Source organism: Pristiophorus japonicus, chromosome 13, assembly GCF_044704955.1.
Source record: "Pristiophorus japonicus isolate sPriJap1 chromosome 13, sPriJap1.hap1, whole genome shotgun sequence".
NCBI classification, from domain to species: Eukaryota; Metazoa; Chordata; class Chondrichthyes; family Pristiophoridae; genus Pristiophorus; species Pristiophorus japonicus.
Genome location: NC_091989.1, coordinates 90,185,358 through 90,329,536, shown reverse-complemented (window position 1 = coordinate 90,329,536; position 144,179 = coordinate 90,185,358). Strand labels below are relative to the sequence as shown.

The window sequence follows — 144,179 nt, the reverse complement described above, 5'->3', positions numbered from 1 at the left end:
GTTTCCCTACGCGGTTCGCGCGATTCTCTCTCTCTCTCCGCGTTGCCGCGCGGTTTTACTTGGGTCTCGAACCCACACAGACACTGGGCCTCGAACCCAGGCAGGCTCTGGGTCTTGAACCCAGGCAGACTTGCCTATTCTAACCTATCTTTCCGAGTCGCCGCTTGGTTTGCGTCACCGCGCAATTTCTCTATCTCTATCCCTATTCCAAGTTTGAAAGGTAGTCACCAGATTGTCCTGGATCTCGTTCAGACACTACCTGAGAACCAGTGAGTGGCTAAACTTCCCTCAGACTTTTGAAACCGGAGGAAACTGGAGCAGTATTGAAATTATACTCACTCCAGTGGCTATTTTGAGGATGTTTCCAGTAGAGTGGATAAGGGAGAACCAGTTGATGTGGTATATTTGGACTTTCAGAAGGCGTTCGACAAGGTCCCACACAAGAGATTGATGTGCAAAGTTAGAGCACATGGGATTGGGGGTAGTGTACTGACATGGATTGAGAACTGGTTGTCAGACAGGAAGCAAAGAGTAGGAGTAAATGGGTACTTTTCAGAATGGCAGGCAGTGACTAGTGGGGTACCGCAAGGTTCTGTGCTGGGGCCCCAGCTGTTTACACTGTACATTAATGATTTAGATGAGGGGATTAAATGTAGTATCTCCAAATTTGCGGATGACACTAAGTTGGGTGGCAGTGTGAGCTGCGAGGAGGATGCTGTGAGGCTGCAGAGCGACTTGGATAGGTTAGGTGAGTGGGCAAATGCATGGCAGATGAAGTATAATGTGGATAAATGTGAGGTTATCCACTTTGGTGGTAAAAACAGAGAGACAGACTATTATCTGAATGGTGACAGATTAGGAAAAGGGGAGGTGCAAAGAGACCTGGGTGTCATGGTACATCAGTCATTGAAGGTTGGCATGCAGGTGCAGCAGGCGGTTAAGAAAGCAAATGGCATGTTGGCCTTCATAGCAAGGGGATTTGAGTACAGGGGCAGGGAGGTGTTGCTACAGTTGTACAGGGCATTGGTGAGGCCACACCTGGAGTATTGTGTACAGTTTTGGTCTCCTAACCTGAGGAAGGACATTCTTGCTATTGAGGGAGTGCAGCGAAGGTTCACCAGACTGATTCCCGGGATGGCGGGACTGACCTATCAAGAAAGACTGGATCAACTGGGCTTGTATTCACTGGAGTTCAGAAGAATGAGAGGGGACCTCATAGAAACGTTTAAAATTCTGACGGGGTTAGACAGGTTAGATGCAGTAAGAATGTTCCCAATGTTGGGGAAGTCCAGAACCAGGGGTCACAGTCTAAGGATAAGGGGTAAGCCATTTAGGACCGAGATGCGGAGGAACTTCTTCACCCAGAGAGTGGTGAACCTGTGGAATTCTCTACCACAGAAAGTTGTTGAGGCCAATTCACTAAATATATTCAAAAAGGAGTTAGATGAGGTCCTTACTGCTAGGGGGATCAAGGGGTATGGCGAGAAAGCAGGAATGGGGTACTGAAGTTGAATGTTCAGCCATGAACTCATTGAATGGCGGTGCAGGCTAGAAGGGCCGAATGGCCTACTCCTGCACCTATTTTCTATGTTTCTATGTTTCTATGTTTCTATTTTCCTCTCGTCTCGTTCAAGGCTAGTCTGGCTCTTAATTCGCAAGTTTTTGGCAGTCGTCCGTTGAGATCCCACTTCTGACACCAAATGTTGAATGTGGATTCTTTTCCCTCAATCTGGTTCAGCAAAATTACTGAAACGAATACCGTTTCTGCCTTAAACAAAGCAAGCTTTTATTTCAAAGCAAGTCTCGATCGAGGACTTTATCAGACAGAAGGAATGCACTGTGATAGTTTGCATTCACTTCCTACGGACAAAGTGACGTTACATTGTGAAGGCACACAGTTATACATTTTTGGTACAAGATAACAAGATACAATTAGAGTGACATCCTAGTTCAGCCTATCCCTTTTGATCCCTCCTTTCCTTTGTCCACTCATGAGCCGACATCTATATGAGCTGTTTTTACTAAAGAACTTTCTCACACTTTGCTCAAAGAACTTTCTCAGGCATTGCTTCTAAATGTTACAATTTTATTGGCGTGACTAGTAACTGAGACCTTGCAAGTCTGCTAATTGTGCTGATGTTGTAATATTTGCAGTCTGACATTCTTTTAGTTATTTTCCATTGCTTATACATTTTCATATATCCAGTTCACTTCACTGTCTTTATTGCTTATACATTTTCACATATCCACATATACAGTGTACAGTGTTGTTACATAAAGGTTACAGTTATGTGAAAGTTACAAACATGGCACTCCTCATAACCGTTTACTCCCTTATTGTTCAAAAATCTGTCTATCTCCACCTTAAATATATTCAATGACCCAGCCTCCACAGCTCTCTGGGGCAGAGAATTACAAAGATCCACGACCCTCTGAGAGAAGAAATTCCTCCTCTTCGGAACTGATCACAAAGTGAATGCAGAAGAGTCCTTTGGACCCATTCTGGGTGTCTGTGACAAAAGACCCTACAACCCCCTGTACTTCCCCCAGTTGTTTCATAAGTAATTCCACAGTATTTGCCTCCACTACTCCAGCAACATAAATAAATATCACAGGCAACTAATCTGTGGAAGCATTATTTCAGTGAGCGAGCGATCAGTCTATGGAACTGTCTCCCTCGGGGTTAGTATTGATTCACTCAAATGCCTGTTAGATTTCTCTCAGAAAATAACATTCTGGGATTCAATATATGAGTAATTTGAGACATGATGTGTGGTGAGTGTAGCAATGTCGGAGGGACAGGTGACTTTGGACCTGTGGTTCCCAAAATTTTCCACCACCAGGGTTGTCCTCACCTCATGTCTAAGTCTGTTATAGACTAATTGAGAGAGATTGATTGCTGTGATTAGTCAACAACTCCATTAAAGAAAGAAAGAAATTGCATTATAGCACTTTCACGACCTCAGGACATCCCAAAGTGCTTTACAGCCAATTAAGTATTTTTGAAGTGCAGTCACTGTTATAATCTGTTATTGTCTAAGCGATCACACAACCAATGGATCAGATCAAAGCTCTGCAGTCCTGCCACATCCAGTCGTGAAAGGTGGTGTACTATTAAACAACCAATGGGAGAACATAAGAACATAAGAACATAAGAATTAGGAACAGGAGTAAGCCATCTAATCCCTCGAGCCTGCTCCGCCATTCAACAAGATCATGGCTGATCTGGCCGTGGACTCAGCTCCCCATAACCCTTGAACATCCCCATCATCGACAGTGCTGTCAAGCAGCACTCACCAATAACCTGCTCACCGATGCTCAGTTTGGGTTCTGCCAGGAGCACTCGACTCCAGACCTCATTACAGCCTTGGTCCAAACATGGACAAAAGAGCTGAATTCCAGAGGTGAGTGAGAGTGACTGCCCTTGACATCAAGGCAGCATTTGAGCGAGTGTGGCATCAAGGAGCCCGAGTAAAACTGAAGTCAGGGGGAAAACTCTCCACTGGCTGGAGTCATACCTAGTACAAAGGAAGAAGGTTGTGGTTGTTGGAGGCCAATCATCCCAGCCCCAGGACATCGCTGCAGGAGTTCCTCAGGGCAGTGTCCTAGGTCCAACCATCTTCAGCTGCTTCATCAATGACCTCTCAATAATCTTGGCAACTTTGTATGCCATTGTTTTCAATTTGTTATCACCCTTTACTTCCTTGGTTCTCCTTTCTCTTGAAGTCTTTCCTTCTCACTGGAATATATTTTTGTTGAGAATTATGAAATATCTCCTTAAATGTCTGCTACTGTTTATCAACCATCTTACACGTTAATCTATTTTCCCAGTCCACTTTAGCCAACTCTGCCTTCATACCTTTGTAATCGCCTTTATTTAAGAGCAAGACACTGGTTTGAGATCCAACTTTCTCACCTTCAAACTGAATTTGAAATTCAACCATGCTATGGTCACTCTTTCCTAGAGGATCCTTTAATATGAGATAATTTATTAATTCTGTCTCATTACACAGTTCCATATCCGAGATAGCCTGCTCCCGAGTTGGTTCCGCAATATAAGGAAGCTATCCCAGATACACTCCATGAACTCTTCCTCAAGGCTATCCTGGCCAATTTGATTTGTCCAATCAATATGAAGATTAAAATCACCCATGAATATTGCCGTTCCTTTTTTACAAGCCTCCATTATTTCTTGATTTATACTCTGTCCAACAGTGTAGCTACTGTTAGGGGGCCTATAGACTACTCCCACCAGTGACTTTTTCCCTTATTATTCCTTATCTCCCCCCAAACTGATTCAACATCTTGATCTTCTGAGCCAATATCATTTCTCACTACTGCACTGATCTTATTCTTTACTAACAGAGCTACCCCCCCTCCTTTACCTTCCGAATTGTCAAATACCCCTGAATATTCAGATCCCAGCCTTGGTCATCTTGCAACCATGTCTCTGTAATGGCAATCAGATCCTACCCATTTATATCTATTTGTCCTGTCAACTCATCTATCTTGTTACGAATGCTGTGTGCATTCAGAAAAAGAACTTTTAATTTTGTCCTTTTTACCATTTTTCCCTGCTTTGACCCCACTTTATGATCCACTCTTATTTTTATACAATCTGTCCCTGTCACGCTGTGGATATCATTTCCCCTGCCACTATCCTGCTCTATTGCCTTCTCCTTGCTCTTTGACTTTTAACATTTCTGCTCATATGAACCCTCCCCCCCAACTATTTAGTTTAAAGCCCTCTCTACAGCCCTAGTTATTCGATTCGCCAGGACACAGCATAGTTCAAGTGGAGTCCGTCCCAACGGAACAGCTCCCTCTTATCCCAGTACTGGTGCCCAGTGCCTCACGAACCAAAACCCATTTCTCCCACACCAATCTCTGAGCTACGCGTTCATCACTATGATCTTATTTACCCTATGCAAATTTTCTCGTGCCTCAGGTAGTAATCCAGAGATTATTACCTTTGTGGTTCTGCTTTTTAATTTAGCCCCTAGCAGCTCATAATCCCTCAGCAGAACCTCTTCCTTTGTCCTACCTATGTCGTTGGTATCTACATGGACCATGACAACTGGATCTTCCCCCTCCCACTCCAAGTTCCTCTCTAGCCCTGAGGAGATGTCCTTAACCCTGGCACCAGGCAGGCAACACAGCCTTCGGGACTCATGCTCTCAGCTGCAGAGAACTGTATCTATCCCCCTAATGATACTGTCCCCTACCACTATCACGTTTCTTTTTACTCCCCTTCCTTGAATGGCTCCCTGTACCACGGTGCTGTGGTCAGTTTGCTCACCCTCCCTGCAGTCCCTGCTCTTGCCCACACAGGGAGTAAGAGCCTTGATCCTGTTGGACAAGAGCAAGGGCTGAGGCTCCTCCATCACTCCATCCTGGGTCCCCATATCTTCCTCCCTTGTAGTCACACCCTCCTGTCCCTGACCACGGACCAAATTTAAATTAATTAATCTAAGGGGTGTGATTGCCTCCTGGAACACAGTGGCCAGGTAACTCTCCCCCTCCCTGACGTGTCGCAGTGTCTGAAGCTCAGATTCCAGCTCATCAACACGATGCTAAAGCGGGCTGTCTGTGTGATAACGTTTCTCTGTGAATGAGGTCTTTCATTGCGTCGCAGAGACAAAATCGTTGGGTCTCCAAGTAATGGTAATTATCTGGATGTGTTGGAAGTTCTCGCAAACTACGATGCAGTTCTTGCTGAACACGTCAAGTGGTTCACCAACAAAGACAAGGGGCATACTTCATAATTGTCTTCCCCACTTGTGAAGAACTGATTAGTCTGATGGGTGACAAAGCCGACTACCAACCGGAGGGTTCGCAAACCGGAGGCTTTCGGAATCGAGTAGAAGGAGAGGCGAATTTAGACTTTTGATCGAGGACTTTTTTAAAAAAAGAGGAGTCCTTACCTCAATATGTAGGTCCGATGTCCAAAATTCAGTTTCTTTCCTCAGTGATCCTGTTTGCAGTGCCAAAATTGTTAGATCTCTTAATTTCCAATGAAATACGAATTCCGATGGTAGTTTTAACTTTTTAATCTTGGCAGAGAGCAACAAACTGCTTGGCTTCAAGCCAGGTCTTTGTTCTTACTGAGACACATGGTCAAAATGGCTGTATTTTATACCTGGATCAATTTACAGAAAAGAACTCGCCTTCTTTGACCTTATTGGCTCAATTGAAAGTCTTTTAACGTTTTAATTGGCTCGCTACCCAAGGTCCGAAAATGTCAAGTTGATTGATGAGTTAATGCAACATGCCGAACTGCATGTAGCAGCCTTGACTTGGGGGTCTGTGAATTTTCACAGTCTGTCTAAATGAGCCTGTTTGAATACTCTATCAATCCCCCCTTTGATTCTTTCACAAACTGAATCATAAAACATCAGGCATCACTGGTTAAATATTCTACAAAATAATTTCATACATGTTAATAGAGTTTCCTTCTAAAATTAGTTGATGTGTTTCGCCACATGTCCGGACTAGTAGCTTCCACACAAATTTACACCAACCCGAGTTCCATCGTGGCCACAATGGAAGTCTGGTTTTAATAGGTTAATTAACCTTATTCCAATTTAATCCAAATCAATATCTTAATTCAACCAGTAAACAACCTTTCCTTCAGCATAACATACTCCTGTGCCACGTACAGATGGTCTGCTGGGACCTGCAAGGTGTCTCACCTGCGGGACAGCAGCTACAGCCACCTGGTTGCAACAACATTTAATCAACATAAACAAACAATATAAAAGTAAAACAATTACAACAAATAGAATTAAACCTTCCATCAATGAAGTTCCTATTGAACCTAGCCATTCAGTGGCTCTGCTCCACAAAGTGAATGATGGGGGTTGCTTAAGTTTTTCTACCTCCTTTTGGATATGCTCCGCTAAGTGGGTAATTTCTTCGGAGCTATCTGGGATATATGTGCAACACTCAGTTCCGAGTAGGGCGCAAGTACCTCTCTTTTCAGCCAGGATGTAATCAAGGGCAAGTCTATTCTGTAGGGCTACTGTGCGGATTGCTACCATTTCTGCATTGATTTTAACTAGGGCCTCTGAGGTATCATTGGCTACTCGTTCCACAACGGATGCCATGTTAATGGATTCCCTTGCCAGTTTGGCGGTCCCATACCCAGGGATCAGGATGGCAAAGAACCTCTCTGTTTCTGTGATAGCTCTCTTAGGACGGTGTAAATGTTCCGACAGTGACTTTATATGATACATATAAGTCACAATGTAGGCTAAATAGCAGGATCCCATCCAATTCTGGGGCAGCCAAGGGTAGGCCTTGTGGCCACACACCCAATAGGTGCCATTATATGCAATGAATGTTAGCTGTTTCTTTGTCAGCAACACTCCGAGGCCTGTCCAGGCTTTTCCATCTGTTTTATTCAGAATCCCCGTTACGTTAAAAATTCCCACATCGGCCCAGTTTGGACGGGTCCGTGGCTTGATTATATTATAATTCTGGAAGCAGTTACTATACCCCATATTTTGGCCTCCTTTGATGTTTCTAATCAGACAGACCGATTTCCCCGGTCTTCCTATTCCCGTTGTATTAGTGATAACAAAAAATGGGGGCCGTTTGGAATTATTGAAGCACGGTTGGTAGCCCCCTTCAAAGGTAGTCAGATTGTAACCTGCTGACTTCCATTTACGTGCCCAGTTTTCCGTATCCTGAAATGCATTGCCTGTTTTATTTTGATTAATTATCCACTCAGCCATTTCCGAGATATTCAAGGGAACTGGCCTCAAGGGAATCCCTCCCTTTGAGTGAATAGGAATATGCGCACACACCCAACAACTAGAAATGTTACCTTGTTTGGCATAAATGTATGACATATATAAAAAGGTATTTACATGTAATTCCCTTGCTACCCTACTATTTCCCTTTGGTGCAGAGGGTCGGCTAGTAAGAAGTAGGCCTATGCCTATAATACCGACAATCAATAATACAGTAAATATATACATTTTCGCAAAAAGTAATTGTCCTTATTAGATTTCAGCTTCAATTATGGGTGCTCGTTTAATGTGTGAAGCGTGGATCCAGGCTTTCTTTCCTTGGACTTTAACAGCTGCCTGGGTGGTCAATAACACTTGATAAGGTCCCTCCCACTTGGCATCCAAAGGTTTTTTATGCAACTTTTTCACATACACCCAGACTCCCGGGATGATGTCATGTCCTCCTTCGGGTGGATTACCCCAAGCTGCCGATACCTGTTGGGAAACGGAACTAATAGCATTGGTTAGGTTCTGACGGTATGATAACAAAGAGTCACTCATTAAGTGAACATCAGCTTTCCTTAAATCAATAGTTCCTGGCAGCGACATGGGTCTTCCTGTTATAATTTCAAATGGGCTTAGACCTGTAGTTCTGTTCGGGGTTGCCCTAATGCTACATAGCACTATTGGTAGTGCCTGGGGCCATGGTGTTCCTTCTTGGTGATTTGTGCTTTGTCGATGCTGGCTTTATGTCCTTTCAGCCGAAGGTGATCCAGCAAAGCTCGTAAATCTTGTTCATGCTGTTCTTCCGTGTTTGAAGCTAGCAGGATATCGTCTACATATTGTTGAGGTAAGCATGTTAATTCCGCCCCTGTGTCTAAAAGACAGTCCACATCCTTATCGCCCACCCTCATAGTTATATATATCCCATCTCCTCTCTGTTGTATTAGTGCGAGGAGGGGGGCCAGGGTGGGCTCTAATCGTTTTTTGCTATCCCAAGTAACTCCTTCTGTTGTTGTATTGTCAGTCGTTATCTTGTGACAAGTCTGGCTTGTTGGCTGAATTGTATCCCTGGCTGTGTCCTCTTCCCCAGCCATGACCTTTCTGTTTTGCCCTGCACGTCTTGGCCCAGTGACCTTCTTTCCCACAATAATGACATTTTCCGGGTAATTTTCCTAATAACTGTTTATCGGAATCCTGGGATTTCCATCCCATAGCCTGTACAGCTCGGACTTTAGCTCCCATATCCCGATCTAATTGGTTACATCGATCCACCAATGCTGCAAAGGTAGTTCCTCTACCTTCCGGTAACACTACCTTAAGTATTTTGGACAGTTCTGGCTTTAGACCTGCCACGAAAGCTGCTTTCAGGGGTCCAAACACTTGTTCATCCATTTCCTCATCCGTATTATTCATACCCGAATGTTCTAGCCACGTGGATCTAAACCGCTCGTCATACTCCAGGACCTCCTCTGTTCCTTTCTGTTGGCAGGCTGCAATTTTTCCCCAGTCGATCTTAGCTGGACTGAAGGCTTGCAGCCAGTGTTTAATCGCCTCCCATCCTGCGTCTAATTCTTGCTCATCCTGCCCCAAAGCTTCATCTACCTTGTCGTGCAATTTTCTTCCCTGTGTTTTTGGCACCATTATTGTCAAAATTTGCACTCCGTCCCAGGGATGAAGTTGATATATATTTCTTAAGCGGTCCAATTGGTCCCACGTTTTTACTCCCCCTTTCTTTGGATTGGGCAATTCTTTGGACCATTTATCAATTTTCTCTGGGTCTGCCGGATCATGAGCTAAGTATTCTGCATACAGCCTTTTCTTTGTTTTTTTGGTTCCGCCCTCATCCGCAGTCTCTTCTGATTTGACTACAACTCATCTTTTTTTAAACGGGGCAAAGTGCACCCCTAATTCTTCATCATCCTCCGACACTGTATTGTCAGAGGATTCAGAAACCGTATCTATTCCTCGGTCGTGTCTTCGGGTTTGCGCTTTTAATTTATCCAAACATGGGTACCCTGGGAATTGATCAATACATTTTCCTTTTCCTATTACTGTCTCTTGACCTAATGATTTTTTCCATTCTTTAATTTCACCTTTAAGATCTTTAACTTCCGCTTCCAGCTTTTCAAGTTTAAGCTTTTTCTGTCGCAGCTGTGCACAAACAGCTTGCAATTGATCCTTTGTACTGGTCAGTTCTCGATCATGTTGGGAACGCATTATAATTTCATTCCAGTTTCGGATCTGGCCCATAACCGCTAGGGACCATCTAGTTCGCTCTTTATTTTTCATACGGCTCGTTTTTCCCCAGACCCTTTTAATCTCGTCCAAGGACCATTGTCCTTTGGAGCTTCCGTACTTTTGTTCGATCTTAATACAGGTTTTAGATAAGTTGAATTGTTGCTCTATGTATTCTTTCTACTGTTCGAGAATTAAATCTACCAAAACTTCAGGTGGTGCCTGCCCACCTTTAACATTTGTAGGCAATTCTTTGTTCTTGTCTCCTGCTGCCATTTCTTTACTCGGGATCTTTACTGGGGCCTCGAGTCGTAGGCTTGCTAGCCGATCAATAGGTCGGTGATTAATTAACTAACACACCGCCGAAGTTTAGACGTCTATGGGACCTCGAACCGACTACCAAACGGAGGGTTCGCAAACCGGAGGCTTTCGGAATCGCATAGAAGGAGAGGCGAATTTAGACTTTTGACCGAGGACTTTTTTTAAAAAGAGGAGTGCTTACCTCAATATGTAGGTCCGATGTCCAAAATTCAGTTTCTTTCCTCAGCGATCCTGTTCACAGCGCCAAAATTGTTAGATCTCTTAATTTCCAATGAAATACGAACTCCGATGGTAGTTTTAACTTTTTAATCTTGGCAGAGAGCAACAAACTGCTTGGCTTCAAGCCAGGTCTTTGTTCTTACTGAGACACATGGTCAAAATGGCTGTATTTTATACCTGGATCAATTTACAGAAAAGAACTCGCCTTCTTTGACCTTATTGGCTCAATTGAAAGTCTTTTAACATTTTAATTGGCTTGCTACCCAAGGTCCGAAAATGTCAAGTTGATTGATGAGTTAATGTAACATGCCGAACTGCATGTAGCAGCCTTGACTTGGGGGTCTGTGAATTTTCACAGTCTGTTTAAATGAGCCTGTTTGAATACTCTATCAGGTCCTGAGGAAAGGTTTTTCAAGTTCTTGCTGATAATCGGTCATACTGGACAAGAAATAGCAGAAATAATACTGGCCTTTCTGGATGAGAACGGGATCGACATACAAAATTGTCGCAGACAATGTTATGATAATGCTTCAAATATGAGCGGGAAATACATTGGTGTCCAAACTATATCAAAGAGCAATGCCCATATGCGACATTTATACCATGCACAGCGCACTCACTCAAACTTGTGGGGAAAAACAATGCTGAATGCAGCCCAGTGATCATCAGATTTTTTGACATTGTACAAAAGTTGTACACTTTTCTCTCTGTATCACTGGCGACTGCTTTATGAACATAAGAACATAAGAAATAGGAACAGGAGCAGGCCATACAGCCCCTCGAGTCTGCTCCGCCATTTAATACGATCATGGCTGATCCGATCATGGACTCAGCTCCCCATAACCCCTTATCCCCTTATCGTTTAAGAAACTGTCTATTTCTGTTTTAAATTTATTCAATGTCCCGGCTTCCACAACTCTCTGAGGCAGGGAATTCCACAGTTTTTCAACCCTCTGAGAGAAGAAATTTCTCCTCATCTCTGTTTTAAATGGGCGGCCCCTTATTCTAAGATCGTGCCCTCTAGTTCTAGGCTCCCCCATCAGTGGAAACATCCTCTCTGCATCCCCCCTGTCAAGCCCCCTCATAATCTTATACATTTCAATAAGATCACCTCTCATTCTTCTGCATTCCAATGAGTAGAGGCTCAACCTACTCAACCTTTCCTCATAAATCAACCCCCTCATCTCCGGAATCAACCTAATGAACCTTCTCTGAACTGCCTCCAAAGCAAGTATATCCTTTCGTAAATATGTAAACCAAAACTGCACGCAGTATTCCCGGTGTGGCCTCACCAATACCTTATATAGCTCTAGCAAGACTTCCCTGCTGTTATACTCCATCCCCTTTGCAATAAAGGCCAAGATTCCATTGGCCTTCCTGATCACTTGCTGTACCTGCATATTATCCTTTTGTGTTTCATGCACAAGTACCCCCAGGTCCCGCTGAACTGCGGCACTTTGCAATCTTTCTCCATTTAAATAATAACTTAATGAAAAACTAAGGTCTTTATGGCTGTCTGTGGTCAAACAGCTTTCTGCTACTCGATGGTCAGCAAGGTATGAAGCCGTGTCAGCCCTGCTCAAAGGTTATACTCCCATATGCAAAGTGTTGGAATCCCTGGCGACTGACGTGGAACAGAAAGTTGAATGCCGAAATGAAGCTCAGTTGATCCTTGACAAATTGGGTGAACTGGATTCAGCTATTCTCATTGTCATTTGGAAGTCTTGAAGCGCTTTCACCTGACCAATCTCTCGCTTGAATCTGAATGTCATGATGTCCTTACTCGAGTCCCTTGTCGTTTTGTCAAGACCCAGCGGACAGAGTTTGAGGACTTCGAAGACCTAGGGGTTAAACTGTGTGGCCACAGTGAGTACAATTGAGCTCAGAGGTGCGTCCGGGTACGCAACCACTGCTATGATGATGGAGATGCTGAAAACACTGTGCTGTCACCCAAGGAGGAATTCAAAACTGAAGTGTTCCTTGTCATCATTCATCAACTAATCAGTACCTTGAAACTTCGCCTTGAAGCATACAAGGAAATCAACTGTAAGTTTGGATTCCTGTCCAAGCTAGCCGCTCTCTCGACTCCTGAGATCAAGCAAGCCGCAACAAATCTTGCCCGCTCCTATCCCAAAGATCTGGAACCTATGATTGAAAGTTAATTCATCCAGTTTTCTAGCTTGGTGGCATCCTCAGTCTTCAGTTGTACCAATTTTGGGCCACTAAAACCCGGCTTCTGCGGAGGAGAGAGTGCACCGGCCTTCCCACTTTAAAAGCATCTATGCACAGGTTTGTGTAAACCATCATCCAACATACCAAGTCCTGCGGCAATGGGGGAGAGGCGAAGCGACAGGTGGAGGTGATCACTGGGAGTCGCAGCCTCAAACCTGCACGTAGGCGGCCTGTGGGCAAGTGGTCGCTGGACTCTGAATCCAGGGCAGCAGAGGAACCCGGCAGCACCCCAGGCGACTGAGCAGCCATCTTTAGGACAGCACTGCTCACCCTTTATAAGGGAGGGGCCTAGAAAAGGTGGGCCAAACATTGCCTGCCCTTCTATCAACTGGCCAGTATACCACGGCTGGCAGTTCAACCCATTCTGCGGTCGAAAATACAGCAACAGTCGAAAACTTCATAACACAAGAAAACTTCTTCTTGGACAATGGAACGTTCGCACACTCTTAGACAGAGCTGACACTACAAGACCGGAAAAAAGGACTGCCCTTATTGCAAGAGAGCTGCAGCGTTATAACATCGATATAGCAGCTCTGAGTGAGACAAGACTCACAGAGGAGGGCTGCGTGAGTGAACTAGGTAGCGGCTACACCTTCTATTGGAAAGGCAAGGCAGAGAATGAGAACAGGATCTACGGAATTGGCATAGCAGTGAAGACTTCTCTTATGCAACAGTTTCCGAATCTGCCTGAAGGGATTAACGAAAGACTTATGAAACTGCATTTCCCCCTGAATGCCAAGTGCCACATCACCATTATAAGTGCTTATGCACCCACCCTTCCAAGCCCCGATGAGATGAAAGAGAGGTTCTATGAAGATCTAGACAGACTGGTCAGGTCCACACCTGCTGGGGACAAGTTGATCATCCTGGGCGATTTCAACGCCCGAGTTGGAAAAGACAGCAAGCACTGGAAGGGAGTCATTGGACAGCACGGCACAGGAAAATTAAATAGTAATGGTCTCCTTCTCTTGAGTATGTGCGTGGAGAACGACTTGACTATCGCAAATACTCTATTCAGGCAGGCCGACAAGTACAAAACAACTTGGATGCATCCCAGGGCTAAGCAATGGCACATGATAGACCATGTCATTGTAAGAAGTCGAGACATCAAGGATGTAAAGATCACAAGAGCCATGTGGGGAGCAGAATGCTGGACAGATCACCGTCTAGTCAGATCCACCCTCCAGCTGTACATTGCTCCACTTCAGTGCAAGCGCCCAAAACCGAGCAGAAGTGCCTTTAACACAGCTAGGCTGAAACATCAGTGCTACCGTGAGCAGTTCCAGGATGACCTCGATAACATGCTGATGTCTCACGGACCGCTCATCGGCAACACCACACAGAAGTGGACAAAACTCAAACAGATGATGACAGACTCAGCAAAGACAACTCTTGGACTTAAAAAGAAGATACACCAAGACTGGTTCGATGAAAACAACGTTGAGATCTGCAAGACGCTGGATGAAAAGAAAAAAGCATATCTAAAATGGCAAAATGACCCTTCCTCAATTTCCAAGAGGGACCGCTGCAGACACATGCAGAACAAAGCACAAAGAGACCTTCACCAGATGCAAGATAAATGGTGGCAGACGAAAACAGAGGAAGTGGAACATTATGCTGAAACTCACAATACAAAGATGTTCTTCAGCGCCATCAAGTCAGTCTATGGACCATCAAAACCCAGCACTACTCCACTCCTTTCAGCAGATGGCAGCACTTTGATCAAAGACAGGACTGGCATAAATGAGAGGTGAAGAGAACACTTCAGTAATCTTCTTAATCGACCTTCAACAGTGAACGAAGAAGCACTTGTCTCCATACCCCAGCAACCTATCAAAGAAGATCTTGATCTTCCTCCCAACATGGACGAAGTAAAGAAAACCATCAACCAGATGAGTACAGGAAAGGTTCCAGGAAAGGATGGAATCCTTGCCAAAATCTACAAGGCAGTAGGCCCAGCAACTCTTGAGGCCTTTCATGACATAATAACTAGCATCTGGGAAGAGGAAGACATGCCACAGGACTTTTGTGACGGGATGATAGTTTCACTCTACAAGAACAAGGGCAACAAAGCAGACTGTGGCAACTACAGAGGAATATCGCTTCTGTCCATTGCTGGGAAGATCATCGCCCGCATAGTGCTGAACCGACTCTTAGCTAGTGTCTCAGAAGCAAATCTTCCAGAAACACAATGTGGCTTTCGACCTGGTCGGAGCACAGCAGACATGATCTTTGCACTCAGACAAGTGCAGGAGAAGTGCATTGAGCAGAACATGGACCTGTACGTTGTATTTATTGACCTCACTAAGGCCTTTGATACTGTCAACAGAGCAGCGCTGTGGTCAATCTTGACGAAACTTGGGTGTCCAAGGAAGTTTGTCCACATCATCGAGCTTGTAGTATTCCTGCACCTTACTACAAACTCACACGAGGCATAGATATATCAGACACGGTCACTCCATGACCTTCACCTTTATTGCCAGGACCAAGGAGTGCTGACCCTGGGTGGGACCTCCCCTTTTATACCTGGAAACCCAGGTGAGGAGTGTCTCCCGCAAGTTCACCTCCTGTGGTCAGGGTGTGCATTTCTAGGGTACAGGTACAGTGTACATGAGTTACAGTTACAAGACTATGTCATTGCAAGATGGTTAAATACATGACATCACCTCCCCCCTTAAGTCTTTTTGTTTCAGAGGTTAAGTCTGTCAGGTGGTCGACGCTCTCGTGGAGCACCGCAGTTGTGGCTCTGGTGGCTGAGCCTTGGCGTGCGTCTCTGTCACTTGAGGTGATTCCGGCCTGTCCGGGCTGGCCGCAGGGACTGTACATGCTGAGGGCTGTCTTTGTTGCTCGTCTGCTGGCAGTGGTGTGGGTGCCATCTCATGCTCTTCTTCAGGTTCCTCCGTGTCTGCACTGAACCTAGTCTTTACTTGGCCCAAGTGTTTGCTGCATGTCTGCCCATTGTTTAGTCGGACCACCATGACTCTATTTCCAATCTTTGCCAATTACGGTGCCCTCAAGCCACTTGGGTCCCAAAGCATGGTTAAGAACAAATACCGGGTGATCTATTTCTATACACCTACCCCTTGAGTTTCGATCATGGAGCTCGGTTTGAGACTGGCGCTTGCCCTCAACATTGTCTGCCAGGGCTGGGTGAATGAGGGATAGCCGCGTCTTGAGCGTGCGTTTCATGAGGAGTTCCGCTGGCGGGACTCCCGTGAGCGATTGCGGGCGGGACCTGTAGGCCAGTAGGAGGCGCGATAGGCGGTACTGAAGGGAGGGTCCTTGGATGCGTAGCATGCCCTGTTTTATGACTTGGACCGCCTGTTCCGCCTGGCCATTGGAAGCCGGCTTGAACGGTGCTGTCTGGACGTGCTTGATACCATTGCCCGACATAAACTCCTGGAATTCATGGCTGGTGAAACACAGGCTATTGTCGCTGACCAGGATGTCCAGCAAGCCATGGGTCACGAAAACCGTACGCAGGCTCTTCACGGTGATGGATGTCATGCACGAGTTCAATATGATGCATTCGATCCACCTTGAGTATGCATCGGCAACGATCAGGAACATTTTCCCCATGAACGGGCCCACATAGTCTACGTGAATACGTGACCATGGTCTGGTGGGCCAGGGCCACGGGCTGAGTGGGGCCTCCCTGGGGGCATTGCCCAGCTGGGCACACATCGTGCACCTGCGAACCCAGTGTTCCAGGTCTGAGTCAATCCCCGGCCACCATACATGTGACCGGGCAATGGCCTTCATTAACACGATGCCAGGGTGCTCGCTGTGGAGTTCCCTGATGAACACTTCCCTTCCTTTCTGGGAGCATGACTACCCGGCTGCCCCATAGCAGGCAGTCGGCTTGGATGGAGAGCTCATCCATCAGTCTCTGAAACGGTCTGACTTCCTCGGGGCACGCCCTGTGTGCGGGCTCCCAATCCCCAGTCAGGACACATTTCTTTATCATGGATAGGAGGGGGTCCCTGTTGGTCCAGAGTTTGATCTGGCGGGCTGTGATGGGGGAGCCCGCAGTGTCAAAAGCCTCAACGGCCATGACCATCTCGGCGCTCTGCTCCGACGCTCCCTCGGTGGTGGCCAGTGCAAGCTTGCTGAGCGCGTCAGCACAATTTTCGGTGCATGGCCGGTGCCGTATGGTGGAGTCATATGCAGCCAGCGTGAGGGCCCAGCGCTACATGCGAGCTGACACATTGGCGTTGACAGCCTTGCTGTTGGACAACAAGGATGTTAACGGCTTGTGGTCCGTCTCTAGCTCGAACTGTCTATCAAAAAGGTACTAGTGCATCTTTTTCACACCGTAAACACACGCGAATGCTTCCTTCTCGACCATGCTGTATCCACGCTCTGCCTGGGAGAGTGATCTGGAGGCAATAGCCACCGGTTGGAGTCGGTCGTCATCGTTACCCTGCTGCAACACACACCCAACCCCATAGGATGACGCATCGCATGTTAAGACCAGTTTTTTACAGGGGTCATACAAAGTCAACAGTTTGTTGGAACACAGCAGATTCCTCGCCTTATTGAAAGCCCCTTCTTGACAGTCCCCCCAAAACCATTCACAACCTTTACGCAGGAGCATGTGTAAAGGCTCCAACAATGTGCTTAAGTTCGGCAGAAAGTTCCCGAAATAATTCAAAAGTCCCAGGAATGATCGCAACTCCGACGTGTTGCCGGGTCCGGGTCAGGGGAATCGCCTCCGTTTTTGATTCAGTGGGCTGGATCCCATCTGCGGCAACCCTCCTGCCCAAAAACTCGACCTCTGGGGCCAAAAACACACACTTGGCCTTTTTCAGCCGCAAGCCTACCCGTTCCAATCGGCGTAGCACCTCCTCCAGGTTGTGGAGGTGTTCTTCGGTGTCTCGACCCGTTATGAGAATGTCGTCTTGGAATACGATGGTTCCAGGAATGGATTTGAGCAAGTTTTCCATGTTTCTCTGAAAGATGGCTGCTGCCGAACGAATGCCAAACGGACACCTGTTGTAGACAAATAATTCCTTGTGCGTCGTGATGGTAGTCAGAAACTTGGATTCTTCAGCCAGTTCCTGAGTCATGTAGGCCGAAGTGAGGTCCAACTTCATGAACAGCTTGCCACCTGCCAGCGTGGCAAAAAGGTTCTCCACTCTAGGGAGCGGGTATTGATCTTGCAGCGATACTCGGTTGATGGTGGCTTTGTAGTCGCCACAAATCCTGACCGAGCCATCTGCTTTGAGGACGGGAACGATGGGACTTGCCCAGTCGCTGAATTCAACGGCCGAAATTATGCCCTCTCTGAGCAGCCTGTCCAGTTCACATTCAATTTTTTCACGCATCACATACGGCATCGCTCTGGCTTTGTGGTGCACTGGTCTGGCGTCCGGAGTGATGGGTATCACTACTTTAGTGTCCTTAAACGTTCCGACACCAGGTTGAAACAGTGACCCGAATTTTTGCAGGACCTGTGAGCATGAACTTCGCTCCACGGATGAAATGGCGTGCACATGCCCCCCCATTTCCAATTCATCTCAACTAGCCAACTCCTCCCCAAAAGCGCGGGGCCATTTCCCGGAACAATCCAGAGTGGCAGCCGGTTCTGTAATCCATTATGTGTTACCACCAAGTTTGCACTGAGCAGCACTGGGATGATCTCTTTGGTGTACGTCCGTAGCTACGTCTCAATGCGTTCCAGTTTGGGCCTGCTAGCTTTGTGTGGCCATAGTCTCTCAAATTGTTGGGCGCTCATGAGTGACTGGCTAGCTCCTGTATCCAGCTCCATGTGCACCGGGATGCCATTCAGTAAGACTTTCATCATCATGGGTGGCGTTTTAGTGTATGAGGTGTGGACGTCAGCCCCATGAACCCGCTGAACTTCAGCATCTATGGCTTTAACCCCAGGCCTCACCCCTCGTCTGGTTCCTCTGTCTCGCAGATTAGCCTCGCTACTGTCTTTTTGCACATCCTGGCCAAGTGTCCACTGACATTACAAATCTTACAGGTATATTGCTGGAACCTGCAGCTTTTCGCAGTGTCTACCCCCGCAACTCCAACATGAACTGAGATTGCTGTTAACAAAAGGACTATTACCAGGCATTCCTCTCTGATTGCGCATTTGGCTGTTTCTGATGGTGGGTGTTAATGGTCCCATCGCGGGGCGCATTGTTTCTCGAGATGGCGTGAATTGCCGATCCCCTTTCCATTGTCCTGTTGCAGGCCCACCCTAGAGCCTGTTGCTGCCTGGGCGGTTTCGAAATGCCCTTGCCTACCTGCGGGGTCCCGAGCCGCGTTCACCATGTTAACTCCCTGGTCCATCACTACGTTTGGACCAGGGCTGCGTGTGTAAATTAGCTTGGTCTCCTTTTCCCCTGCCATAAAGGTCTGAGCTATCAATGCTGCCCCTTCTAAAGTCAAGTCCTTAGTCTTTATGAGCTTCCTGAAAATGCGAGCATGATTAATGCCCTCGATGAAAAAGTCCCTTAACATCTCCCCCCTGCAGGCATCGGAGAACTTACAAAGACTGGCCAAGCACCGCAGTTCCGCCACGTAGTCAGAGATGTTTTGACCCTCCCGAAGCTGATGAGAGTAGAACCGGTGCTGGGCCATGTGTACGCTACTCGCCGGCTTGAGATGCTCACTGATCAGCTGGCTGAGCTCTTCAAAGGACTTATCCGCTGGCTTTTGGGGTGCGAGCAGGTCTTTCATCAGCGCATACGTCTGTGGTCCGCAGCTGGTCAGTAGATGCGTCCTCCGCTTGTCTGCCGCTGTCTCTTCCAGCCAGTCCTTTGTGACAAAGCTCTGCTGGAGTCTTTCCACAAAGTCGTCCCAGTCCTCACCCACACAGTAACGTTCCTCTGTGGCATCGGTGACCATCCTCGTGGTTCGGTGATTCCCGTTTCTCGTAGCCAAATGTAGTGTCCCTGCACCTGACTACAAAATCACACGAGGCATTGATATATCAGACACAGTCATTCCGTGACCTTCACCTTTATTGCCAGGACCAAGGAATGCTGACGCTGGGTGGAACCTCCCCTTTTATACCTGGAAACCCAGGTGAGGAGTGTCTCCCGCAAGTTCATCCCCTGTGGTCAGGGTGTGCATTTCTAGGGTACAGGTACAGTGTACATGAATTACAGTTACATGACTATGTCATTGCAAGATGGTTAAATACATGACAGAGCTGTTTCATGACAACATGACAGGTGAAGTGCTCTCAGATGGCACAACCACGGCCCCATTTGCCATCTCAAATGGAGTAAAACAAGGTTGTGTACTCGCTCCAGTTCTGTTCAACCTATTCTTTATCTGCATCTTGAACTATGCCATAAAAGACTTGGAGTTTGGGGTCTACCTGAAATATCGATTAGATGGTTCGCTGTTCGACCTCCGCCGTCTTGCTGCAAAGACCAAAGTACGGAAACGACTCATCCTAGAGGCACTCTTTGCTGACAACTGCGCCCTCATGGTACACAAAGAGAGTGACCTACAATTCATACTCAGCAAATTTGCTGAGGCAACAGAACTGTTTGGCCTAACCATCAGCCTTAGTAAAACCGAGGTTCTCTATCAGCCTGCCCCTGGCACCACAGCACCTGCTCCCACAGTCTCCATCGGCAGTATACAACTAAAGACAGTGGACAGCTTCAAGTACCTTGGCAGCACCATATCAAGTGACGGGTCCTTGGACAAGGAGATTGATGCAAGGATCTGTAAAGCCAGCCAGGCGCTTGGTCGCTTGCGCACTAAGGTGTTGAGTCACCACCACATCCGACTGTCAACTAAACACCCTACAGGCAACACACCAAAAGGCTGGAAGCTTTCCACATGCGCAGTCTCAGATCTATACTCCACATACGCTGGCAAAACCGGGTGTCAAACCTTGAGGTTCTGGAGAGAGCACGATCAACTAGCATCGAGGTGATGATCATGCGAGCCCAGTTCCGGTGGGCTGGACATGGCATCCGCATGGATGAGTCAAGAATCCCTTGTCAGCTTCTTCACGGCGAGCTCTGTGAAGGCCGAAGACACCAGGGGCGCCCCTGCAAGCGCTGTAAAGATTGCATTAAGGCTAACCTCCAGTACTGTGGCACTCGAGAATGCAGCAGCTAATAAAATTCAGTGGCGAACCCTCACGATGACTGCTTGCCAGACCTTCGAAGAAAGCCGATGTCAACGTCTGCGGGACACTAGAGATAGACGACATCAGGTGGCAGTACTGTCAGCATCAGGCACATCGAACTTCCCTTGTCCGTCGTGCAAGAGACTATGTGCATCCAGAATTGGCCTATACAGCCACTTGAAGTCACATGCCATTGATGATTAGCACAACAACGGCTTTGTTGGATACGACAGACTACCAAGTGGGGGGGGGGGGGGGCATCCTCAACAGAGCTTTAAACCTCAATTTGTGTCAAAGAAACTAAGTCAGCAGAGCTGAGAATGGACCAATACACACGCCCTCACCCAAACCTTTTCTAACATTGAAATAGCTCTTTTGGATAATTCTGTCGATGATGGTATCAAATTGAAGTGGTGAGCAGTCCTTCTCGAAACTAAAACGGATCGTTTGATGAGGTCAGGAACCGAATGGGACAAGATCGACTTAATAGTCTTTCAATCCTGAGCATCAAGAGCGAAGTACTGAGAGGACTTGACTTCTCGAAAATCATTGACGGGTTTCGCCGACAAAAATCTACGAAAAGACCAATGTAACATTACTCTTGTATTGCCTCTGTGGAGAAAATGGAATGTAAATGACAGATGATGGTCTTCCAAAAAAATTGCACTGTCTTGTTCTAAATTGTTATCATTGTTGATTTAGTTTCAAACTGTAAGGATTTAAAAAAATTAAAATGTTGTTGTTTACTGTTTATACAGGGTTTCATCAAGGTATTGGTTTGATTGTTTGGAAACATAATAAAATATTAAATGAGTGTTGCCATAGTATCAATGAGAACATAACCTGAGATGTAGACCTGACCTGACCTTGACCTGATAAATACTCAGTATAGTGCCCTGTGACTTAGCTCACTAATGTCACTTACTGCAGGATATGAATGGGAGTAGAGGGCCCATGGCCAGGGTACTGCCCGGGGCCCGAGGCACCCTTAATCCGTCCCTGTGCCCCGTGGCACTATTTGAAGAACAGTGGTCGTAGCCAACACCAATCCCTCAACCACCAAAAGCAGACTAACCCTACATTTATCTCATTGCTGTTGATGGACTATTGCTGTGCGCCAATAGTGACTACATTTCAAAAGTAATTCTCTGAAGATTCTGAGGATGTGAGTGCAGGATGTTTATTTGTTGTTGTTTCCGAGACATTGAACAAACCGCTTAAGCCTGTACAGTTTAATTATTATTATTAGGCTATTTGCCTTTAAGAGCTCAAACAGGTGTGAGCAGGAAATTAGCAGACATCAATAATCCAATCGAATTAAATCATTCACATGGAGCACGTGCAGATATAGCATTCAGGGACCCGGAGTGGCCTATCCCCCTATTAAAGGGGCTGGCTTGGGGCAGGTGCTGGTCAGGAGTGAGGATGCAGTTGGTGGGGTGGTGGGTGTTTGTGGCCAGGTTCCGGGTGTGTTGGGGCGGTGAGGCTGGGTGGGTCTCCGGGCTGCCGGCTGTCTTGGTGAAGTGCCAGGAGGACCTCCCAGTGGTCACCGCTTTGCAGAAGCTGTTTGGGACCGAGTGCCTGGTCAAGACTCCTGAGCCTGGGGCAAGGTGGCCTGTCCATCCACCCGGGTAGACCATGAGCTTCAGGGCGTGGTCTTTGAATATGGACTGCACCAGTGTGGGATCTCTGCCTGGGTACGGAGTTTCTCCAAACTCCCTGCCCGTGGCAACATTCTCTGTTAAACATTGCAGCAGTTTGTGTAAAGCCCTTCACTGATGCTGTACTAATTGGAATGTGCTTTCTCCTGTTCAAATCTTGTATTGGACTTCACTTCAAGGAACTGTTCCTCACTGTCAATCTATCCTCAATCTTGTACATCAATCTCTTGCCTATCTGTATTGTACACGTGTAAACTTGGCTGGGGCCGAGTCACTCATTCTGAACTGACCATTTTCAATTCTATCTTGATCCTTTTTTGAATCTCAAGAGCAATACAGATTAAGGTCACTTTACTCACATGGAAAGACTATTTTCTCTTCTCCCCACCACAATCCAATAAACAAGATTTTGCCTCCACTACTCGACTTAAAAGCCTAGTCTTTGATGAGCTTTGTGATGTCAAACTCCTCTTCCTCCTCTCCCACACTATTTCTGAATCCACATTGGCTGCCTCCATGTTGGTGTGCAGGCAAGCACTTTGCCTTGCCCACTGAGGACCAATGACATATCTTTGAGACTAATAGATTTTACATCTTTTGTGAACTTCTTAAAATCCTCAAATTTCTGTGCAGTTTCAATGGGGCCAAGTTTTGGCCTGAGTTGCTCCTGTTTTTTTGGAGCAACTGGTTTAGAATGGAGTATCTTAGATATTGCAATTCTCGGCATTTAGTTTGCTCCAGTTCTAGTCAGTTCGAACAGTTTCAGTTTGGAACAGATTTTTTTTTCAAAAGGCGGTGTGTCCGGCCACTTACGCCCGTTTTGAAAGTTTAGGCAGTGAAAACTTACTCCAAACTAACTTAGAATGGAGTAAGTGTAGATTTTTGTACGCTCAGAAAAACCTTGTCTACACTTAGAAAATCAGGCGTAGGGAATGGGTGGGGGGGGGGAGGGGAGGTTTAAAGGGAAGTTTACAAACATTAAACACTTCAGTTTTACAAATAAAGAGCCATCATCAATAATAAATGATAAATACATCAATAAATCAACCTATAAATCAATCAAAAACAATTAATAAAAAAAAAATTAAAAATCAATAAATAAAACATTTTCTACTTACCGACTGCAGCACCGGGAGTCCTCCAACAGCGTCCTGGGACGCCCCCCCGAGCCCAGTGTGTCTCTGTCAGTGTCTCTATCTCTCTGTCTGTCTGTGTGTCTGTCTCTCACTCTGTGTTTCTGACAGCGAGGGGAGGGGGGTGGGGGAGGGGGAGGAGGGGGAGAAGGGATGTGGGAGAGAAGGAGGGGGGAGGGAGAGAGGGAGTGAGGGGAGAGAGGGGAGAGAGGAGGGAGAGAGGAGAGAGAGGAGGGAGAGAGGGGAGAGAGGAGGGAGAGAGGGGAGGGAGGAGGGAGGGAAGGAGAGAGGAGGGAGGGAGGGAAGGAGAGAGGAGGGAGGGAAGGAAGGAGAGAGGAGGGAGGGAGGGAGGGAAGGAGAGAGGGAGGGAAGGAGAGAGGAAGGAAGGGGGGAGGAGGGAGGGAGGGAAGGAGAGAGGAGGGAGGGAGGGAAGGAGAGAGGAGGGAGGGAAGGAGAGAGGAGGGAGGGAGGGAAGGAGAGAGGAGGAGGGAGGGAGCGAGGAGGGAGGGAGGGAGGGAAGGAGAGAGGAGGGAAGGAGGGAGGGAGGGGGAGAGGAGGGAGGGAGGGAGAGAGGGAGGGAAGGAGAGAAGGAGAGAGGAGGGAAGGAGAGAGGAGGGAGGGAGGGAGGAGGGAAGGAGAGGGAAGGGAAGGAGAGGGGAGGGAAGGAAAGGGGAGGGGAGGGAAGGAGAGGGGAGGGAAGGGGAGGGAGGGAGGGAAGGAGAGGGGAGGGAGGGAGGGAGAGAGGAGGGAGGGAGGGAGGGAAGGAAAGAGGAGGGTGGGAAGGAGAGAGGAGGGAGGGAGGGAGGAGATGAGGGAGGGAGGGAGAAGAGGAGAGAGGAGGGAGGGAGGGAAGGAGAGAGGAGGGAGGGAGGGAAGGAGAGAGGGAGGGAAGGAGAGAGGAGGGAGGGAGGGAAGGAGAGAGGAGGGAGGGAGGGAAGGAGAGAGGAGGGAGGGAGGGAGGAGGGAAGGAGAGGGAAGGGAAGGAGAGGGGAGGGAAGGAGAGGGGAGGGGAGGGAAGGAGAGGGGAGGGACGGAGAGGGGAGGGAGGGAGGGAAGGAGAGAGGAGGGAGGGAGGGAGGAGGGAAGGAGAGGGGAGTGAAGGAGAGGGGAGGGAAGGAGAGGGGAGGGAAGGGAAGGGAGGGAGGGAAGGAGAGGGGAGGGAGGGAGGGAAGGAGAGGGGAAGGAGGGAGGGAAGGAGAGGGGAGGGAAGGAGAGGGGAGGGAGGGGAGGGGAGGGATGGGAGGGAGGGAAGGAGAGGGGAGGGAGGGAGGGGAGGAGAGGGGAGGGAGGAGGGAGGGAAGGAGAGGAGAGGAGAGGGGAGGGTAGGGGAGGGGAGGGGAGGGAGAGAAGGAGGCTGAATGGCTGGGCCCTAAACTTCGGGCTGGATTTACAAATAGGTGGCGTCGGGTATCGGGTCTTGGGTCTTGGGTCCGGCGGGGGTTCGCGGAGATCGGGGGGGGGGGGGGAGAGAGAGTCGCGGGGGAGGGGGAGAGAGAGTCGTGGAGGTTGGGGGGGAGAGAATCGCGGAGGTCGGGGGGGGTGGAGGGAGAGAGAGTCGAGGGAGGGGGAGGGAGAGAGAATCGCGGGGGGGGGAGGAGAGAGAGTTGAGGGGGGAGGGAGGGTCGCGGAGATCGGGGGGGGGGTAAGAGTTGCGGAGGTCGGGTTGCGGGGGTGGAAGTGGAGGTCGGGTCGCCAGGTGGGGTGGAGCGGAGGTCGGGTCGGGTCCGGGGGGAGGAGCAGAGGTCGGGTCGCCGGGGGGGGGGGGGGGGCGGGCGGGGGGAAGCAGAGGTCGAGTTGGGTCCGGTCGGTCGGGCACCCACTGTAGCGCGCCTGTGCAGGGGTCCCGGCACTGATTTCAGCGCAGGGACCTGGCTCCACCCCCCACAGCTCGTGCTGCACCGCGCCCAGCTCCAGAGGACCTGCAGGGAGCCGGAGAATAGGTGAGTTTTTTTTAGGCACACTTTGTGGGACAAAAAACGGGCGTCCAGGAAACGGCGCATCCCGAAACTTGGGCCCAATGCGTGCTACTTTTATAAGGGACTTATCTGACAGAGAGTGACTGGATTGAACGTCACCATAACCCAGGTCACTGATTGGAGCGTGGGCAGGTACAGCAGGAGCGGCGAGGTCGGGGCGGAGGAGTAGCGAGAGATTGCAGAGGGACGTGATCGGGGCCCAGGAGAGGCGTGAGTTCTAGGCCCAGCAGAGGTGTGAGCCCAGGGGCAGCACGGGCCAGCGCACTCGGTCCATGCAGCAGAGCTGGTTTCCAGTTGTCTTGGGTAATCCTTGCCACTGGACCAAGACCTAGCTCTGTCAAGCCCGTGTGATGGCTGGTGTGCAACAGCCACCCCACGTTAAAAAAGATCCACGCACAGGCATCTTCCACCCTTCAGGATCCGGGATCCGGAATATGAGGTCTTTTATTGAAACACCTGTGAGCTCATTGATCTCATCCCTATTTGGCGTGGGAGCAAGTCATCCTCGAACCGAGGGACTGTCTAAGTAGAAGATCTGACTTTAATTTCTTAACAGCTGTTTGGCAATGAGAAGTTGACTTGATGCCAGCTGTAAATATTGTTGGTCACCTCTTACCAAATGAATCATGTGCCTCTTCCTCCTTGAGGCACTTATTGTGAGATGACACCCCCTCCCCACGCACCCCCTCCCCCCCCCCCCCCCCCCCCGAAATGTGCAGAAAAGCTCTGACTATTTTAATAGAGTCTTGCTTGTTAAATTCACCCTTGAACCACTTGTCTTCTAGACCTGGTACATTTTGGTGGCACTTGGCTTCACCGGAGACTGAAGATGGGAGTGCAGTGCCCAGTATAACATTTCAGAAGATTATTTGGCAAATCTAGCAAGCTATCAATGCTAACTGCGTCCCTGCCTGTCACTTATCTCCTGTGCTGTCCCTTCCAAGGCCACAACTTGTGATGACTCGGTGACTTAATAGCCAAAGTTAAAGGGCTGCAAATATTCTGGCTCTGGTGTTTATTTCAAAGTGACCGAATGGAATATGTCTCCGATGTACCTTTTTTAGAATTGATCTGATTTCAGATGCAATTTATTTTTCTATTAAACTTTCTACTTCATAGAAGCAGACCATAAAATGCACCTTTTTAAAATGATACCGGCTTAAACATTCGTTCTGCCTGGGAGCAAGGAACTAGACAGAATAAAAGCTTATTCAACAATCGTACAATGTTCAGTTTGTGTTGAAATAGTCCTCCCCCCAAACATTATATATGTGCTGTTTGTTGGTTGGAGTTTGCATTTGAATACCGACTTGTACTGTGGGGTGGGACCGACTTGTACTGTGGGGTGGGACATGTTGTTTGTCTGTAAAGCATGCACTCCCATGTTCCACCAACAGGGAGCTCATCCCCTGAAGTCCGAAGGGATCCCAGCATCCCTTGGGAGCACTATATATAAGCCGGCCCCTAAGGCCTGTTCCTCACTCTGGAGTGTCTTGTTAAAGACTGAGGTCACTGCTGCTTTAACCTCCCTGTGTGCAGTCTCATCTGTTTTAGGAACACAATAACTGCCGACGAGAATACGAATCCAACGCAAAGATGCAGCAAACTGTGGGCATCCTGGAGAAGTTCTTGGAGGGTGAGGACTGGGAAGCCTATGTCGAACGGCATACCAGTACTTTGTAGCCAACGAGTTGGACGGAGAAGGAAGCGCTGCAAAAAGGAGAGCGGTCCTCCTCACAGTCTGCGAGGCACCGACCTACAGCCTCATGAAGAATCTTCTGGCTCCGGTGAAACCCACAGATAAGTTGTATGAGGAGCTGTGTACACTGGTTTGGGAGCATCTTAACGCAAGGGAGAGCGTGCTGATGGCAAGGTATCAGTTCTACACGTGCCAACAATCTCACCTGCATCAACACGCACAAGGGACTGTTCATCTACAACAGATGCCCGTTTGGAATTCGGTCGGCTGCAGCGATCTTCCAGAGAAACATGGAGAGCCTACTCAAGTCGGTACCACACACGGTGGTCTTTCAGGACGACATATTGGTCACAGGTCGGGACACCGCCGAGCACCTACAAAACCTGGCGGAGGTCCTCCAGCGACTGGATCGTGTAGGGCTGAAGCGGTCGAAATGCGTCTTCATGGCAACAGAAGTGAAGTTTTTGGGGAGAAAGATCACGGCGGACGGCATTCGGCCCACAGACGCCAAGACAGAGGCTGTCAAGAACGCGTCCAGGCCACAGAACGTCACGGAGCTGCAGTCGTTCCTGGGACTCCTCAACTATTTTGGTAACTTCCTACGAGGGTAAAGCACCCTTTTAGAGCTCCTACATGTGTTATTGCGCAAAGGTGTGAACTGGGTATGGGGGAAAAAAAAAGTAATTGCTTTTGAGAAAGCCAGAAACATTTTATGCTCCAACAAGCTGCTTGTATTGTATAACCCCCGTGTAAAAGACTTGTGCTAGCATGTGACGCCTTGTCGTACGGAGTCGGGTGTGTTTTACAACAAGCTAACGTTGCGGGGAAGTTGCAACCTGTCGCCTATGCTTCCAGGAGCTTGTCTAAGGCCGAGAGGCCTACAGCATGTTTGAGAAAGGGGTAAAGAAAATGTATCAGTACCTGTTCTCCTCAAATTTGAGCTGGAAATCGATCACAAGCCCCTCACATCCCTGTTCGCTGAAAACAAGGGGATAAATACTAATGCCTCAGCCCGCATACAAAGGTGGGCACTCGTGCTATCAGCGTATAACTATACCATCCGCCACAGGCCAGGCACCGAGAACTGTGCGGATGCTCTCAGTCGGCTACCATTGCCCACCACGGGTTGGAAATGGCGCAGCCTGCAAACTTGTTGATGGTGGCGCAGCCTGCAGACTTGTTGATGGTCATGGAAACGTTTGGAAATGATAAATCACCTGTCACGGCCCGCCAGATTAGGACTTGGACCAGCCAAGATCCTCTGCTGTCCCTAGTAAAAAACTGTGTACTGCATGGGAGCTGGGCCAGCATCCCCGTTGAAAAGCAAGCGTTAATCAAGCCGTTCCAGCGGCGAAAGGACGAGCTGTCCATTCAGGCAGACTGCCTGTTGTGGGGTAACCGCGTAGTGCTACCAAAAAAGGGCAGGGAGACGTTCATCTCGGATCTCCACAGCACACACCCGAATGTAGTAATGATGAAAGCGATAGCCAGATCCCACGTGTGGTGGCCCGGTATCGATTCTGACTTAGAGTCCTGTGTACAGCAATGCAGCGTATGTGTTCAGTTGAGCAACGCGCCCAGAGAGGCACCACTAAGTTTGTGGTCCTGGCCCTCCAGACCATGGTCGAGGATCCATGTCGACTATGCGGGACCGTTTCTCGGTAAAATGTTACTGGTGGTGGTGGATGCTTTTTCAAAATTGATTGAATGTGAAATAATGTCGGTAAGCACCACCACCGCCATCATTGAAAGCCTGAGGGCCATGTTTGCCACCCACGGTCTGCCTGACATACTGATCAGTGACAACGGGCCATGTTTCACCAGTGCCGAATTTAAAGAATTCATGATCCGCAGTGGGATCAAACATGTCACCTCGGCCCCGTTTAAACAAGCCTCCAATGGGCAGGCAGAGCGGGCAGTACAAACAATCAAACAGAGCCTTAAACGAGTCACAGAAGGCTCACTCCAAACCCGCCTGTCCCGAGTACTGCTCAGCTACTGCACGAGACCCCATTCGCTCACAGGGGTGCCCCCGGCTGAGCTACTCATGAAAAGGACACTTAAAACCAGACTCTCGCTGGTCCACTCCAACCTGCATAATCAGGTAGAGAGTAGGCGGCAGCAACAAATTGTAAACGATGGTCGCGCCACTGTGTCATGGGAAATTGATCTGAATGATCCTGTGGACATGATCCCAAGTGGATCGCGGGCACAGTGATAGCTAAAGAAGGGAATAGGGTGTTTGTCGTCAAACTAGACAATGGACAAATTTGCAAAAAGCACCTGGACCAAACAAGGCTGCGGTTCACAGACTGCCCTGAACAACCCACAGCAGACACCACCTTTTTCGACCAGAACACACACCCAAAGGATCAATGACACCACGCCAGACCAGGAAATCGAACCCATCACGCCCAACAGGGCCAGGCTCACCTAGCAGCCCTGCAGGGTCAACAACATGCCAGCCCAGCGAGGGCACAGCCAACACACCAGAACAGACATTTGTACCGAGGCAGTCCACCAGAGAAAGAAAGGCTCCCGACCGCCTCACCTTGTAAATAGTTTTCACTTTGACTTTGGCGGGGGAGTGATGTTGTGTATCTGTAAAGCATGCATTCCCATGTTCCGCCACCAGGGAGCTCATCCCCTGAAGTCCCAAGGGATCCCAGCATCCCTTGGGAGCACTGTATATAAGCCGGCCCCTAAGGCCTGTTCCTCACTCTGGAGTGTCTTATTAAAGACTGAGGTCATTGTTACTTTAACCTCCCTGTGTGCAGCATCATCTGTTTTAGGATCACAATAACTGGCAACAAGAATACGAATACAACGCAAAGATGCAGCAAACTGTGGGCATCCTGGAGAAGTTCTCGGAGGGTGAGGACTGGGAAGCCTATGTCGAACGGCTAGACCAGTACTTTGTAGCCAACGAGCTGGATGGAGAAGGAAGCGCTGCAAAAAGGAGAGCGGTCCTCCTCACAGTCTGTGGGGCACCGACCTACAGCCTCATGAAAAATCTTCTGGCTCTGGTGAAACACACAGATAAGTCGTATGAGGAGCTGAGTACACTGGTTCGGGAGCACCTTAACCCGAGGGAGAGCGCGCTGATAGCGAGGATACGGTTCGATACATGCCAGCGATCTGAAGGTCAGGAAGTGGCGAGCTACGTCGCTGAGCTAAAGCGACTTGCAGGACAATGTGAGTTTGATGGCTACCTGGAGCAAATGCTCAGAGACTTTTTTGTACTGGGCATTGGTCACGAGACCATCCTACGAAAACTTTTGACTGTAGAGACACCGCCCCTCAGTAAGGCCATTGCGATAGCACAGGCGTTTATGTCCATCAGTGATAACATCAAACAAATCTCTCAGCACACAAGTGCTAGCAATGTTCATAAATTAACTGGAACTGTGTTTGCGAGCAGAAATGTATAGGACAGAACCCACGAGTCTGCAACTGCCCAACAAAGGATGAATGCAAGGCAATTCACACCTTATTGGCATTGTGGAGGCTTCCATTCAGCTTATTCATGCCGCTTCAAAGGGTATGTTTGCAAGAGCTGTGGAACAATGGGGCACCTCCAATGAGCTTGCAAATGAGCTGCATGCTCTGCAAAACCTGCTAACCACCATGTGGCAGAGGAAGATCAGTCCATGGTGGATCAAAGCAACTTCGAGCATCAGAGAGAGGAGGCAGATGCTGAAGTACACGAGGTGCACACATTTTTGAAAAAATGTCCACCTAAAATGCTAAACGTAAAAGTGAATGGCTTATCCGTAGCCATGGAACTGGACACTGGCGCTAGCCAATCCATCATGAGTAAAAAGATGTTTGAGAGACTGTGGTGCAACAAGGCATTCAGACCAGCCCGGAGCCCCATCCACACGAAACTGAGAACGTACACCAAAGAGCTTATCACTGTCCTGGGCAGCGCCATGGTCAAGGTCACCTATGAGGGCACGGTGCATGAACTGCCACTCTGGATTGTCCCAGGTGATGGCCCCACACTGCTTGGAAGGAGCTGGCTGGGCAAAATCCGTTGGAACTGGGATGACATCCGAGCGCTATCACATGTTGATGATGCCTCATGTACCCAGGTTCTTAACAAATTTCCTTCCCTTTTTGAACCAGGCATTGGAAACATTTCCAGGGCGAAGGTGCGGATCCACTTGGTCCCAGAGGCATGACCCATTCACCACAAGGCACGAGCGGCACCTCACATGATGAGGGAGAGAGTGGAAATCGAGCTGGACAGGCTGCAATGCGAGGGCATCATCTCCCCAGTGGAATTCAGCGAGTGGGCCAGCCCGATTGTTCCAGTACTCAAAAGTGATGGCACGGTCAGGATTTGCGGCGATTATTGATAGAGAATTCAAGCTCTGCAGCCCAGCTGCAGTTTTGAAAAAACACAGACCACATTGCATTAAGTCATCAATCAACTTGACATTTTAGGACTTGGGTAGTGAGCCAATTAAAAGGTTAACAGACTATCAATTGAGCCAACAAGGTCAAAGAAGGCGAGTTATTTTCTGTAAATTGATCCAGGTATAAGTACAGTCATTTTGGCCATGTGGTCTCAGAAGGACAAAGGCCTAGCTTAAAGCCAAGAGCTTGTTGCTGCTGCAAGAATAAAGTTACATTAAAACTACAATCGGAGTTCGTATTTCATTGGAAATTAAGAGATCTAACAATTTTGGCGTCACGAACACGATCGCTGAGGAAAGAAATTTAATTTTGGACATCGGACCTACATACTGAGGTAAGGACTCCTCTATAAAAGTCCTTGGTCAAAAGTCTAAATTCGCCTCCCCTTCTACACGATTCCAAAAGCCTCCGGTTTGCGAACCCTCCGGTTGTTAGTCGGCTCGAGGTCCCCTAGACGTCAAACTTCGGCGGTGTGTTAGTTAATTAATCACCGACCCACTGATCGGCTGGAAAGCCTACAACTCGAGACCCAGTAAAGAAATCAGTATTATGGCAGCAGGAGATAAGAGCCAATAATTGCCTACAGCTGTAAAAGGTGGTCAGGCACCTCCTGAGGTTTCAATAGATGAAATCCTCCAACAGTTGAAAGAATACATAGAGCAACAATTCAACTTATCTAAAACCTGTATTAAGATCGAACAAAAGTACGGAACCTCCAAAGGACAATGGTCCTTGGACGAGATTAAAAGGGTCTGGGGAAAAACGACCCGTATGAAAAATAAAGAGCGAACTAGATGATCCCTAGCCGTTATGGGACAGATCCGAAAGTGGAATGAAGTTACAATGCGTTCCCAACATGATCGAGAACTGACTAGTACAATGGATCAATTGCAAGCTGTTTGTGCACAGCTGCGACAGAAAAGACTTGAACTTGAAAAGTCGGAAGCGGAAGTTAAAGATCTTAAAGGTGAAACTAAAGAATGGAAAAAATCATTTGGTCAAGAGACAGTAATAGGAAAAGGAAAATGTATCGGTCAATTCCCAGAGTACCCACGTTTGGATAAATTAAAAGCGCAAACCCGAAGACACGACCGAGGAATAGATATGGATTCTGAATCCTCTGCCGATACAGGGTCAGAGGATGACGAATTAGGGGTGCGCTTTGCCCCGTTTAAAAAAAGACGAGTTGTAGTCAAATCAGAAGAGACTGCGGATGAGGGCGGAACCAAAAAAACGAGGAAAAGGGTGTATGCAGAATACTTATTTCATGATCCAGCAGACCCAGAGAAAATTGATAAATGGTCCAAGGAATTGTCCAATCCAAAGAAAGGGGGAGTGAAAATGTGGGACCAATTGGACCGCTTAAGAAATATATATCAACTTCATCCCTGGGACGGAGTGCAAATTTTGACAATAATGGTGCCAAAAACACAAGGAAGAAAATTGCACGACAAGGTAGAAGAAGCTTTGGGGCAGGATGAGCAAGAATTAAACGCAGGATGGGAGGCGATTAAACACTGGCTGCAAGCCTTCAGTCCAGCTAAGACAGACTGGGGAAAAATTGCAGCCTGCCAACAGAAAGGAACAGAGGAGGTCCTGGAGTATGACGAGCGGTTTAGATGCACGTGGCTAGAACATTCGGGTATGAATAATACAGATGAGGAAATGGATGAACAAGTGTTTGGACCCCTGAAAGCAGCTTTCGTGGCAGGTCTAAAGCCAGAACTGTCCAAAATGCTTAAGGTAGTGTTCCCGGACTGGGAAGGTAGAACAACTATCTTTGCAGCAAGTCACATTGTCCTGCAAGTCTCTTTAGCTCAGCGACGTAGCTCGCCACTTCCTGACCTTCAGATCGCTGGCATGTGTAGAACCGTATCCTCGCCCTCAGCACGCTCTCCCTCAGGTTAAGATGCTCCCGAACCAGTGTACACAGCTCCTCATACGACTTATCTGTGGGTTTCATCGGAGCCAGAAGATTCTTCATGAGGCTGTAGGTCGGTGCCCAGCAGACTGTGAGGAGGACCACTCTCCTTTTTGCAGCGCTTCCTTCTCCATCCAGCTCGTTGGCTACAAAGTACTGGTCTAGCCGTTCGACATAGGCTTCCCAGTCCTCACCCTCCGAGAACGTCTCCAGGATGCCCACAGTTTACTGCATCTTTGCGTTGTATTCGTATTCTTGTTGCCAGTTATTGTGTTCCTAAAACAGATGATGCTGCACACAGGGAGGTTAAAGTAACAATGACCTCAGTCTTTAATAAGACACTCCAGAGTGAGGAACAGGCCTTAGGGGCCGGCTTATATACAGTGCTCCCAAGGGATGCTGGGATCCCTTGGGACTTCAGGGGATGAGCTCCCTGGTGGCGGAACATGGGAGTGCATGCTTTACAGATACACAACATCACTCCCCCGCCAAAGTCAAAGTGAAAACTATTTACAAGGTGAGGCGGTCGGGAGCCTTTCTTTCCCTGGTGGACTGCCTCGGTACAAATGTCTGTTCTGGTGTGTTGGCTGTGCCCTCGCTGGGCTGACGTGTTGTTGGCCCTGCAGGGCTGCTAGGTGAGCCTGGCCCTGTTGGGCGTGATGGGTTCGATTTCCTGGTCCGGCGTGGTGTCATTGATCCTTTGGGTGTGTGTTCTGGGCTCGAAAAGGTCGTGTCTGCTGTGGGTTGTTCAGGGCAGTCTGTGAACCGTAGCCTCGTTTGGTCCAGGTGCTTTTTGCAAATTTGTCCATTGTCTAGTTTGACTACAAACACCCTATTCCCTTCTTTAGCTATCACCGTGCCCGCGATCCACTTGGGATCATCTCCATAGTTTAGCACATACACAGGGTCATTCAGATCAATTTCCCGTGACACAGTGGCGCGACCATTGTTTACATTTTGTTGCTGCCGCCTACTCTCTACCTGATCATGCAGGTTGGAGTGAACCAGCGAGTGTCTGGTTTTAAGTGTCCTTTTCATGAGTAGCTCAGCCGGGGGCACCCCTGTGAGCGAGTGGGGTCTCGTGCAATAGCTGAGCAGTACTCAGGACAGGCGGGTTTGGAGTGAGCCTTCTGTGACTCGTTTAAGGCTCTGTTTGATTGTTTGTACTGCCCGCTCTGCCTGCCCATTGGAGGCTGGTTTAAACGGGGCTGAAGTGACATGTTTGATCCCACTGCGGGTCATAAATTCTTTAAATTCGTCACTGGTGAAACATGGCCCGTTGTCACTGACCAGTCTGTCAGGCAGACCGTGGGTGGCAAACATGGCCCTCAGGCTTTCAATGGTGGCGGTGGCGGTGCTTACCGACATTATTATTCATTCAATCAATTTTGAAAAAGCATCCACCACTACCAGGAACATTTTACCGAGAAACGGTCCCGCATAGTCGACATGGATCCTCGACCATGGTTGGGAGGACCAGGACCACAAACTTAGTGGTGCCTCACTGGGCGCGTTGCTCAACTGAGCACACACGCTGCATTGCTGTACACAGGACTCTAAGTCAGAGTCGATACCGGGCCACCACACGTGGGATCTGGTTATCGTTTTCATCATTACTATACCCGGGTGTGTGCTGTGGAGATCCGAGATGAACGTATCCCTGCCCTTTTTTGGTAGCACTACGCGGTTACCCCACAACAGGCAGCCCTGAATGGACAGCTCGTCCTTTCGCCGCTGGCTTGATTAACGCTTGCTTTTCAACGGGGATGCTGGCCCAGCTCCCATGCAGTACACAGTTTTGTACTAGGGACAGCAGAGGATCTTGGCTGGTCCAAGTCCTAATCTGGCGGACCATGACAGGTGATTTATCATTTTCAAACGCTTCCATGACCATCAACAAATCTGCGGGCTGCGCCACCATCAACAAGTTTGCAGGCTGCGCCATTTCCAACCCCATGGTGGGCAATGGTAGCCAACTGAGAGCATCCGCACAGTTCTCGGTGCCTGGCCTGTGGCGGATGGTATAGTTATACGCTGATAGCACGAGTGCCCACCTTTGTATGCGGGCTGAGGCATTAGTATTTATCCCCTTGTTTTCAGCGAACAGGGATGTGAGGGGCTTGTGATCGATTTCCAGCTCAAATTTGAGGCCAAACACGAACTGATGCATTTTCTTTACCCCGAACATACACGCTAATGCCTCTTTCTCAATCATGCTGTAGGCCCTCTCGGCCTTAGACAAGCTCCTGGAAGCATAGGCGACAGGTTGCAACTTCCCCGCAATGTTAGCCTGTTGAAATATACACCCGACGCCGTACGACGACACGTCACATGCTACCACAAGTCTTTTACATGGGTTATACAATACAAGCAGCTTGTTGGAGCATAAAATGTTTCTGGCTTTCTCAAAAGCAATTACTTGTTTTTTTCCCCCATACCCAGTTCACACCTTTGCACAATAAGACATGTAGGAGCTCTAAAAGGGTGCTTTACCCCGGTAGGAAGTTACCAAAATGGTTGAGGAGTCCCAGGAACGACCGCAGCTTCGTGACGTTCTGTGGCCTCTGTCTTGGCGTCTGTGGGCCGAATGCCGTCCGCCGTGATCTTTCTCCCCAAAAACTTCACTTCTGTTGCCATGAAGATGCATTTCGACCGCTTCAGGTGCAGCCCTATGCGATCCAGTTGCTGGAGGACCGCCGCCAGGTTTTGTAGGTGCTCGGCAGTGTCCCGACCTGTGACCAATATGTCGTCCTGAAAGACCACCGTGTGTGGTACCGACTTGAGTAGGCTCTCCATGTTTCTCTGGAAGATCGCTGCAGCCGACCGAATTCCAAATGGGCATCTGTTGTAGATGAACAGTCCCTTGTGCGTGTTGATGCAGTTGAGGCCCTTCGAAGACTCCTCCAGCTCCTGCGTCATGTAGGCCGAGGTCAGGTCGAGCTTGGTGAACGTCTTGCCTCCTGCCGGCGTTGCAAATAGGTCGTCTGCCTTAGGTAGCTGGTATTGGTCCTGTAGCGAGAAACGATTAATAGTTACTTTATAATCGCCGCAAATCCTGACCGTGCCATCACTTTTGAGCACTGGAACAATCGGGCTGGCCCACTCGCTGAATTCCACTGGGGAGATGATGCCCTCGCATTGCAGCCTGTCCAGCTCGATTTCCACTCTCTCCCTCATCATGTGAGGTACCTCTCGCGCCTTGTGGTGAATGGGTCGTGCCTCTGGGACCAAGTGGATCCGCACCTTTGCCCCGGAAAAGTTTCCAATGCCTGGTTCAAAAAGGGAAGGAAATTTGTTAAGAACCTGGGTCCATGAGGCCTCATCAACATGTGATAGCGCTCGGATGTCATCCCAGTTCCAGCGGATTTTGCCCAGCCAGCTCCTTCCAAGCAGTGTGAGGCCATCGCCCAGGACAATCCAGAATGGCAGTTCGTGCACCGTGCCCTCATAGGTGACCTTGACCATGGTGCTGCCCAGGACAGTGATAAGCTCTTTGGTGTACGTTCTCAGTTTCATGTGGATGGGGCTCAGGGCTGGTCTGAATGCTTTGTTGCACCACAGTCTCTCAAACATCTTTTTACTCATGATGGATTGGCTAGCGCCAGTGTCCAGTTCCATGGCTATGGGTAAGCCATTCAATTTTACGTTTTGTATTTTAGGTGGACATTTTTTTGAAAATGTGTGCACCCCGTGTACTTCAACATCTGCCTCTTCTCTCTGAGGCTCAAAATTGCTTTGATCCACCATGGACTGATCTTCCTCTGCCACGTGGTGGTTAGCAGGTTTTGCAGAGCTTGCAGCTCGTTTGCAAGCTCATTGGAGGTGCCCCATTGTTCCACAGCCCTTGCAAACATATCCTTTGAAGCAACATAATAGGCTGAATGCAAGCCTCCACAATGCCAACAAGGTGTGATTTGCCTTGCATTCATCCTTTGTTGGGGACTCTGAGTAATCTGGGTCACCTGAGGCCTGCTGGCAGTTGCAGACTCGTGGGTTCTGCCTATACATTTCTGCTCGCAAACACAGTTCCAGTTAATTTATGACCACTTATTGTGTGCTGAGAGATTTGTTTGATGTTATCACTGATGGACATAAACGCCTGTGCTATCGCAATGGCCTTACTGAGGTGCGGTGTCTCTGCAGTCAGAAGTTTTTGTAGGATGGTCTCCTGGCCAATGCCCAGTACAAAAAAGTCTCTGAGCATTTGCTCCAGGTAGCCATCAAACTCACATTGTCCTGCAAGTCGTTTTAGCTCGGTGACGTAGCTCGCCACTTCCTGACCTTCAGATTGTTGGCACGTGTAGAACCGATACCTCGCCATCAGCACGCTCTCCCTTGCGTTAAGATGCTCCCAAACCAGTGTACACAGCACCTCATACGACTGATCTGTGGGTTTCATTGGAGCCAGAAGATTCTTCATGAGGCTGTAGGTCGATGCCCCGCAGACTGTGAGGAGGACCGCTCTCTTTTTTGCAGCGCTTTCTTCTCCGTCCAACTCGTTGGCTACAAAGTACTGGTCTAGCCGTTCGACATAGGCTTCCCAGTCCTCACCCTCCGAGAACTTCTCCAGGATGCCCACAGTTTGCTGCATCTTTGCGTTGTATTCGTATTCTTGTCGCCAGTTATTGTGTTCCTAAAACAGATGAGGCTGCACACAGGGAGGTGAAAGCAGCAGTGACCTCAGTCTTTAATAAGACACTCCAGAGTGAGGAACAGGCCTTAGGGGCCGGCTTATATATAGTGCTCCCAAGGGATGCTGGGATCCCTTCGGACTTCAGGGGATGAGCTCCCAGTTGGCGGAACATGGGAGTGCATGCTTTACAGATACTCAACAGGAGGGTATGTGGCAATCAGCAGAACCAGATTCTGGTTCTTGCCACAATGCTGCCACTGGCCCCGGTCTGGGAATGGTGGGTTGGGGGCTAGGTTTCTGCTCCATTTTTTAGTAGTACAGGATGTGGGGCAAGTAGACTCTAGAATCTAATATACTGCAGCTGTGCTTGCTACTTTCTCGATGTGCATTTCCACAATTAACCCTGGCCAGGGCTGGATTAACCCATAGGCCAATAAGGCCTTGGTCCCTCATATTTTTTTAGGCCCTCAACTTTAGGCCCTAATGTTTATATCATTAACCCTAAATCTTTGTCACAAGGTTGGTTAAGCAATATCATATATAACTACATAATTATATCTTCAGAGGTGCAAAATATTGCGTCCTTTTGGCTCATAGTGTATAAAATCTGTGACAATCTGGGACAAAATATCCCCCCAAAATTCCCCAGAGAATTATGTACGCTGTTCATAGGATAAATGCATAAATAATATCAGGGTTGATCATTGTGAATGCTTACAAAAGGATTTGGAATTTTCAGTTATCTTTTGAAAGTGGAAATGTAGATGTTAAATGTCAAAAGTATTTAGTAGACTATGTATGTCCTCATAGATAGCCGTATATATCCTACGAGGGGTAAAACAGGAATATTACAAATTAAGTCATATTGTAATTATGTATTTGTTTTTTGGGGAGGGCAGCTTCGATAAGCCCTTGTGACCCTGCGTTGCTCTCTTTTTCCTATACTCTTATGTTATTCTGACCTGTGTTCTCAAGTCAAGTAGTCAAGATAGTTATCTCAATACTGTTTTCTTTGGGAAAAACTGGTTCACTAAAATACTTTCTAGCCTGGCTTTTTAAATTTTAAATATTGCAGTTCATGTAACTATGTAAGGATTAGGCTTTGCCGTCCCCTCGTTCTATCAACTTGTCAGCATTTGTCCTCATAACGTCATCAGAATGACCACACATTATTTACTGTTAGGCTATTCATATATGTATGCCAAACAAACCATTTTTTATAGTTTTATGTCAATATATTTGATAGTTTATTATTGTCAATATGTATTATTGGCTTCAAATGGTTAATCTGTTTCTGAAATTGTTTTGGAGACGTTGGACCTAGTGTAATGATATTTCAGTATGTGAAGAAAGGAAGATGGCAAAAACTGAAGGAGGCCGAACAAAGGCGACAAAGAGAAGGAGCATTGCTGAAAGGAACCCCCTCTCTCAACTTTTTTTGCTCCCACTGAATCTATTGAGGGTATCCCAGTGCTGCCCAGCAGCAGTAAATCCGCTGCCCCTGATGACAAGGACCTGCCTCATGGATCTTCAGTCCATGGACATGCAGATGCAGTTGTTTCATCCCAATCCTCTGAAGATCAGACAGTGTCCTTCTCTAACGACCCAGGCAAGTGGGACATCATGTCAAAGGACCTCATTGAATATTGGACTGAGCAGGGGCCACAAGAATGCCAGAACTTGGATTCTGACTTTGCAGTTACAAAACGTGAGTACACCAAGCAGAATGGTTGTCTGACCAAATCAATGTTTGAATATGTGAAGCCCAACAAACGAGAATGGCTCATCTGTTCACCTTCTCCAAAAAAAGTCTACTGTTTTTATTGCTGCTTGTTTTATGAAGGCAAAAAGCGTGTCCTGTTCTGTGAAGGCTTCAATGATTGGGAGATTACTGCATACAGAGATAATTATGCAATGAGTGAGCAGCATCCATTGTCAGTGGGTATATATTGGGTCCGAAAGAAAGTCAGTGGCAGAATTATTCTCAAGTGGAAAAACAGTTCCTGGAAGCTCGATCGTATTGGAAGAATGACCTGAGACACCTAACTGAAACCATTGTTTTCCTTGCTGAGCCTGGTCTGCCATTCCATTGCTCAGAAGAAACTATTGGATCAAAACACAATGGCAACGATCTTGGCATTCTGGAACTGATTGCTAAATTCGACCCTTTCTTGGCTCAGCACATCAATGAGCACGGAAATCATGGAAAAGGCCATACATATTTATCAAAGACAATTTCTGATGAATTCATCGCACTGCTGACAAAGAAGACCCAATCAGCAATTGTTGATGAGATCAAGGAAGCAGGGTACTTTTCAGTGTCTGTAGACTCAACTCATCTTTCATGGGAAATCCCTCGAAGTGAGAATGTCTTGCTTCCACCCCAAAAAAGGATGAGTTCACAGGTGTTTCTATGAAGGACCTGAACTACATCCTGAAGGGTGGAAGATGCCTGTGCGTGGATTTTTTTAACGTGTGGTGGCCGTTGCACACCAGCCACCACACGGGCTTGACAGAGCTAGGTCTTGGTCCAGTGGCAAGGATTACCCAAGACAACTGGAGACCTGCTCTGCTGCAAGGACCTAGTGCATGCACATAGCGCAGTGTGGGCTGGCCTGTGCTGCCCCAGGGTCCCTGGCCCCAAACTCACGCCTCCCCGGGCCCCGATCACGTCCCTCTACAGTCTCTCACTGCTCCTTCATCACAACCTCGCCGCTCCTGCTGTATCTGCCCACGCTCCAATCGCCGACCTGGACCTTGCTGACGTCACTCTTTGCTGCCGCCGCCCTCCTGCACTAGCTCGCGCTGCTCCTAGGATTGGTATGCCTCCATGCTGCTCATGGGTCGCTCGCCGCTCCTTTTATGGCCCTGACCTGACGCTGGTGTTCTCACGCAGGTCAGGGTCTCCACGCTGCTCCCGAGACCTCCACGCTGCTCCTTTTAAAGCCCCAACCTGCCGCTGGTGTTCTTACCATAAAAGGAGCAGCATGGTAGACTCAACACCAGATGTGTCACACAGATCAACTCTGTCATCTTGCATTATGTGCTGACCAATGGAACGTTTCATGACCTTCATAAGCATCACTAGCGACACGGGAGAAACTTGCCTCATACCTACTTGACTTTCTCACTGAGAATGTATTGACTTCAGTCTTTGTCATGGCTAAAGCTACGATAATGCCTCCAATATCAATGGTAAATATTCAGGGATGCAGGCAAAGATAAAAGAGCACAGAGCTTTGGTTGACAGCACACTCACTAAATCTTGTTGGCCAGTCTGCTGTGGGCTGTTGTGTTGAAACAATTTCATTTTTTGGATTTGTCCAAGAATGATAGAATTTTTTCACTGCATCAATCAGCCGTTGGAAGATTCTTACAGATTCACTATCAAAGGAATGTCTAGTGCCCAAATCACTCTGTGCGACACGATAGAGTGCCACGCTGTGAAGGCACTCATTCTGGGATATTGCCCACATGCCCACAGCGCCCCCCCCCACCCCCTTTATCCACCCTGCTCGTTACATCCTCAAAGAACTCTTGTAAATTTGTCAAAGCACTATTTCCCTTTCATAAAATCACGACCCTGATTTTCTAAATGTCCTGCTACTACTTACTTAATAATGGATTCTAGCATTTTCCCAATGACAGATATAAGGACATAAGGACATAAGAAATAGGAGCAGGAGTTGGACATTTGGCCCCTCGAGCCTGCTCCGCCATTCAATAAGACCATGGCTGATCTGATCATGGGCTCAGCTCCACTTCCCTGCCCGCTCCCCATAACCCTTTACTCCCTTATCGCTCAAAAATCTGTCTATCTCCACCTTAAATATATTCAATGACCCAGCCTTCACAGCTCTCTGGGGCAGAGAATTCCATAGATTTACAACCATCTGAGGGAAGAAATTTCTCCTCATCTCAGTTTTAAATGGGCAGCCCCTTATTCTAAGACTATGTCCCCTAGTTTTAGTTTTCCCTTATAAGTGGAAATACCCCCTCTGCATCCACCTTATTGAGCCCCCTCATTATCTTATAAGTTTCAATAAGATCACCTCTCATTCTTCTGAACTCCAATGTGTATAGGCCCAACCTACTCAACCTATCCTCATAAGTCAACTCCCTCATCGCCGGAATCAACCAAGTGAACCTTCTCTGAACAGCGTCAAATGCAAGTATATCCTTCCTTAAATACGGAGACCAAAACTGTATGCAATACTCCAGGTATGACCTTACCAATATCGTGTTGTAGCAGGACTTCTCTGCTTTTATACTCTATCCCCCTTGCAATAAAGGCCAACATTCCATTTAGCTTCCTGATTAGTTGTTGTACCTGCATACTAACTGTTATATATGTAAACTTGATTTACTCTGTATAGCCACCAGAGGGTTCATCCCCTGGAGTCCCAAGGGATCTCATAATCCCTTGGAAGCACAGGTATTTAAGGAGGCTTCACAGGTTGGAGAGGCACTCTGGAGACCTGCAATAAAAGACTAAAGTCACACTTTACTTTGAGCTTACAGTGTTCAGTCTGGCTCTTTCTCCATACACAACAACTGGCGACGAGGTACAGATAGTGAACCCAAAGATGCAGAGAACAGTGGGCATCCTGGAGAAATTCTCGGAGGGAGATGATTGGGAAACTTTTGTGGAGCAACTTGACCAATACTTCGTGGCCAATGAGATAGATGGGGAAGAGAGCGCTGCCAAACGAAGGGCGATCCTCCTCACCGTCTGTGGGGCACCAACGTATGGCCTCATGAAGAATCTGCTCACTCCAGTGAAACCCACTGAGAAATCATACAACGATTTGTGCACATTGGTCCGAGAGCATTTGAACCCGAAGGAAAGCGGCGAGGTACCAGTTCTACACCTACAAAAGGTCTGAAGGTCAGGAAGTGGCGAGCTACGTCGCCGAGCTGAGACGCCTTGCAGGACATTGCGAATTTGAAGGACATTTGGAGCACATGCTCAGAGACTTTTTCATACTTGGCATTGGCCACGAAACCATACTTCAAACTTTTGACTGTAGAGACCCCAACCTTGAGTAAGGCCATAGCGATCGCCCAGGTGTTCATTGCCACCAGTGACAATACGAAGCAAATCTCTCAGCACACAAGTGCTGCTACAAATACTGTGAACAAAGTGATGTTGTTTTTGAATCGTAATGTACAGGGCAGGTCACACATACCTGCAGCTACACGTCCGCAGATGTCTCAGAGTCCACCATCAAGGGTGATGAATGCAAGGCCATTAACACCTTGTTGGCACTGCGGGGGGTGATCATCGTTTCCATTCATACCAATTCAAAGAGTACGTTTTCAAGGGCTGTGGAACAATGGGACACCTCCAATGAGTGTGCAGGTGAGCTGCAAAGCCTATTAAACCTGCAAACCACCATGTTGCAGAGGAGGACAGATCCACGGAGGATCACGATGAACCAGAGCCTTAGATCAAGGAGGCAGAGGTACATTTGGTGCACACATTCCCTACGAATTGTCCCCCGATAATGCTGAATGTTGAACTAAATGGACTCTCGGTGTCAATGGAGCTGGACACGGGCGTGAGCCAGTCCATCATGAGCAAAAAGACTTTCGAAAGGTTGTGGTGCAACAAGGCCTCAAGGCCAGTCTTAACTCCAGTTCGCACGAAACTAAGAACTTACACTAAAGAACTGATTCCTGTAATCGGCAGTGCTACCGTAAAGGTCTCCTACGATGGAGCGGTGCACAAGCTACCACTCTGGGTGGTACCGGGCGATGGTCCCACGCTGCACGGCAGGAGCTGGCTGGGACAGATACACTGGAACTGGGACGACGTCTGAGCGCTATCGCCCTCTGACGACACTTTGTGTGCCCAGGTCTTAAACAAATTTCCTTCGCTGTTCAAACCAGGCATCGGGAAATTCCAAGGAGAAAAAGTGCAGATCCACCTAATTCCGGGGCTGCGACCCATACATCATAAGGCGAGAGCAGTACCGTACATGATGAGAGAAAGGGTAGAGATCGAGCTGGACCGGCTACAAGGAGAGGGCATAATTTCCCCGATCGAGTTCAACGAATGAGCCAGTCCTATCGTCCCAGTCCTCAAGGGAGACGGCACCATCAGAATCTGTGGAGATTACAAAGTAACTATCAATCGTTTCTCCCTGCAGGACCAATACCCACTACCAAAGGCCGACGACCTCTTTGCAATGCTGGCGGGAGGAAAGACATTCATGAAGCTGGATCTGACTTCAGTATACATGACGCAGGAACTGGGGGAATCATCGAAGGCCCTCACCTGCATCAACATGCACAAAGGTCTTTTTGTTTATAACCGATGCCCATTTGGAATCCGATCAGCGGCAGCGATATTCCAGAGAAACATGGAAAGCTTACTGAAGTCGGCCCCGCACACTGTGGTCTTCCAGAACGACATCTTGGTCACAGGTCGGAAAACAGTCGAGCATCCGCAGAACCTGGAGGAGGTTCTTAGTCGACTCAACCGCGTGGGGCTCAGGTTAAAATGCTCAAAGTGCGTTTTCCTGGCGCCTGGAGTGGAGTTCCTGAGAAGGAGGATTGCGGCGGACGGCATCAGGCCCACCAACACGAAGATGGAGCCAATCGAGAATGCACCGAGGCCACAGAACGTGACGGAGCTGCGGTCGTTTCTGGGACTCCGGAACTACTTTGGTAACTTCTGACCAGGCCTCAGCACCCTGCTAGAACCACTACATGTCTTACTACGAAACGGGGACGAATGGGTTTGGGGCAAAAGCCAAGAAAATGCCTTGGTCAAAGCGACAAAATTGTTATGCTCAAACAAATTGCTTGTGTTGTATTATCCACGTTTGGTACTAGCATGTGATGCGTCGTCATATGGTGTCAGGTGTGTATTGCAACAAGCTAATGATTTCAGGAAAATGCAACTGATTGCTTATGCACCCAGGAGTCTGTCTAAGGCTGAGAGAGCCTACAGCATGATTGAGAAAGAAGCGTTAGCGTGTGTCGATGTGGTAAAGAAAATGCATCAATACCTGTTTGGGCTAAAATTCGAATTGGAAACTGACCATAAGCCACTTATATCCCTGTTCTCCGAGAGTAAAGGGATGAATACAAACGCACCGGCCCGCATCCAGAGATGGGCACTCACGTTGTCCGCAGACAACTACGCCATCCGCCACAGGCCAGGCACAGAAAACTGCGCCGATGCTCTCAGTAGGCTGCCATTGTCCACCACAGGGGTGGAAATGGCGCAGACCGCAGATCTAGCCATGGTTATGGAAGCATTTGAGAGTGAGCAATCACCCGTCACTGCCCGGACAAGCCAGGACCCCTTCTTATCTCTAGTCAAAAGCTGTGTGCTTCATGGGAGCTGGTCCAGTGTCCCAGTGGAAATGCAGGAAGAAATAAAGCCGTTCCAGCGGCGCAAAGATGAAATGTCTATACAGGCAGACTGCCTTCTGTGGGATAATCGAGTAGTGGTCCCCAGGAAGGGCAGAGACACCTTCATCAATGACCTCCATAGTACCCACCCAGGCATCGTAATGATGAAAGCGATAGCCAGATCCCACGTGTGGTAGCCCAGTATCGATGCGGACTTAGAGTCCTGCGTTCAGAGATGTAATACATGTTCGCAGTTAGCAATGTATCCAGGGAGGCGCCGCTAAGTTTATCGTCTTGGCCCTCCAAACCATGATCTAGGGTACACGTCGACTATGCAGGCCCGTTCTTGGGTAAAATGTTCCTTGTGGTTGTAGACGCGTGCTCCAAGTGGATTGAATGTGAGATAATTTCGGCTATTACATCCACTGCCACTACTGAAAGCCTGTGAGCTATCTTTGCCACACACGGCCTACCCGATGTCCTGGTGAGCGACAACGAGCCATGTTTTACCAATGTTGAGTTCAAAGAATTCGTGACCCGTAATGGGATCAAACATGTCACATCTGCCCCATTTAAACCAGCGTTCAATGGTCAGGCAGAGAGAGCAGTGCAAACCATCAAGCAAGGCTTGAAGAGGGTAACTGAAGGCTCACTGCAGACTCGCCTATCCCGAGTCCTGCTTAGCTACCGCACGAGACCCCACTCACTCACTGGGATCCCACTTGCTGAACAGCTCATGAAAAGAGCAGTTAAGACAAGGCTCTCGTTAGTTCACCCTGATCTACATGAACAGGTAGAGAGCAGGCGGCTTCAACAAAGTGCATACCATGATAGTGCAAATATGTCACGCGAGATTGAAATCAATGATTTTGTATTTGTATTAAATTATGGACAAGGTCCCAAGTGGCTTCCCGGCACTGTCGTGGCCAAAGAGGGGTGCAGGGTGTTTCGGGTCAAACTTTCAAATGGACTCATTCACCGGAAACACTTGGACCAAATCAAACTCAGATTCACGGACTATCTTGAGCAACCCACCTTGGACCCTACCTTTTTTGATCCCCCAACATTCACACCAGTGGCAACTGGCACCACGGTTCACTACAAAGCAGAACACATCATCCACAGAATCCCAGCAGGGCCTAACACAGCAGGCAACCCAGCAAGGCCAGCTGCACAGCAGCCCAGCGAGGGCCCAACAAATGATTCAACAACACCAGCTTTCACACCGAGACAATCAACCAGGACAAGAAGGGCCCCAGATCGACTCACATTGTAAATAGTTACACTACTGACTTTGGGGGGCGGGGAAGTGTTGTTATATATGTAAACTTGTATTTACTCTGTACAGCCACCAGAGGGCTCATCCCTTATGGGATCCCTTGGGAGCACAGGTATTTAAGGAGACTTCAGAGGTTGGATAGGCACTCTGGAGACCTGCAATAAAAGACTAAGGTCACACTTTACTTTCAGCTCAGTGTTCAGTCTGACTCTTTCTCCATACACAACACTAACTTTTTGTGCTCCATGCACAAAGACCCCCAGTTCCCTCTGTACTGCAGCACTTTGCAATTTTTCTCCATTTAAATTATAATTTGCTTTTCTATTATTTCTGCCAAAAGTGGATAACCTCACATTTTCCCACATTATACTCCATCTGCCAAATTTCTGCCCACTCACTTAGCCTGTCTATATCCCTTTGCAGATTTTTTGTGTCCTCCTCACAAGTTGCTTTCCCATGCATCTTTGAATCATCAGCAAACTTGGCTACATTACACTTGGTCCCTTCATCCAAGTCTTTAATATAGATTGTAAATAGTTGAGGCCCCAGCACCGATTCCTGCGGCACCCCACTAATTACTGTTTGCCAACTGGAAAATGACCCATTTATCCCGACTCTCTGTTTTCTGTTAGTTAGCCAATCCTCTATCCTTGCTAATATATTACCCCCAACCCCGTGAACTTTTATCTTGTGCAGTAACCGTTTATGTGGCACCTTTTCGAATGCCTTCTGGAAATCCAAATACACCACAGCCACTGGTTCCCCCTTATCCACACTGCTTGTTACTCAAAGAACTCCAGCAAATTTGTCAAACATGATTTCCTTTTCATAAAACCATGCTGACTCTGCTTGATTGAATTATGCTTTTCCAAATATCCCGCTACTGCTTCCTTAATAACGGGCTCCAGCATTTTCCCCAATGACAGATGTTAGGCTAACCGGTCTATAGTTTCCTGCTTTCTGTCTGCCTCCTTTTTTAAATAGGAGTGTTACATTTGTGGTTTGCCAATCCATTGGGATCTACAGAATCCAGGGAATTTTGGTAGATTACAACCAATGCATCCACTATCTCTGCAGCCACTTCTTTTCAGACTCTAGGATGCAAGCCATCAGATCCAGGGGACTTGTCCACCTTTCGTCCCATTAGTTTGCCTGGTACTTTTTTTCTATTGATAGTGATTGCTTTAAGTTCCTCCTACTCAATAGCCCCTTGATTATCTATTATTATTGGGATGCTTTTAGTGTATTCCACCACGAAAACCGATACTAAATATTTGTTCACAATCTCTGTCATTTACCCATTTCCTGTTATTAATTCCCCAGTCTCGTCCTCTAAGGGACCAACATTTACTTTAGCTTCTCCCTTCCTTTCTATATACCTGTAGAAAGTTTTGCTGTCTGTTATACTCTCATAATTTATCTTCTCCCTCTATTATTTTTTTAGTCATCCTTTGCTGGTTTCTAAACATTTCCCAATGCTCTGGCCTACTACTAATCTTTGCAACATTTTATGCCTTTTCTTTCAATTGATACCATCCTTTACTCCCTTCGTTAGCCACGGATGGTTCATTCTTCTCGTAGAGTCTTTCTTTCTCACTGGAATATATCTTTGCTGAGAGTTACGAAATATCTCCTTAAATGTCTGCCACTGCTTATCTACCATCTTACCCTTTGGTCTATTTTCCCCAGTCCACTTTAGCCAACTCTGTTTTAATACCTTTATCATTGCTTTTATTTAAGTTTAGGGCACTAGTTTCAGACCCAAGTTTCTCACCCACAAACGTAATTTGAAATTTTAACATGCTATGATCACTCTTCCCTAGAGGGATCTAAAATCCCAGCTCTTAATTTAAACATTAGTTTTGAGAAAAAGAGAGAAGTACTTACCAACATCACTTTCCTGCTATCCTGTCATCTTCTTTTCTTCCAGATGACTGGAGTGCAGAACGTACATCCAAGTGTATTAGTTGGGTGATTTCCTTCATATTGAAGCAGCTGTGGAGAGTGGCAGCATGCCTTTAAGGATTTATATAGACAACTGTGTCTTTACTCCTGTCCAGATTTGGCTACTAATATTAAATATACAGTCATAGATTCCAATGGGTAAAATCTATAGTTCACACCAAATATTTACACTTCAATTGGAAAAAGTTGCTGCCCAATATTGCTGCCCAATATTCAATGTTCAGTGCTTCAGTACACATGTGTCTCTTGGACAGTAAAGCAAAGCACTCCCCTACTTCCTTCCAAATCCCACGGTTGCAGCCAAACAAACTCCAGCTCAAACTGGATGCCTTCAGATTCCACAATGATACAAGAAATGATACAATGATACACTGTGTTTAGAATCCCTTCCGCATTTACACATTTCTACGATACGACTCCATGTTTAAGATCTTAATGGTCTAGAGTCAGTGAATAAAATGTTTTTAAATTTTAAAATCTGAATTAGTAAATTAATGGACTTTGGTTCTGTGTAATTATAAACTAATGCCCACAAATTTATTTCAGGTTTTCCTTCACTGCCATTTGGAGGTGTCCACAACCGATCAGGCACCCAATGAGTTTAACAAAGCCTGTTCATTTGAAAAGTAATACTGCTAACTAGCTGTCTCAACACAAACTGGTGCATGCATCCACTAAAATGTATTGTAGGAATAGGTGGCTCCCAGTAGAAGGAGCAGAAGTCATCTGCAGTTGCTGTGAGGGTACCTGTCAACATATTCACTGAGGCGTACAAAAGCATGGGCGTAAGACAAAGGTCCTCCACCAATCTATCCCCACCGCACAGCACTGCCCCCCAGTCATCAAGATCCATGGTGTGGCCCTGGACAACGTGGACCATTTCCCATACCTCGGGAGCCTCTTATCAACAAGAGCAGATATTGACGACGAGATCCAACACCGCCTCCAGTGCGCCAGTGTAGCCTTTGGCCATCTGAGGAAAAGAGTATTCGAAGACCAGGCCCTCAAATCTGCCACCAAGCTCATGATCTACAGGGCTGTAGTAACCCGCCCTCCTGTATGGCTCAGAGACATGGACCATGTACAGTAGACACCTCAAGTCACTGGAGAAATACCAACAACGATGTCTCCGCAAGATCCTACAAATCCCCTGGGAGGACAGACGCACCAACGTTAACGTCATCGACCAGACCAACATCCCCAGCATTGAAGCACTGACCTCACTTGATCAGCTCCGCTGGGCAGGCCACATTGTTCGCATGCCTGGCACGAGACTCCCAAAGCAAGCGCTCTACTTGGAACTCCTTCACGGCAAACGAGCCAAAGGTGGGCAGCTGAAATGTTACAAGGACACCCTCGAAGCCTCCCTGATAAAGTGCAACATCCCCACCGACACCTGGGAGTCCCTGGCCAAAGACCGCCCTAAGTGGAGGAAGTGCATCCGGGAGGGCACTGAACACCTCGAGTACCATCGCCAAGAGCATGCAGAAACCAAGCGCAGGCAGCGGAAGGAGCATGCGGCAAACCAGTCCCACCTACCCTTACCCTCAACAACTATCTGTCCCACCTGTGACAGGGACTGTGGTTCTCGTATTGGACTGTTCAGCCACCTAAGGACTCATTTTTTGAGTAGAAGCAAGTCTTCCTCGATTTCGAGGGACTGCCTATGATGATGATGACCTGTGGACTTCGGGCAGCAGAAGCTAGGAGATGAAGAACTGTTCCTTCAATCCAGTAAGTTTATATTTTGGGGTGTTTGCACTGCCTGTTTTATAATTAAACTATAAAGTTGATGGGAGAGTGAATAGCAAGCAGCAGCCATGTCGTCCTATTGTTACCTTTTACAGAAGAAGCTGTCAAAGAATATGGCCGAGCAGAGACGAATGGGTGGGGGGCCACCAGTCATCATCGACATCACCGACATCGAGGAACGGGTGCTGGCACTAGTGGGAACCCACCCCCGATGGGCCACGCAAGCAGCTGCAGAACCTGAAATGGGCCACCCTTTCTTCAGCTCTGTGGTACAGGGCCCATCACTGGATCCATGTTGGCCGGGAGAGGAGAGAGGGAAAGAGAGGGAATTGGAGAGAGGAACATTAGAACATAAGAAATAGGAGCAGGAGTAGACCATTTGGCCCCTCAAGCCTGCTCCGCCACTTAATAAAATCATGGCTGATCTGATCATTGTAGGGGTTTTTCCTTCTACTGTTGCTTGTGACCGGGCGCAACCTTCAGACTATGGTGATTTGAGTTGCTATCACCAGTGGACCCCTTTTCTGCTTATACCCAATTACAGCTTAGCGATATGTTTGATACCACCAATAAGTCTGAGGCTGCTTATACCCAATTACAGCTTAGTGATATGTTTGATACCACCAATAGGCCTGAGGCTGCTTATACCCAATTGCAACCTTGATGTTTTGAGGCGTCCTGCCCCCCTATCTGGTTCTGACCTCAGAATTTAGGTGGATAATGAGCTTCCCACAATAAAACACTCAGAGATGCAAAAGGCAAGAAATGTTCCTGGAAAAGTCAGGTAAGTCCTACTTTATTAAAACCCAGGTGAGCGCTTAAACAAGGTTAAGTTGCTAAAGACAACACAAAACTAATACACACATAATAAAAGTGGTGCGAGCTCCCAAAGTGTGGACCAAGTGAAATACAAGGTCGACGCACTGGCTTGTTGAACCACTTTGAACTAAGGAGAAAAAAAAAGGTTTATAGGAGGAACGGACGCAACGAAACTCTACACAAGTTTAAAATCCTTATACCCACTCTATCACCCACCCCCTCCTTTACACCTAACTAGCCTAAGCTGACAGTTGGGAGAAGACTCCAGGGTGATACTCACAGTTTCCTTTGACGGGTATAGTGGGTCCCACCTTAAATCGGATTTGCCCCAGTTATCCTCGGAGGTTGTATGGGCTCGCAGTTGTGTTTCTTTTCGGCCGGGTGAGTTGTCGGTGTGGACTGGGGTGAATGTTGCCTCCCCCGGTCACCTCGGTCGTCGGTTGTCCAGTCGGTGGGCCTCGGAGCGCGGTCCTGGTGTGCGTCTCGGTTGCTTAGGGCAAGGTTGGGCCCCCTTTTCTCTTCTTTGGTTTTCGGTGCTGGTTCAGCACACGGATGGAGTCTCGGTCCGCTGGTGGCAGTTGTCTCTGGCCGCTCCGAAGTTCTTTAGCCTGGTCGTTCTTTTGCGAGGCTGAGTCCTTCTCTCTTCCTTCGAGGTGTCGTCAGGTCCCCTTGTCTGTGTTCTTCAAGTGCTGCCAGCTCTCACTTTTATACCCGATTCGGTTCCGGCCCTTTTCGCGCCCAAACTGAATCAGTGTCTCATTGTCTGAGTCGAGGTGGGGATGAGGTGTTAAGGTAAAGCATTGTTTCTTATGCACCTCGGTGCCTGATAGTCTGGCTGGCTATTGTGTCAGGGTCAGAATGCACTGAGGTGTTGGCCTCTCCTATTGTCTTTATGTACATGGGTAATGGGCTGGTGATGGGCCATTCTCCTTGATTAGATCCAGGTAAGCTGTCCTTTACAAAATGGGCCGAGTATTCCCTATTGGTCGAGGATTTCTCTGCTTCTGGCCTGGCTCGATTCACTAATTGGCCAGCCCAGGATGCACTTTCCCGGGATTGGCTGGCTTCTCAGCCTGCCTGTGGCCCCCGAATTTACATAGTGTCTGACCACAGACATATTTCCCAGCCTGCCTTTCTTCCTGCTGCTTGCCTTGGCCAAAGTTCGATTAAAAGGGTGTATGGAATGGTCCCATGCTCTGTTTCCTTGTTACCGGGTGCCTTTTTTTTTGTGCAGCACTGGATTTTCGACCCTTACACTCCCCCATCTTGACATCCGGAAATAAACGGAATGTGTCAAAGGATTGTAAGAAAATCCTAGGGTCTGCCAAGTGTCAGCCTTCCCCATTAATTATCCTTGACTATGGGCCCGTTTACTCCCAGGTGCACAAACAACATTTTTACTATGTACATTAACCCCGCTTTCTTGCAGGTAATTTACAAAACAGGTACCTCTTTGTTTTAGTTACATAGAGCTTTCAAACCCAAAATTACACTATGTCGCGTGTTTCTTGCGCTTCTTGCACCATGTTTCAAAACACTACAACACACCAACACACATAGTTACTGCACAGAGAATATCCATGGTATGTGAGTCCAAGATGTGCTTCATGCCCGGGATAGTTGACAGGGTTGGTCCGTCTCCGGGTGCAACTTCTCGGGATGTTACGGCAGCCAGAGTGTCCTTCTTTGTTTCTGAAAAAGGGAAGAACACCTGGAAACAAAGGACGTTCTTAGTGATCAGACGAGGCTGTCTTGCTGCTGTCTCTGGAACATTACGGAATAGCCCTGTGCCCTCTGAGTCTGCTTAGATTTACAAGCGCTGGCTAGAAGGTACAGGACAATAATTAACTGTGCAATAACCAGTGCGTGGGAGGCCATACCGAGCCAAACAGGGATGTCCACCCGGGTACTCCAGTCCCACCATGCTGGTGACTGTATGTTTGCAATCTCGAGGGCTATACTCTTTGCCCTTTTTTCCAGAGTGTAATAATGCTTTTGGCTGAGTTTCACGGCCTTCAACAAGGCGGTGAGTTTCTCAGGGAGTAATGGTATAGGATAACCAAAACGGACAGCATACTTCTGCAGGTCACTCGCGTTGTATTGTACCGCGAGGTGAACTGTGGAGGGTTCTGGGATTGGAAAGATCCTTTCCTGGGCCACTTGAACTTCCGCCCTGGGTTTAAAGCAAAAACTGCTGTCCGGAATATCACACCACTCACTCGGGCCGTGTCTGTACCGGTAGGCAGCCGTGGCGACACAATATATCTCACTACCTACATATGCTATCTGTGGAGGTACATGGCCTGGTGCCATCACCTTCATCGTGCAATTTATAGGTTCTGCCCCAGCAGTGCTAAACCCGCACTGTTGCCTCCCGAAGGCGTTCAAGTGCTGGGGACACAAGATGACCTGTGCTCCCCGGCTACGGCAACCAGCTAAGGCTGTCCCTGTCATTGCGCGTTCCCACACAATGACAAAGGGTGGGACCGTTGCGAAACGGACGTGCACCCCCCCTCGAATGACTCCTATGTTTTCCACACGGTACTGGTTTGGCAGATGGCCCCATCACTGGCATTCGCACAACTACACCCATAATAGTGTGGTTGGATTTATGTCCCCAACACACACTCTCCTTCCCTCTGTCACCCTAACCCGGGACGTGGCCTTCTCGATTTCGGGGCAAGGGATGGAGGCCTCCCCATAGATAAAATTCTCGTGGCTCGAATACCGGGTGGAATTCGAACCCAACCACCCAGGCCATCTCCCCTTGTGGAAGTAGGTGGCCTGGCCTTCTGCCTCCATGATCCCTTCTCTTGTGGTCACGATTGGCGCCCTGCCCCCGGAGCACCCGTATGTCAAAGACATCTCGATGTCGAGTTTCTGTCCGGTGCAAGTCCCCAGGTAGGTAAATAACATCGCGACGGTCCGGAGCATCTTCTAGAACACAAGATTGAACACAGTCTTGCCTGAGACTTCTTCAGGCTCGACTGGAGTAACATCACAAAATAAAAACACCATCACCTCACTTTAAAATCTCCCTAAACTATATACAGAACACCAGGCTATATACAATGTCACCCGTCTCCGGGTGGCCTGGTCAGTCTCTGATACTGACTTGGCTTGGTTGGCCATCTTGCTGACCTTGCCCCAGGAGCCGGACTGCCCCCTTTTGCAGGGCTTGCCTGAGGACTTCTTTTAAATGTCCTGCTTCCATTTCTGTGAGCCCTTCGGTGTCTGGAATCTTTCCCGGGTCTTTCGGTGGTGTCCCTTTTACCGCACAGGGTCTGCCACTTTTGTGCTTCTTTTCTCGTCTGACTCTGGGACGGACGGGAAGGTATACGGGGGACCAAGGCATCCTAGGCTGCCCCTCTCTGGAACTACGCCTAACCAGGGGCGCGGAGTCCCATGTTACGGGCTGCACCCCTTGGTCCTCCCACTGGTCTAGGGAGGTGTTGCTACAGTTGTACAGGGCATTGGTGAGGCCACACCTGGAGTATTGTGTACAGTTTTGGTCTCCTAACCTGAGGAAGGACATTCTTGCTATTGAGGGAGTGCAGCGAAGGTTCACCAGACTGATTCCCGGGATGGCGGGACTGACCTATCAAGAAAGACTGGATCAACTGGGCTTGTATTCACTGGAGTTCAGAAGAATGAGAGGGGACCTCATAGAAACATATAAAATTCTGACGGGGTTAGACAGGTTAGATGCAGGAAGAATGTTCCCAATGTTGGGGAAGTCCAGAACCAGGGGTCACAGTCTAAGGATAAGGGGTAAGCCATTTAGGACCGAGATGCGGAGGAACTTCTTCACCCAGAGAGTGGTGAAACTGTGGAATTCTCTACCACAGAAAGTTGTTGAGGCCAATTCACTAAATATATTCAAAAAGGAGTTAGATGAGGTCGTTACTGCTAGGGGGATCAAGGGGTATGGCGAGAGAGCAGGAATGGGGTGCTGAGGTTGAGTGTTCAGCCATGAACTCATTGAATGGCGGTGCAGGCTAGAAGGGCCGAATGGCCTACTCCTGCACCTATTTTCTATGTTTCTATGTTTCTATGTTTCCTCTATATTGCACAGGATTCCCTTCTCCTGTGCTAAGTCCCTTTCCTGCCTATCAGGCTGTGCCACTTTACTTTGCTGTGTGATGGTCTTACTGTGGCAGTGGCCTATTCCGGGTTGTGGGGCTTTGGGGCCGGGGTTGACCCCTGCTACAGCCTCCACATCCACCGGAATGTCCTCTGTCTCCCGTGGGGTTTCTTTACCTGTGGGAGCCTTCCTTTTCCCTGCGCTAGTAGGGTTGAACCGCTTGCATTGGTTTATGTGGTACCACTTTACCCGGCGGGGTAATTGGACCACATAAACCATAGGGCTTACCTTGTCCACTATACTGTCGGGCCCCATGTACAGTGGCTCGAACACCCCCACCCTGGCGAAGCTGCGTACCATAACCTGGTCGCCTACTTCCCAGTCGTGGTGGCTGCGGGGATCCAACAGCAGCTTGTTGCTGAAGTGCTGCTTTCCCATGTTGGTGGCTGCCTGCCAGTGAATCTGCTGCAGCTGTTCCAGCAGATTCCTAGCAAAACGGTCCCGGTTAGTTTCCCGAAGTTGCCCTTCTGTGAGGCTCGGCACCAGTAGGTGTACTGGGGTTCTCATGGGCCGCCCGGTCATTATTTCATGGGGCGAATACCCTGTGCTTTTGGACTGACCGGCCCGGATTCCCACGAGGACTAGGGGCAGGACCTCTACCCATCGATTGGGGAAATTCCCTGTCTCCTTGCGGAGCCTTTCTTTTATAGTGCGGTTGAGGCGTTCTACAGGGCCTGAGGACTGGGGGTTGTAAGCCACATGCCACCGTGCTTTAATCCCCAGTACCTTTAAGGTAGCCTGCATCACCTGGCCGGTGAAGTGACTTCCCCGGTCAGACTCTACAAACTGTGGCAGACCCCACCTTGAGAACACTTCCCTGACCAGAATCTTAGCCATCCCCAATGCAGTAGCTGTTCGGCACGGGAAGGCTTCCACCCATTTGGAGAATACATCCATCAGCACTAAACAGTACTGGTATCCCCCCGGGCGGTTGGTAGGGGCCCTATATAGTCGATTTGGATCAACTGCCATGGTCCCTCTACCCGCCTGATGTGCCCCATAGGTGCCTTCCTTTTCTGGGGGTCTGGGTTGTTGGACGCACACACCAGACAGGCTGCGCAGAAATCACAGACGTCATTCCGGAGCTCTGGCCACCATGCTACCTGTTCCACCTTTTGCCAGGTGGATTCTGGCCCAGGGTGTCCCGCACCTGGACCCTCATGGGCCAGTTGTAGGAACTCCCACTGGAGTTGTGCTGGAACCACGCACTTATCCCCTTTAAACAGCATCACTTCCTTGACAGCTATATCAGCGGCACTGTATGGGCTCTCTGCTTCTCCTCCACTTAGGATGGTTGTTATGGCAGCCTTGAGGACGGGGTCCTGCACCTGAACCATTCTCGGGTCCGGGGCCACTGCTACCCCTGCGCTCCCTTGTTTCCCTGGCTTGCCTCTAGCTGCTATCACCCTGCCTTTCTCATACGGGTCCCAGAAGCGACCTATCTTGGCTCCTTCTCTGGCCAGGTGGTCCGCCCGCTGGTTACCCTCTGCCCTGGGCTCTGTCTTAGAATGTGCCTTAACCTTGTGGATGTAGACGTCCCTATTGTTCCCTAGGACTGCCACTATCCTTACTAGCAGGGGCTTGGTTACCAGGGGCTTCCCATCTGCGGATGTGTACCCCCTGCGTAACCAAATAGCCAAATACTCTGTACACGAATTGCAAGTAAACATACTGTCCGAACAAATCATGTACGGGGTGGGGAATTCCTCGGGGTGTGTCACCACGTACATCACTGTCAATAATTCAGCCTGCTGGGCGCTCGGGGTGCTGGGGAGTTTAAGCGCCAAGGCTATGCCTGCCTTGGGGTCCCAAACTCCGCAACCCGTGAGTCTTGTACCCACGGACACTGAACTGGATCCATCGACGTAGATCTCACGGCCTGTGGGATGTATCCCTGCCCGAAATCCAAAGTCGGTGTCCCAAACCCCTTCTACTGAGCATCTGTGTGGCTCCCCTGCATATATGAGGTTAGCTGCGAGCCTGGGCTCACAGAGGCCCCTGACTCTGATGGCCATTTGGAAGAGGAGGAGGGTCCAGCGAGTGATCCTGGCACTACTGACTGTTCCATCCTTTATTCTCCCATCTAACAACATCTGGGTCGGGGTGTGATGGGTGAGGAGTGTGATAGGGGATACTCCTGTGAAAACCTGTGCTCTTTTCACAGCCCAGTGAGTGCCTTTCACAGTTGGAGTACCCCTTCTCCACCTCTGCAAGGACTCTAGAGGAGTACACCACCGGTCTCAGCTGTCCGTGCCTTTCCTGTAAAAGCACCACACTCAGACTGTCCCCGCTGGCTGCTACTTCTAAATAGAAATCCTTTCCCCCATCAATAGCCCCCAGAGCAGGTGCCTTCTGCAGGTTCTGTTTCAACTGAAGAAATGCAGCTTGGCAGCCTTGATCCCACTCCCACTCGACCCCTTTGTGTAGGAGCCTGAGTAGAGGGGCTGCGGTTGCTGCATAATCTTCTATGAACTCTCTGCAGTAGCCTGTGACCCCTAAAAAAGATCTAACTCCGGATACGGTGGTCAGTACCGGGAGTTCCTGCACGGCTTGCCTTCGGGCCTCATCTATACCTCGTTCCCCTGCTCTGAGTGTTAGACCCAGGAATTTTACTTCCTTTAACCCTATCTGGGCCTTCTTGGGGTTGACCTTAAAACACCCCTCCTTAAGCACAGCCAACAGTTCTGCCAGCAGGGGACCATGCTCTTTACTGTTGTCAGTGAAAAGGAGCAGGTCGTCCACATACTGCACCAACTGTTGCGGCTGGCTGAAGCTCTTCAAACAGTTTGCCATGCACTGGTGGAAGATGCTGGGACTGTTGTGAAATCCCTGAGGGAGACAGCTCCAAGTATATTGCTGTTCCTTGAAGGTGAACGCAAACTTATACTGGTCTTCTCTCCTTACAGGGATAGACCAGACATATCCAAAACTGAAAAGGTAGTGGCAGACGCAGGGATTTCCCTGATCAGGTCTGCCACTGCTGCTACTGTGGGAGCACAAGCCGGGATGTTTTTATTGAACACCCGATAGTCCACAGTGGATCTCCATGAGTTGTCGGGTTTCCTAACCGGCCACAGGAGAGAGTTCACATGGGTGGCTATGGGTCTCAACACACTCTGCCCCACCAGCGAGCTCAGTGCTACCTCCAAATCGGCTTCCGCCTCCTTTGGGAAGCTGTACTGCCTTTGAAGACGGGACATGGGATCCCATCTACCCGGACTTCGACTCCGGTGACTCTCCCACAATCGTGCTTGTGGGTGGCAATTGCTGTGAGACTGGCTTGCATATAGGCCCTGTACTCGGCCGGGGTGTTCCTGACCAGAAGCTCCAAATCGTAACCCCCTTTCGGCTTCACAGTACATAGGGTCCCTTTGTCCTGTACTTTCTCAATAATCATGACTTCGTTATTCTCTCCCGGATCTACTGTTCCCCATAAACAGTGATTTCATAAATCCACCAGAATCTGTATTCCCTTGTTAGCCTGCTCCCATCGCATTAGGATGCACTTCCACTTGGTTGTAAGTGCTCTCAACTTGAGGGTCAATGGGATGGAGAAGTACCCTTCCCTCTCGTCTCCTGTGAAACCGACCAGCTCGTAGGGTACATCGTTAGACAGGGGTGAGGAGGCCGGGTCCTCTGTGTGGACAAGGGTGCTTGAAGCCCCCGTGTCCAACAGGTAATTACCCTAGCTCCCCTCCACCTCCATCTTTACCCATGGTCTTCCCCACGAGTCGTAGTCCAGCGGACACAGGTAGGCAGGCTTGGTGGGGCCTAGTCACAGCTTCTGCTGTAGGGGAGCTGTTGGGATCTCCCTGCCTACAGCTACGTTCACCCGGCCGGAACCTGCCAGCAGCTGCCTGAGGGTTTCTACCGCAGTCTCGAATGCTGCGGTGGCCCCGGGTTTCTCGCCGCCTGGGTTCCCCTCCAGGGGTGTTTTCACTTCCTTGGTGCGATACGGGTTGGTCCGGCAGTTGCTGCGGAAATGGCCCGGCTTGCCGCACCCGCAACATACCCCCCTCTTATCGGAAGGATATCCCCCTTCCTGATGCCACTCTTTCTTGGGGGTTTGGTTGGGTTGCACCGTGTGCACCTGACCCTTTATGCGTTTTTCAGGCTTCTCCTCCTCCTCCATCCGCTGTGTGGCGGTCAGTCTGCCTATCATGATGTCCTCGGTGAGGTTGGGGTCTGCGGGGATAAACCAGAGGTCTGTCCTTTCCTTTACACTGGGCAGGCTGTTCGCAATTATGGTGCGAAACCAGGCCTCCCTCTGCCCTATCGTGAGATTAGCCTGTCGAGCAGGCCCCTGCAGGCTGCACTATACACCAGCCACAGCCTGTCCACATAGATCTGTGGGGCCTCTCCAGTTAGCTGACGGGTCTTTGCTATCCTTTCGAAAGGGCTTCCCTCGTTCCACCCCACAGCTTCCAGGATGGCCCTTTTCAGAGCCTCCAAGGTACAGCGTCCCCCTCGACAAACAGGGGGAAGAGCCTGATAGATTCTTCCATCGATTGAGAATAGGAGCACTTTAAATGCTTCTGCATTATCGCAGGCATTGAGGTCTACTGCCTGTGCTACTTCCAGGAAATGGGCGGACGGGTCTCCTTGCCTAGTCAGCTTGGGGATGTGCGATACCATAGCCTTTAGGGCTTGCACCCCATGCGGGATAATAAACTCGCTGTTGAGTGGTCCCTGGAGTTGCGCACCCTGTGGGGGGCCGTACTTTCTCTGCACAGCCAGGCACATCGGTCCCGCTGCTGATGTTACTACTGGCTCCCCTTGTTCTTCAGCCGTAATCAAACTGACAGACTCGACCCTTTCTACGGGTGTCCCATACCCCTTTGGCTGGGTCAGCTCCATCTGGCCAGCCCCATGCACTTTTGGCTGGACCGACTCTCCCTGGCCGGTCCCATGCCCTTTGGCTGGACCGACTCTCCCTGGCCGGTCCCATGCCCTTTGGCTGGACCGACTCTCCCTGGCCGGTCCCTTGCCCCTTTGTCTGGACTGACTCTCCCTGGCCGGTCCCATGCCCTTTGGCTGGACCGACTCTCCCTGGCCGGTCCCATGCCCTTTGGCTGGACCGACTCTCCCTGGCCGGTCCCATGCCCTTTGGCTGGACTGACTCTCCCTGGCCGGTCCCATGCCCTTTGGCTGGACCGACTCTCCCTGGCTGGTCCCATGCCCTTTGGCTGGACCGACTCTCCCTGGCCGGTCCCATGCCCTTTGGATGGACCGACTCTCCCTGGCCGGTCCTATGCCCTTTGGCTGGACCGACTCTCCCTGGCTGGTCCCATGCCCCTTTGGCTGGACCGACTCTCCCTGGCCGGTCCCATACCCCTTTGGCTGGACCGACTCTCCCTGGCCGGTCCCATGCCCCTTTGTCTGGACCGACTCTCCCTGGCCGGTCCCATGCCCCTTTGGCTGGACCGACTCTCCCTGGCCGGTCCCATGCCCCTTTGGCTGGACCGACTCTCCCTGGCCGGTCCCATGCCCCTTTGGCTGGACCGACTCTCCCTGGCCGGTCCCATGCCCTTTTGGCTGGACCGACTCTCCCTGGCCGGTCCCATGCCCTTTTGGCTGGACCGACTCTCCCTGGCCGGTCCCATGCCCTGTGGGCTTCTTGGACTGCACCCTCTGTTCCTCCCTGAAGCCTGCCGGACACACTACAGGTGCCTCGGGAGGCGGCAGACTGGCTTCTGCCGTTGGGTCCTCCTCCACTCCCCATTCATTGGTAGCCTCCCTGGGCCCCAGCAGACACACTGTCCCCTTTACCTGGGACAGAGCCTGGAGGGGGGATTGGATCCGTTTCTGGCAGGACGTATGATCTGCCTTCTCGCGGCTGATTTCCATGTTGACTTTATAGGCAACACGCAAATCCTCTAGCTGGCCCTGCAATTCCGGTACTTGCTTCGCATAGGTTATACTTTGTTCCCTATGTTTCTGCTCTGCAGCCCGAGACACTGTAACCTGACTCTGCAGGTACTCCTGATGGTTACAGAAAGTCTCCTGTAACTGTGCTCTCCTGTTCCTTTCTGATATCAGCTCCTCTGTGACCTGGGTGCCCGCTGCACTGGTGGCTGCTGAGGTTATCACTGCCTCTTTGAGTTCATCCTGTAACCTCCCCACCTGGAGGTCTAGCTCTCTAACCTGCCTTGTCAAGCAGATTAGCCAGATCACCTTCTCTATATTCTTGCTATAGATTGGGCCTGCAGTCCACTGGGCCGTCGCGTCCGGCCTAGTCAGGCTCTGAACCGAAGCCTTAGAAAAATTAACTTCAGAAAACACATAATCTTTAATTCTTTCCTCCATTTTGGAATGTTCCAGGATCACCTTCTCTGAGGTGGTCAGCTCATTCTCCCAATGAGCTCCTACCTGGCTCGCCATTATTTGTAGGGGTTTTTCCTTCTACTGTTGCTTGTGACCGGGCGCAACCTTCAGACTATGGTGATTTGAGTTGCTATCACCAGTGGACCCCTTTTCTGCTCATACCCAATTACAGCTTAGTGATATGTTTGATACCACCAATAAGTCTGAGACTGCTTATACCCAATTACAGCTTAGTGATATGTTTGATACCACCAATAAGTCTGAGGCTGCTTATACCCAATTGCAACCTTGATGTTTTGAGGCGTCCTGCCCCACTATCTGGTTCTGACCTCAGAATTTAGGTGGATAATGAGCTTCCCACAATAAAACACTCAGAGATGCAAAAGACAAGAAATGTTCCTGGAAAAGTCAGGTAAGTCCTACTTTATTAAAACCCAGGTGAGCGTTTAAACAAGGTTAAGTTGCTAAAGACAACACAAAACTAATACACACATAATAAAAGTGGTGCGAGCCCCCAAAGTGTGGACCAAGTGAAATACAAGGTCGACGCACTGGCTTGTTGAACCACTTTGAACTAAGGAGAAAAAAAAAGGTTTATAGGAGGAACGGACGCAACGAAACTCTACACAAGTTTAAAATCCTTATACCCACTCTATCACCCACCACCTCCTTTACACCTAACTAGCCTAAGCTGACAGTTGGGAGAAGACCCCAGGGTTTCCTTTGACGGGTATAGTGGGTCCCACCTTAAATCGGATTTGCCCCAGTTATCCTCGGAGGTTGTATGGGCTCGCAGTTTTGTTTCTTTTCGGCCGGGTGAGTTGACGGTGTGGACTGGGGTGAATGTTGCCTCCCCCGGTCACCTCGGTCGTCGGTTGTCCAGTGGGTGGGCCTCGGAGCGCGGTCCTGGTGTGCGTCTCGGTTGCTTAGGGCAAGGTTGGTCCCCCTTTTCTCTTCCTTGGTTTTCGGTCGCTGGGTCAGCACATGGATGGAGTCTCGGTCCGCTGGTGGCAGTTGTCTTTGGCTGCTCCGAAGTTCTTTAGCCTGGTCGTTCTTTTGCGAGGCTGAGTCCCTCTTTTTTTTAATTTCAAAATATACTTTATTCATAAAAAAATCTGTACAGTACATTCAAAGGCATTTCAATACATTTAGCTGCGGTCAGCAATCCCATACACTATTATTTGGGTGCTGACGGCAGTTCCGTTCGTTACATTTCCTTGTTTTCCAGTTCAAGTGCAATTCGATCCAATACGGGATACCTTGTAGTACATTCAAACAAATTACATTACATGTACACAAAAAATAAATTACAAATACAGCCCGAGGGGGGTTTTGTACTTATTCCTGCCCCCAGGTTTTCAGTGGCAGAAGGGCTTTAAACTGTGGCTCTTCCCCACCATGCCTTTGCGGCGACTGCACCGATTTTAAGTGCGTCCCTCAGCACGTAATCCTGGATCTTGGATTGCGCCAGTCTGCAACACGCAGACGTGGACATCTCCTTGCTCTGGAGAACCATCAAGTTTCGGCAAGACCAAAGAGCGTCTTTGACCGAGTTGATGGCCCTGCAGCAGCAGATGATGTCTGTCTCAGTGTGTGTCCCTGGGAACAGCCCGTAGAGCACAGAGTCTTGTGTTACGGAGCTGCTTGGGATGAACCTCGACAGCAACCACTGCATCTCTTTCCAAACCTGCCTTGCGAAGGCGCAATCCTGAAGGAGATGGGTGACAGTCTCGTCCGCCCCGCAGCCGGCTCGGGGGCACCGTGCCGTGTTGATGATACGTCGGCTGTGCATGAACGCTCTGACAGGTAAGGCCCTCCTCACCGCCAACCAAGCTACATCTTGGTGCTTGTGTGAAAGCTCTGGCGATGAGACGTTCTGCCAAATAAGTTCGACAGTCCGCTCAGGGAACCCCCCGACAGGGTCCACCCTCTCCTTCTTTCGTAGGGCGTCCAGGACCTTACGTGCTGACCACTGTTTTATGGCCTTGTGGTCCAGTTGCCAAAGAGCATGGCCTCGCTCTTGCTGCGATTGACCTCGCTCTTGCTGCGATTGACCTTTGCTCCCGAGGCCAGTTCAATGTGAGCAATCTGCGGACCGACTGCGGATCCGAGCAAAAGACGGCGATGTCATCCATGTACAGGGAGGTCTTGACCTGAGCGCCTCCGCTGCCTGGGATCGTCACCCCTCTAATGCCCGCATCCTTCCTGATGGACTCGGCAAAGGGCTCGATACAACACACAAACAAGACAGCCGAGAGAGGACAGCCTTGCCTGACTCCAGATCTGATTGGAAAGCTTTGAGTTTCCCACCCGTTGATTAGGACTGCACTACTGATGTCTGTGTAGAGCAGTTTGACCCAATTGCGGATACCCTCCCCAAACCCCATTTTGGAGAGCACGTCCATCAGGTATGTGTGCGATATCCTGTCAAAGGCTTTCTCCTGGTCTAAGCTGATTAAACAGGTGTTCACCCTCCTGTCCCGCACGTAGGCGATCGTATCTCTGAGTAGCGCGAGGCTATCAGAGATCTTCCTGTCAGGGACAGCACAGGTCTGGTCCGGGTGAATTTACCAGCTCAAGAGCAGACTTGACCCTGTTTGCGATGACCTTTGACAGGATCTTGTAGTCCACATTGAGCAGCGAAATGGGCCACCAGTTTTTGACTTCCTCCCTCTCCCCCTTCTGCTTGTAGATGAGGGTGATGATGCCTTTCCTCATCGATTCTGACATGCTGCCGGCCAGAAGCATACCCTCGTACACTTCCAGCAGGTCTGGGCCTATCCAGTCCCACAGAGCCGAGTACAACTCGACCGGTAAGCCGTCGCTTCCGGGAGTTTTATTCGTCTCGAAGGACCGGACGGCCTTTGTCAGCTCGTCCAGAGTTAGCAGGTGGTCCAGACTCTCCCGCTTGCTGTCGTCTAAGACCTCCGAAATAGACGACAGGAAAGACTGGGAGGCCGCGTGGTCTGTGGGCTTGACTTCGTACAGCCCGGCATAGAAGGATTTGCTGATCCTCTGCATGTCAGGCTGCGAAGACATCACAGAACCGTCTTCTTCCTTTAGGCTGGTGATCACAGAACTCCCCCTGTGTACCTCTTGGAAGAAGAAACACGAACACGTCTCATCCTGCTCGATGGAGCGGACTCTGGAGTGGAAGATGATCTTGGAGGACTCTGAGGCAAAGAGCGAGGCTTGCTGGCCCTTCACTTCTTGGAGTTCCTCCGCGACATCGACCCCCATCGACTGCAGCAGGAGCAGGTTTTGCATACTCTTCTGGAGTTGGGGCAATTCCCTCTGTCTCCCTCTCGCCTCCTGAACACCTTTGAGGATGAAGAACCTCTTGATGTTTGTCTTGATTGTTTCCCACCAGTGCATCGGGGAATCACAGAGGGGCTTTACGGTTCTCCAACCTTTGTGATCCTTCTTGAGTTCCTCAACGTTTTCCGGAGTCAACAGTTTCACATTCAGCTTCCATATCCCTCTGCCAACTTTCTGGTTTTCCTGTGGGCGACAGTTGGTCAGTAGGAGGCAGTGGTCAGAGAAGAACACCGGCGTGACGTCGGTGGATCTGACCTTGAGCGTATGGGACACAAACAGGAAGTCTATTCTGGAACGGACGGACCCGTCTGGTCTCGACCAGGTGTATCTGCGTGGTGCTCCGTCTGCAGAGTTGCTGAACACGTCGCACAGCTTGGCATCTTTTACCGCATCCATCAGGAGTTTAGACGTGGCGTCCAGTTTGCCGTCGGCTCTGCTGGATCGTCCAGCCACATCGATGATGCAGTTGAAGTCACCGCCCAGAATGACCGGCCTGGACGTTGCCAGTAGCAGTGGGAGCTGCTGGAAGAGGGCCAGCCGCTCGTTCTTGAGAGCTGGGGCATAAACATTTATTAACCTGAGAGGGGAGTTTTTGTACATTACGTCTGCTACGAGGAGGCGGCCGCCCACCACCTCCTTAACTTCGGTGATGGTGAAGTGGCCTCCCCGCAGCAGAATGCCCAGGCCGGAAGCCCGGCTGTCGTTGCCTCCTGACCATACGGATGGTCCAAGGGTCCACCATCGTGACCACTGCCGGTAACTGCTGAAGTGCGGCAGACCGCACTCCTGCAAGAACAGCAGGTCCGCTTTGACTTTGGCGAGGTACCCCAAGGTGGAAACACATCGCGTAGTAGATTTTACGCTACGCAGGTTAATAGTAGCAATTTTTAAATCCATTTTAACGTTACTGTTTACAGTTACAAACATTACACTTCAAGTAAATCGTCCTTTAAGTCTGAGGTCTGCCCAGTGGCCGGTTCCGGAATACATAGGTGATTACAATAAAAGTCTACTTCACCTGGGCTGGCGTGCTCGTCATCCTCTGCCGTGGGAGTGTTTCGACCAGGGGACTGCTGCAGTTTTGTGATTAAGTCCATTATGTCCTCTGTACAGTCCTCGCCTGGTGTTGGTGGTTCCCTCTTTTCCTCAGTCGCGACGGTTTCGAGCTGGTGTGCTTCGATCGCTGCATCGCTCCCAGTATTCCGGAGGTGGGGTGTGCTGGGCACTTCGCTGCTCCCGTTATCCCGGAGCTGGTCTGCGTTGGTCGCTTCTCCGCTCTCGGTGTTCCGGAGCTCGTGTGCACTGAGCACTTCGCTGCTCGCGGGTTCCTGGAGCAGGGCTGTGCTGGTCACTTCACTGCTCCCGGTCGCCTGTGGCTGTGGGTTGGCGTATTGCCTCTTGTTTTGGTGTCGGTGGTGAGAGGCTTTTTCTCGCCTTTCCTCATTAGACGAGCTGCCGCCATTGCTGTCTGTCGAGGTTTGTAGCCGCCTCTTCCCTGTCGTTTCCGCAGGGGCCCTTGCTCGCTTGTTCTCCTTACGCTTGCGGGTCTTTTTCTTGACGGTCAGCCATCCCGCTTCATCGTCTGCTGTCTCCTCGTTCCTGGGGGAGAGCTTCGCTGCTGGCTGCTGGTGTCTCGCAGCTCGCCGTAGCAGGGTTCTCTTCCTCGCCGACTTGTTCCGAGTCCACTGGGGTGTTGGTCGGGGGGAGGGTGTGGCTCTCCTCTGGAGCGTTGTGTTCCTCAGCTTCCTCCTCCTCTGGTGCAATGTTCTTTGTTGCCTGCGCACAGCTGAAGTTGCGCTTGGGGCAGTTTTTGTAAAGGTGCCCAGCCAGACCACAGAGGTTGCAGCACTTGGTCTCCTCACAGTCCTTTGTCTGGTAGCCTTCGTTCTTGCAGTTTCGGCATATGACAGTTTTGCAGCTTGCTGCCACGTGGCCTGCCTTCCCGCAGGTGCGGCACACGTTGGGTTGGCCAGCGTACACCATGTAGCCCTGACTTCCTCCGATGGTGAAGCTGGAGGCGGGGTGCAGGATGGTTCCACCGGCGTCCACCTTCATGGTGACCTGGATCTGGCGCTTGCTGGTCCATATCCCGTGCAAGTCTTTCACGTCGCTGCTGTTTCCTGCCCCATCGACATACCTGGCGAGGAAAGTCAGCACATCAATGACCGGGATGTGGGGGTTGTACATCTGCACTGTGATAGTGCGTCTTCTCTGCGACGGGATGGTGAACAGTGGCTCCCAAGTTAGCACTGAGCGCAGCGGTTCACTGGCCTCCTTCAAACCCTTCAGGAACTTCAGGCAGACGGCGACGGTTCTGAAGGTCACATCGAAGTAACCTCTCTTCGGGAGGTCCTGCAAGGCGAAGATGTCGGCCACTTTCATGCCACATGTTCCAAGCAGGATTTTCTTCACGAACAGGTCCCAGTTGATCGTTGTCTGTCCATCCACTTTCTTTACCGTCACTCGGATAGTGTTTCGGACGTCCTGGTTCGCCGCTCGGTTGGCCGCCATCCGGGTTGCAGATTCCTCCTTTCGATGTGTATTGTGGCCGAAGCCTTCAGTCTGTTGTGGTGCCAGTCCGGCACCTTGGGCGGCCTTCGGGCCCGCCCCTTGACGAGCCTCCAGTCCCGCCGAATGGTCGGTCGACATGCAGATTTTCCTCTTCTCTCCAATTGGCGCCTGGCCCAAGTCAAAGGCCAGAGCCAGCAAAACTGGAAAAAGGAGTTTCTGCAGTCAGTCAATTTGCATATGAATGCACAATCAACACGTGCTCGCCGTCCTCTGCCGTGGGAGTGTTTCGACCAGGAGGCTGAGTCCCTCTCTCTTCCTTCGAGGTGTTGTCAGGTCCCCTTGTCTGTGTTCAAGTGCTGCCAGCTCTCACTTTTATACCCGGTTCAGTTCCGGCCCTTTTCGCGCCCAAACTGAATCAGTGTCTCATTGTTTGAGTCGAGGTGGGGATGAGGTGTTAAGGTAAAGCATTTTTTCTTGTGCACCTCGGTGCCTGATAGTCTGGCTTGCTATTGTGTCAGGGTCGGGATGCACTGAGGTGTTGGCCTCTCCTATTGTCTTTATGTACATGGGTAATGGGCTGGTGATGGGCCATTCTCCTTGATTAGATCCAGGTAAGCTGTCCTTTACAAAATGGGCCGAGTATTCCCTATTGGTCGAGGATTTCCCTGCTTCTGGCCCGGCTCGATTCACTAATTGGCCGGCCCAGGATGCACTTTCCCGGGATTGGCTGGCTTCTCACGAATTCACATAGTGTCTGACCACAGACATATTTCCCAGCCTGCCTTTCTTCCTGCGGCTTGCCTTGGCCAAAGTTCGATTAAAAGGGTGTATGGAATGGTCCCATGCTCTGTTTCCTTGTTACCGGGTGTCTTTTTTTTTGTGTAGCACTTGATTTTCGACTCTTACATCATGGACTCAGCTCCACTGCCCTGCCCGCTCCCCATAACCCTTTACTCTCTTATCGTTCAAAAATATCTCTATATCCGCTTTAAATATATCCAATGATCTGGGGCAAAGAATTCCACAGATTTACAACCCTCAGAGTAGAAATTCCTCCTCATCTCAGTTTTAAATGGGCGGCCCCATATTCTGAGACTATGCCCCCTAGTTTTAGTTTCCTCTCTGCATCCACCTTGTCGAGCGCCCTCATTATTTTATATGTTTCGATAAGATCACTTTAATTCTTCCGAAATCCAATGAGTACAGGCCCAAACTACTCAACCTTTCCTCATAAGTCAACCCCTCATCTCCGGAATCAACCTAGTGAACCTTCTCTGAACAGCCTCCAATGCAAGTACATCCTTCCTTAAATACGAAGACCAAAACTGTACGCAGTACTCTAGGTGTGGCCTCACCAATACCCTGTACAGTTGTAGCAGGACGTCTCTGCTTTTATACTCCATCCCCCTTGCAATAACGGCCAACATTCGATTTCCCTTCCTGATTATTGCTGTACCTGCATACTAACTTTGTGTTTCATGCACAAGGACCCCCAGGCCCCTCTGCACTGCAGCATTTTGCAATTTTTCTCCATTTTTAAATTACAATTTGCTTTTCTATTTTTTGTGCTAAAGTGGATAACCTCACATTTTCCCACAATATACTCAATCTACCAAATGTTTGCCCACTCACTTAACCTGTCTACATCCCTTTGCTTTTTTCTTGTGACCTCCTCACAATTTGCTCTCCCACCCATCGTTGTATCATCAGCAAACTTGGCTACATTACACTCGGTCCCTTCATCCAAGTCATTAATATAGATTGTAAATAGTTGAGGCCCCAGCACCGATCCCTGTGGCACCCCACTAGTTAATGTTTGCCAACCAGAAAATGACCCATTTATCCCAACTCTCTGTTTCTGTTAGTTAGCCAATCCTCAATCCATGCTAATATATTACCACCAAACCCGTGAACTTTTATCTTGTGCAGTAACCTTTTATGTGACGCCTTCTGGAAATCCAAGTTCAGCACATCCACTGGTTTCCCCTTATCCACCCTGCTCGTTACATCCTCAAAGAATTCCAGCAAATTTGTCAAACATGATTTTCCTTTCATAAAACAATGCTGACTCTACTTGATTGAATCATGCTTTTCCAAATGTCCCGCTACTGCTTCCTTAATAATGGAAGGAGGAGATGGTGGGGGGGCGATGGAGGAAAGATAGAATCAGAGAGGGAGGGAAGTGGAGGGGGAGTGGGGAGAGAGGAAATCATGGAGGGGATAGGGATGAATGCGACGGAGGGAAGTGAAGGGACAGGATACTGCGAGGGTGCAGGATGACACCGGTTACAGCTATTTCATTGCAAACACATCCAAAGTGCTTCTCTCAAATTATTTTCCCCACCCTTTGTTCGTTCACCGAGGTCCAACTGCCCATGTGCAGCACCCCACAGTTGATGCTGCAGTGTAGCATGGGCCACACTTTGTTCAGCTCCCTGGGACAAGGCCTGTCATTGGGTCCTTGCTGGCCAGAGGAAGAAGAGAGGATTGGGGAAAGAGAATGAATCAGATTGGGGGGAGGGGGGGGGTTTGGAGAGAGAAGCAATCGGAGGGGAGAGAAACAAGCAATCGGAATGAGATAGAAAGGGAATCAAAGGGACAGTGAATTGGAGAGAGTGAGAATCGGAGGGAGAGTGAAGGAATTGGGGGGGGGAGAAAGAGAGGGAATTGGAGGGAGTGGGGGGGAAGAGAGGGAGGGGGAGGGGGAATCGGAATGGGAGGGAATTGGAGAGAGGGAGGGAATCGAAGGAAGAGTGGGGGTGGGGGGAGTGAGAGGAGGAACTGAGGGAGAGAGGAGGAACTGAAGGGGAATCGGAGGGAACTCAATGGGCGGGGGGTGTGCGGAGAGTACAGCGACGATGGCGGAAGAACCTAAGCGGATGGTTGAGAGCGAGAACGTGAGCCAGGTGGTAAAATGGATTGTGTTCTTCAAACTCCACCCCTTTACACCCGCACCACATTCTCCCTCCTTTCCCTACACCTGGTTGATATCTCGGAAAGCTTGGTGCGTGTGCCATCATCGGACTGGACAAAATCCGGAAGTTACGACACTGTCACTATTCACTTCATACCCGATAAACCTGTTAACAAACCGTGACCCACACACAATGCCCCATCTATGACGGTGGGGCGGGGGAATCAGGAACTTAGACGGGGGGGGGGGATCGTAAGTCAGGAACTTGGGCGGGAGGGGGTGGAAGTCAGGAACTTGGGCGGTAGGGCAGGAACTTGTTTGGGGGGTGGTGGGAGAAGGACTTACCCTGACAGAGTGAGCTCTGTAGGCAGTCAGAATGGCTCGAATTACACTTTGTAAAGTAACTATTATGTCGGGCGGGGAGGTTCTCAGTACACATCCCAGAGAAACTGCTGGGTGTGTTTTATCCTTGAAGGGGATCAATCAGCAATGAGGACTTGTCATTGACGTGGACCAGTCAAAGCTTTGGGTGTTGCAAACAAACACGTTCAATAAGAAAAGTGACTGCAACTCAGTGGCTGTGAAACTTTGTGGCGTGACAGGCCCGATGGAAAAGCGGGTTTGCTGCTTTGGTTTGGATATTGTAGGCACACCCATCCATCCTGCATGCTTGGCAGTGATTGATTGACAGGCGGGCGCGGACCAGGACCAACACCAGGGCCAACACCGCAGTCACGTGGGCTTGCGGCTGGGTTGCATCAGCCGGCGCACGACGCTCGCAGAGGGGGGGGGCGGAGCGAGCGCCGTATGACTGACGTGCATTCGGACCAATCAGATGCCGGTAATTTAGTCACGTGCAAGCGGCCCAGCCAGTCAGCGCGGCGTGGGGGCAGGAGCTGAGCTTAGCCGGGCAGTGTGGCGCCGGGCAGCTGTGGTGAGGTGACGGCGCCGGGCTCGCTGAGGTAAGCTGGAGGGGGTTCGACACTCGGTCACCTGGTACCGGCACTGATTCTAAGGAGTGTTTTATTAACCATGTGGCGGCACCGTTTGTGGTTCGGGCTGAGGCCCGCCCACGAGGGGCAGCCTGGCTCTTGCCCGGACGACCATCCATTGGCTGAGGGAAGGGCTGTGGGCCGGGGCTGGCGGTGGCCGGGTGTGGAACCCCGGCCGGTCTAACAGGCCCCGCCCCATGGCAGGGCGGCTCAGTGGCTGCACTCTGACCCAGGGGTCGGGGGATCAGGCCCCACTCCAGGGACCTGAGCGCATAATCCGGGCTGACAGTCCCAGTGCAGGGCTGAGGGAGCGCCGCACTGTCGGAAGGGCAGTGCTGAGGGAGCGCCGCACTGTCGGAGGTACCGTCTGTCAGATGAGATGTTAAACCGAGGGCCTGTCTGTTCTCTCAGGTGGATGTAAAAGATCCCACAGTGCTATTCCAGGAAGAGTGGGGGCGTTCACCCTGGCGTTCTGGCCAATATTTATCCCCCAACTGACATCACTGAAAACAGATTATCTGGTCACTTTGACCGTATTGCTGTTTGTGGGAGTTTGCTGTGTGCAAATTGGCTGTCTTATTCTGCCTTACAACAATGACTACATTTCAAAAGTACTTAATTGGCTGTAAACCACTTTGGGACATGCGATTCGCAGCATGTTCTTTATTTTCAAGCCATTGGCAGAATGGCCTCCCCTGCAAGGATTCTTATGGAAAAAGGGGAGGGGGTAATACTGCGCTATGGAACCGTTTAACCCTCGTGGAGAGCAGTTGTTTCCATGGTTGTCTCGAGGTTGACGACGTGCACAAATATTAAAGGAGTGATCGGTGGCAGAGATTTTCACCGATCTTGCAATCTGTCGTCAGAATTGGCAACTCCTGCCTTGGCTTTTAACTCTTTTTTCCTTCTTTCCTTAGTCATTGCCTTTCTGGAAAACAAGTCCCATAAACTAGATTTGGATAAAATTTCATCTTACTAAGCTGTTAGATTTTTTGCTCCCAGTATTCAGTGGAAGCTTGATTATCTTCCAAATTTTTTGTGAGAGTCGGGGTTTAGTTTGCTTTAAGTCAGTTTTTGATTCTGCAGGATAATTCTGGATATCCCGTACCTGTCTGCATTTACTATCCATACAGCTCTGCTATTTAGTCTCTGGATTAAGAGGCAGGTCTTTAAGCTTGAGAGAACAAAGTTTTTCCCCCTCAAATATATTTCATTCTTCAAATGGAAAAAGGGGGTTTTATCTGCACAGCCTGGGGACTTGATTAGATAATCTAAATAGAGCAGACCGCAGCTTTAAAAAAATAAAATCATAATAGCGATTGACATTAAGCTCTGCCGTCTGTTGTGTCAGAATTGGGCAGTGGCCAGTTTTCTTGCTGTGAGTCGTTCACCAGATTTGTGGAGCCAGGAAGAGCGGGGACTAGGTTAGGGGAAGTATGGTAAGGGGCAGGAGAATTCAAATTGTTGCAAATGTTTCATGTTGCACCTTATTAAAGCGGGACAGACTCGCATTTTTTTTTCTTAAACTTGCCATCAGAAATAAAATAAGGAGGAAGAACGAACTCTACAAATCCTGCAAGGTGAAAACATTTCCTGGAATGAATTTCAGAGTGTGTAGAAATGTGTTAAAAGGATGGTCAAAGATGCAAGAAATTATTACAGTTGCGCTCCAGATAATATTCAAAGCTTGTTTTTGGCTGCCCTTGGCTTGGTTGGTTAATGCAGTGATTAGCTGACTCTCGCAGAGCGATAAGGTCTCTGGTTTGATCCCCAGTCTGTGCCAAGTTAGCTGATCTCGGGCAGGGAAGTGGTGGGGGTGCTACATTTTACTCCAGTGCCAGTGGGCTTGGCAAGGATTTCTGCTCCTTATTGTTATAGAACAACCTGCTGGAAAATGTGTGGATGTTGGGCAAGAACAGAATCAGGTTTGGCTATGGTTCCCTTCCTTGCCCACTGCCCCCCCACCCCCCGGGCCCATTTGCATAGCCTGTGGTCTAGAAGAGGTGCTAGAAATTGACTAATACTAGTGGAACTGTAGCTCAGTAAGAAGTTACCCAGTTGAGAGGAGAGGCATTTGGCAGGAAAAGTAGAGGGCAAAAAAAGCTTCAAGGTAATGTGTTTTAACACCTACATTCATTTCTTTCAGACCCTGTGAATTGTTTCCAAAATGGATTCCACACTGAACGCTGGACAGATTCGCCAGAAATTCATTAATTTCTTCAAACGTTACAGCCATGAGTACGTCCACTCCTCAGCAACTATCCCTCTTGATGACCCCACGCTTCTCTTTGCCAATGCCGGCATGAACCAGGTAAGCCAACAGATTGCCACGGTGCTGTGGTAATCCCTAATATCTGGCCTTGAAATTGAGCTGTACAAATATTAGTACATAATATATTTGTATGAAATTTCTATCTGTTAAATTAGCAGAGGCATCATCCTGTAATTAGTTTGCATCTGTTGGCCCAGTTTTCCATTTCACCATTCAGTTCTGGTCGGACCACCATATAGGCTTGGATGAAGGAGACCCTTTAACCCATTTTGTCTCATCCTAGAATACCAACCCAATCATCTTCCCAGTACAGCGTCCAGCTGTTTCCATCCTGGATGGTCACTGATTGGTAGATGGTTTCCAATTGGACTTCAGTTTTGAGTGTTACAAAGGTGCATCTGAATTTATTTTAGTTTGTTTTGATAAAGTTGTTAGTAAACACGTTCGCTTACTGATGAGGGTGTCCTTGAAAAGTTTCCTCTGACCACTTTTGGCTTGTTTGAGAGTCCCTGGCCAAAGACCGCCCTAAGTGGAGGAAGTACATCCGGGAGGGCGCTGAGCACCTCGAGTTTCATTGCCGAGAGCATGCAGAAATCAAGCGCAGGCAGCGGAAAGAGCGTGCGGCAAATCTGTCCCACCTCCCTTACCCTCAACGACTATCTGTCCCACCTGTGACAGGGACTGTGGCTCTTGTATTGGACTGTTCAGTCTTATTTTAAGAGTGGAAGCAAGTCTTCCTAGATTCTGAGGGACTGCCTATGATGATGATGATAGATTTTTGGACATTAAGGGAATCCATCAATCTCTGTCTTGAATATACTCCACGACTGAGCCTCCACAGCCCTCTGGGTAGAGAATTCCAAAGATTCATCACCCTCTGAGTGCAGAAGTTTCTCTTCATCTCCGTCCTAAATGGCCGACCCCTTATTCTGCGACTGTGACCTCTGGTTCTAGACTCCCCAGTCAGGGGAAACATCCTCCCTGCATCTACCCTGTCAAGCACAGTAAGAATTTTGTATGTTTCAATGGGATCAGCTCTCATTCTTCTAAACTCTAAAGACTATAGGCCTAGTCTACTTGGTCTCTCCTCAGGATAATGCCCCCAATCCCAGGAATCAGTCTGGTGAAGGAGTGATAGTGGCGTGACTGCATTATTTCCCCCTTCCATCTTGTGGCGAAACGCCTAGGCTCACCTCGACAGTTCTCTGATGCTGTCAGCAACTCACAATGTGGGGAATCCCTGGAGCGAACACATACCGGGTCACATTGCTGGACGTGTCTCATAATTATGTCTTCATCAAAATAACATTGTCATCTAGTATTCAGTATGAAGTTGTTATTGAAAAGATTAATTGTGAACCTTGCTATTGAGTGTAGCCTGTTTGACAAGAAGTATCCACCTAGAGCTATAATTATTATAAAATGTTGACGTTTTTCAGCAACAGTACAATTCTTTCTGGAACACTGCGGGAATTGTAGGATCACAAAGTGCTGAGGTTGGTGAAAATTGCCCAAATGGAACTCTAATCATGAACATGGCACTGAATCTACCGATGTTCTGTACTGTATCCCAAGTGCGGCCCTGGTCATGAACACTGTTATGAAATAGGAGTTTTCAGAGATTTGACAAATGTATCAGAGAACCCAACATGGGCTGTGATTTCGGCTCTTCTGGGCCACAAACCCTCATTCGCCGCACCTCTGCCACGATCTCTTACCATTCCTCCGTCACGATCTCGCGCTGCTCCTCCGCCACAAAAACATTCGCCGCACCTCCGCCACGATCTCTCACCGCTCCTCCTCACCAAACATTTGCCGAAGCTAACATAACACGACCTAACATATAATATATAGTACACAAGAAAAGAATCTTCCCAGACTAAACCCCTATGGTTTGGCTAGGCTCTAGGCAATTGAATACCAACTTCTGAATATGGGGTCCTCCCCTGTGGTGGGTGCACAATTTACTTGCATTTACATCATTGATCTGATACGTACTATATACATGCAGGAACTAACGTTGTAGCATACATGAGATGCACACATCCAGCTATGAGTGAATTGTGTATATAATGTACACAAGTTGCTGAGATAGTCAGGTATGAGTGAATTTTTTGCTTTGAAACCTATTCCCTGATTACCTAGTGGATAAAGGCATTGCCCAGTGCAGTATGAAACCATACAGACCAGGGCTCCCAAGCTGGGTATCCATTTGAGCTGAGTTGGTTGATTTTCTATGGTGAACCCAGATAATCAGCCCATCTGATCGCTGTAGTGACCTGTGCTTGAAAGTAAGTGTGTCTTAACGTGCGGCGGTCGGGTGAAGATAGGATCAGATGCGGCTGTGATTTTAACCACCATGGTTAAGGTTCATGCTTGATTAGCCATTTGGAGATACTGGAGGGCCGCTGGCAGCTGGGAAACTGCACCTCAGCAAGAGTCAGCTCCTTTGGGAGGGTGGGAGCGGAAAGCGTATTCACAACTGGAAGCATTTTTTTTTGACCATTGATTTTTTTTTTTTCCTTCGCAGTTTAAACCAATTTTCCTGAACACCATCGACCCCTCCCACCCAATGGCAAAACTAACGAGAGCTGCAAACACTCAGAAATGTATCCGCGCCGGAGGGAAACACAACGACCTGGACGATGTGGGCAAGGATGTTTATCATCACACTTTCTTTGAGATGTTGGGTTCTTGGTCCTTTGGTGATTACTTCAAGGTAGAACGAGTGGTTTTCTTAGAGATTGCCTTAGGTTTGTGGATAAAAGAGCAAGTAACATTGTGGTGTTGCTAGTAAACCCAACCATACCTAATGGCGAATGATACTTTGTGAATTTCATAGAGGTTATGGGTTGGGTGTGATGGAGTATATGGACCAATATTCTTCAGAGGTTGTATCATTTGGGCAAAGTGTGGACTGCATTTGTGGAGCGCTATACAGTAAACTCTCCAACCCTTGCCACTTCAACAGAATACCCCAATAGGAAATAGGGGGTAGAGCAGCACTTGCCCCAGGAGCAGCCCAACCTCATACAAGGTATGGCAAATGAAGGATGAAGTCACCTTATACTTGTCCATGGGGTCGTTAAGGAATGAGGCTGTTGGCATGTTGAGGGCAGTGTAAGCAAACCAGAGATAGGAATGTGAACATAATGTGTAACTATTAACAATACAAAGTAGCAATAGGTGCCCTCACCAACCTTGGCTCAGTGTTCCTAGATCATAACTATGTTATTTGCTAGTGGATAACCTGTATAGTCTCCCATGTAATTTGGGGATTAACTCACCCAGGTGCAGGCTACCACCTCTACTCCCATTATAATACATTTATTCCCTTTATTGATTGAAACTGGCCTGCCTTCTGTGTATACTCCACAATTGCAGCCCATGTTGCAATTATGTTCAAGGTTCTTTTGAGTGAAATTGTGGAACCTAATTTGCGGAGATTCAGTCTATGTGGAGGTGACACTTTTTCCTTTCTCTGTGTAGGCATTGGCTTGTGAGATGGCTATGTTACTGCTGACAAAGGAGTTCGGGATCCCCATCGAAAGGCTTTATGTGACTTATTTTGGAGGGAATGAGAAAGCGGGGCTGGAACCAGATCTTGAATGCAAGCAGATCTGGCTAAATCTTGGGTGAGATTTTCTTGCGAGTTCCTTTTTTTTCCTTTTAATTGCCTTTCAGTGCTTTTCCACAGACATGCTGTACCCCAGGGATGAGAATGGGATGGAGTTGTCTGTTGCACCCTATTCTAACTCGGTACCGCTCCATATGTCAAAGGATTTATTTTATTTTTTCATATACATTCCATCTAGATTCCACTTTATAATCTAAGCTTCTTATTCTTAAAAACAAACTCCTCTATATAAAGAAGCATTTTTGGCCACTAGAATTGTATTTGCCTGAGTGCTGCGCAGGGCCAGGCCAAAGTACTTATTGGTTATTGTTCTTGTCCCCTGCTGGCAACATTTCTAGTATCCTACAGAGCCAATCGTGAGAGAATATAAAAGGGATTGCTGATCCTCTGTGGGGAGGGGTGACAGTACAGCTCCCCTGTGTAAAAACCCTTCAACTGCATGTGCTAGACGATGGGCTTTCTGTTAATGTACTAAGAGGAATGAGCTTGAAACGGGCCCATCTAATCAAAGAATTTTATTGCGTCCTTATGTACTGCTGTCCTGGCTCATAAGAACATAAGAAATAGGAGCAGGAGTAGGCCATTTGGCCCCTCGAGCCTGCTCCGCCATTTAGTAAGATCACAGCTAATTTGATCATGGACTCCACTCTACTTCCCTGCCCGCTCACCATAACCCTTTACGCCCTTATCGCTCAAAAATCTGTTTATCTCTGCCTCAAATATATTTAATGACCCAGCCTCCACAGCTCTCTAGAGCAAAAAATTCCACAGATTTACAACCCTCTGAGAAGAAATTTCTCCTCATCTCAGTTTTAAATGGACGGCTCCTTATTCTAAGACTATGTCCCCTAGTTTTAGTTTCCCCTATGAGTGGCTCAGATCATCTAACTTGGCGCAGATCGGGGGCAAACTCTGGGATCTTCCTGGTCGGTACGGCTGCTATTCTGGGATCATTTGTCAAGTATTTAGGAGGAGAATAAAAATAAAACAACTCCTTTTCAATGGTAAAAGATTTAATTAGAGAAAAATCACTTCTGGCTCTGAACTACACAGAAGTGTGGCTGTAAAGTACAGTTAGAACCAGGCCTCATGCTATCTTGAAGTCTTTTTGCAGCAGTATTAAATCTAGTCGACTATTTTTCTGTTCAGCATGGCGGAGGAAAGGATTCTGCCAGGAAGCATGAAGGATAATTTCTGGGAGATGGGCGACACCGGTCCTTGCGGCCCCTGCAGTGAGATGCATTATGATCGTATCGGAGGGCGTGATGCGGCTCACCTGGTCAACATGGACGACCCTAACGTTCTGGAGGTGTGGAACCTTGTGTTCATTCAGTTCAACAGGTAACCATTACCCGTCAATCAGCACTTCATCTAAACTTCCTGCTCTGCCAGGACTTGGCTCAATATTATTAGTTACGATAAATCTATTGTTGCCACGTGACTTGGAAGTGCTTCATTCTCTTTGAGCTGATCCCTCGTGCTGCATTTAGGTGCTTTCTGGCACTGCTACCTCAATTTACACCCTGTTGCATGAAAGTGGGTCCCTTTTACTTCCTCACAGTGACAGGTGGTAAATTGGGCCAGTGTGTCTTGTACATTAACCTTTACATGTTATGATGTAGCTGAATGCTTGTCGACTCACCTTGAGAAATATCTCACTTATTGTTGAAACATCTGTGGGTATTGAAATAAAAACAGAAAATGCTGGAAATACTCAGTCAAGCAGCATCTGTGGAGAGAGAAACAGAGTTAACGCTTCAGGTCAATGACCTTTCATCAGAACTCTGGGAATTGAACGTTGAGTTAAAAATGACACGGGAACGTTGGATGTTGAGCCCTAGTTTCCTCTGACTGAACTGACAAAATTTCACCGCAGTAGCTGTAACTTTGCACAAATACTGAGAAAAGAGATACTTCTGTTTCAAAGCTAATTGCCTCTTTGCCTCCACCTCTAGAGAAGTCGATGGCAGTCTGAAACCCCTAGCTAAGAAGAGCATTGATACTGGAATGGGTTTGGAGCGGCTGGTGTCAATCCTGCAGCAAAAGATGTCAAACTATGACACTGACTTGTTTGTGCCTTACTTCGAAGCCATTCAGAAAGTAAGTCGGTAAAATAGTCAATTTATCAACTGCAGTTTCAAGTTGTGGTGCCTTTTACCCTGTTTGTCTATCTGTCCATGCATGTGTTTGTGTGTGTGTGTGTGTGTGTGTGTGTGTGTGTGTGTGGATCTCCTGTCTGTCTGTCTGTTGAATGAATTTTGTGATCGTGGGTTAAGGGTTTCATAGATGGTGACAAAATGATACAGCACAGAAGGAGCCATTCAGCTATTTTTTTAAATTTTAAGACATTAGGGGTTAATGTAACTGTAATAAGTCCTTCTATACACCGAGGAGGCTGTGGAGTTGGTAATGGCCTTCCCTTATTTTTCTATCCAACTGCTGGTTTCAGTGAGTGTTCTCATGTCAGACAGCAGCTCTCCCAACACAAGTCTGGGTTTGTAGACATCACAGCTTAAAGGAGGTCGACATTGAAGTGCGAAATCCCCCTGCCCCTAACCCTTCGTTTTTGCAGTGCTGGGTTTAAAAAATGCAGCTGCCTTTTAACACCAGCCTCCATTTCGAGGCTTCCTTGTGGGGTTATTTTAGTGAAGCAGATAAGCATTATGCTCTGATGTCAGAAAGCCAGGAGATGAGGGCTAATCCCCAAACAGCAGCTCCACTTACCAGCATGGCATTGTGTATCGTCATCATAGGCACTCCCTCGGAATCGAGGAAGACTTGCTTCCACTCTTAAAATGAGTCCTTAAGTGGCTGAACAGTCCAATACAAGAGCCACAGTCCCTGTCATAGGTGGGAGAAATAGTCGTTGAGGGTAAGGGAGGGTGGGACAGATTTGTCGCACGCTCCTTCCGCTGCCTGCGCTTGATTTCTGCATGCTCTCGGCGATGAGACTCGAGGTTGTTCTGCGCCCTCCCGGATGCAATTCCTCCACTTAGGGTGGTCTTTGGCCAGGGACTCCCAGATGTCAGTGGGGATGTCGCACTTTATCAGGGAGGTTTTGAGGGTGTCCTTGTAACGTTTCCTCTGCCCACCTTTGGCTCGTTTGCCATGAAGGAGTTCCGAGTAGAGCGCTTGCTTTGGGAGTCTCGTGTCTGGCATGTGGACAATGTGGCCATCCCAGCAGAGCTGACCAAGTGTGGTCAGTGCTTCAATGCTGGAGATGTTGGCCTGGTTGAGGAAGCTAACGTTGGTGCGTCTGTCCTCCCAGGGTATTTGTAGGATCTTGCGGAGACATTGTTGGTGGTATTTATTTCTCCAGCAACTTGGTGTCTACTGTACATGGTCCATGCCTCTGAGCCGTACATGGTCCATGTCTCTGAGCCATACAGGAGAACGGATATTACTACAGCCTTGTAGACCATGAGCTTGGTGGCAGATTTGAGGGCCTGTTCTTCAAACACTCTTTTCCTCAGGCGGCTGGAGGCGGTGTTGAATCTCGTCATCTTGTCTACTCTTGTTGATAAGAGGCTCCTTTATTTATAAATAGCGTCTTTAATGTAGTAAAGTCCTAAAGCGCTTAATTGTTGTTTCTATTCTTAAAGCATTCCCTGATGCTCTGTTTGAAAGCGGGTTTTTGAATCACTTGTTAACTGTTAAGTTTCTTATCAAATTCTAGGGCACTGGTGCCAGATCGTATACAGGGAAGGTGGGAGCTGAAGACATTGATGGAATAGATATGGCGTACAGAGTGCTGGCAGATCATGCACGGACAATAACAATTGCTTTGTCTGATGGGGGCAGACCGGACAACACTGGTCGAGGGTAAGTTGGAAAGCCCTAATCAATCACGCAGTGGTATGCATTGACCTCTGCCATTGCGCCACTGTTAACCAGTGGGGACAGCCTATTTACTCGCTAGCATACGTCCCCTGGTTGCTGGACTGGCACCACAACAATATCAATCTTGACCATTAAAGCAGGACAGTTATGTGAAACAAAAACAGAGAATGCTGGAAACACTCAGTGGGTCAGGCAGCATCTGTGGAGAGAGAAACAGAGTTAACGCTTCAGGCCAATAAACTTTCATCGAAACTGGAATATGAACAGTTTTTAAGCAAGTACGGTGGCAGGTGATAGTGTGGAGGGCAGGAACGATTAAATGACACGGGGATGATAATGGGACAAGTAAAGAAATGAAAGATGGGTCCAGAGGAGGTGTAAATGGTTACAGCACAATAAGAGTTTGGGTAGAGGGCGGGGGGGCCTATTCACAACACCAAAGTTCTGATGGGTCCCCTTGGATGACAAGACCTGATTGCTGATTCCTCCCATTGGAGGACAAGACACACCCAGCAGTTTCGCTGGAATGTGTAATTAGATTCTCCCTGCCTACGTAATTAATTACTTTGCAATGTATAATTCGAGCCAATCTGCCTACCTACTCCAGGCAGAACGGAACTCATTTGGCACAGATAGGTCTCGCCCCCGTGAGTTAAGTCCTTCTCCCATCCGCCCCCACCCCGATCAAGTTCCTGACCTCCACCCCGCCCCAAAGTTTCTGATATTCTCCCCCTGCCCAAGTGCTTGACATTTTTTCTTCTCCACCGCCCTCCCCACCCCCCCACAAATTCCTGACCTTCTCTATCCTGCCTCTAATAGATTTCTTCGCGCACTCTCTCTCTGTCTCTAGGGAGAGAAAACTGAACAAAATGAAATCCAGGAGCATGGAGGCGTATAATTGACAATGATTTGCAATTGAAAATTCTTAGGATTTCACTGATTACGCAACTTTGCAATACCCACGGAGAGGCACAGGTAGCCTTTTAGGAACACAGCCGAGAACTTCCACCAGCCGGCTTGGCTTGATCCATTCTTAATCCAGGTGTCTTACTGTGCAGTGGCACCAGTGATAAAAACGGCACCAGTAGTGAAATGTTGGCAAAATTAGCTGATTTGCTGCTTCTACACAAAACCACATGGTTTCTTCCCCAACCCCCCAAAAACGTCTAATCCGAATGCCACCTTTTTGACCCATTACAAGTTGAAAGATATTGTAGCATTGTTATAATATGTGGACAGAAGGGGGAAGGAGAATAGAGATGCAAAAAGTCCCACCTGAAGCATCCCCTTTCTCTTCTGTATTCAGTACAGAAATTTGAACAGTTAACTAACTGGATTATAAACCCTTCTATACAAGTTTAGTTAAAATAACAGACCAGGTGTTGTTAAAGGTGTTTTTCTACACAGGTATGTTTTGAGAAGGATTTTACGAAGAGCAGTGCGATACTCCCACGAGAAGCTGAATGCATCGAAGGGTTTCTTTGCATCCCTGGTTGACGTGGTGGTGGAATCTTTGGTATGTATATTACACCCATTACTGCAATTTGCTGGGGATTGCACAGTTCTTATGAAAGGTTTCTCCTATCGGGAACAAAAACAGAAAATGCTGGAGGAGCCTAGCCAGCACCTGAAAGAGAAAAGGCGCTGTGTATTTCCAGCGTTTTCTATTATTATTTCAAATTTTCAATGTTTGTAGGTTTTCTTCTCACCTCCTTGGGAATGGTGATCGTCTCTTGACCCAGCAAGGAGAGGCAGGCAACGCCTTGGTGCTTCAACACAGGGAAGGGCAAGTTGCCCTAGGTCACTCCAGTGCAGCTCCTCTCGGCTAATTACAAGCACTATTGTTAAAGGACTGTAGATAGGTCACCTGTCTGCCCTCTCAGTCAGGGGAGGATGTGTAGCATCAGGGCAAAGGAGAAATACATCAAAAGTTGAGCTGTGTTGAACATCGATTGAACTGTGATACAGATTTTTGCATCAAATCCGTTTCTATTTGTTCTGCCTAATAATTTAAGGTTTTCTTTTGGGGCTAACTTTTCTGCCCCTGTCTCCTGCAGTTGATGACTCTTACTGGGGTACAGTTGCATAGGTACCTTGCCCGTGACCATTCATGTGTGAGCCTAGACAATGAGGTTTTTAGACCATAAGTCTGAGTTTGCAGCAGGGCATATGGATCATGGTATAGTTAGTGTGACACAGATGAAAGGATGATAAAAGGGTCAGGAGCTGAATGTAGAGGGCATTGAGTGTTGACGTATGTTTAGTTCCTGCATTCACATTGTTTTTGCGAGATGACTAGCAGGAACTACACATCAGACATGCTGTGGATTTTTTGATCAAACATTGTACAAGCATTGCTAAATTTAATACTGTGCAGCAAAGAGACTTTGGCCAAGTTTGTAATAAAATGTAAATAAATATATAAAGGGGGAGGGGTGGACTCAGACAGACCAGATTGGGTCTCTGGCAGGCAGCTGCAGGTGTGCAGGAGAGGGTTTAAAATCAGCCCGGGCTTTTTCTCCTGCTCACTTGTTCAGATGTGCTTGTGCCGGGTGAGAACACAGCCGAGAACTTCCAACAGCAGTCCAATAACCTGATTGATGTTCGACATCCAGGCTCACACATGAAGAACAGCCTGGGCTGCGGACGCCTGTCAAACTCCAGGTGTCACATTTTGATGGTCTTTAAATACTGGACGCTGCTGAGTGCACACTGAAACTGGCGAGCATGCTAAAATCTGCAAAGTTCCCTGATCAGGGAGCAATTAAACTCTGATTGACCTGGGCCTGTATTTACTTAAAAATACATACCACTCTCCTGTCCTTGTATAGCAACCTATCATTCAACTTAGCATAAAAGCACCAGGAGAGATTGACTAGTAAATCAAAACAAAGGCAGACAAAGGAATTCTGTACAGTCCAATTGAAATGATGAGGATAATTTGTTTGCTCTTCAGGGGGATGCATTTCCAGAACTAAAGAAAGACCCAGATATGGTGAAGGATATTATCAATGAAGAGGAGGAGCAGTTCCTGAAAACACTCAACAGGGGGAGGCGTATCCTGGAGAGGAAGATCCAGAGTTTGGCAGATAGTAAAATAATCCCAGGTTTGTAAAGGGATGAAAGAAACGTTTGTCCAAGAGGACATTAATGGCTTGCTTCTGAGTCGAGTACCTTGGCTTCTCTATTGCTATGAGGGTGAGGTTAATTTGTTCCCTCATCACTCCTAAAGGTGCTGAGTAAAGCTTGGAGCATCGGGATCCCTCTAGTGACCCACCCATCTGAGCGCAGTGAGGGTTGGCAAGCTATTTGAGGGGTTTTGATAGAGGTAACTCAGGAAAAACAATTTCACTGGCAGGAGGTTTGCTAATTGTGGACACAGATTTAATATAATTGGCAAAAGAACCAGATGGGAGATGAGAATTTTATTTACACAGCGAGCAGTTGTGATCTGGAATGCGCTGTCTGAAAAGGTGGTGGAAGCAGATTCGTTAGTACCTTTCTAAAGGGAATTGGATGTATACTTGAAAACTTTGCAGAGCTATGGGCAAAGAGTGGGGGAAATGGGACTAATTGCATCGCTCTTTCAAAGAGACTGCACGGGCACAATGGGACGTAGGGACTCTTTCTGTGTTGTATGATTCTATGATTGGACTGTAGGGGCCATCACAGCTGAACCTGATCCAATCCTAACCTGACATCCACACACTTGCACTTTCCAGCAGGGGTCGATATCTAGTGATTGAGACAAGAAACTTTGACTGATTTTTTTGGGGGGCTTAAAATTCTCATCCTTGTGTTCAAGCCCCTCCACGGCCTCATCCCTCCCTATCTCTCCAACCTCCTCCAGCTGAACAACCATAAGAACATAAGAAATAGGAGCAGGAGTAGGCCATACTGCCCCTCGAGCCTGCTCCGCCATTTAATACGATCATGGCTGAACCGATCATGGACTCGGGTTCACTTCCCTGCCCGCTCCCCATAACCCCTTATTCCCTTATCGGTTAAGAAACTGTCTAGCTCTCCTTAAATTTATTCAATGACCCAGCTTCCACAGTTCTCTGAGGCAGCGAATTCCACAGATTTACAACCCTCTGAGAGATTAAATTCCTCCTTATCTCTGTTTTAAATGGGCGGCCCCTTATTCTAAGATCATGCCCTCTAGTTCTAGTCTCCCCCATCAGTGGAAACATCCTCTCTGCATCCACCTTGTCAAACCCCCCCATAATCTTATATGTTTCGATAAGATCACCTCTCATTCTTCTGAATTCTAATGAGTAGAGGCCCAACCTACTCAACCTTTCCTCATAAGTCAAACCCCTCATCTCCAGAATCAACCGAGTGAACCTCTGAACTGCCTCCAAAGCAAGTATATCCTTAAATATGGAAACCAAAACTGTATGCAGTACTCCAGGTGAGGCCTCACCAATACCCTGTATAACTGTAGCAAGACTTCCTTGCTTTTGTACACCATCCCCTTTGCAATAAAGGCCAAGATTCCATTGACCTTCCTAATCACTTGCTGTACCTGCACACTAATCTTTTGTGTTTCATGCACCAGGACTCCTAGTAGCACTTTGCAATTTTTCCCCATTTAAATAATAACCTGCTCTTTGATTTTTTTTTCTGCCAAAATACATAACCTTACATTTTCCAACATTATACTCCATCATCTGGTAAATTTTTGCCCATTCACTTAGCCTGTCTGTGTCCTTTTGCAGATTTTTTATATCCTTCTCCTCACACATTGCTTTTCCTCCCATCTTTGTATCATCAGCAAACTTGGCTATGTTGCACTCAGTCTCTTCATCCAAGTCGTTAATATAGATTGTAAACAGTTGGGGTCCCAGCACTGATCCTTGCAACACCCCACTAGTTACTGATTGCCAACCCGAGAATGAACCATTTATCCCAACTCTCTGTTTTCTGTTAGTTAGCCAATCCTCTATCCATGCTAATATATTACCCCCAACCCCGTGATCTTTTATCTTGTGCAGTAACCTTTTATGTGGCACCTTGTCAAATGCCTTCTGGAAGTCCAAATACACTACACCCACTGGTTCCCCTTTATCCACACTGTTTGTTACATCATCAAAGAATTCCGGCAAATTTGTCAAACATGCCTTCCCCTTCATAAATCCATGCTGACTCTGCCTGATTGAATTATGTTTTTCCAAATGCCCTGCTACTGCTTCTTTTAATAATGGACTCCAACATTTTCCCAACCACAGATGTTAGGCTAACTGGTCTAGAGTTTCCTGCTTTTTGTCTGCCTTTTTTAAATAGGGGTGTTACATTTTTTTCCAATCTGCTAGGACCTCCCCAGAATCCAGGGAACTTTGGTAAATTACAACCAATGCATCCACAGCCCTACTTCTCAAGACCTTAGGATGCAAGCCATCATGTCCAGGGGATTTATCCGCCTTTAGTCCCATTATCTTACTGAGTACCACCTCCTTAGTGATTGTGATTGTGTTAAGTTCCTCCTCCCCCTATAGCCCCTTGACTATCCACTGTTGGGATATTTTGAGTGTCCTCTACCATAAAGACTGATACAAAATATTTGTTCAGAGTTTCTGCCATCTCCATGTTCTCCATCACTAATTGCCCGGTCTCGTCCTCTAAGGGACCAACATTTACTGCAGCCACTTTTTTCCTTTTTATATACCTGTAGAAGCTCTTGTTGTCTGTTTTTATATTTTGTGCTAGTTTATTTTCATAGTCTATCTTCCCTTTCTTAATCATTTTTTAGTCATTCTTTGCTGGCTTTTAAAAGCTTCCCAGTCTTTTGTCCTCCCACTAGTTTTGGCCACTTTGTATCCCCTTGTTTTTAATTGGATACCGTCATTTATTTCTTTAGTTAACCATGGATGGCTATCTTTTCTTTTACACCCTTTCCTCCTCACTGCAATAATATTTTTCTTGAGCGTTATGAAATATCTCCTTAAATGCACGGCACTGTTCATCAACTGTCCTACATTTTAATCTATTTCCCAGTCCACTTTAGCCAACTCTGCCCTCATACCTTTTGTAGTCTCCTTTATTTAAGCTTAGGAGATCTGGGAGATCTCTGCATTGCTCCAATTCTGCCTCTTGCGCATCCCCAGTTTTTTCTCCGCACCATTGGCGGCCGTGTCTTCAGCTGTTTAGGCCCCAAGCTCGGGAATTCCTGCCCTAACCCTTTTCGCCTCCCTACCTCTCTTTCCTCCTTTTAAGATGCTCCTTTAAATCCTACCTCTTTGACCAAGCTTTTGGTCACTTGTCCTAATATGTGGCTCGGTGTCCATTTTCGTCTGATAACACTCCTGTGAAGCGCCTTGGGACACTTGGCTACATTAAAAGCACTGAATAAATGCAAGTTGTTCAGGGAGGGCTGCTGATACCTGAGGAGCAGCACCCTAACCTTGAGCAGGACCTTCAGGGGAAGAAGGGAAGGCAGAGAAACAATTGTACTGCCAGGAACTAAATAGATTGCTGTCGTGGGATGTGAGAACTGTAAATTGAGAAATCAAGATTGACCTGCTGCTGAATTTGTTTGATTTTATGCACTTAATATTACTTTTATTAATATACTAATCATCTTTATTTATTTGACATGTTAGATCACTGAGTAGCTTGAAGTATAAACTATTTACACATGCAGGGTTTTATTTTTTTTTTTAAAGCAGAACTCGATCCATGAAAATATGGATAATTCTTTAATCTTTCTATCTGCCTCCGTGAACCAGGCTGGGTGGGGGTAAAATAGGCTCCTGATCGCTATGCAGTGACCTTGGCTGGAAAGTGCTTGACCATCATTATTGGCTGAAGGCATATTCCAGGCACGGTCATTACTTTCAGGAGAGCAAGAGGGAGGGAGGGGGAAAGAACCTATTGCTGATCCATTTTACGACAATTTGAAATTGTAATTTTATTTTCAATCATCATCATAGGCAGTCCCTTGGAGTTGAGGAAGACTTGCTTCCACTCTTAACATGAGTTCTTAGGTGGCTGTACAGTTATTATGAGAACCACAGTTTCTCACTGGTGGGGCAGATAAGTCGTTGAGGAAAGGGCTGGGTAGGACTGGTTTGCCACACGCTCTTTCCGCTGCCTGCACTTGACTTGTGCATGCTCTCGGCGACGAGACTTGAGGTGCTTAGCGCCCTCCAGGATGCGCTTTCTCCAATAAGGGCGGTCTTTGGCCAGGGACTCCCAGTGTCGGTGGGGATGTTGCACTTTATCAGGGAGGCTTTGAGGGTGTCCTTGTAAGGTTTCCACTGCGCACCTTTGGTTCGTTTGTTGTGAAAGAGTTCCGAGTAGAGCATTTGCTTTGGGAGTCTTATGTCTGGATGCGAACTATGTGGCCTGCCCAGCGGAGCTGATCAAGTGTGGTCAGTGCTTTAATGCTGGGGATGTTGGCCTGGTCGAGGACACGAATGTTGGTGCGTCTGTCCTCCCAGGGGATTTGTGTAGGATCTTGCGGAGATATCGTTGGTCTTTCTCCAGCAACTTGCGGTGTCTACTGTACCTGGTCCATGTTTCTGAGCCATACAGGAGGGCGGGTATTACTACAGCCCTGTAGAGCTTGGTGGCAGTTTTGAGGGCCTGGTTTTCAAACACTCTCTTCCTCAGGCAGCCGAAGGCTGTATTGGAGGCGGTGTTGGATCTCGTTGTCAATGCCTGCTCTTGTTGATGGGAGGCTCCCGAGATATGGGAAGTGGTCCACGTTGTCCAGGGCCGCGCCATGGATCTTGATGGCTGTAGGGACAGTGCTGTGCGGTGAGGAAAGGCTGGTGGAGGACCTTTGTCTTGTTTAGTGTAAGGCCCATGCTTTCATACACCTCAGTAAATATGTCGACTATGTCCTGTTTCACGTTCAATGTTCTGATGCTTATACTATGCGGAAGGTGATGTGAGATGATGATATGGTTGCTTTTCCCAGGTGACACTGCTTGGCTCCTTTATGACACCTATGGTTTCCCTGTGGATTTGACTGGACTGATTGCTGAAGAGAAGGGACTCCGTGTGGACCTGGAGAGCTTTGAGGACGAGAAAAAAGCTGCTCAGGTGAGTTGATGCTTGCACCCGGGTTTTGTGTGGTTGTAGGCTGGCAGTCAATCACGAGGCACTTATTTAATTGCACGGTTTTGATTGTGTCCTAAATGTGCCGGAAAGCTCCTGAACTGTTTACGCACCAAGCTGGTTTTGTAGCAGGAAGGCTGTGAATCCAAACTGATTATCTGACAGCTGGGCCTCAAAATATTCTGCGTGCATAACCTCATCACACTGTATCAGCTTCTTTGATTTATTGTTATTAATAATGCTTAATACAAAATTGGAATTACTCTGGTGAACGTGAAGGATTCCATGGCACTATTCTGAAGAAGAGCAGGGGAGTTCTCTCTGGAGTTCTGGCCAATATTTATTCCTCAACCAACATCACAAACAGAATATCTGTTCATTATCACATTGCTGTTTGTGAGACCTTGCCTTGCGCACAGTGGTTGCTGGGTTTCCTACATTACAACAATAACTATACTTCAGTGGCTGTGAAGCACTTTGAGATGTTCTGAGGTTGTGAAAGGCGCTATAGAAATGCAAGTTCTTTTCTTTTAATACAGAATTAGTTATACAAATTATTCACCGGGGTGTTTTAGACACTTTGTGGAAAAGGACCTCCCTCTGTTAGTGACAGATATTTGTTAGTCTTTTTAAAACATATCGTAAACATAGCTAAATACTGAGGATGGAACTGAATATAACAGTGTTCAGAAAGGACAGAGTGAACCTAAAGGATGTGTTGTGAGCTCAGATGTCAGGGACACCTGTGAAGTAAACAAAATTGATGTGTGGCACGGGGAAAGCTACAGAGTGAACTACTCTGGGCAGTCATCTGTAATGCACGTAAAAACCTCCAAGTTGGAGGGCAAATTGCTGTCTGAAGTGATGGGAATAGTATGAGAGATTGGGAATGTTATTTTAACGGGAGATTTCAATCAGCCAAATATAAATTGGGAAGCTCAAGCAGTTTAGAAACCGAGTTGGAAAATGTGGCAGGTTAGGATGAGCATCACCTCTTGCTGCACTAATCAGTAGGTGACTGCGTTTTATGACCAACAGAGGCAGCGCACAGGAAATGATGATGTAGCGCTCCTAAGGTGGGCTGAGGGGGCAACAATCAGACTGGTCCAGAAATACCTAAGATCAGGAGCCAGGTTAATAAATTTGAAGGTCAAATTCAATGAAATGAGGGAGCCACTATAAAGTATAGATTAGCGGAGTTTGCTGAACAACGCTGCAGTGGAGGATAAGTGGAATACCTTAAAAGGTGTAATGCTGAGCACGCAAGATAAATAAATACCGAAAACCAGCAAGTTTAAGACTAAATTACTTCCACCTCGTTAACATTGCTGACTCTGTCACTGCCTCAGTTCATCTGCTGCTGAAACCTTCATCCATGCCTTTATTATCTCTAAACTCGACTATTCCAACACTCTCCTAATTGGCCTCCCATCTTCCACCCTCCATAAACTTGAGATCATCTAAAACTCCAGTCCTACAAGCCTTTGCAATTCTGGCCTCTTGCACATCCCCAGATTTTAATCGCTCCACCATTGGTGGCCGTGCCTTCAGCTGCCTAGGCTATAAACTCTAGAATTCCCTCCCTAAATCTCTACCTCTCTCTCCTTCTCTCTCTTAAGATGTTTCTTAAAACCTATCTCTTTGAACAAGCTTTTGGTCATCTGTTCTAATATCTCCTTATATGGCTCGGTGTCAAATTTTGTGAAGGGTCTTGGGATGTTTTACTATATGAAAGGTGCTATATAAATGCAAGTTGCTGTTGTAAACAAATGTGCCCCAAAATGGATTAAAAAAATTAAGCACCTTGTTCAAATCCTGCAGGTTAAAAGTGAATAGGTTCAGTGTATGGATAGAATAAATTACAGAAACACAATAATAGGGCGATCAGGGAAACCCAGAAGCAGGCTTAACATAACAGCAAAAATGCTTTCAGTACTACAACAGTGAGATTGTAGTCAGAGAAGTGGTGAAAACCATAAAAGTTGCAAATGGAATCAAAACTGAGGATGAATGTACAGTAGTCTGAATGATTCCTTCCTCCAAGTTTTCACAAAAGAATAAATGAACAACATACACTCTCCAAATGAAGTTGGCCAAAATAAAAACCATGACAATAGATGAGATGGAAACTGAAGATAGACTGAATGGACTCAAAACTAGGTAAAACACCAGGATAGCCTCTACTGATCCCAGAGCGCTGAAAGGGTCTTGGGAAATTTGTGAGGCTTTGATAACCATTGTAAAGGAGTCACTGGACACTGGGGAGGAACCAGTAGATTGGAAAGAGGCTAAACTGGTGCCCACATTCAAAGAGGGTGATGAAACAGACACCGGCCTTACAGATCAATTAGTCTTACTTCCATTCAATGTAAAATAATGGAATCAATTATCAGAAGTAAACTTGAGGATTTTCTCTACAATAACCCAGTCCGCATGGATACGGAAGGGGAAGATGCTGTTTGCCCAACCTCAATGTCTTCAAGGAAGTGACGACCTAACTGCACTGTGGAAAGCCCTGTTGTACCTAGTCTTGTTATCCAACTTTCCGTACACTCCTTAATGCTGATAACCTGCCAGCCTGTAGCAAGTTTGTCTGCATAAATAACATTATTTTTGGTTTAAATTTGCAGCTGAAGTCTCAGGGTAAGGGTATGGGTGATGACGACCACATCATGCTGGACGTCAATGCAATCGATGATCTGCGTGCCAAGGGCTTTGAGGCCACCGATGACTCACCAAAATACAACTACAAGTCAGATGAGAACGGAAACTATGGTAACTTCCTCATTATTGTTGTGACTTGGAAGTCATGTTTTCATGGAGAAAACCTGGTTGGGGTGAGGGGGTTGCAGGTATATCCTCCTCTTTAAATGATGCGTTTTGTCTTTCTTTGCCCATTTCCTCCCCCCCCCCCCCCCAGTGACTGCTCCCCGCGAGGAGCTGTTCCATTTGTGCCAGCAGACCTCTGAAACCTCATGTAGGCCATTTGACTGTGGGAGAGAGCAAATGCAAGTCCAGTTTTATGAATGTGCACTAACCAGCAGGAGCTACTGGAATGCATTCTGGAGATGCTGATATTTCCCCCACCCCCCCCCCACTCCCCGATGGGGGTCCTGAGGCTAGTTATGTCACCCAGTCTGAGCCCAGTTCACTTTAACACAGACCAGGGATCAACGTTGGGAACTTCCTGATCTCTCTGCATCAGCTGGTTGAAATACGAGTCATGAGAGTAGTCTTGCTTTAATCTCTAAGGTTTCGGTTTGCATTGTACCTTTTAGATCTGCCGTGATGGATTCCAACCACAAAGAGTACTTGACCTGCATGTTGAAACAAAATATCTTTGGGGCGTTGGCTGGTGCAGATCCAGCCGAAACTGGCTGTGAAGATCTTGCATACACTGGAGAGTCTGAAATCCAGTTCCTCGTGAGCATGGGCCCACAGCCATAAACTGACTATTTAGGAATCAGAGAGGATGGCTCTCCTGTACAGTAGGGAATGCTACTCTGAGGTGAATACTGTGGCCCATTGTAGGGGCAGAGGAGCCCAGCCATCAAGTAGCGGGGTACCAAACCTGGAAGTGCTTGATGCTGGCACCGTGGCCAAATTAGCCAGTGTTTCATTCCTCGCCTCAATGAGCACAAAAGTTGTGAAGTTGCTTCAGGACTGTTACCAGCTGAAACTGTGAATCCGAGCTCTCGTGTACTGCGAATGGGACTGAACAGTCCCTGATGAACAGTTAAACTGTACGAGGTGGAGCAGAATGTGGAAGGACTCTGGAAAAGTGAAAACGTGACCAAATTTAGTAACTCGGATAGAAGTTGCATTTGCATACACTTTTTTTCCTGAATTTGACAGCTGGGATACTAACTGTTTTGAACTCCCAAGACTCTATCCAAGATTAAAAACCAGAAGTTTTAGAAATATGAGGAAAAATATTCTGTCCAACAAGCCTGTCTTTTTGATCCATCATCCCAATTGGCCACATTATCACCATATCCATCGATATCACCGTCCTCTTAAAAGCCTATCTAATTGTTTCTTCTACCCGTTAATATTATGCATTTCATCCGAGCAACTTATTCCATCATTTTATTACCCTTTTGGTGATGGTGTCCTTCCTGACTTCTTTCTTATGGTCTGACAACTGAATTGAGTCACAAGTCCCTGACACGGAATGAGCTTGTAGGTTTCACACCTGAATGCTGTGCATCAGACAGCATAGCCTCCACCACCACCTCCCCTCAACCACTTCTGGCTCTTGTGGTTGAATTACACCTTCACAAAGTGGCAGGTTAAAGAGATTCGGGTTCTCTTTTTCTAGTTTAACTTCCCTTCAACAGTAAGTATAGAAAACAAACATGTTGTGAGCTGTCAAAGGCACAATGACATGTTTTCCTTCCTTGTGTCCTCACTTAGCGAACAGTGCTAGTACAGTAGAGACTTGGAGCAGGTCTGGATTGGAATATTTGGAAAGGCGAAACAGGGAGACATTAAATAGCACAACCAAAAGAAAGTGAAAAATAATCTTGAGCATCGCAAACATTTCACCAGAACAAACGCCATGTAGCAGGGATCAATGGCTTTGTCTGTATCTCACTGCTGTCTATTGTTCCCTATTTGTTCGTGTTTTACTGTTAGTGACCAGCTGCTCCTGACTTTCTGTGCAGTTTTCGAGTCCGTAGAGGCCACCGTGAAAGCGATCCGCAGGGAGAAAACGTTCATGGAGGAGGTGAAAACAGGCCAGGATTGCGGAGTGCTGCTGGATACCACATGCTTCTACGCCGAGCAAGGCGGACAGATTTATGATGAGGGTTACTTGATAAAAGAGGACGACAACAGCGAAGATGTATGGGATTTTAACTTCCTGGTTCTGCTTTTAGCTAGACAGTGGGACTAAGTTCTTCTGGGATGAAGAACCCCCCAACCCCTTCCCCCTCCACCCCCACACACACTGGGCTGTGGTATTGTGCAACCCCCTCTGAACAATATATCCAGTCCTCCATTTGCATTTGAAACATGTGTGGTCTCAAATTGACACAAATATCCCCCTGCTTTCCCAAGTGAGCAGTAGATAAACCTACTACGTTGTGTGGCATTGACCTACACTGACCAGGAGGGTCTATACCACCATTGCAGGCATCATAGTTCTGTTTAGTTTAACTGTGCAAATGCAGCTCTCCAGCAGTAGTCACTAGGTAGCGATTAGGAGCAGGAATCCAAATTGATTGTTCACCCATCCCAAGCCCATGGACACTGAGGTCAATCGCATTATCCTGATCGCTATCCAGCCGGCGAATTCAGCCCAGACTGAGGATTGAACTTGGGATTATGTATTTATTTCCCCTTCCCTTCTATCCTGAGGGCATTAATTTCCTTATTGGTGTGTGGTTCATCAGATTGAAGTCACCCTCTGCTACCAAGAGCAAATGGCCATTATTCATGTGTGAGCCTTGACTGAATGTTTGCAGGCTATTGAACTATAGGTAGCAGCACAACCTATCATAATCCCGTTCACTTGCGCGCGATACCAGCAGGGTTCCGTTGAATAGTATTCGGGAGCATAAACCCCTTCTGTACCTAGACATTCTCATTTTACTTTGAATTCACCAGGGAACTTGTGCATGTTCTGAACCCAATTCACTATTTTCTTTCACAGAAAACTGAGTTCACAGTGAAAAATGTACAGGTACGAGGTGGCTATATCCTCCATATTGGAACGGTTTATGGACACCTGAAAGTAGGGGATAAAGTTCTTCTCTTCATTGATGAGGTAATGCCCTTTCTGTGGGTTTAAAATCCCATAGTTTGATGTTTGTTTCGAGCACAGCACTGGACAATAAATAACCTGTGTCCTAGTTAATTGGAGATGGTGAATTTCGCTCCGCTTCAATCTGGGGCACGAAATTCTACAGACTGTAAAATGCGATGATTAATTTGTTTTCTGTCCAGGCCAAGAGGCGATCTGTCATGAGTAATCACACCAGCACCCACATGCTGAACTTCGCCCTGCGGTCTGTGCTGGGCGAGGCCGACCAGCGGGGCTCTCTGGTGGCACCAGACAGGCTGCGTTTCGATTTCACAGCCAAGGGAGCAATGAGCACTCAGCAGATCAAAAAAAGTGAAGAGATCACGGGAAAAATGATTCAGGAAGCCAAGGTAAAGCGCTCGCTGTTTCATTACAATCACACCAGTTCAATTAAAAGTAAAACCCTGGAGAAGGAAGAGGTGACAATCAGCTTATCCCAGGAGACATTGATGTCTCGGATACTGATTCTGAGCTGCCTCGACTTTCTTGCTTTTAAATGAATTGCGATAAGCCAGGTACAGGCAGTCATATACACAGTCATATCATGTAGCATGGAGTGACTGTACTTGTGTGAAAGCGCCCCCTTTCCCTCCCATAATATGAGGCACCGTTCATTCTGACACTTCAGTTTCTGTACCAGTGTCTGAGCAGCGTGAAAGTGACAATGTGTAGGACACCTAGTGATGCAGTGGCTTACACACTGCCCTTTTGCCTCTGGGGCCTGGGTTCAAATGCAGTCCAGGCTAACGGGTGAAGAGCTCCACTGTCTGCCGGCTGTAAGGGTCCTGCACCAAATGAGTTTCGGGTAATCTCGATTCCACAGCACAGAACTGCCATTAAATTGTCTCATTCAGAGAGGCCATAGGGTGACTAGTGTGGGGAAATGGAAAATTGGCACGCTCTAGCAGGAGCGGGTGTGCTGACATTAAGAGGCAGAGTAGAGAGAGCTTTATTCTACATCTAACTGCGATAGAGCTCGTTGCCTGAAGTGGAGAGGCTTCTATTTCCCACCATTAACATCCCTCACTTTGAAAAGCGCAAAATTTTCATTTTGTTTACTGTGGAAAATCTATCTAAACAGTGCGAGAAAGAAATTGAAACGGTTAAAGGTTCCTTTTACTTATCCACAATAACTTTGCGTATTTCCTTGCAGCCAATTTATGCCAAGGATACTCCCCTTGCTGCGGCAAAGGCTATTCAGGGTCTTCGTGCTGTATTTGACGAGACGTACCCTGACCCAGTGCGAGTGGTGTCTGTAGGGATCCCAGTGGAAGACATGCTGGCTGACCCATCCGGACCAGCGGGCTCTGTCACTTCAGTGGAGTTCTGCGGTGGAACGTGAGTGCATTGCCTGAAACTGAATGCGAGGCAAAGGAGGGTTACACAGGGCTGAAGGGGAGGACTAGTCAAGTTTATATTTTTTTTAAATAATAATGTGTCCCACTGTTTGTGTCCCATTTGTTGGGATCTTTTGAGGTCACCCAGCACTCTCCAGGCAAGCACCGGTCGGAGATAGGGCTACAACATTGAGGGAGAGTTGAATTATTGCTGACAATCCACTGCTCGGGCTCTCTCCTAAAGAACAGCTACTTTTTCTTGGCTTTTTTTTGTAAAGTGCAAATGTTAATTTTTTTTTTTAGATTTTTCATAAATTCCTGGCTTCTCCCACCAATTTTAATGACATTCATCAGCCAATAAAATTTCCATTGAGTCTCTAGCTTTGTTTCTGTGCAGTTTTTTTGTTGGGACAGATATTGTGCCCATCACAAAAATGGGTACACACTGAAAATTGGCTCTCCACCTGATAGTCAGAAACTTTATAGCTATTTCCTAATACCCTGAGCAATGGTTCCACTCTCCTTCTGAACCTGTTGAATGTATTGCTGCTTCGTCGAGAGATATTCTTATGTTGGCACTTTCGTTAATCAAATAAATGTGTGTTGAGCTAGTGAAGCGATTGATATTCCCACCGCAGGATGTCGAGCTTTGTTATGCTGAGGTAGGAAATTTAGGACCGAGATGAGGAGCAGAGGATGGTGAACCTGTGGAATTCTCGACCACAGAAGGCTGTGCACTGAATATATTTAAGAGGGCGATAGATTTCTAGAAACAAAAGGCATCAAGGGGTATGGGGAATATGGGGCCCAAGTTTCCACACGTGCCTAGAACGGCGCAGTCCCGACCTGGACGCCCGTTTTTCGCGCCACAAAATGCACCTAAAAAAAATCCTCCGTATTCTCCACCTCCCTGCAGGTCCTCTGGCCCTCGGCGCAGCGCAGCACGAGCTGTAGGGAGCGGAGCCAGATCCCTGCGCTGAAAACAGTGCCGGGACCTCTGCACATGCGCGCTACAGTGGGCGCGCAAGTGCAGTAGCTCCAGACGCGGAACTGTGTGGGAGGGGCCCGAAGCACGCAGCCCCTAGCCCTGGCCCAATGGCCTCACTGGGGCTGCGTGAATAAGGCTCCGCCCACGGCCAGCTCCTGCTCCCCCCCCCCCCCCCGCCCCCCACCAGACCCGACACCCGCTCCCCGCCGCCTCCGGACCAGACCCGAAACCCGCGCTCTCCTCCCCCCGCCTCCGGACCAGACCCGAAACCCGCGCTCTCCTCCCCCCCTCCCCCCGCCTCCGGACCAGACCCGACACCCGCTCGCCCCCCCCCCCCCCCGACTGGACCCGACCCGCGCTCCTGTTCCCGCTCCCCGCCCCCCCCCCGACTGGACCCGCGCTCCCGCCCCCCGACCCGACTCCTGCTCCCGGACTGGATCCGACCTGACCGACCTCCCTCCCTCCCTCCCTCCCTCACCCGACCCGAACCGAACCGACCCAACCCAACGCCACCTACCTGTAAATCTGGTGCTGGGGACGGGCCCTGCCTGAAGTCTCGGGCCGGCCCGTTCAGCCTTCGGTCCCGAAAGGCCTGCCTGAAGCACTTTCACACAGGTGGGAAGATGGTTTATTTAATCTTTTCTTTGCTTATAAATGTTTATTCAGGTTGGATTTATTTGTATAAGTATAAATAATAAATCCTTATTGAATTTAATGACTTTCCTTTCTTCCCCCCCCCCCCCCCCACACCTCGTTCTGGACGCATAATTTGTAACCTACGCCTGATTTTTTTAATGTGTAGAACAGGTTTTTTCAGTTCTACAAAGTTTGGAGTACGTTTTCACTGTGGAAACTTTCAAATCAGGTGTAAGTGGCCGGACACGCACCCTTTTGAAGAAAAAATTCTGTTCCAAAGTAGAACTGTTCTACCTGACTAGAACTGCAGAAAAAAAAATGTGGAGAATTGCGATTTCTAAGATAGTCCGTTCTCCACCAGTTGCTCCTAAAAAATCAGGCGCAAATCATGTGGAAACTTGGGCCCATGGTGTTGAGATAGAGGATCAACCATGATCGTATTGAATGGCGGTTCAGATTCGAAGGGCCGAATGGCCTACTACTGCTCCTATTTTCTATGTTTCTATGTCCCACCCCGTGTTAATTACAGCAATTTTATTCCAGGCACCTGCAGAACTCTAGCCATGCTGGTCCTTTTGTGATTGTATCAGAAGAAGCTATCGCCAAGGGCATCAGGAGAATAGTGGCAGTCACGGGATCTGAGGCTCAAAAGGTTAGTGGTTGTGCTTAACAAATGTTGGCAGCTCCGGGAAAATTTGGGTCTCCCTGTGCGGGACTTCTGTAATTTGGATTACTGTGTTTTGTTTCATCTGACCATTTACTTAAAAAAAAAAAGTTTGTGTTGCTGAAACAAGCCCAAAGGACTATGTCTTCTGTCGATAGCCTGGTGAATAAATGAACCACCCGGTGTGGTAATAAGCCACACAGATCAGAAGTCACCGAGTTCAGCCCCATGGTCTGCGCTGAATTAGCTGCTCTCGGTTGGAGCAGGGAATGGGATGCTGCAATTGGCCTCGGCTCCCTGGGCTAGGGAGAGGAGAGTTCAGTTGGGGCTCCTGCTTCTGATCGCTGGCCAGTGACCCCTGCTGGGAATTGCACCTACCTGGGTGTTGGTGAGGGCAGGATTGGGTTCAGTTGTGATGCCCCACATAGTTGAATTGCTGTTAACGCTCATTGTCTAGGCTCGTGCATGAAGAATGGCCACATGGGCAAGGTACGAGTGGACTACTGACCCTCATTGAACTGCATCTCAGCAATGGTCAACGTCTTGAGGAGAAAAGGGAATTATTGAGCCTTTTATTAAAAAAAAGCCAGGTGGCCCATGTTAAGATAAATTGTACAAGATCTTGGGGTGAGACATTTGAAAGGCCAAGAATATCTCTTGTATGTCATGTTGCTGTTTCTCTTATGCATGCTGTCTGTACCTCGTGCTATCTCACATACATGCTCTTATACATGCTGACTCTCTCGTGCATGTTTTGTTTTATACTTATTGTCTGCCTTGTGCACACTCTGCCTCCATGCTTCTTTCTTCTGCATGTTCTTTGTATCTTCTGCTGTTTCTCCAAGTATGCTCTCTGGTTCATGCAGGTTATCTATCCTTGTGCGTGCTCACTGCCTCTCACTTGCACTGTCCCTCTTGCATGCTCTCTTTGTCACTCGCAGAATTTGCTCTGTCTCTACCTCGTGCAGATTGTCTGACTGTTTTTGCCTCCTAATAATTCTCTCTCTCTCTCTCTCTCTCTCTCTCTCTCTCACACACCCTAGGTTGATATCAGTCAACGTAGTTACATAAGAACATAAAAAAATAGGAGCAGGAGTAGACCATTTGGCCCCTCGAGCCTGCTCTGCCATTTAATAAGATCATGGCTGATCTGATCATGGACTCAGCTCCACTTCCCTGCCCGCTCCCCATAACCCTATATTCCCTTATTGCTCAAAAATCTGTCTATCTCTGCCTTAAATATATTAAATGACCCAGCCTCCACAGCTCTCTCGGGCAGAGAATTTCACAGATTTACAACCCTCGGAGAGAAATTCCTCATCTCCGTTTTAAATGGGCGGCCCCTTATTCTGAGACTATGTCCCCTAGTTTTAGTTTCCCCTATGAGTAGAAAAATCCTCTCTGCATCCACCTTGTCGAGACCACTCATTATCTTGTATGTTTCGATAAGCTCACCTCTCATTCCTCTGAACTCCAATGAGTATAGGTTGAGTAGTTTGGGGCTATCTTCATAAGTCAATCCTTCATCTCCGGAGTCAACTTAGTGAACCTTCTCTGAACAGCTTCCAATGCAAATATATCCTTCCTTAAATACAGAGACCAAAACTGTACTCAGTACTCCAGGTGTGACCTCACCAATACCCTGTACAGTTGTAGCAGGGCGTCTCTGCTTTTATACTCTATCCCCCTTGCAATAAAGGCCAACATTCCATTTGCCTTCCTGATTACTTGCTGTACCTGCATACTAACTTTTTGTGTTGTATGCACAAGAACCCCCAGGTCCCTCTGCACACTTTGCAATTTTTCTCCATTTAAATTATAATTTGCTTTTCTATTTTTCCTGCCAAAGTGGATAACCTCACATTTTCCCACATTATACTCCATCTGCCAAATTTTTACTCACTCACTTAGCCTGTCTATATCCCTTTGCAGATTTTTTGTGTCCTCCTCACAATTTGCTTTTCCACCCATCTTTGTACCATCAGCAAACTTGGTTACATTACACTCGGTCTCTTCATCCAAGTCATTAATATAGATTATAAATAGTTGAGGCCCCAGCACCGAGCCCTGCGGCACCCCACTGGTCACTACCAACCGGAAAATGACCCATTTATCCCGACTCTCTGTTTTCTGTTAGCCAATCCTCTATCCATGCTAATATATCACTCCCAACCCCATGAGCTTTTATCTTGTGCAGTAACCTTTTATGTGGCACCTTATCGAATGCCTTCTGGAAATCCAGATACACCACATCCACTGGATCCCCCTTATCCACCTTGCTCATTACGTCCTCAAAGGACTCCAGCAAATTTGTCAAACATGATTTCCCTTTCATAAAACCATGCTGACTCTGCTCGATTGAATCATGCTTTTCCAAATGTCCCGCTACTGCTTCCTTAATAATGGACTTCCGCATTTTCCCCAGCCACTGATGTTAGGCTAACTGGTCTATAGTTTCCTGCTTTCTGTCTGCCTTCTTTTTTAAATAGGTGCGTTACATTTGTGGTTTTCCAATCCGCTGGGACCTCTCCAAAATCCAGGGAATTTTGGTAGATTATAACCAATGCTTCCACTATCTCTGCAGCCACTTCTTGTACCGATTGAGATGTTGGATGCACTAAGAGAGTTGCAGGGACTGTGTGATTTGAATGCCATTGTCTTTTATAGGCTCGAAGAAAAGCAGATGCTCTACAGAAATCTCTTGTTGCACTAGAGTCAAAAGTCCAAATCCAGACCTCTCCCAATAAGGAGGTCCAGAAAGAGATCGCAGACCTCACCGAGGTAAATCAGAAATGTATCGTCGTGTATTCTGTATATTCGGTGTATTCCGTAACTTTGTATATTTTATATAATCAGTTTGAATATAGAGCTCTGAATAGATTTTTTTTTTTAATTAAATAACATTTTCAAGAGTGATCAACACATGGAATGGCCCTCTGCACGGGGTAGAAGGGGTAGAACCCCTGGAAGCATTTAGAATATTATCACGGGATGAGGGAGGGGTTGTGGAGTCTTTATGGATGAACTAGGAATTGGCTGAATTGAATGGCTTTCATTATCTGTGTGTACCCTGTGTTCCTTTTTAACCTTATTATTCTGGGATCTTGCCATCAACTGCAGCATTACTTGGATAATATTGCAATAAAGGTGATGTATATCGGTGTGTGGCTTAAACAAAAATAGTACCTCAAGGGATGATAGAGTAAACAAGATTGAACTGTGTAAAACAAGCCACCAGAACTGGAGGTGAACTCTCCATGATCGAGAGGACCCTGACCAAAACAACAGTGTAAAATGGTTCAAGTGCAGTGAGACAAGGGTTGAAAGATGGGATAACAGTCTCCAGAAGTCACTGATTAACAACGCTTGTATTTATAAAGCACTTTTAACATGGCAAAAAATCCCAAGGCACTTCACAGTTGAGATAGGAGGGAAGTAATGGTAGATGCCCAAAGACCCAGCTAAAGAGGTGGGTTTTAAGGAGAGATTTGAGGGTATGGGGGGATGCAGCAAGGTAGAGAAGTTTAGTGAGGGAGTTCCAGAGTGTGGGGGTAATGAAGGCTGTGCCACTGGTGGTAGATTGGCAGGAGGGAGCACACAGTAAAGCAGAGCTAGAAAAACAGAGGGTGCTTGTACAGACGTAGGACTGAAGGAGATTGCAGAGGTACGGAGGGGCACAACTATCTTTTGAAGTAATTGTGTTTCGGGATGTGTGCCAGTGAAGGTTAGCCAGGATGGAGGTGATTTCGGGATTTAGTACAGGATGGAGTGTGAGCCGTGCCATTCTGGGGGAGTTGAAGTTTATACAGGGTCGAGCTTGTGGGCCGATCAGGAGAGCTTCGGAAAAAGAGTGTTCGAGGCAGCACAGTACAGAGTGGGTGAGATCGAGGTACCGATGGGCAATATTCTGGATGTGGAGATCGGTAGCCCTGGTAATGGACTGAATGTGGGAGGTTTGACGCTGAGCTCGGCATCCAGCAGAACACTGAGGTTAAAACATTCAGATTGATTTTGAAGGGGAAAGGGAAATGGTGGGGGGGGGCTAAGGCATGGAGTTTCTGGTGGAGGGAAATGGACTGACTTCAGGTTGGTGACACTGAGCTGTGAAAGTTCTGGCCCATCCATAACTTGATGTTGGACACACTGTTGGAAACAAAAATCGAGCGAGGTGCATAAAGGTTGGTCGATCCGATACTGTTCATTTTACACTATTGTCAAAAGTTTTGATTAACCCCCGGCGGATCTTTCTTGCCTGTACCTCTTGACTGACGGGGGAGCAGCTGGAATTAACCAGACAAATATTTAAAAAGAAATAAGATATAAATCAACTTTTACATTAAAAATATTAGATTCTCTAGTGGCTCAGTGAGTAAATACACTGTGCAGGCAGAAGATCACACCTTTGATCCCTAGTCTGTGCCCAGTTAGCAGATCTCCGCATTGGTTGGGATGCTCCAGTTGGCCTCCGCTTCCCGTGGCTGGGGGGGGGGGGGCTCTTGGCCACTATCCAGTCACCTCCTGCTGAAAAGTGCGCATGTTGGAGAACAAGCTAGGACTCCCAAGTGATGTCTAGTATCGATGAATAGATTGCTGCAAAACACAGTTACCACTAGGGTAAGATGCTGGGCGGGATTTCTAGTCTCTGTAGAACTATACTCCAGTAAAAGTCACATTCAGTGGAGAGAATCGGGGAAGTTTATAAAAAAAAAATGCATAATGGAATAGCTCTACCAATAACAATAATGTGCCTTTATACAGCGCCTTTAACTTTGCAAAACACTTAACATAAGCGTTATCAATAAAAACAAATTTGACACTGAGCTACAGAAGGAGATGGTGAGCAGATGACCAAAAGCTTGGTCAAAGAGGTATGTTTTAAGAATATCTTGCAGGAGGAAAGAGGGAAGGAGAGATTTAGGGAGGCAGCTGAAAGCAAGGCCACCAATGGTGGAGCGATTAAAATTGGGGATTCTTGAGGCCAGAATTGGAGGAGCGCAGGGATCGCGAAGGCTTGTAGGGTTGGTGGAGGTTACAGAGATAGGGAGGGGTGAGGCCATGAAGTTAATGCTTCCAGCAGAATGATTCCTGGGTCTTTTAACATAGAAATTACTCTTTCCTGTTCGACAATAGTAAGTCATTGCACAATTAATGATTGGGAATTTTCCTCGTCTATTTAATTGCAGATGATTAGCATCGCAGTCATTCCCCAGTGGCAGAAGGATGAACTGAGGGACAAGCTGAAGTCATTAAAGAAGGTTATGGATGATCTGGACAGAGCCAGTAAAGCTGATTTGCTGAAGAAGGTGAGTAATCAAATACCTCATTGGTTATAAGTTCCTACCTCTCTGAATAATACTGTTTCACTCCCGAGACCCTCATGGGGGATGAGCAAAGACTCAATGGGCCCAAGTTTCCACACGATAAAAAACGGGCGCCCCTCCGAGCTGGGCGCCCGTTTTTCGCGCCTAAAAGGGCGCCTAAAAAAAAATCGCGATTCTGGAGCGTTCTGCAGCTCCTTGTCTGCCTGGCGCGGCGCCCAGGGGGGCGGAGCCTACACGTGCCGATTTTGTAAGTGGGAGGGGGCGGGTACTATTTAAATTAGTTTTTTCCTGCCGGCAACGCTGTGCGTTGGAGCGTTCGCGCATGCTCAGTGTGAAAAAAACATTGGCACTCGGCCATTTTTGTAGTTCTTTGTAGCTGCTTAATTTTTGAAATTTTTTTTAATAAAAGCACATTGCCATCAGCACTTGCAGCCTTCTCACTGTCTCCGCCCCCCGCGGGAAGAACGGGCGCCTCCTCTCTTTTTCCCCCCCCCCCCCCACCTCGTTCTGGACACCTAATTTGTAACCTGTGCCTGATTTTTTAATGTATAGAACAGGTCTTTTCAGTTCTACAAAAATCTTCACTTGCTCCATTCTAACTTAGTTTGGAGTACGTTTTCACTGTGGAAACTTTGAAATCAGGCATCAGTGGCTGGACACACCCCCTTTTGAAGAAAAAATTCTGTTCCAAAGTAGAACTGTTCTACCTGACTAGAACTGCAGGAAAAAAAATGTGGAGAATTGCGATTTCTAAGATAGTCCGTTCTCCACCAGTTGCTCCTAAAAATCAGGCGCAAATCATGTGGAAACTTGGGCCCTAAATGTTGTTCTATTTATGGAAACTCTGATGATTTTGCTTTTGCTTGTAAATTCCAACTAGACCATTGACCCTTCACTCGGCTCGGGAGACTAAGGCTTCACCTGGGGCGTCTACTGATGATTGAGATGCTTTTATGTTTCCTTGTTTTCTTCGTCCCACCTGGGGATGGAGACCTCCATTAATCTGCTCCCAGAATTTGATCCCAGTTCTTGGAAGATGACGACTTCTCCTCCACCCCCATCGAGTGAATAACCATCGATGGATTCAGCTCCTCCATGTGGTGGTAGGAATCCAGTCAGAGCATAAATAAATTTTAGGAACAGAAAAAGGTCCAACAACTCTGACCCTTTTTCACAGATAGATATGGGTAGGTGGGGCTATCAATCCTTCTCTCTGGCAATGCATCCGATTGTTGTTTAAACCTGTTTCTACTTCTGGTTTCATATCCTACTCTGGTAACTTATTTCACAACTCTTCTAATTTGGATGAAAAAGTTCCACTGGATTAACTCCAGGATTTGTGCAAGTTATCTAGTCTATCATTTAAGTGCAGTACTGAGGAAGTGCTGCACTGTTGGAGCTGCTGTTTTTCAGATGAAAGGCTCCATGTTTAGATGGATGTAAAATATCCCATGGCACTTTATCATGTTCTGACCAACATTGTTCCATCAGCCAACATCATCAGAAATGGATTAAGTGTTCATTCATCTTGTTGCTGTTTGCGGGATGATCGTGTGTGCAGATTAACACTGGGATGTGAACAACAACAACTTGTATTCATATAGTGCCCTTAACTTAGTAAAACATCCCAAGGTGTTTCACAGGAGCATTCAGTCAAAAGTTGACTCCGAACTACATAAGGAGACAAGCACAAAATATAAAAAAAGAGCAAGCGTTTCTATAGATAAATAAAAAGGAAAAGAGTGGCTAAAGTAAATGTTGGTCCATTAGAGGACGAGACCGGAAAATTAGTAATGGGGAACATGGAGATGCCAGAAACTCTGAACAAATATTTTGTAACAGTCTTTACGGTAGAGGACACTAAAAATATCCCAACAGTGGATAGTCAAGGGGCTATAGGGGGAGGAGGAACTTAACACAATCACAATCACTAAGGAGGTGGTACTCAGTAAGATAATAGGACTAAAGGCAGATAAATCCCCTGGACCTGATAGTTTGCATCCTAGGTTCTTAAAAGAAGTAACGGCAGGGATTGTGGATGCATTGGTTGTAATTTACCAAAATTCCCTGGATTCTGGGGAAGTCCCAGCAGATTGGAAAAGTGCAAATGTAACACCCCTATTTAAAAAAGGAGGCAGACAAAAAGCAGGTAACTATAGAGCAGTTAGCCTAACATCTGTGGTTGGGAAAATGTTAGCGTCCATTATTAAAGGAGCAGTAGCAGGACATTTGGAAAAACAAAATTTGGTCAGGCAGAGTCGGCATGGATTTATGAAGGGGAAGTCATGTTTGAAAAATTTGCTGGAGTTTTTTGAGGACGTAGATAAAGGGAACCAGTGGATGTGGTGTATTTGGATTTCCAGAAGGCATTTGATAAGGTGCCACTTAAAAGGTTAATGCACAAGATAAAAGCTCATGGGGTTGTGGGTGGTGATATATTAGCAAGGATAGAGGATTGGCTAACTAACAGGAAACAGAGAGTTGAGATAAATGGTTCATTCTTGGGTTGGCAATCATTAACTAATGGGGTGCCGTAGGGATCAGTGCTGGCACCCCAACTATTTACAATCCTATATTAACGACTTGGAAGAAAGGACCGAGTGGAATGTAACCAAGTTTTGCTGATGATACAAAGATGGGAGGAAAAGCAATGTGTGAGGAGGACACAAAATCTGCAAAAGGACATAGACAGGCTAAGTGAGTGGACAAAAATTTGGCAGATGGAGTATAATGTTGGAAAGTGTGAGGTCATGCAATTTGGCATAAAAAAATCCAAGAGCAAGTTATTATTTAAATGGAGAAAAATTGCAAAGTGCTGCAGTACAGCAGGATCTGGGGGTACTTGTGCATGAAACACAAAAGGTTAGTATGCAGGTACAGCAAGTGATCAGGAAAGCCAATGGAATCTTGTTCTTTATTGCAAAGGGGATGGTGTATAAAAGCAGGGAAGCCTTGTTACAGTTATACAAGGTATTGGTGAGGCCACACCGGAATACTGCGTACAGTTTTGGTTTCCATATTTACAAAAAGATATACTTGCTTTGGAGGCAGTTCAGAGAAGGTTCACTAGGTTGATTCCGGGGATGAGGGGGTTGACTTATGAGGAAAGGTTGAGTAGGTTGAGCCTCTACTCATTGGAATTCAGAAGAATGAGAGGTGATCTTATCGAAACATATAACATTATGAGGGGGCTTGACAAGGTGGATGCAGAGAGGATGTTTTCACCAATGGGGGAGACTAGAACCAGAGGGCATGATCTTTGAATAAGGGGCCGCCCATTTAAAACAGAGATGAGGAGAAATTTCTTCCCTCAGAGGGTTGTGAATCTGTGGAATTCGCTGCCTCCGAGAGCTGTGGAAGCTGGAACATTGAATAAATTTAAGACAGAAATAGACAGTTTCCGATGAGGGAATAAGGGGTTATGGGGAGCGGGCAGGGAAGTGGTCCTGAGTCCATGATCAGATCAGCCAAGATCTTATTAAATGGCGGAGCAGGCCCGAGGGGCCGTATGGCCTACTCCTGCTCCTATTTCTTATGTTCTTATATTAGGGCAGATGACCAAAAGCTTATTCAGAGGTTGATTTTAAGGTGCTCTTAAAGGAGGAAAGAAAGGAGCGGAGAGGTTTAGGGAGGGAATTGCCGATCTTAGGGCCTCAGCAGCTGAAAGCACAGCCACCAATGGTGGAGTGATTAAAATCGGGGATGCACAAGAGGCCAGAGATGGAGGAGTGCAGATATCTCAAAGGGTTATAGTACTGGAGGAGATTGGAGATAGGGAGGGGCGAGGCCATGGAGGGATTTGAGAACAAGGATGAGAATTTTAAAATTGAAGTGTTGCTTAACCGGGAGCCAATGTAGGTCAGCGAGCACACCAGCGGCAGGTCGGGCCATAAAAGGAGTGGCGAGCGGCGGCCTGGGAGCAGCGTGGAGGCGTACTACTCCAGGGAGCAGCGCGAGCTGGTGCAGGAGGGCGACGGCAGCGAAGAGTGACGTCATCAAGGTCCAGGTCGGTGATTGGAGCGAGGGCAGGTACAGCAGGAGCGGCGAGAGACTGTGGAGGGATGTGATCGGGGCCCAGGAGAGGCGTGAGTTCGGGCCCAGGTGCAGCACGGGCCAGCCCACATTGCGATATGTGTGCACACTACGTCCGTGTAGCAGAGTTGGTCTCCAGTTGTCTTAGGTAATCCTTGCCACTGGACCAAGGCCTAGCTCTGTCAAACCCGTGTGGCTCGTGTGCAACGGTCACCACATGTTTTAAAAAAAAAAAAAAAAAAAAAAAAAATTCTATGCACAGGCATCTTCCACCCTTCAGGATGTAGTTCAGGACCTGGAATATTGGATCCTTCATTGAAATACCTGTGAACTTGTCTTTTTTTGGCGTGGAAGCGGGTCATCCTCGTTTCGATGGTGATGGGAGAACAGGACTTGGTGCGACTTAGGATACGGGCGCCAGAGTTTTGGATGAGCTTAAGCTTATGCAGAGTGGAAGATGGGAAGCCGGCCATGAGTGCTTTGGAATAGTCAAGTCTCGATGTAATAAAAGGCATGGATGAGGGTTTCAGCAGATGAGCTGAGGCAGGGGCGGAGTCGGGCGAAGTTACGGAGGTGGAAATAGGTGGTTTTAGTGATAGGCCGGATATGTGAAGCACTTTTGTCTGGAGGATGTAATAAAGAGCGATTAAATTTATCTTTCTTTATCTCCCCTTCTTTCTCCGAACATCCTAGTTTTTAGCGTGTGTGCCCTGGCATTTGAACCCATCGCCATAGTGAACAGTTTGCCTGGATGTGCTTTGTACAAAGAAGGAACAAAATAATCAGATGATTACTTATTTTTGTTGATTTCATTGGCAGGTACGGGAAAAGACCAAGCAGTTCATTGACACCAATCCAAACCAACCTCTGGTGGTCATGGAAATGGAAGCGGGGGCACCAGCCAAGGTGAGGAAAACATTCTGACCAGTGACTGAAGCTGTGTTTAATTGTTGAGATTGGACAATGCGTTGCCTGACCCTGTGTTGTGTTTGCACCAGGCACTGAATGAAGCTCTGAAGCTGTTTAAGACAAACTCCCCACAGACCGCAGTAATGTTGTTTGCTGTAGACAGTGATGCAGGAACGATCACGTGCTTATGCCAAGTGCCCCAGGTAAAGAAACCTATTGTAATGCTGCCAACTCCAGTGCGCACACGGCTAATGTTTCTTGTTTAAAGGGACTCGTTGAATAGCTTTGAATTATGCGCGTGCTTTTCTTGAATAAATTGGATCTCACAATTTCAAATGTTGGTTAAAGTTGGAATGTATAATGGATACCCGGGAGTGAGTCACAGGCTGGAATCTAATCGAGGGGTTCAGATAGTTTAAATATCGAATAATGGACACCCGGGAGTGAGTTACAGGCTGGCACCTAATCGAGGGGTTAGTTTGGGTTATATCCCAGAGCAGTTTGTTGACATGAACTGCATTAACAAAGTGTGGGCAGCTTCTAATGTGCACCTTGTACCACGGCTGAGCTCACCCCAAAGTGTATATTCTGTCCAGCTGAACATCAAAGCCCTGTATGTAATCTAGATTTCCCTCCACTCCCTAATGTTCTCACACATGTCGGGGTCAGTATAAATGGTATAAAGGAAAATACAATAACAACTTGCATTTATGTAGCACATTTAACTCCGTAAAACGTACCAAGACACTTCACAGGAGTGTTATCAGACAAAATTTGACACCGAACCACATGGCGATAGTAGGACAGGTGTCCAAAAGCTTGGTCAAAGTGGTAGGTTTTAAGGAGCGACAGAGGAAGGGAGACAGGCAAAGAAGGAATTGCAGAGCTTGGGGCCTATGCAGCTGAAGGCACGGCTACCAATGGTGGACCGATTAAAACGGAGATGCGCAAGAGGCCAAAATTACAGGAACGCAGAGATCTTGTAGGGCTGTAGAGCAGTTGTCATTTGTTGGTTCAGTACATGTATTCAGTGGTGCTTGGGAGTCGAGAATTGTATTTTGGCAAAATTTTTCACCTCATCCACTCCTGAAGGCGCAGGCTGTTAGGGTTCTGCACCCAAGCAGTGATTTTCAGCAACCTGTTCCATCATGAAGTACATTGCATTCAAGCCCAACCCTGCCCTCGCCTGTCCTGCACACTTGTACACTTCCCAGCAGGGGCCACTGATCGGTGATTAAGGACCAGGACCTCTGGCTGGGTTTCCCCTTCGCTGGCCATGACGAGTTGATACCAGTGGTTGCATCCAAACTACTCGTCCTAGCTGAGACCAGCTAACTCCGCACAGACTGGGTATCGGACCTGTGTCCTTCTGGTCTGCATGGGTCAGTTACACACTGCCTTTACAGCCCAGCCGGTGTGGTGAGGCGGGGTGGGGGGGAAGCATTGTCACAAAGTCCAAGCACTGCTGTACATTGTACAAAGCCAATTTTAAAAATAAAACGCTACTGACATTTTATTTGTGTATTATTTCTCCCCTTTGTGTCTAAACTTTCAGGAAGTGGTGAGCCGGGGTCTGAAAGCCAGTGATTGGGTCGGCCACATCTCGGAATTACTGGATGGAAGAGGAGGCGGAAAGGACATGTCTGCCCAAGCCACGGGGAAAAACATCAATAGCCTCGACAAAGCACTGAAGCTAGCTACTGAGTTTGCTAAGCTTAAAATAGGAGACCTCAAAAACTAACTTCAAAAGTTGCAATTAAATAGCACTTGAAAGACGGTTCTGTGGGAGCCAACTCCTGCTCCTGTGGGAATCGAGTCCTGCGTTCTACAATGGTGACTGCTAGCACTGCTGCCTGTTGATATTAAATGAATGTCTTGAAAAGTCAATGGAATAACTTTTAAGTAATTGATCATCTATGTTAAATATTTTATCTGTTGGAATGCCTGCAGTTGATCAATGTTAAATAAAGTCTAAACAAAGGGAATGGCCATTTAAAAAGGTTCTGTTTTTGCATATTTTAAATGGCCACAATTTATTTAAAAATTAACATAATACAGGTTCTAAGTCTTCTGGGAATGGTAGCATAGTGGTTAAGTTACAGGACGAGTAATCCAGAGGCCTGGACTAAGGATCCAGAGACATGAGTTCAAATCCTACCACGGCAGCTGGGGAATTTAAATCCAGTTAATTAAAAATCTGGAATAAAAAGCTAGTGTCAGTAATGGTGACCATGAAACTATCGGATTGTCATAAAAACCCATCTCGTTCACTAATGTCCTTTAGGGAAAGAAATCTGCCATCCTTATATGTCTGGCTTATATGTGATTCCAGATCCACAGCAATGTGGTTGACTCTTAACTGTCCTCTGAAATGGCCCAGCGAGCCACTCAGTTGTAAAAAAAAAAAACCTCTACAAGAAACGAGAATAATAAAACCGGACGGACCACCCAGCATCAGCTCCGGCTACGGACACGACAACAGTACACTCAGCCCTGACTTGTGCCAAAATTGGGAGAACTGTCCCACAGACTAGTCAAGCAAGAGCCTGACATAGTCATACTCACAGAATCATACCAATGTCCCAAGCTCCTCCATCACCATACCTGGGTATGTCCTGTCCCACCGGCAGGACAGACCCACCAGGGCCTGGCAAGTGGTATACAGCCAGGAGGGAGTGACACTGGGAATCCTCAACGTTGACTTTGGATCCCACGAACTCTCATGGCTTCATGTCAAGCATAGGCAAAGAAACCTCCTGCTGATTACCACCTACTGCCCTCCCTCAGCTGATGAATCAGTAAACCTTCATGTTGAACACCACTTGGAAGAAGCAGAGAGAGTAGCAAGGGCACAGAATGTACTCTGGGTGGGGGACTTCAATGTCCATCACCAAGACTGGCTCAGTAACCCCACTACTGACCGAGCTGGCTAAGACCTGAAGGACACAGCTCTCAGACTGGGCCTGCGGCAGGTGGTGAGCAAACCAACACGAGGGATAAACCTATTTGACCTTATCCTCACCAATCTACCTGTCGCAGATGCATCTGTCCATGACAGCATTGGTAACAATGACCACCAAATAGGCATTGTGGAGACAAAGGTCCTTCATACTGAGGGCACCCTCCATCGTGTTGTGTGGCACTCCACCATCATCATCATCATCATGGATAGTCCCTCGGAATCGAGGAGGACTTGCTTCCACTCCCAAAGTGAGTTCTTTTGATGGCTGAACAGTCCGATACGAGAGCCACCGACCCTGTCACAGGTGGGACAGACATTCGTTGAGGGAAGGGGTGGGTGGGGCTGGTTTGCCGCCCGCTCCTTCCGCTACCTGCGCATGGCCTGTCCATGCTCTGCGCCGAGACTCGAAGAGCTCAACGCCCTCCTGGATGGACTTTACCACCTCGGGCGGTCTGCGGCTAGGGTCTCCCAGGTGTCAGTGGTGATGTCGCACTTTACCAGGGAGGCTTTGAGGGTGTCCCTATAACGTTTCCGCTGTCCTCCTTTGACTCGTTTACCATGAAGGAACTCCGCATAAAGCATTTGCTTAGGGAGTCTCGTATCTGGCATGCGGACTATGTGGCCTGCCCAGCGAAGCTGATCGAGTGTGGTCAATACTTCAATACTGGGGATGTTGGCCTGGATGAGGACACTGATGTTGGTGCGCCTGTCCTCCCAGGGGATTTGCAGGATCTTGCAGAGACATCATGGCACTACCACCATGCTAAATGGGAGAGATTCAGAACAGATCTAGTAGTTCAAAACTGGGCATCCATGAGGCACAATCCTGCATATCCCTCACTACCATTACCATCAAGCCAGGGGACCAACCCTGGTTCAATGAGGAGTGTAGAAGAGCATGCCAGGAGTAGCACCAGGCATACCTAAACATGAGGTGCCAACCTGGGGAAGCTGCAACACAGGACTACATGCATGCTAAAAAACAGAAGTAGCATGCTATAGACAGCTCGGTGATCCCGCAACCAACGGATCAGATCAAAGCTCTGCAGTCCGGCTCATCCAGTTGTGAATGGTGGTGGACCATTAAACAACTAATGGGAGGAGGAAGCTCCTGGAATATTCCCATCCTCGATCATAGCGGAGCCCAGCATGTGAGTGCAAAAGACAAGACTGAAGCGTTTTCAACCAGAAGTGCCGAGTGGACGATCCATATCGGCCTCCTCCTGAGGTCCCCACCATCACAGAAGCCAGTCTTCAGCCAATTTGATTCACTCCACGTGATATCCAGAAACAGCTGAGCGCACTGGATACAGCAAAGGCTATGGGCCCCGACAACATTCCAGCTGTCGTGCTGAAGACTTGTGCTCCAGAACTAGCCGTGCCTCTAGCCAAGCTGTTCCAGTACAGCTGCAACACTGGCATCTACCCAACAATGTGGAAAACTGCCCAGGTATGTTCTGTTCACAAAAAGCAGGACAAATCCAATCCAGCCAATTACCACCCCATCAGTCTACTCTCAATCATCAGCAAAGTGATGGAAAGTGCCGTTGACAATGCTATCAAGCGGCACTTACTCACCAATAACCTGCTCACCGATATCCAGTTTGGGTTCCACCAGGACCACTCGGCTCCAGACCTCATTACAGCCTTGGTCCAAACATGGACAAAAGAGCTGAATTCCAGAGGTGAGGTGAGAGTGACTGCTCTTGATATCAAGCCAGCATTTGACTGAGTGTGGCATCGAGGAGCCCTAGTAAATCTTAAGTCAATGGGAATCAAGGGGAAAACTCTCCACAGGCTGGAGTCATACCTAGCACAAAGGAAGATGGTTGTGATGTTTGGAGGTGAATAATCCCAACCCCAGGACTTCGCTGCAGGAGTTCTTCAGGGCAGTGTCCTAGGCCCAACCATTTTCAGTTGCTTCAATAACCTTCCCTCCATCATAAGGGCAATAAATGCTGCCCTTGTCAGCGATGCCCACATCTTTTTTTTAAAAAAAATATTATTCTCTTAGCTTCAGAATCACCAGTCACTCGTAAGCATGACTTTACCCTTGCTTCTCATTATCTAGTTGTATGATCGCGGTATCTAGGGGACCATAACAATGAAACCCCTTTATTATATGAACTGGATATTATAATCTTACTTGTGGCTCCACATGGACTTGTGCAATCTTCCAAAGGGTCGACTGATTCACATTTTAGTGAAACAACCAAATGTAAAGCTCATTTTACACTCCGTGAACGTAAATAATATTTACAGTAAATCTCACCTTATTTCAACTTTATTCAGTAACCCACCTTGTAATACAGAAAATAAAAGACACCAACCTATACCTGTTAGCAGGTAACATTTAACTTTATTGACCAGTTCGTCCTCTGAACATTGTCAGCTCTATCATAAGTATGATCAGCTAATTTACTGTCTGATTGCCACACTGGATCTTGTGAAATTGAGCCAGGCCAGGTGTTCACTTGTCCTTTGTTTCGCAGACAGTCAGGAAGCCAACAGGTTGACGTCTAACCCTCTCAGCTGTCTCTGCCAGTAGGACTGCCAATTATCCTGGCTACCTCACTCACCAAACCCTCCCGGGGTGGGGCAGGGTGGGGCTTCCTTGAAATAATCTCTTGCAGAGCTTAAATGATTAGACTTCCTAACATCATGACTGTGCATGGTCCACAGAGGGGTCTAAATGATTTTAAAAAAACAGAAAATGCTGGAAACACTCTGCAGGTTAAGCAGCATCTGTGGAGTTAACATTTCAAGTCGATAACCTTTCATCAGAGTCAAGGATTAGGGGACATAGTCTAAAAATGAGAGCCAGGCCTTTCAGGAAGTAAGGAAACACTTCTACACACAAAGGGTGGTAGAGTTTGGAACTCTCTTCCACAAACAGCAATTGTTGCTAGGTCAATTAATTTTAAATCTGAGCAGATAGATTTTTGTGAACCTAAGGTATTGAGGGAAATGGGGCATAGGCAGGTCTATGGAGTTATGTCACAGATTAGCCATGATCTCATTGAATGGCGTAACAGGCTTGAGCGGTTAAATGGCCTTCTCCTGTTCCTATGTCGATGATCATGATTCCTCTAACTGCTGCCTGATCTGTTGAGTGTTTCCAGTGTATTCTGTTTTTTATTTCAGATTTCCAGCAGCTGTAGTATTTTGCTTTTGTCTAAGTGATTTTTATTGTCTAGAGTTGTGAAGGGGTATGTGGGTCACACTATTTTGCAAACTAGTTCATCTGACACATCTCCCAGCATTTCTGTTGGTTGAATTTTGAAGGAGAGCGTTCCAGATTCCCACTACCCTTTGTGTGAAGAAGTGCTTGCTGACATCACCCCTGAATGGCCTAGCACTATTTTAAGGTTATGTCCCCTTGTTCTAGACTTCCCCACCAATGGAAATAGTTTCTCGCTATCTACCCTATCAAATCATTTATATATTGCCCCTCAGTGATATCATCCGTAATGAAGAGAGAGAGATGATGCACAGTTTGGAACTGGAGCACCAAATGGGATGCAAAGGTGGCGGCAATTGCAGCAGTTGGTCCGAGTGAGCCCACGGAGAGATTTGTTGATGACAGAAATTCTGAATTCCATACATTGGGGGATGGGGAAGAAATTGGCAAGGACTCGTGATGGGCAAATGGAACGGGCAAATGGAGGGTATTAGATTAATCCAAGCTGAAAGCATAGATAAGGGCTTCAGTGACAGGTGGAGTGAGGTAGGGACAGAAATGGACAATGTTGTGGAGGTGGAAGCCAGGGATCTTGGTGGTGTATCGGGATTTGAAACTCTGGATCAAAGACGACACTGCAATGATATCCGCGTGCCAGGCAGGGGAGGAGGATGGAGTCATGAGCAAAAGTACAACGTTTTTGGTGTTGAGAGGTGATGGCAAGGTAACAACACCAAAAACGTTGTACTTTTGCTCATGGGGAACTAGTGGATGTGGTGTATTTGGACTTCCAGAAGGCATTTGACAAGGTGCCACATAAAAGGTTACTGCACAAGATAAAAGCTCATGGGGTTGGGGGTAATATATTAGCATGGATAGAGGATTGGCTAACTAACAGAAAACAGAGAGTCGGGATAAATGGTTCATTCTCGGGTTGGCAATCAGTAACTAGTGGGGTGCTGCAAGGATCAGTGCTGGGACCCCAACTATTTACAATCTATATTAACTACTTGGAGGAAGGGACTGAGTGTAATGTAGCCAAGTTTGCTGATGATACAAAGATGGGAGGAAAAGCAATGTGTGAGGAGGACACAAAAAATCTGCAAAAGGACATAGACAGGCTAAGTGAGCGGGCAAACATTTGGCTGATGGAGTATAATGTTAAAAAATGTGAGGTCATGCACTTTGGCAGGAAAAATCAAAGAGCAAGTTATTATTTAAATGGAGAAAGATTGCAAAGTGCTGCAGTACAGCGGGACCTGGGGATACTTTGCATGAAACACAAAAGGTTAGTATGCAGGTACAGCAAGTGATCAGGAAGGTCAATGGAATCTTGGCATTTATTGCAAAAGGGATGGAGTATAAAAGCAGGGAAATCTTGTTAGTTGTACAGGGCATTGGTGAGGCCACACCTGGAATACTGCGTACAGTTTTGGTTTCCATATTCAGAAAAGGATATACAGGCAACTCTCGATTATCCGGGTCCTTCGGGGATTGGGCTATTCCGGGTAAACGATTTTGCCGCTAGGGTGAGTGCACGCCTCAGAGCTGAAATTTGACGGTGATAGAACCAACCACGAAGACTTAGTTCGTGTTATCATAGCGTGAACGTAATAAAATACATGACAATGGATTCATGTCATCTTGAAATTATCAATTATTTTATTATTTTAGCTTCATACTTCTGCCAGCTGCATACTTCTTTATCATTTCTAACTTCTGCTGAATGCACAATACCTTTCATTTCCTTTTAGTGCCTCCACAAGACATTTTAAATTGTGCACCAGACTGCTTGAACTGCTTTCAAATGTGTGTAGCAATTGTAAGGTGAGAAAGAATCCACACCTGCTTCAATTTATGTGTGTTTGCTAGCTGAAATGATGGAGATTTTCACGTGTGTGACAGTTATGTAATGCCTGTGTCAGTTGCGAAGTGAGAAAGGAGTGCACGCCTGAGTCAATTTATGTGTGATTGACACTTGAGGTGATCGAGATATTCACGTGTGTGACAGTTTTTAAAAACGCTTAGACGGATAATTGAGAGTTGCCTGTACTTGCTTTGGAGGCAGTCAGGAGAAGGTTAACTAGGTTGATTCCGGAGATGAGGGGGTTGACTTATGAGGAAAAGTTGAGTAGGTTGGGCCTCTACTCATTGGAATTCAGAAGAATAAGAGGTAATCTCATCGAAACGTATAAGATTGTGAGGGGGCTTGACAAGGTGGATGCAGAGAGGATGTTTCCGCTGATAGAGGGTAAAACTAGGGGGCATAATCTTAGAATAAGGAGCCGCCCATTTAAAACTGAGATGAGGAGAAATGTCTTCTCTCAGAAGGTTGTGGATCTGTGGAATTCGCTGCCTCAGAGAGCTGTGCAAGCTGGGACATTGAATAAATTTAAGACAGAAATAGACTGGGTGATGTGTAATAAGAAGGGACTAATCAACAATCTTGTTGTGTGAGGCCCCTTGGGGAAGAGTGACCATAATATGGTAGAATTTCTTATTAAGATGGAGAGTGACAAAGTTAATTCAGAAACTAGGGTGCTGAACTTAAGGAAAGGTAACTTTGATAGTATGAGGCGTGAATTGGCTAGATTAGATTGGCAAATGATACTTAAAGGGTTGACGGTGGATAGGCAATAGCAAACCTTTAAAGATCATATGGACTAACTTCAGCAATTGTACATCCCTGTCTGGAGTAAAAAATAAAACAGCGTAGTTGGCTCAACTGTGGCTAACAAAAGGAAATTAAGGATAGTATTAATTCCAAGGAAGAGGCATACAAATTAGCTAGAAAGAGCAGCAAACCGGAGGACTGGGAGGAATTTAGAATTCAGCAGAGGAGGACAAAGGGTTTAATTAATAGGGGGAAAATAGAGTATGAGAGGAAGCTTGCCGGAAACACAAAAGCTGACTGCAAAAGCTTCTATAGATACGTGAAGAGAAAACGATTAGTGAAGACAAACATAGGTCCCTTGCAGTCGGATTCGGGTGAATTTATAATGGGGAACAAAGAAATGGCAGACCAATTGAACACGTACTTTGGTTCTGTATTCACAAAGGAAGACACAAATAACCTTCCGGATGTACTAGGGGACCGAGGGTCTAGTGAGAAGGAGGAACTGAAGGATATACTTATTGGGCGGGAAATTATGTCAGGGAAATTGACGGGATTGAAGGCCGATAAATCCCCGGGGCCTGATAATCTACATCCCAGAGTACTTAAGGAAGTGGCCATAGAAATAGTGGATGCATTGGTGATAATTTTCCATTAGTCTATCGACTCTGGATCAGTTCCTATGGACTGGAGGGTTGCTAATGTAACACCACTTTTTAAAAAAGGAGGGAGAGAGAAAACGGGTAATTGTAGACCGGTTAGCCTGACATTGGTGGTGGGGAAAATGTTGGAATCAATCATTAAGGATGAAATAGCAGCGCATTTGGAAAGCAATGTCAGGATTGATCCAAGTCAGCATGGATTTATGAAAGGGAAATTATGCTTGACAAATCTTCTGGAATTTTTTGAGGATGTAACTAGTAGAGTAGACAAGGGAGAACCAGTGGATGTGGTGTATTTGGACTTTCAAAAGGCTTTTGACAAGGTCCCACACAGGAGATTGGTGTGCAAAATCAAAGCACATGGTATTGGGGGTAATGTACTGATGTGGATAGAGAACTGGTTGGCAGACAGGAAGCAGAGAGTCGGGATTAACGGGTCCTTTTCAGAATGGCAGGCAGTGACTAGTGGAGTGCTGCAGAGCTCAGTACTGGGACCCCAGCTCTTTACAATATATATTAATGATTTAGATGATGGAATTGAGTGTAATATCTCCAAGTTTGCAGATGACACTAAACTTGGTGGCGGTGTGAGCTGTGAGGAGGACACTAAGAGGCTGCAGGGTGACTTGGACAGGTTAGGTGAATGGGCAAATACATGGCAGATGCAGTATAATGTGGATAAATGTGAGGTTATCCACTTTGGGGGCAAAAACACGAAGGCAGAATATTATCTGAATGGCGGCAGATTAGGAAAAGGGAAGGTGCAGCGAGACCTGGGTGTCATGGTTCATCAGTCATTGAAAGTTGGCATGTAGGTACAGCAGGTGGTGAAGAAGGCAAATGGCATGTTGGCCTTCATGGCAAAGGGATTTGAGTATAGGAGCAGGGAAGTCTTGCTGCAGTTGTACAGGGCCTTGGTGAGGCCCCACCTGGAATATTGTGTTCAGTTTTGGTCTCCTAATCTGAGGAAGGACGTTCTTGCTATTGAGGGAGTGCAGCGAAGGTTCACCAGACTGATTCCAGGGATGGCTGGACTGACATATGAGGAGAGACTGTATCAACTGGGCCTTTATTCACTGGAGTTTAGAAGGATGAGAGGGGATCTCACAGAAATGTATAAGATTCTGACTGGACTGGACAGACTAGATGCGGGAAGAATGTTCCTGATGTTGGGGAAGTCCAGAACCAGGGGACACAGTCTTAGGATAAGGGGCAGACCGTTTAGGACTGAGATGAGGAGCAACTTTTTCACTGAGAGTTGTTAACCTGTGGAATTCCTTGCCGCAGAGAGTTGTTGATGCCAGTTCATTGGATATATTCAAGAGGGCGTTAGATATGGCCCTTACGGCTAAAGGGATCAAGGGGTATGGAGAGAAAGCAGGAAAGGGGTACTGAAGGAATGATCAGCCATGATCTTATTGAATGGTGGTGCAGGCTCGAAGGGCCGAATGACCTACTCCTGCACCTATTTTCTATGTTTCTATATTTCTTGAATGACAAGGGCTTATGGAGAGCAGGCAGGGAAGTGGACCTGAGTCCATGATCAGATCAGCCATGATCGTATTAAATGGTGGAGCAGGCTCGAGGGGCCGTATGGCCTACTCCTGCTCCTATTTCTTATGTTCTTATATAACAAATAGGTGAAAACATTACCCCTCCCTTTCCTGTTGCTCCAATGGATGATGGCATGGAGGGGCAATATGTAAATTATGAAAAGGACGGGGACCAAAGGGTAAGAGCCTTGGTGTATAGCAGAGGTAGATATGCAGGGGGCAAGAGAAACCGTGGCTGGAGATGTGTTGGATGTGTTGAGAAAGAAAAGAAAGACTTGCATTTATATAGCACCTTTCACGACCACCAGATGTCTCAAAGCGCTTTACAGCCAATGAGGTACTCTTGGAGTGTAGTCGCTGTTGTAATGTAGGAAACACGGCAGCCAATTTGCACACAAGCAAGCTCCCACAAACAGCAATGTGATAATGACCAAATAATGTTTTTTTGTTATGATGATTGAGGGATAAATATTGGCCAGGACACCGGGGATAACTCCGCTGCTCTTCGAAGTAGTGTCATGGGATCAGAGAGAGCAGACGAGGCCTCGGTTTAACGCCTCATCTGAAAGACACCACCTCCATCAGTGCAATACTCCCTTAGCACTGCAGTATCAGCCTGGATTTATGTGCTCAAGTCCCTGGAGTGGGACTTGAACCCACAATCTTCTGACTCAGAGGTGAGTATGCTACCCACTTGCCACAGCTGACACGTCAGATAAAAGTGGAACCATGCAAAGACAATCTACAGAGAAGTGGTGAATGAAGACAGGATGATCAACTGTGTTGGGGGCTGCAGAGAGGTCACAAAGGTTGCAAGATGAATGGAAGCTCTATCTGGGAATGCCAGAGGTGACGGACTGTGAGGACTTAGTAGGAATGTGGGCATCAAAGTCAGAACCAAGTGAGTTGTTGAACAGGTTGATAATTGACTACAAAATAGCAGGCTTGATCCCTGGTGTGTACTGAGTTAGCAGATGTCCTGCAGGATGGCAGTAAGGTGGACTACAATTGGCCTTGGTATCCCTGGGCTAGAGAAGGTAAAATTCAACCAATTCAGTGACTCCTGCTGGAAGCGCACCATTGGGTGAGGACATGATTGGTCCTGGCTGAGATATGCTCTGTGATCGAATACCCTGCTGATACACACTGTAGTGGGGGGGACCAATCATTTGGGTGAGCTACCAAAGGGCTGCTCCATCAGACCCAAGCAAAGTTTTCAGCAGGAGGGGATGCAGAGTCAGAACCAAGTGGGTTGTTGAACAAGTTGATAATTGACTTTCAGGCAGTGAGTTCCAGACCCCTACCACCCTCTGGGTGAGAAATATTCTCCTCAAGTCCCCTCTAAACCGTCTACCAATTACTAGAGGAGGAAAAACAAAGCAAAGCTGGAATCTCAACCATCTCCACTGTCGCACTGGCTGCTTCTAGTGACAAAAGAAAGACCGTTTATAGCACCTTTTGCAACTCACGACATCCAAAAGCCCTTTGCAGACATTAAATATTTTTGAAGTGTAGTCACTTGTAATTTAGGAAACACAGCAGCCTGTCAGATCAATGACCAGATAATTTGTTTTGGGATAAATATTGGCCAGGACACCAGGGAGAACTCTAGAACTCTAGAAATTTACAGCACAGGAGGCCATTCGGCCCATCATGCCTGTGCCAGCTGACAAAGAGCTATCCAGCCTAATCCCACTTTATAGCTGCCGGCCCGTAGCCTGGTAGGTTACGGCAATTCAAGTGCATATCCAAGTACTTTTTAAATGCTATGAAAGTTTCTGCCTCTACCAACCTTTCAGGCAGTGAGTTCCAGACCCTACCATCCTCTGGGTGAAAAATATTTTCCTCAAATCCCCTCTAAACCTGCTACCAATTACTTTAAATCTATGCCCCTGGTTATTGAACCCTCTGCTAAGGGAAATAGATCTTTCCTATACAATCTATCTTGGCACCTCATAATTTTATACACCTCAATTAGGTCTCCCCTCAGTCTCCTCTGTTCCAAAGAAAACAACCCCAGCCTATCCAATCTTTCCTCATTGCTAAAATTCTCCAGTCCTGGCAACATCCTCGTAAATCTCCTCTGTACCCTCTCTAGTACAATCACATCTTTCCTGTAATGTGGTGACCAGAACTGCACGCAGTACTCTGTGTCCTAACTAGTGTTTTATACAGTTCAAGCATAACCTCCCTGCTCTTGTTGTCTATGCCTCGGCTAATAAAGGCAAATATTCCAAATGCCTTCTTAACCACCTTATCTACCTGCTTCCTTCAGGGATCTGTGGACATGCACTCCAAGATCCCTCAGTTCCTCTACACTTCTCAGTGTCGTACCATTTAATTCCCTTGCCTTGTTAGCCCTCCCCAAATGCATTACCACACACTTCTCCAGATTGAATTCCATTTGCCACTGTTCTGCCCACCTGACCAGTTCATTGATATCTTCCTGCAGTCCACGGCTTTCTTCTTCATTCTCAACCACACAGCCAATATTTGTATCATCTGCAAACTTCTTAATCATAAGCCCCTACATTCAAGTCTAATCATTGAAATACCACAAAAAGCAAGGGACGTGGTTCTGAGCCCTGCGGAACCCCACTGGAAACAGCCTTCCAGTCACAAAAACACCCATTCACCATTACCCTTTGCTTCCTGCTTCTGAGCCAATTTTGGATCCAACTTGCCACTTTGCCCTGGATCCCATGGGCTTTTACTTACACAACAATCTGCCATGTGGGACCTTATCAAAGGCCTTGCTAAAATCCATTGACACCACATCAAATGCACTACCCTCATTAACCCTCCTAGTTACCTCATCTACTGCTTTTAATAGTCCCATGGGATATTTTACGTTCACCTGAAAGGACAGATGGGTCTCACTTTAACATCTCATTTTAAAGTTGGCACCTTCCGACAGCACAGAACTCCCTCGGTACTGCACTGAAGCGTCAGCATATATTGTTGTGCTCAAGTCTACAGAGTGGGATGTGAACCCACAACCTTCTGACTCAGAGGCAAGAAAGCTACCCACTAAGCCACAGCTCGTCCTGTTACCAAATAAACTCACTGCAATTCCACCCGCTTGCTCTGACATACCCTCCAGGGAGCTGGGGGGAGCAGTGTGACTGACCGCTGCGGGGGGCAGTTCAGCACTGACCGATCCTCCAGCTTGCAGGGCGGCGCTGTTTCCGGAGGCTGGAGCGGGGCCTTGTGTCGAGCGCCTGAGCCTCGAGTTCCTGCCTGATGCCGGTGGACACCAAGCGGGTGCGGGGCCCGGACGAATCCCAGTCGCCGCTGCTGTTCGAGAGGGTCGATGCGGGCGCCAAGCCGGGGCCTGTGCAGCCCCGGGCGGACGGGCGAGCCGCCGCCGAGCCGAGGCCCGTGTTTGCGCGGGCCGGCCTGGTGAGCCAGGCAGACGGCTCGGTGTACGCCGAGTGCGGGCGGAGTAAGGTGCTGTGCGCCGTGTACGGGCCCCGCGAGAGCGACAGGAAGGAGGAGCGCCGCATGAGTGGGGCAACCCTGGGCTGTGAGTTCAGGTACAGCGGGGGGCCGGGAGAGTTTAGGCTGTGTGCCCTGGGGGTGAGGGGTTAGAGGATGTGTGTCCTGGGGGTGAGGGGTTAGAGGATGTGTGTCCTGGGGGTGAGGGGTTAGGGTGTGTGCCCTGGGGGTGAAGGGTTAGAGGATGTGTGTCCTGGGGGTGAGGGGTTAGGGCTGTGTGTCCTGGGGGGAGGGTATATGTCCTGGGGGGGGTTAGGGAGTGCCCTGGGGGGGGTGAGCGGTCAGGGCTGTGTACCCTGGGGGTGAGGGATTAGGGCTGTGTGTCCTGGGGGTTAGAGGGTGAGGGAGTGGCCTGGGTTTTGTCTGTGTGCCTTGGGGGGTGAGAGGGTTAGGGGGTGTGTGTCCTGGGGGTGAGGGGTTAGAGCGTGTGTGTCCTGGGGGTGAGGGGTTAGGGCTGTGTGTCCTGGGGGTGAGGGGTTAGAGGGTGTGTGTCCTGGGGGTGAGGGGTTAGAGGGTGTGTGTCCTGGGGGTGAGGGGTTAGAGGGTGTGTGCCCTGGGGGTGAGGGGTTAGAGGGTGTGTGCCCTGGGGGTGAGGGGTTAGAGCGTGTGTGTCCTGGGGGTGAGGGGTTAGAGGGTGTGTGTCCTGGGGGTGAGGGGTTAGAGGGTGTGTGTCCTGGGGGTGAGGGGTTAGAGGGTGTGTGTCCTGGGGGTGAGGGGTTAGAGGGTGTGTGTCCTGGGGGTGAGGGGTTAGAGGGTGTGTGTCCTGGGGGTGAGGGGTTAGAGGGTGTGTGACCTGGGGGTGAGGGGTTAGGGCTGTGTGTCCTGGGGGTGAGGGGTTAGGGCTGGGGGTGAGGGGTTAGAGGGTGTGTGTCCTGGGGGTGAGGGGTTAGGGCTGGGGGTGAGGGGTTAGAGGGTGTGTGTCCTGGGGGTGAGGGGTTAGGGCTGGGGGTGAGGGGTTAGGGCTGGGGGTGAGGGGTTAGAGGGTGTGTGCCCTGGGGGGTGAGGGTGTTAGGGGGTGTGTGTCCTGGGGGTGAGGGGTTAGAGCGTGTGTGTCCTGGGGGTGAGGGGTTAGGGCTGTGTGTCCTGGGGGTGAGGGGTTAGGGCTGGGGGTGAGGGGTTAGAGGGTGTGTGTCCTGGGGGTGAGGGGTTAGAGGGTGTGCGTCCTGGGGGTGAGGGGTTAGAGGGTGTGCGTCCTGGGGGTGAGGGGTTAGGGCTGTGTGTCCTGGGGGTGAGGGGTTAGAGGGTGTGTGTCCTGGGGGTGAGGGGTTAGGGCTGTATGTCCTGGGGGTGAGGGGTTAGGACTGTGTGCCCGGGGAGTGAGGGATTAGGAGGTGTGTGCCCTGGGGGTTAGAGTGAGGGAGTGGCTGGGGTTTTGTCTGTGTGCCCTGGGGGGTGAGAGGGTTGGGGGCTGTGTGCTCTGGGGGTGAGGGGGTTTGGGCTGGGGGTGAGGGGTTAGGGGGTGTGTGCCCTGGGGGTGAGGGGTTAGGGAGTGTGTGCCCTGGGGTTGAGGGAGTGCCCGGGGTGAGGGGCTGAGGGCCTGTGTCCTGGGGTTTAGAGGGTGAGTTACTGCCCAGGGTGAGGGGTTAGGGGCTGAGGGTGCGTGCATGGGGTGAGGGTTTTGAGGTTCAGGACGTATGCCCAGGGGTGTGGAGTTGTGGGCTCATACCTGTGGTTGAGGGCATGTGCTCGGGATGAGGAATAAAGAAAGATTTTCACGGCCGCCGCATGTCCCAAAGCGCTTTACAGTCAATGAAGTACTTTTGAAGTGTAGTCACTGTTGTAATGTGGGAAACGCGGCAGCCAATTTGCACACAGCAAGCTCCCACAAACAGCAGCAGCATCATAGGCAGTCCCTCGGAATCGAGGAAGACTTGCTTCCACTCTTAAAATGAGTCCTTAGGTGGCTGAACAGTCCAATACGAGAACCACAGGTGGGACAGACAGTTGTTGAGGGTAAGGGTGGGTGGGACAGGTTTGCCGCACGATCCTTCCGCTGCCTGCGCTTGATTTCTGCATGCTCTCGACGATTATGTGATAATGACCAGATAATCTGTTTTGCTGTTGTTGATTGAGGGATAAATATTGGCCAGGACTCCGGGGATAACTCCCTTGCTCTTCTTCAAAATAGTGCCCTGGGATCTTTTACATACCCGTGAGAGAGCAGACAGGATCTCGGTTTAACGTCTCATCCTAAAGACGGTACCTCCCTCAGCACCGCCCTGGAGTGTCAGCCGAGATTTTTATGCTCAAGTTTCTGGTGTGGGACTTGAACCCACAATCTTCTGAATCAGGCGAGTGTGCTGCCCACTGAGCCACAGCTGACACATGGGAGGGGTTGTCGGCGCGTGCCCTGGGGGAGTGGTTGAACATCTCTGTTAAATCTCCTCTTAACATTCTCTGCTCTAAGGAGAAAAATCTAAGATTCTCTATTTTGTCCACATAACTGAAGTCCCTCATCCCTCGCACCATGCTCGTAAATGTTCTCTGAACCCTCTCTAAGGCCTTGACATCCTTGCTAAAGTGTGGTGCCCAGAATTGGACACAATACTCAGCTGAGGCCTAACCAGTGATTGCTAAAGGCTCAGCATGACTTCCTTGCTTTTGTACTCTACACCACATGGAATTCCACCCGAATAGAAACTATGGTGGGAGCAGAATCCATAAAAGAGTAGTGGATAAATATTTGGAAAAGAAAAGTAGGGTAATAAGCGAAGAGCTCTTGCAGAGAGCAGGACCAATGACTTTATGGTCATGTGGAAGTGGTGAATTGAATTGGGGGCGAATTAACCTGAGATGGGGGGGTGTAAAGGTGCTCCTGCAGTCCCGTACTGGTGTTCAATTCCCCCAATCGGCTGTTTCCTGCTTTGGATGTGAGCGGGGGAGTGCCTTTTCGTAGACCTGGAACCCAGCTCAAATCGGTATCTTCAGCAAGAGGAGAAGCTTGGGTGGTGGAGGGGGGGGTTACATTTTGATGAAATAGCATGGTCCATTCAGCCCATCGTGCCTGTGCCAGCTCTTTGAAAGAGCTGTCCAATTAGTCCCACTCCCTTGCTCTCTCCCCATGGCCCTGCAAACTTTTCCCTTTCAAGTACTGAATGAATAAATACATTGCTTATTTTGTTTTTTTTCCTGTCCACCTTGCAGATTCGCCCCGTTCTCTTGTAGGAAGAGAGCCGCCTGGATCCAAGGCAACTTGGAAAAAGAGTACTCGTCGATCATGGAGCAGAGTCTGCAGCCTGCCATCTGCCTTCACAAGTACCCCAGGTCCCAGATTGAGGTGTATGTGATGGTCCTGGAGAACGATGGCTCCACCCTAGCAGCCGCGCTGACCTGCGCCTCCTTGGCTCTGGCGGAAGCGGGCATTGAGATGTTCGACGTGGTGGTGGGCTGCTCCTTGAGGCAGTGCGGGGAAGTCTCCCTCCTGGACCCGACTGCAGCCGAGGAGTACAGCGCAGCCAGCGCCCAGGGGGTGAATAACGGCAGCTTGACTGTGGCACTGCTGCCCACCCTCAACCAGATCTCGGGGCTGGTGTCGAAGGGAGAGTGGGAGGAGGAGGCGGCAGTGGAAGCGATCAAGGCTTGTGTTGAGGGCTGTCAGAAGCTTTACTCTGTGGTCCAGCAGTGCCTAACCAGATCAATTAAGAGGAAGCTCCCACAGCTTGTCAGTAAGGCTTAGATGAACTCTTATTCATGGACATTTCAGCAAATACTTTTCTAAAAAAAAAAAGTTTCAATTTAAAATGTTTTTTTACTGTTGTGTTAACTGCATTTACATGATTCAAATGATAAAGCATCCCTTGTTAAAAGTAACTCAGGTGGCTCCCATTGGATTGAAGTTTGAAGTTCCAGGTTTGGTCACCCTCCTCTGTTCTGGGCTAGCTGTGACCCGGGCTGGGCAAGCTGTGGGCTAGCTGTGACCCGACCTGGGCTAGCTGCGACCCGGCCTGGGCAAGCTGTGGGCTAGCTGTGACCCGGCCTGGGCTAGTTGTGACCCGGCCTGGGCTAGCTGTGACCCGGGCTGGGCAAGCTGTGGGCTAGCTGTGACCCGGCCTGGGCAAGCTGTGGGCTAGCTGCGACCCGGCCTGGGCTAGCTGCGACCCGGGCTGGGCTAGCTGACCTTTTCCAGTGCTGAAGTTGAGCTGCGATTGACTTCAACGCCCCAAACTGCAGAGGGAATAATTTGTCGATTGCCATCGGTTCCTGCTGCTGATTGCTGTTCAGTCCCTCCTGTCAGAAGTGTGGATGTTGGGACATGGTCAGCTGTGATTCCTCCTCGGTCAAGTGCAAGTGGTGTTATACTCCAGTAAAACCAGACCTTTCAGGTGCAGCGGGGAGAATATTTGCAGTTGAAATCTAAAATGATACATAAGCCACTCTCACTGCTTATTTTGGCCTGGCTTAGGTTTATTTCCCTGCTTTCTCACTAACTAGATTTCCTCTCTGTGGCCCTGTGGGAATTAGACAGTGCAGACTGTGGGATCGGTCTGGCATTTATCCTGAATAATCCTTGTGGGTTATTAAGACATGCGGTCCATCTGATGGATGGAAATCTTATCCGAGGATGTCCCAAATGTGTTCCCTGTTTGTACTGTGGTAATAAGCAAAAAGGAAGTGCTTGGTACAGAGAGTTGGCGTTGAGTAAGAGTCCTGCCACCTGAGGGACCTGCAGTGAAATCAAGCCCAGATTGATGAGGTGACTGTTTACTGGCTTTAAAGGCATTATGTTAAATGAGCTTGTGCAGTCTCAACTCTGACCAGAGGGCATTGGCTTGCAACAAAAAACTGCTCAGAATTCAGCTCCAGTTCCAAGACACTATGGCAGCTGATGTGGAAAGTGTAGAACTTCACCCTGGTGCAGTAATAGGAGCAAAAGCACATTACTCAGCAGGGTAGAAAGAATTTTGCTCTATATCCAACCTGTAGTGTATTGGACCTGGGCACAGTCGATGCTGAATTTTCAGAGTGGGAAAAGTTCATCCAGTCTTATCAATTCACTAGCTTGTCTGTTTAATATTTTTTTACAAATAAAATTAATTCCTGATGACGGTTCCATCATTGTTCTATATGGGATTGGGGGTAATATACTAGCATGGATTGAGGATTGGTTAACAGACAGAAAACAGAGAGTAGGAATAAACGGGTCATTTTCGGGTTGGCAGGCTGTAACTAGGGTGGGGTGCCACAACGATTGATGCTTGGGCCCCAGCTATTCACAATCTATATCAATGATTTGGATGAGGGGACCAAATGTAATATATCCAAGTTTGCTGATGGTACAAAGCTAGGTGGGAATGTAAGTTGTGAGGAGGATGCAAAAATACTTCAAGGGGATATAGACAGGCTAAGTGAGTGGGCAAGAACATGGCAAATGGAATATAATGTGGAGAAATGTGAAGATATCCACTTCGGTAGGAAAACTAAAAAAGCAGAGTATTTTTTAAATGGCGAGAGATTGGGAAATGTTGGTGTTCTGAGGGACTTGAATCACTGAAAGTTAACATGCAGGTACAGCAAGCAATTAAAAAAGCAAATGGTATGTTGGCCTTTATTGCAAGAGAATTTGAGTAATAATAATAACTTTTATTTATATAGTGCCTTTAAAGTAGTAAAACATCCCAAGTTGCTTCACAACAGAATTACGAGACAAACAGATAAATTTGACACCGAGCCACAAAAGAAGAAATTAAGACAGATGACCAGAAGCTTGTTTAAAAAGGTAGGTTTTAAGGAGCGCCTTTTATGAGAAGAGAGGCAGAGGGGTTTAGGGAGGGAGTTCCAGAGCTTGGGGCCCAGGCAGCTGAAGGAACGGCCACCGATGGTTGAGCAGTTATAATAAGGGATGTTCAAAAGGCCAGAATTTGAGGAGTGTAGACATCTCATGCGATTGTCAGGCTGAAAAGGATTACAAAGATAGGGAGGGGCAAGTCCATGAGATGATTTGTAAATAAGGATGAGAATTTTGAAATTGAGGCGTTGTTTAACCAATGTAGGTCAGAAAGCATAGCGGTGATGGGTGATTGTGACTGGGTGTGATTTAGTACACGGGCTGCTGAGTTTTGGATGACCTCAGGTTTACGTAGGGTAGAATGTGGGAGGTCGGCCAGGAGTGAGTTGGAGTAGTCCAGTATAGAGGTAACAAAGGCATGAATGAGGGTTTCAGCAGCAGAGGAGCTGAGGCAGGGGCGGGCAATGTTACGGAGGTGGAAAAAGGCGTTTTAGTTATGCCGCGGATATGCGGCCGTAAACTCATTTCAGGGTCAAATATGACACCCAAGTTGCGAACAGTCTTGTTCACCCTCAGATTGATGCTAGGGAGAGGGATGGAGTCAGTGGTTAGGGACTGCAGTTTGTGGTGGGGACCAAAGATAATGGCTTTGGTCTTCCCAATATTTAATTGGAGAAAATTTCTGCTCATCTAGTACTAGATGTCAGTTAATAAGTCTGACAATTTAGATACCAAGCGGGGATCGAGAGAAGTGGTGGAGAGGTAGAGCTGGGTGTCGTCAGTGTACATGTGGAAACTGACGCCGTGTTTTCGGATGATATCGCCAAAGGGCAGCATATAGATGAGAAATAGGAGGGAGCCAAGGACAGATCCTTGGGGGACACCAGAGGTAACGATGCAGGAGTGGGAAGAGAAGCCGTTTACTCGTTGGAGTTCAGAAGGATGAGGGGTGATCTTATAGAAACATTTAAAATAATGAAAGGGATAGACAAGATAGAGGCAGAGAGGTTGTTTCCACTGGTCAGGGAGACTAGAACTAGGGGGCACAGCCTCAAAATACGGGGGAGCCAATTTAAAACCGAGTTGAGAAGGAATTTCTTCTCCCAGAGGGTTGTGAATCTGTAGAATTCTCTGCCCAAGGAAGCAGTTGAGGCTAGCTCATTGAATGTATTCAAGTCACAGATAGATAGATTTTTAAACTAATAAGGGAATTAAGGGTTATGGGGAGCGGGCGGGTAAGTGGAGCTGAGTCCATGGCCAGATCAGCCATGATCTTGTTGAATGGCGGAGCAGGCTCGAGGGGCTAGATGGCCTACTCCTGTTCCTAATTCTTATGTTCTTATGTAGAAGATTTTCTGGCTATGATTAGATAGATAAGAATGGAACCAGGCCAGTGCAGTCCCATCTAGATGATGGAGAGGCGTTGGAGGAGGATGGAATGGTCAACTGTGTCAAAGGCTGCAGACAGGTCCAGAAGGACGAGGAGGGATGTCATTTGTGACTGATGAGAGCTGTTTTGATACTGTGGCAGGGGCGAAAACCAGATTGAAGGGATTCAAACAATGAATTCATGGAAAGATGGTCACGGATTTGGGAGGCGACAACACGTTCAAGTACGTTGGACAGGAAAGGGAGGTTGGAGATGGGACGGTAGCTAGCAAGCACAGTGGAGTCAAGGGTTGGTTTTTTGAGGAGGGGGTGATGATGGCAGATTTGAAGGAGAGGGCAACAGTACTTGAGGAGAGAGAACCGTTAATAATGTCGGCTAACATGGGAGCCAGTAAAGGAAGTTGGGTGGTCAGCAGTTTAGTGGGAATAGGGTCGAGTCGGCAGAAAGTGGGTCTCGGGGACAGGATGAGATCGGAGAGAAACTGGAGAAAGATGTGAGGTCAGGGCTAGGGTAGGGGTCATCTTTACACACAGCTAGAGGAAACATCCTTCCTGCATCTACCCTGTAAGAATTTTGTGTGTTTCAATGAGATCACCTCTCATTCTTCTAAACTCTGTGTGTGTGTGTGTGTGTGTGCGCACGCGCGCGCGCACGAGCAAGCGACTAGCCTAGGACTGAGCGACGCGACTGGACTGGGACTGAGCGACCACTTCGGGCTGGCCATTTAGGACGGAGATAAAGAGAAACTTCTTCACTCAGAGGATGGTGAATCTTTGGAATTCTCTACCTCACAGGGCTGTGGAGGCTCAGTCTTTGAGTATATTCAAGACAGAGAATCAAGATATGGGGACCGTGGAGGAAAGTGGAGTTGAGGTCAAAGATCAACCATGATCTCATTGAATGGCGGAGCAGGGATCAAGGGGCCGAATGGCCTACTCCTCCTGATTTTTGTGTTCTTGTACATTCTGAGATGTGACCTGGGGGAAAACGATACCAGTAAAACATCTCATCAACCTCAGTCAGTGACACATTTGCTGAGTTAGTGCATCAATCAGGACTCTGATTGTCCTGGTTAATCAGATGTGAAGTTCCCATCAGTGATAGTGGTGCTGTAGTTTGCCTTGATGCTCCTGGGTTAAATAGAGGGAAGCATTTGATTTTCTCCTTTTATGGTTGCTTTCGGGACCCCATGTTTCTATGAGAACTCTTTTCATCCTTCTAAACTTCAGTGAATACAAGCACAGTCGATCCAGTCTCTCCTCATACGTCAGTCCTGCCATCCCGGGAATCAGTCTGGTGAACCTTCGCTGCTCTCCCTCAATAGCAAGAATGTTCTTCCTCAGATTAGGAGACCAAAACTGAACACACTATTCCAGGTGAGGCCTCACCAAGGCCCTGTACAACTGCAGTAAGACCTCCCTGCTCCTATACTCAAATCCCCTAGCTATGAAGGCCAACATACCATTTGCCGCCTTCACAACCTACTGTACCTGCATGCCAACTTTCAATAACTGATGTACCGTGACACCCACGTCTCGTTGCACCTCCCCTTTTCCCGATCTGCCGCCATTCAGATAATATTCTGCCTTTGTGTTTTTGCCACCAAAGTGGATAACCTCACATTTATCCACATTATACTGCATCTGCCATGCATTTGCCCACTCACCTAACCTGTCCAATTCACCCTGCAGCCTCTTAGCATCCTCCTCACAGCTCACACTGCCACTCAGCTTAGTGTCATCTGCAAACTTGGGAGATATTACACTCAATTCCTTCATCCAAATCATTGATGTATATTGTATATAGCTGGGGTCCCAGGACTGAGCCCTGCGGCACTCCACTAGTCACTGCCTGCCATTCTGAAAAGGACCCGTTTATCCCGACTCTGCTTCCTGTCTGCCAACCAGTTCTCTATCCACATCAGTACATTAACCCCAATACCATGTGCTTTAATTTTGCACACCAATCTCTTGTAGATTCGAGTTCTCCGATACCCTTCCTTACTGGTGTTTCATGCCCCACCCTCCATAAACTACAGCTCATCCAAAACTCTCGCCAGCTTTCTGTCTTGCATGCATTCACCGCCTTCCTTGCTGGCCAACACTGGCTCAACACACATTGGTTCCTGACCCCCAACACGTTGAACTTAAAATCCCCATCCTTGTCTTTAAACCTCTCCATGGCCTCACCCTACTCTGGTCTCCTCCAGCCTTACATCACTACCAAAGCAATCTGACTCCAGCCTGTAAATACCCTTCTCCCTTGGTTCCATCAATGGTGTCAGAGTCTTCAGCTGCCTTGGCTCTACTTTCTAAAATTAATTCCCCAAACTGCTCCACCCCTCCCTCTCACCCTGAGCAGCCTTCCGAAAACCCCACGTCCCCAACCAAGCCTTTGGTCGCCTCTCAACTCTCCAATAGGGCTTCGTATCTATTCCTTGGGAAGTTTATCCTAGATTAAAAGTGCTATAAAAACGCAAGCTGTTGTTGCAGCAATCTGATAGTATTCAACTATTCAATTACATAGTTGATATTTCCATGGTTCCAGCAGCACACGAAGTATACTATTTCTTGGAGTGCTTGATCATTCATGCCTGTACTTGACCTCATAGACTTTGATCCTGCTTGTAACCAGATATGTATCTCTGTCTTAAAAGAGGGATGTGGAGAAGCAGAAAGATTTACAGATGGGATTCTAAAGTGTATGCTGCCCCACTGTAATGGAATGCAGTGACACTGAAATCAATAACAGACCCTGTAGCCACCACCCTCTCTCAAAATCGTACTGATACCACTGTGATCGTGGCTCCTCTGAGCTTTCCTCTCTTGTTGCTTCTGTGCTACTAATACATCCCTACATATTCTTCCTTCTCCCTGTAGATTGTTCCCTCCTTGGATGGTAAAATGATAGGTTCCCCGGCTCCTCCTGCAATGTGTAGGATCAAAGCATGGTATGAAACAACAGAATCATGGAAGAGCGCCGCACGTGATTGCAAAAGGCAAGGCTAAAATGTTTGCAGCCAGTAGTGCCCAACAGATGATCCTTCTCAGCCTCCCGAGGTCCTATCAATTGCCACACCATCTGCCTACTCTCAATCATCAACAAAGTGATGGAGTCGTCAACTACTATCAAGCACCACTTAACAATAATGTGCTCACCGAAGCTCAGTTTGGGTTCCGCTAGGATCACCTGGCTCCAGACCATATTCCAGCCTTGGTTCAAATATGGAGAAAAGAGCTGAATTCCAGAGTCTCACCCTCAGGGCAGTGTCCTAGGCCCAACCATCTTTAGCTACTTCATCAATGACCTTCCCTCCATCATAAGGTCAGAAGTGGAGATGTTCGATGTTCGTTGATGACTGAACAGTGTTCAGTTTCATTCGCAACTCCTCAGATAATGAAACAGCCTTTGCCCGCATGGGATGTGTAATAAACCAAGACAACATGCAGGCTTGGGCTGATAAATGACCCTAACATTTGCGCCACACAAGTGTCAGGCAATGACCATCTCCAACAAGAGTCTAACTTTTCCCTAGACATTGATAGCGTTGAATACCCCACCGTCAATATCCTGGAGGCCACCATTGACCAGAAACATAACTGGAGCAGCCATAAATACTGTGGCTACAAGAGCAGGTCAGAGGTTGGGTAATCTATGGCGTGTGACTCATCTCCAGACTCCGCAAAGCCTTTCCACCACCTACAAGGCACAAGTCAGGAGTGTGATGGAATACTCTCCACTTGCCTGGATGAGTGCAGCTCCAACAACACTCAAGATGCTCAACACCATCCAGCACAAAGCAGTCTACTTTATAGGTCGCCCATCACTACATTAAACATTCACTCCCTCCACCACCGGCATACTGTGGCTGCAGTGCATACTATCTACAGGATGTACTGCAGAAACTCGCCAAGGCTTCAACAGCACCTCCCAAACCTGCAGTCTCTACCACCTTGAAGGACAAGGGCAGTTGTGTCATATACCATCATAACTTGAAACAAGTTGCCGTTCCTTCCTCGTCACTGGATCAAAATCTTGGAACACCCTCCCTAAGGGCACTGTGGAAGTACCTTCACCACACGGACAACGGCAGTACAAGAAGGCGGCTCAACACAGTTGATGAGCAGTGGCAGACATTTAAGGAGATATTTCATAACTCGCAACAAAAATATATCTCAATGAGAAGGAAAGACTAAGAGAAGGGATAACCATCCGTGGCTAACTAAGGAAATAAGGGATGGTATCAAATCGGAAACAAGGGCATACAATGTGGCCAAGACTAGTGGGAGGCCAGAGGATTGGGAAACTTTTAAAAGCCAGCAAAGAACTACTAAAAAATTGATAGAGAGGGAAGATAGATTATGAAAGTAAACTCGCACGAAATATAAAAACAGATAGAGTTTCTACAGGTACATAAAAAGAAAGAGTGGCTAAAGTAAATGTTGGTCTCCCACAAGAGACTGGGAAATTAATAATGGGGAACAGGGAAATGGCAGAGACGTTGAACAAACATTTTGTATCGGTCTTCACGGTAGAAGACACTAAAAACATCCCAATAGTGGATAATAAAGGGGCTATAGGGAGGGAGAGACTTAATACAATCACTATCACTAAAGAAGTAGTACTCGGTACAATAATGGGGCTATAGGCGGACAAGTCCTCTGGACCTGATGGCTTACATTCTAAGGTCTTAAAAGAAGTGGCTGCAGAGATAGTGGATGCATTGGTTGAGCTCTACTAAAATTCCCTGGATTCTGGGGCAGTCCCAGCAGATTGGAAAACTGCAAATGTAACATTTAAAAAAGGAGGCAGACAGAAAGCAGGACACTATAAACCAGTTAGCCTAACATTTATTGTTGGGAAAATGCTGGAGTCTATTATTAAGGAAGCAGTAGTGGGACATTTGGAAAAGCATAATTCAATTAAGCAGAGTCAGCATGGTTTTATGAAAGGGAAATCATAGAAACATAGAAAATAGGCACAGGAGTAGGCCATTCGGCCCTTCAAGCCTGCACCACCATTCAATAAGATCATGGCTGATCATTCCCTCTGTACCCCGTTCCTGCTTTCTTTCCATACCCCTTGATCCCCTTAGCCGTAAGTGCCATATCTAACTCCCTCTTGAATATATCTAATGAACTGGCATCAACAACTCTCTGTGGCAGCGAATTTCACAGGTTAACAACTCTCAGTGAAGAAGTTTCTCCTCATCTCAGTCTTAAATGGCCTCCCTCTTATCCTTAGACTGTGTCCCCTGGTTCGGGACTTCCCCAACATCGGGAACATTCTACCCGCATCTAACCTGTCCCGCCCAGTCAGAATCTTATGTTTCTATGAGATCCCCTCTCATCCTTCTAAACTCAAATGTATAAAGGCCCAGTTGATCCAGTCTCTCATCATATGTCAGTCCAGCCATCCTGGGAATCAGTCTGGTGAACCTTCGCTGCACTCCCTCAATAGCAAGAACGTCCTTCCTCAGATTAGGAGACCAAAACTGAACACAATATTCAAGGTGAGGCCTCACCAAGGCCCTGTACAACTGCAGTAAGACCTCCCTGCTCCTATACTCAAATCCCCTAGCTATGAAGGCCAACATACCATTTGCCTTCTTCACCGCCTGCTGTACCTGTATGCCAACTTTCAATGACGATGAACCATGACACCAGGTCTCATTGCACCTCCTCTTTTCCTAATCTGCCGCCATTCAGGTAATATTCTGTCTTTGCGTTTTTGCCCCCAAAGTGGATAACCTCACATTTATTTACATTATACTGCATCTGCCATGCATTTGCCCACTCACCTAACCTGTCCAAGTCACCCTGCAGCCTCTTAGTGTCCCCCTCACAGCTCACACCGCCTCCCAGTTTAGTGTCATCTGCAAACTTGGAGATATTACACTCAATTCCTTCATCTAAATCATTGATGTATATTGTAAATAGCTAGGGTCCCAGCACTGAGCCCTGCGGCACTCCACTAGTCACAGCCTGCCATTCTGAAAAAGACCCGTTTATCCCGACTCTCTGCTTCCTGTCTGCCAACCAGTCATGCCAGTATATTACCCCCAATACCATGTGCTTTGATTTTGCACACCAATCGCTTGTGTGGGACCTTGTCAAAAGCCTTTTGAAAGTCCAAATACACCACATCCACTGGTTCTCCATTGTCCACTCTACTAGTTACATCCTCAAAAAATTCCAGAAGATTTGTCAAGCATGGTTTCCCCTTCATAAATCCATGCTGACTTGGACCGATCCTGTCACTGCTTTCCAAATGCGCTGCTATTTCATCCTTAATAATTGATTCCAACATTTTCCCTACTACTGATGTCAGGCTAACCGGTCTATAATTACCCACTTTCTCTCTCCTTCCCTTTTTAAAAAGTGGTGTTGCATTAGCTACCCTCCAGTCCCATAGGAACTGACCCAGAGTTGATAGACTGTTGGAAAATGATCACCAATGCATCCACTATTTCAAGGGCCACTTCCTTAAGTACTCTGGGATGCAGACTATCAGGCCCCGGGGATTTATCGGCCTTCAATCCCATCAATTTCCCCAACACAATTTCCCACCTGATAAGGATATCTTTCAGTTCCTCCTTCTCACTAGACCCTCGGTCGCCTAGTACTTCCGGAAGGTTATTTGTGTCTTCCTTCGTAAAGACAAAACAAAAGTATTTGTTCAATTGGTCTGCCAGTTCTTTGTTCCCCATTATAAATTCACCTGAATCCGACTGCAAGGGACGTACGTTTGTCTTAACTAATCTTTTTCTCTTCACATATCTATAGAAGCTTTTGCGTCAGTTTTTATGTTCCCGGCAAGCTTCTTCTCGTACTCTATTTACCACTCTTAATTAAACCCTTTGTCCTCCTCTGCTGAATTCTAAATTTCTCCCAGTCCTCAGGTTTGCTGCTTTTTCTGGCCAATTTATATGCCTCTTCCTTGGATTTAACACTATCCTTAATTTCCTTTGTTAGCCATGGTTGAGCCACCTTCCCCGTTTTATTTTTACTCCAGACAGGGATATACAATTGCTGAAATTCATCCATGTGATCTTTAAATGTTTGCCATTGACTATCCACTGTCAACCCTTTAAGTATCATTTGCAGTCTATTCTAGCCAATTCATGTCTCAAACCATCGAAGTTACCTTTCCTTAAGTTCAGGACCTTAGTTTCTGAATTAACTGTGTCACTCTCCATCTTAATAAAGAATTCTACCATGTTATGGTCACTCTTCCCCAAGGGGCCTCGCACAACAAGATCACGAATTAGTCCTTTCTCATTACACATCACCCAGTCTAGGATGGCCAGCTCCCTAGTTGGTTCCTCGACAAATTGGTCTAGAAAACCATCCCTAATACACTCCAGGAAATCCTCCTCCACCGCATTGCTACCAGTTTGATTAGCCCAATCAATATGTAGTCACCCATGATAACTGCTGTACCTTTATCCCTAATTTCTTGTTTGATGCTGTCCCCAACCTCACTACTACTGTTTGGTGGTCTGTACACAACTCCCACTAGCGTTTTCTGCCCTTTGGTATTCCGTAGCTCCACCCATACTGATTCCACATCATCCAAGCTAATGTCCTTTCTTACCATTGCATTAATTTCCTCTTTAACCAGCAATGCCACCCCGCCTCCTTTTCCTTTCTGTCTATCCTTCCTAAATGTTGAATACCCTTGGATGTTGAGTTCCCAGCCTTGGTCACCCTGGAGCCATGTCTCCGTGATGCCAATTACATCATACCCGTTAACTGCTATCTGTGTAGTTAATTTGTCCACCTTATTCCGAATACTCCTCGCATTGAGGCACAGAGCCTTCAGGCTTGTCTTTCTAACACACTTTGCCCCTTTAGAATTTTGCTATAATGTGGCCCTTTTTGCTTTTTGCCCAAGGTTTCTCTGCCCCCCATTTTTACTTTTCTTCTTTCTATCTTTTGCTTCTGCTCCCATTCTACTTCCCTCTGTCTCCCTGCATAGGTTCCCATCCCCCTGCCATATTAGTTTACCTCCTCCCCAACAGCACTAGCAAACACTCCGTCTAGGTCATTGGTTCCGGTCCTGTCCAGGTGCAGACTGTCCGGTTTATACTGGTCCCACCTCCCCCAGATCCGGTTCCAATGTCCCAGGAATTTGAATCCCTCCCCTCTGCACCACTCCTCAAGCCACGTATTCATCTGAGCTATCCTGCGATTCCTACTGACGAGCACGTGGCACTGGTAGCAATCCTAAGATTACTACTTTTGAGGTCCTACTTTTTAATTTAGCTCCTAGCTCCCTAAATTCGTCTTGTAGGACCTCAGCCCATTTTTTTTCCCTGTATCATTGGTACCTATATGCACCACGACAACTGGCTGTTCACCCTCCCTTTTCAGAATGTCCTGCACCCGCTCCGAGACATCCTTGCCCCTTGACATCATGTTTAACAAATTTGCTGGAGTTCTTTGAGGATGTAATGAGCAAGGTGGATAAGGGGGGATAGTGGATGTGGTGTTTTTGGATTTCCAGAAGGCATTCGATGAGGTGCAACATAAAAGGTTACTGCATAAGATAAAAGTTCATGGGGTTGAGGGTAATATATTAGCATAGAGGATTGGTTCACTAACAGAAAACAAAGAGTCAGGATAAATGGGTCATTTTCTGGTTGGCAAACTAACTAGTGGGGTGCCGCAGGGATCGGTGCTGGGGCCTCAACTATTTACAATCTATATTAATGACTTAGATGAAGGGACCGAGTGTAATGTAGCCAAGTTTGCTGATGATACAAAGGTGGGTGGGAAAGCAAATTGTGAGGACACAACAAATCTGCAAAAGAATATAGACAGGCTAAGTGAGTAGGGAAAAATTTGACTGATGGAGTATAATGTGGGAAAATGTGAGGTTATCCACTTTGGCAGAAAAAATAGAAAAGCAAATTATAATTTAAATGGAGAAAAATTGCAAAGTGCTGCAGTACAGAGGGACCTGGGGATCCTTGTGCATGAAACACAAAAAAGTGAGTATGCAGGTACAGCAAGTAACCAGGAAGACAAATGGAATGTTGGCCTTTATTGCAAGGGGGATAGAGTATAAAAGCAGAGCAGTCCTGCTACAACTGTACAGGGTATTGGTGAGGCCACACCTAGAGTACTGTGTACAGTTTTGGTCTCGGTATTTAAGGAAGGATATACTTGCATAGGAGGTTGTTCAGAGAACGTTCACTAGGTTGATTCTGGAGATGAGGGGGTTGACTTATGAAGATAGGTTGAGCAGGTTGGGCCTGTACTTATTGGAGTTCAGAAGAATGAGAAGTGATCTTATCGAAACATATAAGATAATGAGGGGGCTCAACAAGGTGGATGTAGAAAGGATATTTCCATTCACAGAGGAAACTAAAATTAGGGAACATCGTCTCAGAATAAGGGACTGCCCATTTAAAACTGAGATGAGGAGGAATTTCTTCTCAGTGGAATTCTCTGCCCCAGAAAGCTGTAGAAGCTGGGTCATTGAATATATTTAAGGCGGAGATAGACAGATTTTTGAGCGATAAGGGAATAAAGGGTTATGGGGAGCGGGCAGGGAAGTGGAGCCGAGTCTATGATCAGATCAGCCATCATCATATTAAATGGCGGAGCAGGCTCGCGGGACCAAATGGCCGACTCCTGCTCCTATTTCTTATGTACTTATGTAACATCATCTTCTCAAATGGAACTTGGGATGTGCAACAAATGCTGGCTTTGCCAGCGACCTCCACATCCAGAGAATGAATTAAAAAAGGGACATACGGTTTGTTACACTGCTTAGTGAAATCAATAATGTCACAACACTCAGGCAGCTTGTCATTGCACTACTTTATGACATCACTGCCTACTGCAGCACCTAGTAACCAACCTGGAACAATGCATTATGGGCTGGGATTGGCTCTGTGCTCGATTCAATGCATGTTGTTGGGCAGAGCTAGGTATCAATTCATTCAAAAAATAACTTATCCAAGTACTTAAAAAAAATTATTTGAACAGGATCTTGTGCAGCAGGGGGAGCTTTGCAGAGTTACATCCAAAAAAAAGACTTTAAAACTCACAGGTTGAACCATTTTGTTTAATGAATTTAATCACAGTATTGACAGAAAAAGCATCTCAACACTTGTATGTTTTGTAAAAAACAGACATAAACTGAACTTGTACATGCACATGTGCACGCAGATAGCACACACACATATATGCTCACTCTCATACACACACACACAAATCAAACTGAGCTGCTAAATTTCCTCAGTGCACAAGGTGATCCCACAGAGCAGGAGTGGCCAAGAGGAGCTGGTGGTGGAAGCTTTAGGAGGCAAAACATTTTTGACTGGTGGAAGTCTGTTCTTGGGATTCAGATCTCGGTAGCTCCTGGTTTTAAAAGATGAAGCTTGCGGAAGCCTGGGGATGTGCAGCAGATGGCAAGGCACGTGAAGGAGTTCACTGACAGCACCTGCAGCACCAGACTGGCTTGGTAGCACCACCACTGGCTGAAGGACATCACTGCCAAACTCGGCCAGTATCAAGTGGTGAAGGAACCAGAATGGGGCAGTAACCTACTTGACCTCGTCCTCACCAACTTACCTTTCGCAGGCACGTCTTTCCACAACAGCATAGGTAGAAGTGACCACCTCGAGGTCAAAAACAACTTGTATTTATACAGCACCTTTAAAGTACAAAAATAACCAGAGATGCTTCACAGAAGAGTAATCAGGCAAAAATCAGAACCAAAGAGAGATATTAGGAGGGGTGACTAAAAGCTTGGTCAAAGAGATACGTTTTAAAGAGGGTCTTAAAGGAGGAGGGAGAGGTAGAGAAAGAATTAACAGTATAGAAACAGACCATTCGACCCAATTGGTCCATGCCGGTTTATGCTCCACACAAGCCTCCTCACACTCCTATTCATCTAACCCTCTCAGCATATCCTTCTATTCCTTTCTCACTCTAACTTATCAAGCTTCCCCTTAAATGCATTTATACTATTGGCTTAAACAACTTCATGTGGTAGCAAGTTCCACATTCTCACCATTCTCTGGGTAAAGAAGTTTCTCCTGAATTCCCGATTGAATTTCTTGGTGACTATCTTATATTATTTGGCCATTAGTTTTGGACTCCCCCACAAGTGGAAACATCTTTTCTATGTCTACCCTATCAAACCCCTTTATAACCAAAAAGACCTCTGTTAGTTCACCCCTAATTCCCTATGAGAGGGAAATCCAGAGCGTAGGCAGTCTTTGTGATGGGGAGACTTGGGGGCTGAAAGGTCAGCTCGGGATTAATTAGGATGGCAAGTCTATGAACAGTTCAGTTCGATCAGGGACAGTGGCTGGGGGAAGGGAACAAAGTTTCTGGTGGGGCTGAAGATGATTGCTTTGATCTTCCCGATGGTCAACCAGAAGAAATTGCAGCTCATCCAGGATTGGATCCAGAAATGCATCCCAGGGTATTAAAAGAGATGGCGGAAGTTATAGCAGATGCATTCGTTATAATCTACCAAAATTCTCTGGACTCTGGGGAGGTACCATCGGATTGGAAAGCAGCTAATGTAATGCCTCTGTTTAAAAAAGGGGGAAGACAAAAGGCAGGTAACTATAGGCCGGTTAGTTTAACATCTGTAGTGGGGAAAATGCTTGAAACTATCATTAAGGAAGAAATAGCGGGACATCTAGATAGGAATAGTGTAATCAAGCAGACGCAACATGGATTCATGAAGGGGAAATCATGTTTAACTAATTTACTGGAATTCTTTGAGGATATCACGAGCATGATGGATAGAGGTGTACCGATGGATGTGGTGTATTTAGATTTCTAAAAGGCATTCGATAAGGTGCCACACAAAAGGTTACTGCAGAAGATAAAGGTACGCGGAGTCAGAGGAAATGTATTAGCATGGATAGAGAATTGGCCAGAAAGCAGAGAATCGGGATAAATGGGTCCTTTTCGGGTTGGAAATCGGTGGTTAGTGGTGTGCCACAGGGATCGGTGCTGGGACCACAACTGTTTACAATATACATAGATGACCTGGAAGAGGGGACAGAGTGTAGTGTAACAAAATTTGCAGATGACACAAAGATTAGTGGGAAAACGGGTTGTGTAGAGGACACAGAGAGGCTGCAAAGAGATTTAGATACGTTAAGCAAATGGGCGAAGGTTTGGCAGATGGAATACAATGTCGGAAAATGTGAGGTCATCCGCCTTGGAAAAAAAAACAGTAAAAGGGAATATTATTTGAATGGGGAGAAATTACAACATGCTGTGGTGCAGAGGGACCTGGGGGTCCTTGTGCATGAATCCCAAAAAGTTAGTTTGCAGGTGCAGCAGGTAATCAGGAAGGCGAATGGAATGTTGGCCTTCATTGCGAGAGGAATGGAGTACAAAAACAGGGAGGTCCTCCTGCAACTGTACAGGGTATTGGTGAGGCCGTACCTGGAGTACTGCGTGCAGTTTTGGTCACCTTACTTAAGGAAGGATATACTAGCTTTGGAGGGGGTACAGAAACGATTCACTAGGCTGATTCCGGAGATGAGGGGGTTACCTTATGATGATAGATTGAGTAGACTGGGGCTTTACTCGTTGGAGTTCAGAAGGATGAGGGGTGATCTTATGGAAACATTTAAAATAATGAAAGGGATAGACAAGATAGAGGCAGAGAGGTTGATTCCACTGGTCGGGAAGACTAGAACTAGGGGGCACAGCTGCTGCACAGGAGGGCAAGAAAAAGAGTGGGAGCGCGATAGCGATAGGGGATTCAATGGTGAGGGGAATAGATAGGCGTTTCTGCGGCCGCAACCGAGACTCCAGGATGGTATGTTGCCTCCCTGGTGCAAGGGTCAAGGATGTCTCGGAGCGGGTGCAGGACATTCTGAAATGGGAGGGAGAACAGCCAGTTGTCGTGGTGCACATTGGTACCAACGACATAGGTAAAAAAAGGGATGAGGTCCTACGAAACGAATTTAAGGAGCTAGGAGCTAAATTAAAAAGTAGGACCTCAAAAGTAGTAATCTCGGGATTGCTACCAGTGCCACGTGCTAGTCAGAGTAGGAATCGCAGGATAGCGCAGATGAATACGTGGCTTGAGCAGTGGTGCAGCAGGGAGGGATTCAAATTCCTGGGGCATTGGAACCGGTTCTGGGGGAGGTGGGACCAGTACAAACCGGACAATCTGCACATGGGCAGGACCGGAACCAATGTCCTAGGGGGAGTGTTTGCTCGTGCTGTTGGCGAGGAGTTAAACTAATATGGCAGGGGGATGGGAACCAATGCAGGGAGACAGAGGGAGTCAAAAGGGAGGCAGAGGCAGGAGACGGAGGGGAGATGGGGAGGGGTGAGGGGCGGGGAGGCCCTGGGCGGGGAACAGGAAGGGCCACTGTGCGGCAGAATTCTAAAAGGACAAAGGGTGTTAAAAAAA

The 144,179-nt window shown here is 47.7% G+C and overlaps 3 protein-coding genes across 3 annotated transcripts in view; all 3 read left to right on the top strand.

Moving 5' to 3' along the window:
• LOC139278144 (uncharacterized) overlaps positions 1–26,447 on the top strand; it is a 56,163-nt gene extending 29,716 nt beyond the window's left edge. Inside the window, exons 3-6 of the mRNA XM_070896800.1 lie at positions 13,080–14,182; positions 14,621–15,139; positions 19,912–20,196; positions 26,406–26,447. Of these exons, the coding sequence (XP_070752901.1) occupies positions 13,080–14,182; positions 14,621–15,139; positions 19,912–20,196; positions 26,406–26,447 (1,949 nt within the window). The remainder of the gene's footprint in view (positions 1–13,079; positions 14,183–14,620; positions 15,140–19,911; positions 20,197–26,405) is intronic.
• Positions 26,448–71,560: 45,113 nt separating this feature from the next.
• Positions 71,561–111,183, top strand: aars1 (alanyl-tRNA synthetase 1). Its single transcript, XM_070897743.1, has 21 exons — positions 71,561–71,648; positions 73,825–73,989; positions 76,481–76,669; positions 77,440–77,585; positions 78,737–78,928; positions 79,543–79,687; positions 81,264–81,409; positions 82,835–82,943; positions 84,384–84,534; positions 89,352–89,476; positions 92,122–92,266; positions 94,159–94,337; positions 95,148–95,261; positions 95,441–95,647; positions 96,451–96,635; positions 98,802–98,910; positions 101,590–101,703; positions 104,106–104,225; positions 109,095–109,181; positions 109,274–109,387; positions 110,740–111,183. The coding sequence occupies exons 2-21, from the start codon at positions 73,846–73,848 to the stop codon at positions 110,923–110,925; spliced, it is 2,907 nt and encodes a 968-aa protein (XP_070753844.1). The 5' UTR covers positions 71,561–71,648; positions 73,825–73,845; the 3' UTR covers positions 110,926–111,183.
• A 12,087-nt stretch (positions 111,184–123,270) lies between these two features.
• Positions 123,271–128,695, top strand: exosc6 (exosome component 6). The gene is made up of 2 exons (XM_070897746.1): positions 123,271–123,692; positions 126,799–128,695. The coding sequence occupies exons 1-2, from the start codon at positions 123,400–123,402 to the stop codon at positions 127,328–127,330; spliced, it is 825 nt and encodes a 274-aa protein (XP_070753847.1). The 5' UTR covers positions 123,271–123,399; the 3' UTR covers positions 127,331–128,695.
• Positions 128,696–144,179: the final 15,484 nt, after the last annotated feature.

What these genes read in the sequence shown, in the direction of transcription:
- aars1 (XM_070897743.1), top strand. Translation starts at nt 73,846, where the DNA reads ATGGATTCCACACTGAACGCTGGACAGATTCGCCAGAAATTCATTAAT. An exon ending in AGATAGTAAAATAATCCCAG is followed by an intron (nt 84,535 to 89,351) that starts GTTTGTAAAGGG and finishes TGCTTTTCCCAG; the next exon opens with GTGACACTGCTTGGCTCCTT. An exon ending in GCTTATGCCAAGTGCCCCAG is followed by an intron (nt 109,388 to 110,739) that starts GTAAAGAAACCT and finishes CTAAACTTTCAG; the next exon opens with GAAGTGGTGAGCCGGGGTCT.
- exosc6 (XM_070897746.1), top strand. Translation starts at nt 123,400, where the DNA reads ATGCCGGTGGACACCAAGCGGGTGCGGGGCCCGGACGAATCCCAGTCG. An exon ending in ACCCTGGGCTGTGAGTTCAG is followed by an intron (nt 123,693 to 126,798) that starts GTACAGCGGGGG and finishes TCCACCTTGCAG; the next exon opens with ATTCGCCCCGTTCTCTTGTA.